The 144,179-nt window shown below is 43.8% G+C and overlaps 2 protein-coding genes and 1 long non-coding RNA gene across 6 annotated transcripts; 2 read left to right on the forward strand and 1 right to left on the reverse strand.

Moving 5' to 3' along the window:
• Window positions 1-2,295: 2,295 nt before the first annotated feature.
• Window positions 2,296-15,816, forward strand: LOC123747615 (uncharacterized). 3 transcript variants are annotated; one of them, XM_045729870.2, is made up of 4 exons: window positions 2,296-2,413; window positions 7,066-7,318; window positions 9,563-10,168; window positions 12,062-15,816. In XM_045729870.2, exons 2-4 carry the CDS (start codon window positions 7,085-7,087, stop codon window positions 12,599-12,601), a joined length of 1,380 nt encoding a protein of 459 aa, XP_045585826.1. In that variant the 5' UTR covers window positions 2,296-2,413; window positions 7,066-7,084; the 3' UTR covers window positions 12,602-15,816. The 3 variants fall into 3 exon arrangements, with proteins under 3 accessions (XP_045585826.1, XP_045585951.1, XP_045585892.1); XM_045729995.2 differs by having other exon boundaries at window positions 9,662-10,168; XM_045729936.2 differs by having other exon boundaries at window positions 2,371-2,503.
• Window positions 15,817-59,753: 43,937 nt separating this feature from the next.
• On the reverse strand, window positions 59,754-61,634 carry LOC138354727 (uncharacterized). Its single transcript, XR_011223675.1, has 2 exons — window positions 61,268-61,634; window positions 59,754-60,023 (listed from the first exon to the last, which is right to left on the reverse strand). It is a non-coding gene; the product is annotated as an uncharacterized lncRNA (long non-coding RNA).
• A 7,914-nt stretch (window positions 61,635-69,548) lies between these two features.
• On the forward strand, window positions 69,549-114,921 carry Arp5 (Actin-related protein 5). 2 transcript variants are annotated; one of them, XM_045728796.2, is made up of 13 exons: window positions 69,549-69,630; window positions 71,906-72,010; window positions 73,306-73,412; window positions 75,309-75,522; window positions 83,157-83,440; window positions 86,795-87,010; window positions 94,539-94,754; window positions 95,839-95,969; window positions 97,551-97,689; window positions 103,340-103,495; window positions 106,019-106,255; window positions 114,090-114,210; window positions 114,671-114,921. In XM_045728796.2, exons 1-13 carry the CDS (start codon window positions 69,618-69,620, stop codon window positions 114,838-114,840), a joined length of 2,109 nt encoding a protein of 702 aa, XP_045584752.1. In that variant the 5' UTR covers window positions 69,549-69,617; the 3' UTR covers window positions 114,841-114,921. The 2 variants fall into 2 exon arrangements, with proteins under 2 accessions (XP_045584752.1, XP_069165413.1); XM_069309312.1 differs by having other exon boundaries at window positions 69,624-69,784.
• Window positions 114,922-144,179: the final 29,258 nt, after the last annotated feature.

Raw genomic sequence — 144,179 nt, forward strand, 5'->3', positions numbered from 1 at the left:
ACCCACCTCTGTACCGCCACCCACCTCTGTACCGCCACCCACCTCTGTACCGCCACCCACCTCTGTACCGCCACCCACCTCTCCCCCACCCACTCTCATCAGAAAATGTTAAAACATTCTTTTTAATTCATTTTGTCGAGGACAGGTAGCCTGTGTATGTATGTACTTTAGGTTTATATTGAGGGGTCCTCCCCCACCCCCACCCCCCACAAGGTCGAACATCTGACCCTCCCAACGCCCAACCACTTGGGCTGGACGGTAGAGCGACGGTCTCACTACATGCAGGTCGGCGTTCAATCCCCGACCGTCCAAGTGGTTGGGCACCATTCCTCACCCCCCCCCCCCGTCCCATCCCTAATCCTTATCCTGACCCCTTCCCAGTGCCATAAAGTCGTAATGGCTTGGCGCTTTCCCCTGATAACTAAAAACAAAACTGACCCTCCCCAGCATGGAACCCCCCAACAAGCTGACCAACTCCTGGGTACCTATTTACTGCTAGGTGAACCGCGGCATTAGGTGATACGAAACGTGCCCAACCACTTCTGTCTCGCTCGGAATTTGAACCCGGAGTTCCCTAAATTGAGTGGAGAGGGAGCACAGCTGTACTACCGAGGCCATACGATGGGATCGAACACCCATCCCTGGCCCCAAGAATTTGTTAACAGATACATCACTGTGATTTCATGGTTCATCTTCGCCTATCATATGAATGCCCAGGTCATTGTGAGGAGAAAGCGCTAAGCCAGTATGACTATATGGCACTTGGAAGGGGCATGAGGGAAAGGGTCTGGGACAAAAGGAGTGAAGTGTCAGTGCCCAGCCAATTGGGCCATCGGAGATCGAACTCAGACCTACAAGATTAAAGGCCGATCAAGTGATTCTTGATTTGCAGCTCAACACCAGGCTAGTAGTCCTTGAGAACTGGTTCAAGGAGCAAAATCTCATAATACTGGAGAAATAATGACTCACGGGTTCTCTGACTCTGACTCTGTGGCGCGGGTTCGATTCCCGCACGAGGCAGAAACAAATGGGCAAAGTTTCTTTCACCCTGAATGCCCCTGTTACCTAGCAGTAAATAGGTACCTGGGAGTTAGTCAGCTGTCATGGGCTGCTTCCTGGGGGTGGAGGCCTGGTCGAGGACCGGGCCGCGGGGACACTAAATCCCCGAAATCATCTCAAGATAACCTCAAGATAACGGGGACATCATCAAAACTTAGAAGACACCTAAAGGGGACATGATAAAAAAAAATATAGGATAATTTTATATCACGGTAAATCCACCTCTCCTTTATACCAGGGGAAATAAACCTCACTGTTATACCATGGGGAAAGCCACCTGGCCATTATACCAGGGTAAATCAACACGGGGACACAGGTGGAGACTGAGTAACCAAATGAGCCACAGGGACGTCAGAAAGAACTTTTTCAGTGTCAGAGTAGTTGATAGGTGGAATGCATTAGGCAGTGATGTGGTGGAGGCTGACTCCATATACAGTTCATATGTAGATATGACAGAGCCCAATAGGCTTAGGAACTTGTACAGCAGTCGATCGACAGCTAAGAGACGGGACCAAAGAGCCGAAGCTCAACCCCCCGCAAGCACAACTAGGTGAGTATTAGTTTATGATTACTAGTCAATGTCACTCATTCATATCCCACTAGTTCATCGTCACTTGTTCATGATTAAACTAGTGGTCTCCACCGTTCATGGTCACTAGTTCATGATTATATATACCTGTTCAAGATCAATAATTAATCATCACTTGTTTATGTGGGGACATAGGCTCCAGTGACCCGGTGGTCCAGTACAGTGAGGTGCCGTGGCCTCCAGTGACCCGGTGGTCCAGTACTAGTGAGGTGCCGTGGCCTCCAGTGACCCGGTGGTCCAGTATAGTGAGGTGCCGTGGCCTCCAGTGACCCGGTGGTCCAGTATAGTGAGGTACCGTACCGATAAGAGGCAGGAAACACCTGCAAAAGATATTTTTTCTTAAGGATTTTGTCCAAGCACCAAGCCATTACGACTATATAGCACTTGAAAGGGATCAGGATAAGCAAAAGACAGATACCACCAACATGGCCTTTCTTGACTAAAATACCATCTTACACCAGCTTAAACACCATACGAATACCTGACTTGCACTAGGTATATACCTCGCAAGTGCAGGTGTTATGGACCACGTATGATCGTAGAAGAACAAATCTACGTGCACGATTTGCTTGAACAAGAAACTGCGCACTATAAAGAACAGTCATGTGCTAAGTGGCGCGATAGTGGTATTCCTATCTTGCGGCGCTGTTATCTTTTATCAGGATGTGGTGACGTTACCCAGGATGTGAGGGGCTGGGGCCTGCCCGTACACCAGTTGCTCCTCACTAGCTGGCTATAGTGTGTGTGTTTACCCTGCGGCCAGAGGTGAGTTCTTCATCCCAGCACAGTGACAGGCGGCGGGACGCACACCATCATACTCCACTCACCTACCTGCATCATTAGGATCATTCACTGGTGTTTGACAAGATATAACTTTTATATTTCCCGCTGTATGAATTACCATGCCTGGAGAGGGTTCCGGGAGTTGTTCTGCTCCCTAAGCCCGGCTCGAGGCCAGGCTTGACTTGTGATACCTTGGTCCAACAGGCTGTTGCTTGGAGCGGCCCGAAGGCCCACATATCAACTACAACCAGAATGTCCGGCACTTCTTGCAAGAACTTTTCTAAATGCTTCTTGAAGACTTCCACCTTTGTTTCGGCAATATTTCTAATGCTTGTTGGGAGGGTGTTGAACAGCCATGGACCTCTGATGTTCAGACAGTGTTCTCTGATTGTGCCCATAGCACCTCTACTCCTTACTGATTCTATTCTACATTTCCTCCCATATCTTTCGCTCCAGTGTGTTGTTATTCTACAGTGCAAATTTGGGGCCTGGCCTTCCAGTATCTTCCATGTATATATTATTTGATACCATCTCTTGTCTCCTTTCCAGAGAGTACATTTTCATATCTTTGAAACGGTCCCAATAATTTTGATGTTTTATCGTATATATGCATACCGTATATGTTCTCTGTATTCTTCTTTTTCAGAAATATCTCCTGCTGTGAAAGGGAAAGTGAGTACCGAGCAGTACTCAAGACAGGGACAGGGACATTAGATAGACTCTAATGCTCTGGGCGGGACTCAAAGCATTACAGGGGCAACTTTAGGTGTGCACCATGTTACTGGATCATAGGTTCCTTACGTTATTGTAATTTATTTTTGCATGTTGTTGTTTTTTATTTAGCTACTTAAAACGAAATGCCCATGTAGCACGGGCTATAGTGAGCCCGTAATTGAGTCCGGTTATTCACGATAACCTTGTTACTGTGATATATATGTCAAAGCTTTAAATGGAAGTGGAGTTTCCTCCTTTCTCCCGTTTCTTTTCCGCTTCTATTTTAGCGCACTGGTTTTAGTCTTGTTTTAATAACATCATTGACGGATATAGTTGCACAGTGTTCACTAGTGTGTGTCCCATTTTTCAACTGCTTTTCTAACCATTGTATTTGCTTTGTATTTTGCATCTAATGCAGCTGCTCTCTTTGGATGAATGTTGAGTTTGATGTGCAAGGCTTCGGTTACTTCACATTCCAGTAAGTAATGTAATAGTGGCGCCTCTGCATCTAGCTGTTCCACAGATATGACACTCTTTTTAACTATTGGGTTTATTACCTCCCAGCAGCACTTGTAACCAAGTCTGAGTCTGTGTATAGCTACTGTAATGTCTCTGGATATCTTGTCCAGTTAACGTCTCTCTAGCTCGCTCAGGATATACTCAGAGGTACTAGAACTGTGATACTACTTAGTTATATAGTTTAGTGACAAAAACACTAAAGTCTTTTTAGTGAGCAGTATAAAGTGAATTGAATTCAAGTGAAAGCTGTTTAGCAATTATGACTTTACAAAATGGGAATCTATACGAAAAGAACTACACGTTGGCCCACTATGTCCCCCCAGGAAATGACTCTCCTGACCATCCTTCAGAAATTATTAAGGTCAGAAGGACACAGTAATCTCGTGGAAAGAGCAAGACAAATGGCTGATGACAGGAATAGTGAACCAGAGGATAACCCCATTCCCAATGAGCCCCCTTGGCAAATAGCAGGAAATGGAAAAACCAATAAAGAAAAGAGAACCAAAGAAATGCCCGAAGAAATCAATTTAGAATCTAATCAGAACCCAAGGACAGCCCCTAAACCAATGCCAAAGACCATCTTCAAAACTAAAATGACAGCAGATGGTCCCACTTACGCCTACATTGCCACACTGGAAAAAGGTCACCCAGGATCAGATCTCAGAGCCAAAACTGACATTAGAGGCAGATATAACATATCCACAACTAACCCAGACATAATTGCCAACCTCAGGAATAAGGAATACTTAGTTGAACTAAAACCGAAGGTAAAAGTCACCAAGATGATAGTACAACATTTCCCGGTTGAAGTAAATGTAAACAAGCTCTTAGAATGTCCCAAGGTCATAACAGCACATAGGTGCAAGCACGACAACGCTGAAACAAGACAGGTGCTTGTAACAATAAAAGGACCTCGCATCAACACTCTGAATATAGGGATCTACGGACAATTCAAGCTAAGGCTATTCAAGAGCCCATGTGCTGTTACAGATGTCAGCACTTCGGCCACCATAAAGATGCCTGCAGATGCCTGGAACGATCAGTATGCAGCGAGCTACACAACACTGATATATGCACAAATCTGCATAAAGGAGGCAAACCAACAAATGCAAAATGACCAAACTGCGGGGATAAACACGTATGGAACGAACGATGTTCAGAAAGGGTCAAAAGAATCCAAGCCTTTGGCTCTACCCAGCAACCCGGAACCACAAATCCAAGACAACAAACTACCAGACACTCAGTTATTTTTGCATATAACCTTAAGTTTATAAATCTGGCAGAGCGCCTCACTTGGCGTCCATCATTGGACGTCTTTGTGATTATGCTCGCCAGGGACTCGCCAGTGGATTGCCAAAACGTCAGATGATATTTTATTTGATTGTTGCCGCCGGAGGCAGCTAGTTTATTGTGCACCCCATACTCATCTTGTGAGCGGTAGCGCAAAAAGCATTACAGAGGAACAAAAGGTCTTTATCAGACCTCAACGGGGATTATTACATAAACAATTTCATCTATCCTTCACACCTTATAATTACAATGTCAGCTAGTTACAGAGAATGTTCTATTTCCAAGAGCTATATATTAACAGTAAGTCATTATACGTACAAGGGAGGTCTTATCGCTAATACACAATTGTTTGAGCAGTGGAGATATTACAGAGTCATTGGGGAGCTGCTGTTTATTATTAGTCTTCACAATACACTACTTGTTTCTTAATTTCATATGTCGTTTATCTACTGGAAGCGAGACGTTATGATTATAATGAAATAATCAAGCCCCATCCATTAGGTGTACAACGGAGCTTAAACTAGACAACTCTTTACCATTCGTAGATGTGATCATTTATAAATAAAAATACTGGGAGCGAAATATGGATACAGTGCAAGGATTTCAGATATTTTATCCTTTGGTAATAAAATAGGTTGCCATATCATACAGCGTGAGCTTAGATTTCTCTAAATGGTTCAATTTTGCTACAATCCAAAATATTATGTTCGAGTGTGTGTTCCTGTCTTTGTCCACACAATTTACACTTTACTTCATCTAGATCCCTATACAAGCCGAACTGCCAGAGATAATTGTAGCCAAGTCTTATACGAGCTGTGACAACATCTGTTAGTCTGCTGACTTTGTTACTTGCCCCATACACATGTTTTACTTCACACATTTCATTGTGATAAACAAAGGACTTGCTAGTTCCAATTTGCACTGTTTTACTTTCTTCAAATCCATCCAGGAGTTCTCGTCTAATGACACTTTTAAGGGACCTATTTGATAACTCAAGATTCCGTTCAATACTGTCTTTATTTACTGCAGCCTTAGCAAGGGCGTCAACTTTATCATGTTCCTGCAGGCCAACATGATAAAGTTGCCTTCTCACATGCCAATGTGAGAAGGAATCCACAACATTTTTATATTTACCCCATTGCTAAGTATGCTTATATATCTATGTCTGGCTTCTGAGACAAGCACGTTATTACTTGATTGCAAACTGATAATTGCTCGTAGTGAGGAAAGGGAGTCGGAAATAATTAAGCTGTCTACTTCAGTATTGTCAATGATCAAATGTCCTGGTTTCTGGGAACTGTTGCCAGGGTTCCAGTGGGAATATTATCCCCAATCCGAACACCACAAGGTCTGTGCCTTTATGAAATAATGAAATAAGTAAATTTAGCTTCATAAAGAATATCGTTACGGTTAATTGGATCTATTAGTAGACCAGATTATGCCATGGGACCCCTGACCAAAGTTCCCAGAAACCAGGAGTTTGATCATTCATCTTTAGTTTCGTCATCTATTGGGGAGTCCCCGGCAAGCAAAATCACAACAGCGTCCAATGATGGACGCCAGGTGGGGCGCTCTCCTAGAACCTTGTCACACTCATCGCACATCTGTGCCAGGTGAGTACGATGGGCTCACCATAGCCCGTGCTCCTTGGAACTTTTTGTTCCCACTAGCCGAATCTAAAACAACAATCTTGTTCAGAACATTGTAAACAGCACCTTGTGAAAAAGGTTGTAGGTCACATCCGAAAATTTCTATTTTTTTTTTTTTTTGAGATATATACAAGAGTTGTTACATTCTTGTACAACCACTAGTACGCATAGCGTTTCGGGCAGGTCCCTGGAAATGATCCCCACCGTGAAGAATCGTTGTTAAAATACAATTTTAATACACTTACACATAGATTAGATCTTCATCTTCATTGTTATAGTAAAATATATATTGGGTATGCACAAATAAATTACAACGTGATGAATCTATGGTCCAGTAACATGATGGAGACCTAAAATTCCCCTCTAATGCGCTGGAGTTTACCTGATGAGGGTTTCGGAAGTTCTTCTACTACCCAAGACCGGCCTGAGTTGTAAATATTGTTTATCACTGTTTCCCCCTAGTGTAACAGATGATGGGAAGATGGAGGAGGTGTTGTGCTGCGGGGTGTGCTCGGAGGAGTACAGTGGCGGCGCCCGGGACCCGGTGACGCTGCCCTGCGGCCACACCTTCTGCCGCCCCTGCCTCCACACCCTGGAGAAGACCAACGGTGTGGCCTGCCCCGCCTGCCGCAAGACTCACTCCGCCGTCACCGTCGCCTGCCTCCCTCCCAGCTACACCATACTCAACCTCCTCGATAACTACACCCCTTCCCAGGTGACTGATTTGCTTCATTATTATGCACCCCATTTTCAGTTCAATTCTTTGTTATGCACCCCATCCCATGGGCAGTGGTGGAAAGGGTTACAGAGGCACATAATCGGCTCAGGAACTGAAATCCATAGTTCGATTAGCTAAGCAAGGGACAATCTCACCCTCATACCCATCCCTTGGGCAGTAGTGGACCCCATACCCATCCCATGGGCAGTAGTGTACCCCATACCAATCCCGTGTGCAGTTGCGGGCCCCATACAAATCCGGTGAGCGATATTGAAAAAGGTTAAAGAGATACGGCACATTTGGGACAGAAAATGACCCTCAAAAATCCTTTAGCTAAGCAAATTACAGTCTGAATTTGCTAGTTACACACACACACACACACACACACACACACACACACACACACACACACACACACACACACACACACACACACACACATATATATATATATATATATATATATATATATATATATATATATATATAAATATATATATATATGTATATATATATAAATATATATATATGTATATATATATGTATATATATATAAATATATATATATATATATATATATATATATACATATATATATATATATATATATATATATATATATATATATATATATATATATATATATATATATATATATATATATATATATATATATATATATATAGTGGAACCTCGGTTGATGAATGCCCTTCTTTACGAATTTTTCGGTTTACGAGCTCAATTTCTTTGTAAAATTTGACTCGGTATAGGAGCTTTGCCTCGCTTGGCGGGTTTGTTGATACATGTGTGGGTCGACCGAGCGAGTGGTTCCTGGTGGCAAGGGCGAAGCGTGAAGAATTCTTTGTGAAGAATTTAATTGTTTTTGTGCTTTTTTTGTTTCTGAACATACAAGTAATTATCATATATCACTCTATGGGGTCCCAAGAAAGTCAGTCATCATGTTCAACCTTAAAAAATAGTTGTGAGTAGAAGCAGTAGAGGATGTCCATTTCTCATTAGAAAAATGTGTGCAGTATGGGAAGAAGTACAAAGTTTTGCTGAAAAAACTCACCCAGACGCTGTAGCAGGCCATTGCATTAACCTTTTTAATGACACTGATGTCTCACTACAGACAAGTGTTAAAACGTAGGGTAAAACAAGTGTTTTTAGACAGATTCTTAATAAGACGAGCAAGCAGTGAACCACAACCAGGTCCTAGTGTTGTAGGACCTGGTTAAACGTAAGGTAGAGTAGGAGAGAGTGTACCCCAGAGAAGTCATCACTGCCTGATGTTATAATGGCACTCCCCTTCCAAACACTAACACCTCTTCTCCTCCCCCCCCCCCCTTCCTCACCATCTTCCATATGCCAACAAAAGTCCTCATTAAAAGTAAGATATACTTGTATATATTGCAGTACAAAATATAAGTAGTAGTATGTATAAAATGTATTTTTCAGTTAATATTTTAAGGGGTGTGGAATGGATTAATTCAATTTACATTATTCCTCATGGTAAAATTCGTTTCGGTTTACGAACCGTCTCTGGGAACGGATTAAATTCATAAACGAAGGTACCACTGTATATTGTTGCATTAAGTGAGGTACTGCTGTTATACGCAGCTGATGGTTTGTTTTATGTAACAAAAAAAAATTAAAACTTCGATGTGAATATAGGGAACAGGTGTAAAGTCAAAAGCCAACGTTAAATTTAATAAAACAAAATAAAAGTTACCTTCACACCTGCAATACAACTTTGTACATAGAGTTTCATAAGCCAAGATAAAATAAAAGCAAGAACACAAATTTCAACTCAACGACCCGGACACTGACAACGACATAGTGTAAGTGTTCAGTGCTATAAGATACAATACCACCACTCTTAATGAGCAGCCATGGCAATTGACCAAGCTGTAGATGTTATCCAAGCCGAGCGTCCCCCCCCCCCCCTCAGCTGACCTACTACTGTTTACAACCTGTCCTCGGGGAGGAGATCCCATCAAGGTAATAGATTGGTAATGACTACATAATTTGTCCTAATATTTATGCTTCTCCCCCGAATCAACCTACCCTGGCTTTGTGCCCTGGTGAGACCACTCCAGACCAGGCCGACACTAGAGTGCAACTCCATAGTCTCCTGAGACTGATGGATGCCTACTACTACTACTATCCACGGTTAGGTTAAAGTTACTTTAGGTTAGGTTCCATTACGTTTACCGTGTGTTTACTTTGTGAGGGTTGCAGGTTGATGAGTGCAGCGCCCACGGGGAGCCGCTGGGGTACTGGTGTCGAGAGTGTGGGAGCCTGGCGTGTGGCCTCTGTATCTACAACTCTCACCGGCAGGGCCAACACGACATCGTCTCCTCCAAGGTCGTCCTCCAGGAGAAGAAGCACTGGTTGCAAGAGGAAACCAACAAACTTAGCAAAGTGATAGAAACACATCTAATGAGCAGTGTAAGACAATCGGTAGTTGATCTGCTGCGGTTGTTGCATAGAAGCACCAAAGCTGCCGCCATTAAAGAAGAAGCAACCTCGAACGCCTCACTATTGGAGAAGACTATTAGCATGGAAACGCTGCTGGTTTGCGAGGGCAAACACCAGAGTCTTGTGAACGCCTGGCGAGATGCTGGTCTGCAGAAGGGGCCGTTTGCATCTTCAGAAGCCCAGCAAGCCATAAACCTCTCTACCCAGTTCCCTGAAGACCCCACAGCCAATCCCGCCATTGTTTCTCCCCTGATATGTTGCGTCCAGTACGCCGAGGACCGCTGGGGGAGGTTATCGTGGAGCGGCAACGACCTCCTCCTATCCTCCTTTTCTAGCCAGAACCTGCAGCCTCACTTCACACTAAATGTAAGAAGGCAAACATTGCCCGTGTGTGTGTGTGTGTGTACTCACCTAGTTGTGTTTGCGGGGGTTGAGCTCTGGCTCTTTGGTCCCGCCTCCCGGTCCTGTGTGTGTGTGTGTGTGTGTGTGTGTGTGTGTGTGGTGTGTGTGTGTGTGTGTGTGTGTGTGGTGTGTGTGTGAGTGTGTGTTGTGTGTGTGTTGTGTGTGTGTGTTGTGTGTGTGTGTTGTGTGTGCGTGCGTGTGTGTGTGTGTGTGTGTGTGTGGTGTGTGTGTTGTGTGTGTGTGTTGTGTGTGTGTGTTGTGTGTGTGTGTTGTGTGTGTGTGTTGTGTGTGTGTGTTGTGTGTGCGTGTGTGTGTGTGTGTGTGTGTGTGTGTGTGTGTGTGTGTGTGTGTGTGTGTGTGTGTGTGTGTGTGTGTGTGTATTCACCTAGTTGTGTTTGCGGGAGTTGAGCTCTGCTCTTTTGGCTCGTCTCTCAACTGTCAATCCATCAACTGTTACTAATTACTATTTTTTTCTTGTCACACACACACACAGGAAGTAGCCCGTAACAGCTGTCTAACTCCCAGGTACTTATTTATTGCTAGGTAACAGGGGCATCAGGGAGAAAGAAACTCTGCCCATTGTTTCTCGCCGGCACCGCGAATCGAACCCCGGACCACAGGATTACGTGTCCAGCGTGTTGTCCATTCAGCCTCCAGCCGACCAGTGTGTGTGTGTGTGTGTGTGTGTGTGTACTCGTCTCGTTGTGCTTGCGGGAGTTGAGCTCTGGCTCTTTGATCCCGCCTCTTGACTGTCAATCAACTGGTGTAGATTCCTGAGCATACTGGGCTCTATCATATCTACATTTGCAACTGTGTATGGAGTCAGCCTCCACCACATCACTACTTAATGCATTCCATTTGTTAACTACTCTGACACTGAAAAAATTCTTCCTAATGTCTCTGTGGCTCATCTGAGTACTAAATTTCTATCTGTGCCCCCTTGTTCGTGTCCCACCCGTGCTAAAGAGTTTGTCTTTGTCCACCCTGTTAATTCCCCTGAAAATTTTGTAGGTGGTTATCATGTCTTCCCTTAGTCTTCTGTAAGTGCAGTCTGGTGGCATACCTCTGAATCTTCTCTTAACTTCGTCTTGTGTTTAACTAGGTATGGACTTCAGGCTGGAGCTGCATACTCCAGGATTGATCTGACATAAGTGGTATACAGGGTCCTGAACGATTCCTTACACAAGTTACTAAAGGCAGTTCTTATGTTGGCCAGTCTAGCATATGCCGCTGATGACATTCTTTTGATATGGGCCTCTGGGGACAGGTTCGGTGTGATATCAACCCCCAGATCTTTCTCTCTATTTGACTCTTGCAGGATATCACCTCCCAGATGCTACCTTGTGTTCAGCCTTCTGCTCCCTTCGCCTAATTTCATTACTTTACACTGTCCTGAGTTGAACTTTAGCAGCCATTTTCTAGACCATTCCTCCAGTTTGTCCAGGTTTGAGAGGAATGAGTCTATACCCTCTGGAAGGTCGTTTACATATATAAGAAACAGGATGGGTCCAAGTACAGAGCTCTGTGGTACTCTGCTGGTGACATCTCGCCACTCTGATGTCTCTCCCCTCACCGTTACTCGCTGTTTCCTGTTGCTTAGATACTCCCTTATCCACTGGAGCATTTTACCTTTTACTCTTGCCTCTTGCTCCAACTTTTGTAACAACCAAAGACTTTCTGACAGTCCAAGAAAATGCAGTCTGCATTCAGTCTGCAGTCTGTATATGTGTGTGTGTGTGTGTGTGTGTGTGTGTACACACTAGGCACAGGAATGCCAGATAACAGCAAACGTTGCACAGGTTAATTATAACTATATATAAATACATGATTCTTAATTTGCACTTGTATATGTTGCAGTGGACGATGTTCTCGAGCCTGGGGGCGGTGATGTGCAGTGTGGTGTTCCTGGACCTGGCGGCCGGCAGCCACCCGCTGGGGCGGGTCACCATACGCCTGTGGGGCCGCCTGCGCCGAGCTCAGCACTTCCTGGGACTGTGTCTGGGCATCTGGGGAGCCACCTTCAAGGACTCCACCTTCACCCGCGTGCACGACACCCAGTTCTGCAGGTTCCTGGTGGGCGGGTCGTACAGGTCTGAGGGCAGCGGCGTCACCAGCACGGCAGGACTGATGGACAACCTGGAATGGGATGGCCAGTATGCCGGGGAGGACCTGGAAGGCCAGATCGTGTCGTTCGGCGGAGGCCATAAGCATCTGGATTCCGTGTTTGGGATTTGCGTGGAGGAGAAGGCGAAGGGAGGCCGCAGCCGGTGCCCCTTCGGCAAGGTGGTGTCGGGTCTAGCCATCCTGCAGAAGGCTGCCACCTACGTCCCTTCCTCCCAGATCTCCATCTCCCAGTGCGGCGTCGTCATCAATCTTGACGAGGTAATGAGCGACTGATATATTTAATACATTAGTCGCGGTCAAGCTTCTCTAAAACGAACCGAACAAAATATTCTTCATTTGACGGAAAACACTATTAAGAGTTTAATAGCTAAAGCAAACGGAGCCACAATATTGATACTTCGAAATCATATAAATTAGTAAAAGTGTATTACAATACCTCGAGAAAATAATTAATGAACAATAAAAGTAAAGTGTGAGTGAAAGTTGGAAGTGAGAGCACAAGTAAGAGGTGTCTCAAGTAACCTCAGAAGCAACCTAATATCCAAGAGCCATCTTGAAGGTATCAGGAACCTTCAATACTGAGTCACATTCAAAAGTTTGTGTGTGTTAAGCTTTGATAAACATAATGTAACATCACACAGGATTTTGTTGGAGTCAAAACGACATACAAGACCACAGAGGAGAGGGTTATCTTGAGATGATTTCGGGGCATTAGTGTCCCCGCGGCCCGGTCCTCGACCAGGCCTCCACCCCCAGGAAGCAGCCCGTGACAGCTGACTAACACCCAGGTACCTATTTTACTGCTAGGTAACAGGGCCATAGGGTGAAAGAAACTCTGCCCATTGTTTCTCGCCGGCGCCCGGGATCGACCCCGTGACCACAGGATCACAAGTCCAGCGTGCTGTCCCCTTGGCCGACTGGCTGAGGGTTGCTCAGGAGATTAAACCAAAATGCTATTAGCTTAAGTATCTTTAAGCTCACCAAGACAATCCCACACAGTCTCAGCAGACACCACGCCACAACAACAACATATCCAACAACAGTTAAAAAGTTACTTAAATGATTTCAAAATTCGTACAAATATTGATCAAAATATACCCCTCGTACTCGGCTAAACTTAAGCTGTAGCGGAAATATCAGACAATGGGACATGTAGACATGTTAAATATCACGCCTACGAGACAACAAATATGGCGGTAGGAAATAAATGAATAACCACAACTCCCAAATGAGAGACTATGTTCCCCCACTCTCCCTCTCTTTGGTTTGGTGAGGCATGGCAACCCCTGGAGGTTACTAAGGCAACCCCTGGAGGTTACTAAGGCAACCCCTGGAGGTTACTAAGGCAACCCCTTGGGGTTACTAAGGTAACCCCTTGGGGTTACTAAGGCAACCCCTGGAGGTTACTAAGGCAACCCCTTGGGGTTACTAAGGCAACCCCTTGGGGTTACTAAGGTAACCCCTTGGGGTTACTAAGGTAACCCCTTGGGGTTACTAAGGTAACCCCTTGGGGTTACTAAGGTAACCCCTTGGGGTTACTAAGGCAACCCCTGGTGGTTACTAAGGCAACCCCTGGTGGTTACTAAGGCAACCCCTGGTGGTTACTAAGGCAACCCCTGGTGGTTACTAAGGCAACCCCTGGTGGTTACTAAGGCAACCCCTGGTGGTTACTAAGGCAACCCCTGGTGGTTACTAAGGCAACCCCTGGTGGTTACTAAGGCAACCCCTGGGAGGGGGCGGGGGTTACTTAGGCCGTAATACTACTTTTACTTAATTTGGTCTGAGGACGGACTCACTGACCACCAAACAATGACAGTATACAGTGTGTGTGTGTATACATACACACCGTGGTACACCTCTGGGTGTATATCCCTCGTGACCCTGTGTATAGTGTATTCGTATTGTCACTTGTATGTTTACATCAATTACCGAAACTATAATTTTTTTCGAAAAAAAAGCCTCTGGTGCAAGGTAACCTGTCGAGGCCTACAACACGAGAGGGTGAACTACAACACGAGAGGGTCAACTACAACACGAGAGAGGTCAACTACAACACGAGAGGGTCAACTACAACACTAGAGAGGTCAACTACAACACGAGAGGGTCAACTACAACACGAGAGGGTCAACTACAACACGAGAGGGGTCAACTACAACACGAGAGGGTGAACTACAACACGAGAGAGGTCAACTACAACACGAGAGGGGTCAACTACAACACGAAGGACACCTACAACACGAGAGGGTGAACTACACCACGAGAGGGTCAACTACAACACGAGAGGGTCAACTACAACACGAGAGGGGTCAACTACAACACGAGAGGGTCAACTACAACACGAGAGGGTCAACTACAACACAAGAGGGTCAACGACAACACGAGAGGGTCAACTACAACACGAGAGGGGTCAACTACAACGCGAGAGGGTCAACTACAACACGAGAGGGACAACTACAACACGAGAGGGTCAACTACAACACGAGAGGGACAACTACAACACGAGAGGGTCAACTACAACACGAGAGGGACAACTACAACACGAGAGGGTCAACTACAACACGAGAGGGTCAACTACAACACGAGAGGGTCAACTACAACACGAGAGGGTCAACTACAACACGAGAGGGACAACTACAACACGAGAGGGTCAACTACAACACGAGAGGGGTCAACTACAACACGAGAAGGGTCAACTACAACACGAGAGGGACAACTACAACACGAGAGGGTCAACTACAACACAAGAGGGTCAACTACAACACGAGAGGGGTCAACTACAACACGAGAGGGTCAACTACAACACAAGAGGGTCAACTACAACACGAGAGGGTCAACTACAACACGAGAGGGTCAACTACAACACGAGAGGGACAACTACAACACGAGAGGGTCAACTACAACACGAGAGGGACAACTACAACACGAGAGGGTCAACTACAACACGAGAGGGGTCAACTACAACACGAGAAGGGTGAACTACAACACGAGAGGGACAACTACAACACGAGAGGGTCAACTACAACAGAAGAGGGTGAACTACAACACAAGAGGGACAACTACAACACGAGAGGGACAACTACAACACGAGAGGGTCAACTACAACATTGTATGAAACATGAGATACAAGGGGCAAACTTCTGTCTCGGGTCTACAAAATGCTGTTGTAGTTCTCGGTACATTAACTCCCTCAGACGCCTCCTCCAAGGCACTCCAAGACGGCCATCAACTCCCTCGTTAAGACCTATCAACTCATCTATACGCCAACTCATCTATATCATGCTCTGAGGCCAGTCTGCAATGGGACCCATAGGAGGACGACTTGACTCCACCACTCTTTATATTATTATTATTATTATTATTATTATTATTATTATTATTATTATTATTATTATTATTATTATTATATAGCCTGCAACTGAAGATTTTATATACTTCTTTTGGTGAATACTTTGTAGAGGATATTATTAAAGTTTTACACTCTCTAGCAACTTTGGTTTCATCTCAGACGGATTAATCCCATTCATTAACAATATATTCAGATATCTGTGTTATGAGAATATTCTTTCTTATTCGCATTACATTATAATGGGTCTCAAGAAACAAATCACAATTGAGAAATATAGACCCTGCTGAGAGTAACATTTTCCAAGCCTAATTTAGCAGCCATATCTGATGAGAACTATTACCCCGGTGGGAGACGATGAGTCACAATAACCTGGCTGAATATCTTATTCTCACATTCATCTTATTCATATCTTATTCTTTCACTCATTCTATTCTTACCTTTCGCTTACCTGCTCCTCACCTCACTCTCTTAGCTTACATTTGCCTCTACCTTCCTCTCTGATTTTTACGGGTTATTCATGCCCGTGCCACCTCTTGCGTGGCTTAATCTTCATCAATCAACCTCTAATGAACAAATCCACAAAGGCTGTGACGAGGATTCGAGCCTACGTCCGAGAGCATCCCAGACGCTGCCTTAATCGACTGAGCTACGACATGGTAAAAGAGTTGAAACCAGAAGTTCTACTGAACAAACTTGGATCCTGCAGCCTCTCCGAGACACAAACCAGGGTTTTACACAGCTCCCCCGTGCACTCGAGCTACGTCAATAGGCCCTTGTCACGGCCCTTGTGGATTTGTTCATTTGGTGCATCACGCTATTGTGATTTCTGTGTGTAATGAAGTAAGGGCGAAGAGGTAGAACGGCCTATTGACATAGCTCGAGTGCACGGGGGAGCTGTGTAAAACCCTGGTTTGTGTCTCGGAGAGGCTGCAGGATCCAAGTTTGTTCAGTAGAACTTCTGGTTTCAACTCTTTTACCATGTCGTAGCTCAGTCGATTAAGGCAGCGTCTGGGATGCTCTCGGACGTAGGTTCGAATCCTTGTCACAGTTCTTGTGGATTTCTTAATTTGATGCATCACGCTATTGTGATTTCAGTGTGTAATCTAGATCAACTATCACACGGCTTGATAATGGTCCAGGACGGACCGAAGCGTCGTCGTCTCTTCACTTTGTGGTGTGGTCGTCATCCAAGTGGGAATTAATTGGTAATAGTATATCAAGTATATGCATCAAGCAGATGTTAACATATTTTTAGGTCACCTGTTAATGACTCAACCACTCAATTCAGTTTGCGAATACCCGAGGTACACTGTATTACAGAAATTTAAATGATTTGACTATCTGTTGATAACGAGAATCGATGTAGTACGGTAGTTTTGTGATTTAATTGCGACATTTGAAAACATTTTTTATTTCATTAATTGTTTCCCTCTTACAACGTGAGTAATAAACTACTAGTATACCCTGACGGAGCTAAACAAAAGGACGCTAAACGAAACGAGATATAAAGGAGACATGATCTATACATATAAAATACACTGGGAAATCGATGAAATAGAGAGAATGCTGAGGTAGAGGAGTAGCACAAGGAGATGCCACGCATGCAGGCTGGACACGTAGGAGAGCCACGGAGCCAGGGAGCCACCTTGGCGGCCAGCACAGGGAACCAGCTACACAAGGAGGACACATGAGGGCCGACCTCCAGCAATACTTTCAAAGGCAGGCATCACAATAACAATGGAGTCTGAATTGATTTCATAAGACAGTTCTTTTCCTTTTGACACAGTTCACCATAGATAACTGTTCTATGTTATCCATCTTTGGTACAGTCGATAGAGCGCCGGCCCCACACGCGTGTGGTCCGCGGTTCGAGACCCAAAACAGCCCTCATGAGTGAAGGGTCGGTTCTAGGTCCCGCTGTTTCTGTTATATGTCAAGGACCTGACAGAGGAAATTGGCTCCTTCATATCAAGTTGCAGATGATGCAACACTGATGAGAAGAGTCAGGATGGATATGGATTGTGAGGCATTGATTGTGAGGCATTGCAGGATTTGGACATGCTTCAGAAGTGGTCTGAGAAAAGGCTGCTAGAATTTAACCCAGCCAAATGCAAAGTTATGAGGATTAGAACAGGATTGCGAAGGCCAGTGAAGCAGTATAGGATGACGGGAAGACAGATTCTTCAATCAGAAAATGATAAAGACCTGAGAGTGATTACCCCAAATCTGATGCCAGAAGCCCACATCAGCAGAATAACAACGGCTGCATACAGTATACTGGCCAAGATCTGTGTATTCTTCAGAAATCTGGACAAAGGAGCTTCCGGGCCCTATATACAGCGAAGGTGAGACCCACTCTTGAATATGCGTCCCCAGCATGGAACCCTTCCTGTAAAAGGACAATGAGAAACGAGAAAAAGTTCAGAGATATGCAACACTTGTCCTTGAGCTGAAGGGATTAAGTTATGAGGAAAGACTGATAGAACTGGACCTTACCACACTGGAGGAAAGGAGAGATAGGGAATATGATTACAACATATAAGATTCTGAGGGAAATTGATAAGGTAGTCAAAGCAGCATTGTTCAAAGCTAGAAACAGCAGAACGAGGGGTCATAGATGGAAACTCGAGAAGCAAATGAGTGAGAGTAACATCAGAAAGAACCTTTTCAGTGTCAGAGTTGTCGATTAGTGGAATAGGTCAGATAGAAGTCGTTGAAGCTAGTTAGATTCAAAGTTTTATATGTAAATATGATAATAGTGTGAGAAACGAGTCATTGCATTAATCTAAGAACGTTCGGAAGGCTGGACAAGGAGCCAGGCTCGACCGTGCAAGCACATCTAGGTGCAACACACACACACACACTATGGAGCAGGGGTCCCCAGGGAGACATGAGCGAGCCACATCCCCACCTGCATCTCGTAGCCGTGACTGTCTTCAATACTCACCCATACCTTGTCTGCCATCAATGCTGCTTCTCTTCTATTTATCATATTTTGACTCACGTTTGTCTCAGCGATATGTATCCAGAACTGTGTTGTATTCCGGTTGTGAACCTGTCATGGAGGTGCAGCGTGCGGGCGTCAGTGACCTTTACCAACGTGGATGGGTAAGCATTCACCAGTGACTGTAGCCAGTCGGGGGTCATCAAGCAGCTTCATGCACTCGCCTCAACCCTAGACTTTCTCTCCAGCTGGGGCCCTTCACCTGCATGTTCCATACGGCAGGAATTTGGGGTGACCGCGCTTATACAGGCTGGCGTGTTTACGTGGGACCATATGGGTCACGCGCGGCGGCCTCCTGGACCATGTCACGCAGGTCCTGTTTATATTCAACTGTGTTCACCCCATATATCTTGAGTTGTTTTGGTTCAACACACTCGCGCACGCGCGTGCGAACCCATACACCACCACCACACACCATCACACTCACCACACACCACCACCACTCACCACACACCACCCCACCATACACCACACACACAACACCACACACACCACCACTACACACCACACACCACCTGGTTGACCACCACCACACACCACCCACACACACCACACACAGCACACCACACGCCACACACCACCACCACACACCTGGTTGATGGGGTTCTGGGAGTTCTTCCACTCCCCAAGCCCGGCCCGAGGCCAAGCTTGACTTGTGAGAGTTTGGTCCACCAGGCTGTTGCTTGCAGCGGCCCGCAGGCCCACATACCCACCGCAGCCCAGTTGGTCCGGCACTCCTTGGGGAAAATATCTAGTTTCCTCTCGAAGATGTCAACGGTTGTTCCGGCAATATTTCTTATGCTCACGGGGAGTATGTTGAATAACCGCGGACCTCTCTGATGTTTATACAGTTCTCTCTAAGTTTTGCCTATGGCACCCATGCTCTTCATTGGTTCTATTCTGCATTTTCTTCCATGTCGTTCACCTCCAGTAAGTTGTTATTTTACTGTGCAGATTTGGGACCTGGCCCTCCAGTATTTTCCACGTGTATGTTATTTGATATCTCTCCCGTCGTCTTTCTAGCGAATACATTTGGAGAGCTTTGAGACGATCCCAATAATTTAGATGCTTTATCTCGTTTATGTATCCTGTATATGTTCTCTGTATTCCCTCTATTTCAGCAATCTCTCCTGCTCTGAAGGGGGAAGTGAGTACTGAGCAGTACTCAAGACGGGACAACACAAGTGACTTGAAGAGTACAGCCATTGTGATGGGATCCCTGGATTTGAAAGTTCTCATAATCCATCCTATCATTTCCCTGGCTGCCGCAATATTTGCTTGGTTATGCTCCCTAAAATTTAGGTCGTCAGACATCATTATTCCCAAATCCTTTACATGTTGCTTTCCTACTAAGGGCAAATTTGATTGCGCTTTGTACTCTGTATTTTGTTTAAGGTACTCATTTTTACCGTATCTGAGTACCTGGAATTTATCGCTGTTAAACATAATGTTATTTTCTGCTGCCCAGTCGAAAACTTTATTAATATCTGCTTGTAGTTTTTCAGTATCTTCAGCAGAGGTAATTTTCATGCTAATTTTTGTGTCATCTGCAAATTATGATACGAAGCTGTACCTTGCATTTGAGTCTATATCTGATATGAGAATAAGGAAAAGCAGTGGTTCAAGGACTGTACCTTGAGGTACTGAGCTTTTAACTGCGCTTGGACTCGATTTTATATGGTTGACTGTTACTCTTTGTGTTCTGTTCGACAGAAAACCGAGTATCCAGCGTCCTACTTTACCAGTTATTACCATTGACCTCATTTTGTGTGCTATCACTCCATGGTTACATTTATCGAATGCCTTTGCGAAATCCGTGTATACCACATCTGCATTCTGTTTTCCTTCTAATGCCTCAGTGATTTTGTCATAATGGTCAAGTAGCTGTGAGAGGCATGATCTTCCTGCTCTAAATCCATGTTGGCCTAGATTGTGGAGGTCACTAGTTTCCATGAAACTAGTGACCTGACTCTTAAATACTTTTATTATGTGGGACGTTAGTGCAACTGGTCTATAATTCTTTGCCAATGCTTTGCTCCCTCCGTTGTGTAGAGGGGCTATGTCTGCTGCTTTAAGCTCATCTGGTATCTCCCCCGTGTCCAAGCTCTTCCTCAACACTATACAGAGTGCCTGTGCTACTGGCACTTTGCATTATCACGCATAAAGAAGTTGTCCGGATCTTCCATTTTCATGCCGTGTACCGGGGTGCTAAACATGTCCTCTTACTGTTTTTTTTAGGGTTTCACTAATTTCTTTGTCATCCTCAGTATATGAACCTTCACTAGTACGAATAAGTCCAATACTGGCAGTGGTTTTTGCTCTTGATTTAGCATATGTGAAGAAATATTTTGGGTTTTTCTTTATTTCATGAATTTCTGTTTTGCACCACAATACCCTCTTCCTCCACACTACTGCTGTGGTTCTCTAAACAACTTGGTCCTGAGTTTTGGTCGTTATCCAGTGTTGTTTTTTTCTCGGTCCGCACATATCGCTGGTAGCTTTTTTGTGAATGTTATCTGTGTGACTCGGGTATGGCATTCATCAATAGAGTTATGTTTTCCCCATATTAACCTGTCATTTTTGCAACCCCAGTGTAATCCTTGTCTGTTTGTGCATGTTGTAGATAATTCTGGACAGTTCAGGCGGAATGTTGCGTTACAGATGCAACACTTGACGCCTACAATACGTCTTCCAAATGGAACAAAACACTTGCCACACCTCCATTGTCTTGTTCAGTTCCTGACCCGATTATGTGCCTCTGTAATCCTTTACACCACCGCCCACGGGATGGGTATGGGGTGCATAATAAAGAAAAAAATTGAATTGACTTGACTTCAGTAATTTTACTATTTATAGCATATACGTATATGTATTTATAATATTATATGTATACCGCATATTTGTAATATTATATATGTTACTTTGTTCAAACTTTAAGACAGGTGTTCAAGAGAGAACTGGATAAGCACCTCCAAAGGATACCTGATCAACCAGGCTGTGACTCATACGTCAGGCTGCGAGCAGCCGCGTCCAACAGCCTGGTTCATCAGTCCAGCAACCAGGAGGCCTGGTCGACGACCGGGCCGCGGGGACGCTAAGCCCCGGAAGCACCTCAAGGTAGGTGTTTAGCGTAGGGTAGTGAAGATAGTCCCCCGTGTGGCACAGTTGTCCCAGGATGATGCCACCAGTTTCCAGTTACTCGATTTATAACAGATTTACTATTTTCTTGTATTATTACAAGGAATTTTGTGCCTAATTTCCATCTTGCAGTGGTATTCACTCACTATTCTTCTGCATTATTCTGCAGCACTATTCTGCTGCACAATGACAGCCCCTTTCAAAGCTGGAGAAATTGCTGACCTAGAGAGCGTGCAGAGATCCTTTACTGCTAGAATCCACTCAGTAAAACATCTAAATTACTGGGACCGACTAAAGAGCCTAAATCTGTACTCCCTTGAGCGCAGGCGGGAGAGATACATAATAATTTACACGTGGAAAATAATTGAGGGGCTGGTCCCAAACCTGCACACAGAAATAACACCACATGAGACCAGAAGACATGGCAGGATGTGCAGAATACCCCCGTTGAAAAGCAGAGGTGCAACAGGTACTCTGAGAGAGAACTCTATCAACATCAGAGGCCCGAGACTGTTCAACACGCTTCCACTACACATAAGGGGCATAACTGGCAAACCCCTCACAGTGTTCAAGAGAGAACTGGATAAGCACCTCCAAAGGATACCTGATCAACCAGGCTGTGACTCATACGTCAGGCTGCGAGCAGCCGCGTCTAACAGCCTGGTTGATCAGTCCAGCAACCAGGAGGCCTGGTCGACGACCGGGCCGCGGGGACACTAAGCCCCGGAAGCACCTCAAGGTAGCCTCAAGGTAGCCACTCTATTACTAATTCCTAGATCCACATTTACATATTACACTATATATGTGTGTGTGTGTGTGGTGTGTGTGGGTGGTGTGTGGGTGGTGTGTGGGTGGTGTGTGTGTGGTGTGTGGGTGGTGGTGTGTGGATGGTGGTGTGTGGGTGGTGGTGTGTGGGTGGTGGTGTGTGGGTGGTGTGTGTGGTGTGTGGGTGGTAGTGTGTGGGTGGTGGTGTGTGGGTGGTGGTGTGGTGGTGGTGTGTGTGGTGGCATACACACCACTACACCACCACCACCACCACACACCACCACATCACACCACACACCACCACATCACACCACACACCACCACCACACCACCACCACACCACCACCACACCACCACACACCATCGTGACCAACCATTAATGACGTGTACACTTGCCTGGACACATTCCAAGTATCATGTGTCGAGTGATCCTTATCCAGGTGCTCTTTACTCACCACCAGAGCTCCAGCTCTTGGCCCCCGTCTGTCGTCTTAAGCCGTGACAGCCCACTACATTATTGTGTATTTTATACCCATGTTGAGGACCACGACGGTGTTGGACCTGTACTGTGTGTATGGTGAGGACCACGACGGTGTTGGACCTGTACTGTGTGTATGGTGAAGACCACGACGGTATAGGACCTGTACTGTGTGTATGGTGAGGACCACGACGGTGTAGGACCTGTACTGTGTGTATGGTGAGGACCACGACGGTGTAGGACCTGTACTGTGTGTATGGTGAAGACCACGACGGTGTAGGACCTGTACTGTGTGTATGGTGAAGACCACGGCGGTGTTGGACCTGTACTGTGTGTATGGTGAGGACCACGACGGTGTAGGACCTGTACTGTGTGTATGGTGAGGACCACGACGGTGTAGGACCTGTACTGTGTGTATGGTGAAGACCACGACGGTGTAGGACCTGTACTGTGTGTATGGTGAAGACCACGGCGGTGTTGGACCTGTACTGTGTGTATGGTGAGGACCACGACGGTGTAGGACCTGTACTGTGTGTATGGTGAAGACCACGGCGGTGTTGGACCTGTACTGTGTGTATGGTGAGGACCACGACGGTGTAGGACCTGTACTGTGTGTATGGTGAGGACCACGACGGTGTTGGACCTGTACTGTGTGTATGGTGAGGACCACGACGGTGTAGGACCTGTGCTGTGTGTATGGTGAGGACCACGACGGTGTTGGACCTGTGCTGTGTGTATGGTGAGGACCACGACGGTGTAAGACCTGTACTGTGTGTATGGTGAAGACATGCTTCCTTGTGTCTCACTGTGAGGTCCATGTCCTCTTCCTTCGATAAGTTCAGTTTCTAGGCATGTTCACCTGTTTATCTCTGTCCACTTTGTGAACACTCTGTCCACTTTATGACACTCTGTCCACTTTGTGAACACTCTGTCCACTTTGTGAACACTCTGTCCACTTTGTGAACACTGTCCACTTTGTGAACACTGTCCACTTTGTGAACACTCTGTCCACTTTATGACACTCTGTCCACTTTGTGAACACTCTGTCCACTTTGTGAACACTCTGTCCACTTTGTGAACACTGTCCACTTTGTGAACACTGTCCACTTTGTGAACACTCTGTCCACTTTGTGAACACTCTGTCCACTTTGTGAACACTGTCCACTTTGTGAACACTTTCCACTTTGTGAACACTTTCCACTTTGTGAACACTGTCCACTCTGACTCAGTTTTTTTTTAACTTTTGCTATTATTATCATGTTGGTGATAGTGTTGTGTGATAATCCTACTGTCAACATGTCTCTCGTGGTCAGCCTCCTTCTCTCTCTCGTGTGTCTCCTTCCAGTCTGAGGACAAGCATCTTCAAACACTCAAGTTGCATTTTGCGTGTTAAAGGTCAAGGGATCCATGCTGGTGCTGCATACTCCAGCACGGGTCTCGTGGACGTGTGACTTGAATCGAATACAACAATTCTTGTATGAATTGTAAACAATTCATGATGTTCCATTAATTATGTGTGGTGTTGGTGGTATGTTTGGCGTCATGCTGTACCTGTATTTTGGTCTTTTGCTGAAACCGTGATTTAATGAATGAAAGTGGGGGGGGGAGGGGGGGGAGGAGGAGGAGGAGGAGGAGGAGGAGGAGGAGGAGGAGGAGGAGGAGGAGGAGGAGGAGGAGGAGGAGGAGGAGGAGAGGGAGAAGGAGAGGGAGAGGGAGAGGGAGAGGGAGGAGAGTGAGAGGGAGAGAGAGTGAGAGGGGGGTGGGGGCTTCAGCATCAGCCTCTCTCACAACGATCAACTTGGGCTCTATCACGAACCTCCAGCAATGAGTACGCAGCTCATCCAGTCACCACCACCACCACACACCACACACAAGCACCAGTCACCACACCACCACCACACACAAGCACCACACCACCACTACCACACACCACACACAAGCACCAGTCACCACACCACCACCACACACCACACACAAGCACCAGTCACCACCACCACACACCACACACCACACACAAGCACCAGTCACCACACCACCACCACCACACACCACACACAAGCACCACACCACCACCACCACACACCACACACAAGCACCACACCACCACCACCACACACCACACACAAGCACCACACCACCACCACCACACACCACACACAAGCACCACACCACCACCACCACACACCACACACAAGCACCAGTCACCACACCACCACCACACACCACACACAAGCACCAGTCACCACCACCACACACAAGCACCAGTCACCACACCACCACCACACACCACACACAAGCACCACACCACCACCACCACACACCACACACAAGCACCAGTCACCACACCACCACCACCACACATCACACACAAGCACCAGTCACCACACCACCACCACACACCACACACAAGCACCAGTCACCACACCACCACCACACACCACACACAAGCACCAGTCACCACACCACCACCACCACACATCACACACAAGCACCAGTCACCACACCACCACCACACACCACACACAAGCACCAGTCACCACACCACCACCACCACACATCACACACAAGCACCAGTCACCACACCACCACCACACACCACATACAAGCACCAGTCACCACACCACCACCACCACACATCACACACAAGCACCAGTCACCACACCACCACCACACACCACATACAAGCACCAACACCACGCACCACACACCACCACCAATAACCACACACACGCACCACCACACACCACATACAAGCACCAACACCACGCACCACACACCACCACCACATACACCACATACACGCACCACACACCACCACACACACTGTGAACCCGTGGACCAAGATAGACACAAGTGCGCCACTCTGCCTCTAGTATATTCTGACACTGAACACTTCATGACTATCATCCACGTGGCTCTGTCGTTAATGAACACTTCTAGTTATGTGAACGTGTTCCAGCGGTGTCCCTTACCGTGCTCCTCGCCAGCCTCTCCATATACCTTAGTATTTTGGTTGTCGTGATCCAGTCCGTCCTCCTAAGGTTCCCCAACCTCAAGAAAACGGTCAGTTTAAAGCGTCCTCTCCTAACCTACCAGAGGACCCACAACAGAAAATGGGACAGTACGTCACTTTCGCCAGCCGCTTCCATTTTCTAGTACGACAATTTTTGGCCTTGGGTAACGCATACGATCGAAAAGCGACGTTCTTTGTAGGAGGACAGGTTGTACTGGGCTCTCTTGTGTCTCCGCCAGTGATGATGTCGGGTTTAGTTCGTATGTGTTTGTTCCGTTAACTATTGCCTCTTAGGTCAAGGATTAGTTAGCCTGGTGGTAAATCTGGGCTTCGATCTGTGTTCGGCGAGATATGGGGATCATCCTGAGCCATCCACTGTCCTCCAAGGACGAGTAAGAAGTATTGCCGGTATAAAAGTGGATGTGTACAAAACTGTGCAGCAAGTACCGGACCAACCGGGCTGTGGTGGGTATGGGGGCCTGCGGGCCGCTCCAAGCAACAGCCTGCTGGACCAAACTCTCACAAGTCAAGGCCTCGGGCCGGGCTTGGGGAATGGGGCTTCTACTTAGGTACTCTCACCACCGTACATTCCACATCTTTCCACACTACTTCTCCAAATTGGAGGACTAGCGTCATGAGGGGGGGGGGCTGTGTCGAGCCTTTCTGACAGTACAAGTATATGCAGTGTGCCCACTCTGCTCTGTCCTGTCTGAGTTGTGTCAGTCCCCCTCAGTAGTTTATGTCTCGATCATGTCTCCTTTCTCTTTGTTCTTTTCTAAAGAGGTTATAGGTGGAGCTTTTCCAGATATTCTACACACGCCATCATTCCTGGCACTTCTGGCACCAGCCTCCTGGCTAACCTCTAAACCTTTTCATGTTTCCTTATGTACTGCTTTTAGATCTGTGTGTGTGTGTGTGTGTGTGTGTGTGTGTGTGTGTGTGTGTGTGTGTGTGTGTGTGTGTGTGTGTGTGTGTGTGTGTGTGTGTGTGTGTGTACTCACCTAGTTGTGCTTGCGGGGGTTGAGCTCTGGTTCTTTGGTCCCGCCTCTCAAACACACACACACACACACTCACACACGCTTGTGTGAGTGTGTGTGTGTGTGTGTGTGTGTGTGTGTGTGTGTGTGTGTGTGTGTGTGTGTGTGTGTATGTGCATGTGTGTGTCCATTCCTTCGTTCGTTCATTCCTGCATGAAAATATGAATAAATTTGAGGAGTAGTTTGTTAGTGTGACGAAGTGTTATGAAATTACACTACCACACTGGCCATTCACCACACACAGTCACTCATCACACCACTACACACTCACCACTCCACCACACTATACCACCACTCACCACACCACCACACCATCACACCACCACTCATCACACCACCACTCACCACACCACCACCCACAACTCACCACACCACCACCCACCACACCACCACACCACCACCCACCACACCACCACACCACCACTCACCACACCACCACCACCCATCTGATGAGCGGTGTGGTATGACAGGCGGGGTTCAGCAGGCAGCTCCTTGTTTACCCCCAGACCTAAATATTGCTGGTGAGGGACGCCACGGTGGTGGTGGTGGTGGTGGTGGTGGTGGTGGGGGGGGGGGGGCGGGGTGGTGGTGAAGATGGAGGGGTGGTGGTGAAGATGGAGGGGGTAGTGTGATCATGGTGTGGGAGGGTAGGATGGTGAAGATGGATGTGATTACGTCACTCCCTCACATCACTTTATCCATCCTGCTAAATATAAACATACTGCCAACCACTGTATATGCACTCCCCCCATATATGCCCCCGTATATGCCGCCGTACATGTAGACGAAAGCGTCATAGAAATGCGTTCTTCAGCGTCATGCGTCAAACCCAGTAATATAGCAAAATAATCATTGTAGAGGCAATTCTTCAACATTCCTCCCAAGTGGCTGGGAACACAGACACTCACAGACACGTCCTACAGTCACTGATCTAACCCATTACCCTGACTATTACACGTGGTAACATTACCGTCACACGCGGTAACATTACCGTCACACGCGGTAACATTACCGTCACACGCGGTAACATTACCGTCACACACGGTAACATTACCGTCACACGCGGTAACATTACCGTCACACGCGGTAACATTACCGTCACACGCGGTAACATTACCGTCATACGCGGTAACATTACCGTCACACGCGGTAACATTTGCCTTACTGGGATATGTTATTGACAGATATTCTCATAAAAAACAGCCGGGTAAAAACTCCTAAAAACATCCCGAAGTCGATAAAGAACCCTTTACAGCAGTCGAGCGTGGTATACATGTACACCTGCCCCCATGAAGGGTGAACGTGGTATACATGTACACCTGCCCCCATGAAGGGTGAACGTGGTATACATGTACACCTGCCCCCATGAAGGATGAACGTGGTATACATGTACACCTGCCCCCATGAAGGATGAACGTGGTATACATGTACACCTGCCCCCATGAAGGATGAACGTGGTATACATGTACACCTGCCCCCATGAAGGGTGAACGTGGTATACATGTACACCTGCCCCCATGAAGGATGAACGTGGTATACATGTACACCTGCCCCCATGAAGGGTGAACGTGGTATACATGTACACCTGCCCCCATGAAGGATGAACGTGGTATACATGTACACCTGCCCCCATGAAGGGTGAACGTGGTATACATGTACACCTGCCCCCATGAAGGATGAACGTGGTATACATGTACACCTGCCCCCATGAAGGATGAACGTGGTATACATGTACACCTGCCCCCATGAAGGATGAACGTGGTATACATGTACACCTGCCCCCATGAAGGATGAACGTGGTATACATGTACACCTGCCCCCATGAAGGGTGAACGTGGTATACATGTACACCTGCCCCCATGAAGGATGAACGTGGTATACATGTACACCTGCCCCCATGAAGGGTGAACGTGGTATACATGTACACCTGCCCCCATGAAGGATGAACGTGGTATACATGTACACCTGCCCCCATGAAGGGTGAACGTGGTATACATGTACACCTGCCCCCATGAAGGATGAACGTGGTATACATGTACACCTGCCCCCATGAAGGATGAACGTGGTATACATGTACACCTGCCCCCATGAAGGGTGAACGTGGTATACATGTACACCTGCCCCCATGAAGGATGAACGTGGTATACATGTACACCTGCCCCCATGAAGGATGAACGTGGTATACATGTACACCTGCCCCCATGAAGGATGAACGTGGTATACATGTACACCTGCCCCCATGAAGGATGAACGTGGTATATATGTACACCTGCCCCCATGAAGGATGAACGTGGTATACATGTACACCAGCCCCCATGAAGGATGAACGTGGTATACATGTACACCTACCCCCATGAAGGATGAACGTGGTATACATGTACACCTGCCCCCATGAAGGATGAACGTGGTATATATGTACACCTGCCCCCATGAAGGATGAACGTGGTATACATGTACACCTGCCCCCATGAAGGATGAACGTGGTATACATGTACACTTGCCCCCATGAAGGATGAACGTGGTATACATGTACACTTGCCCCCATGAAGGATGAACGTGGTATACATGTACACTTGCCCCCATGAAGGATGAACGTGGTATACATGTACACTTGCCCCCATGAAGGATGAACGTGGTATACATGTACACTTGCCCCCATGAAGGATGAACGTGGTATACATGTACACTTGCCCCCATGAAGGATGAACGTGGTATACATGTACACTTGCCCCCATGAAGGATGAACGTGGTATACATGTACACCTGCCCCCATGAAGGATGAACGTGGTATACATGTACACTTGCCCCCATGAAGGATGAACGTGGTATATATGTACACCTGCCCCCATGAAGGATGAACGTGGTATATATGTACACCTGCCCCCATGAAGGATGAACGTGGTATATACATGTACACCTGCCCCATAAAGGATGAACGCGGTATATATGTACATCTGCCCCCATGAAGGATGAACGTGGTATATATGTACACCTGCCCCCATGAAGGATGAACGTGGTATACATGTACACCTGCCCCCATGAAGGGTGAACGTGGTATATATATGTACACCTGCCCCCATGAAGGATGAACGTGGTATATACATGTACACCTGCCCCATGAAGGATGAACGTGGTATATATGTACACCTGCCCCCATGAAGGATGAACGTGGTATATATGTACACCTGCCCCCATGAAGGATGAACGTGGTATATATGTACACCTGCCCCCATGAAGGATGAACGTGGTATATATGTACACCTGCCCCCATGAAGGATGAACGTTGTATACATGTACACTTTCCCCCACGAAGGATGTAACCTTCAATCTAAGTACCGGTATGACGTCGAACAAGGTGACGAGGCGTTCGACCTGTCATCTTCAATCCGGTGCCCCCAGGAATCACATGAGACAAGCCCATGACATCACCCTAACAAGAGAAATGTTGAATAAAAACACTCGTATAATAGACAACACCTAAGATGTAAGAAGATTACAAATTCTTGAAGCAATTCACATTCGAGTCGAACCCACCATAAATACCCAAATAACGGATTCACTCTACCCACCATGAGAATAAGAACAAGACCAGGGGCCAGATTCACGAACCAGTTACGCAAGCATTTACGAACCTGTACATCTTTTCTCAATCTTTGGCGCCTTTGTTTACAATTATTAAACAGTTAATGAGCTCCGAAGCACCAGGAGGCTGTTTATAACAATAACAACAGTTGATTATGAAGTTTTCATGCTCGTAAACTGTTTAATAACTGTAAACAAAGCCGTCAAAGATTGAGGAAAGATGTACACGTTCGTAAGTACTTGCGTAACTGCTTCGTGAATCTGGCCCCTGGACGTGAAGATGCCAATGTTGACGTCACAGCTCAACACGCCACGCCCACTACACGTGACAAAACTTTGTATGTGCTTCCTCCCTTTTTTTCCACTACTAAGTCCACATTTACGTCCCCCATTTATGACCTATTCTTCCTTCCTTTATGTCGTACTCCTCACCTATTTCTATTATGTACAATAACCTCCCTAATGGTATAAATCCAATATGCCTAGTACTGTCCCATCACTTGAGAATGATCCATGAAGGTTCGAAATGTTGTGTAAAATTATAATAAGTGTAATACATTCTACAGTTAATTATTTATTTGAGTTTACCTAGAACAAATATGACATCTGGAGAACTCCTCTTCCAGTTAAACCAAGATGCAAGAACACTAGTCAGAATATGCAGTCATATTCAATGAAACATGTCTAAATGAAAACCTGCTGCCAGTATACACCAATATATATGACAATGTCAGACCACGGAGGAAAAATGAAACAGGAAATTTCCTTAAGTACTTTCGTATATTAAATACATCTTCAGAAGGTCGATTTAATATACGAAAGTACTTAAGGAAATTTCCTGTTTCATTTTTCCTCCGTGGTCTGACATTGTCACATTCTTAATCACGTGTTTATTTTCGTGATATACACACACCAATATATATATATATATATATGCAAACAAGCCTGAATGGTCCCCAGGACTATATACAACTGAAAACTCACACCCCAGAAGTGACTCGAACCCATACTCCCACAACTGGTATGTACAGGGACGCCTTAATCCGCTTGACCATCACGACCGGACAAAAGGAAGTGATAGCCGAGGCTATATGAACCACTTCCCCGCCGGCACTCGGATGGTAATCTTGGGCATAGCATTTTATCAAATCACCTCATTCTTTGGGGCACACGTGAGGAACACAAATGCAAACAAGCCTGAATGGTCCCCAGGACTATATACAACTGAAAACTCACACCCCAGAAGTGACTCGAACCCATACTCCCACAACTGGTATGTACAGGGACGCCTTAATCCGCTTGACCATCACGACCGGACAAAAGGAAGTGATAGCCGAGGCTATATGAACCACTTCCCCGCCGGCACTCGGATGGTAATCTTGGGCATAGCATTTTATCAAATCACCTCATTCTTTGGGGCACACGTGAGGAACACAAATGCAAACAAGCCTGAATGGTCCCCAGGACTATATACAACTGAAAACTCACACCCCAGAAGTGACTCGAACCCATACTCCCACAACTGGTATGTACAGGGACGCCTTAATCCGCTTGACCATCACGACCGGACAAAAGGAAGTGATAGCCGAGGCTATATGAACCACTTCCCCGCCGGCACTCGGATGGTAATCTTGGGCATAGCATTTTATCAAATCACCTCATTCTTTGGGGCACACGTGAGGAACACAAATGCAAACAAGCCTGAATGGTCCCCAGGACTATATACAACTGAAAACTCACACCCCAGAAGTGACTCGAACCCATACTCCCACAACTGGTATGTACAGGGACGCCTTAATCCGCTTGACCATCACGACCGGACAAAAGGAAGTGATAGCCGAGGCTATATGAACCACTTCCCCGCCGGCACTCGGATGGTAATCTTGGGCATAGCATTTTATCAAATCACCTCATTCTTTGGGGCACACGTGAGGAACACAAATGCAAACAAGCCTGAATGGTCCCCAGGACTATATACAACTGAAAACTCACACCCCAGAAGTGACTCGAACCCATACTCCCACAACTGGTATGTACAGGGACGCCTTAATCCGCTTGACCATCACGACCGGACAAAAGGAAGTGATAGCCGAGGCTATATGAACCACTTCCCCGCCGGCACTCGGATGGTAATCTTGGGCATAGCATTTTATCAAATCACCTCATTCTTTGGGGCACACGTGAGGAACACAAATGCAAACAAGCCTGAATGGTCCCCAGGACTATATACAACTGAAAACTCACACCCCAGAAGTGACTCGAACCCATACTCCCACAACTGGTATGTACAGGGACGCCTTAATCCGCTTGACCATCACGACCGGACAAAAGGAAGTGATAGCCGAGGCTATATGAACCACTTCCCCGCCGGCACTCGGATGGTAATCTTGGGCATAGCATTTTATCAAATCACCTCATTCTTTGGGGCACACGTGAGGAACACAAATGCAAACAAGCCTGAATGGTCCCCAGGACTATATACAACTGAAAACTCACACCCCAGAAGTGACTCGAACCCATACTCCCACAACTGGTATGTACAGGGACGCCTTAATCCGCTTGACCATCACGACCGGACAAAAGGAAGTGATAGCCGAGGCTATATGAACCACTTCCCCGCCGGCACTCGGATGGTAATCTTGGGCATAGCATTTTATCAAATCACCTCATTCTTTGGGGCACACGTGAGGAACACAAATGCAAACAAGCCTGAATGGTCCCCAGGACTATATACAACTGAAAACTCACACCCCAGAAGTGACTCGAACACATACTCCCACAACTGGTATGTACAGGGACGCCTTAATCCGCTTGACCATCACGACCGGACAAAAGGAAGTGATAGCCGAGGCTATATGAACCACTTCCCCGCCGGCACTCGGATGGTAATCTTGGGCATAGCATTTTATCAAATCACCTCATTCTTTGGGGCACACGTGAGGAACACAAATGCAAACAAGCCTGAATGGTCCCCAGGACTATATACAACTGAAAACTCACACCCCAGAAGTGACTCGAACCCATACTCCCACAACTGGTATGTACAGGGACGCCTTAATCCGCTTGACCATCACGACCGGACAAAAGGAAGTGATAGCCGAGGCTATATGAACCACTTCCCCGCCGGCACTCGGATGGTAATCTTGGGCATAGCATTTTATCAAATCACCTCATTCTTTGGGGCACACGTGAGGAACACAAATGCAAACAAGCCTGAATGGTCCCCAGGACTATATACAACTGAAAACTCACACCCCAGAAGTGACTCGAACCCATACTCCCACAACTGGTATGTACAGGGACGCCTTAATCCGCTTGACCATCACGACCGGACAAAAGGAAGTGATAGCCGAGGCTATATGAACCACTTCCCCGCCGGCACTCGGATGGTAATCTTGGGCATAGCATTTTATCAAATCACCTCATTCTTTGGGGCACACGTGAGGAACACAAATGCAAACAAGCCTGAATGGTCCCCAGGACTATATACAACTGAAAACTCAGCTGATGGTCAAGCGGATTAAGGCGTCCCTGTACATACCAGTTGTGGGAGTATGGGTTCGAGTCACTTCTGGGGTGTGAGTTTTCAGTTGTATATAGTCCTGGGGACCTTTCAGGCTTGTTTGCATTTGTGTTCCTCACGTGTGCCCCAAAGAATGAGGTGATTTGATAAAATGCTATGCCCAAGATTACCATCCGAGTGCCGGCGGGGAAGTGGTTCATATAGCCTCGGCTATCACTTCCTTTTGTCCGGTCGTGATGGTCAAGCGGATTAAGGCGTCCCTGTACATACCAGTTGTGGGAGTATGGGTTCGAGTCACTTCTGGGGTGTGAGTTTTCAGTTGTATATAGTCCTGGGGACCATTCAGGCTTGTTTGCATTTGTGTTCCTCACGTGTGCCCCAAAGAATGAGGTGATTTGATAAAATGCTATGCCCAAGATTACCATCCGAGTGCCGGCGGGGAAGTGGTTCATATAGCCTCGGCTATCACTTCCTTTTGTCCGGTCGTGATGGTCAAGCGGATTAAGGCGTCCCTGTACATACCAGTTGTGGGAGTATGGGTTCGAGTCACTTCTGGGGTGTGAGTTTTCAGTTGTATATAGTCCTGGGGACCATTCAGGCTTGTTTGCATTTGTGTTCCTCACGTGTGCCCCAAAGAATGAGGTGATTTGATAAAATGCTATGCCCAAGATTACCATCCGAGTGCCGGCGGGGAAGTGGTTCATATAGCCTCGGCTATCACTTCCTTTTGTCCGGTCGTGATGGTCAAGCGGATTAAGGCGTCCCTGTACATACCAGTTGTGGGAGTATGGGTTCGAGTCACTTCTGGGGTGTGAGTTTTCAGTTGTATATAGTCCTGGGGACCATTCAGGCTTGTTTGCATTTGTGTTCCTCACGTGTGCCCCAAAGAATGAGGTGATTTGATAAAATGCTATGCCCAAGATTACCATCCGAGTGCCGGCGGGGAAGTGGTTCATATAGCCTCGGCTATCACTTCCTTTTGTCCGGTCGTGATGGTCAAGCGGATTAAGGCGTCCCTGTACATACCAGTTGTGGGAGTATGGGTTCGAGTCACTTCTGGGGTGTGAGTTTTCAGTTGTATATAGTCCTGGGGACCATTCAGGCTTGTTTGCATTTGTGTTCCTCACGTGTGCCCCAAAGAATGAGGTGATTTGATAAAATGCTATGCCCAAGATTACCATCCGAGTGCCGGCGGGGAAGTGGTTCATATAGCCTCGGCTATCACTTCCTTTTGTCCGGTCGTGATGGTCAAGCGGATTAAGGCGTCCCTGTACATACCAGTTGTGGGAGTATGGGTTCGAGTCACTTCTGGGGTGTGAGTTTTCAGTTGTATATAGTCCTGGGGACCATTCAGGCTTGTTTGCATTTGTGTTCCTCACGTGTGCCCCAAAGAATGAGGTGATTTGATAAAATGCTATGCCCAAGATTACCATCCGAGTGCCGGCGGGGAAGTGGTTCATATAGCCTCGGCTATCACTTCCTTTTGTCCGGTCGTGATGGTCAAGCGGATTAAGGCGTCCCTGTACATACCAGTTGTGGGAGTATGGGTTCGAGTCACTTCTGGGGTGTGAGTTTTCAGTTGTATTTAGTCCTGGGGACCATTCAGGCTTGTTTGCATTTGTGTTCCTCACGTGTGCCCCAAAGAATGAGGTGATTTGATAAAATGCTATGCCCAAGATTACCATCCGAGTGCCGGCGGGGAAGTGGTTCATATAGCCTCGGCTATCACTTCCTTTTGTCCGGTCGTGATGGTCAAGCGGATTAAGGCGTCCCTGTACATACCAGTTGTGGGAGTATGGGTTCGAGTCACTTCTGGGGTGTGAGTTTTCAGTTGTATATAGTCCTGGGGACCATTCAGGCTTGTTTGCATTTGTGTTCCTCACGTGTGCCCCAAAGAATGAGGTGATTTGATAAAATGCTATGCCCAAGATTACCATCCGAGTGCCGGCGGGGAAGTGGTTCATATAGCCTCGGCTATCACTTCCTTTTGTCCGGTCGTGATGGTCAAGCGGATTAAGGCGTCCCTGTACATACCAGTTGTGGGAGTATGGGTTCGAGTCACTTCTGGGGTGTGAGTTTTCAGTTGTATATAGTCCTGGGGACCATTCAGGCTTGTTTGCATTTGTGTTCCTCACGTGTGCCCCAAAGAATGAGGTGATTTGATAAAATGCTATGCCCAAGATTACCATCCGAGTGCCGGCGGGGAAGTGGTTCATATAGCCTCGGCTATCACTTCCTTTTGTCCGGTCGTGATGGTCAAGCGGATTAAGGCGTCCCTGTACATACCAGTTGTGGGAGTATGGGTTCGAGTCACTTTTGGGGTGTGAGTTTTCAGTTATATATATATATATATATATATATATATATATATATATATATATATATATATATATAAACGTAAGTTACCACAAATAAAGATAAATTGTAAATCTGAGCGTGTTCGTATATTCACACATTTTCCCTGAGTACACTGTACACTCTAGGAGAATGTATTCATACACGTATGGTCAGGCGTCCCTGTGGTTACTGCTCGTGGCTCACTCACGTGTATTTTGTGAGTAGTATTTCAAGGCAGCTTGTGGTCAAGCGCTCTCTTGTATCACTGCATGTTACTGCTTAATAACATATATCACCATCAACACCACTGACATCACCGCCATCACCACCACAAACACCACCATCACCACTGACATCACCACCACCCACCAACTACACAATTACTTACCCCAACCACTGTATGTTCCGTCACCACTACCCTCACCATCACTATATTCCCCTCAACATATCATCATATTCACCACCCGTACAGCCCACACTGAGCTGAACATGACGTATCGTAACACTATCACTCACACTCTTAACTGTGACACTATCGCACTGATACATCGTTCTATAACTGGTGTATAATACAATAGCTGACTTTTCACCGCATCACTATACGATATATCATTGTATAACTAGTGCATCAAAGTATATCACTATCAGTATTAAACCCGGTTTGACTATTTCATATTGTCACAATTTATTGGCGTTCATAGCATGGAGTTTTTTCCACAATGATGGTGACAACTTGGTCACCTTGCAATGTTGAGTGTGCAACACCTTCACTATCCTCACACTCGAGGCAATGTTCCATATATATATATATATATATATATATATATATATATATATATATATATATATATATATATATATATATATATATATATATATATATATATATATATCCACTTTTTGGTTAATGTTTTAATGCTATACTGTGTGTCACATCTTAATGGGAGAATAGATGGCGGGTAAATTACTGGGCACTGCGGAGCGTTCAACTCCACGTGAATTGGGCACGACCAGCGTGTTGGCGCGCGACCTCTCCCTGCCCCTCCTCACGCCACACTGAGCCCACCCCACCCGCCGACCCGCCCACCTTTACACCCCCACCCACCCACCCACCGCCGCCCCGCCCACCACACCCACCACCCGCTACCCAACGCCCACCAACCCCACCACCACCACCCGCTGCCCAACGCCCACCACACCCACCCGCTGCCCAACGCCCACCACACCCACCACCATTAACTGCCGTTCCCCACCCCACAACCCGCCGTCACCACACCCACTATGGACTAGGCCCACCACAACGTCCCCGCCCCGTGCACAACCTCTACCACAACTCCCCGCTGTCTTGCTCCTCACTAAGATACGACAGGAAAAAAGTGGCTGGGTTATCTTGAGGTTATCTTGAGATGATTTCGGGGCTTAGCGTCCCTGCGGCCCTGTCCTCGACCAGGCCTCCTTTTTGTTAACCCCCCCCCCCAGGAAACAGCCCGTAGCAGCTGTCTAACTCTCAGGTACCTATTTACCGCTAGGTGAGCAGGTGCATCAGGGTGAAAGAAACTGCCCATTTGTTTCCGCCTCCACCGGGGATTGAACCTGGACCCTTAGCACTACGAACCCCAAGCACTGTCCACTCAGCCGTCAGCCCCCATCACATATCTATATATGTGAACTATAACCACACATTACCGAGTTCTTGATCTATTAGTTCCATATATAAACGTCTCCTCGCGGTATTCATCATAGTGTTTAATGCTACAACGTTCAGGTCCTTGTGAACGTGTTGGGTCAGTAAGATTATCATCAGACAATGGTTTCAGTGTTCACTTTGTCACTTCTAGAACCATTACTAGTTTTAATTGACGTAAATGAGCTGACAGAGGCAGCGACCTTGTGCATGTCGAGGTTTACAGACTGCATCATCTGCTGATGTAGACTTGACTAAATGTAAACTCTATTAGCAGAACTATTCACATACTTTGCGTCATTATATAATGGCATGTGAGGAAATCGCGGAATTCATAGATAACACCATCAATGGTGTCCCAGCCATGTGCCCCTAGCATACTACTAACTCACCCTAGGCCACTGACGCACACCTCTAGCCGTTCCCGCCATTAATCCTCCGTAAAAAATGCCGGGGTTTTGCGTAACCAGAAGCGTCGCTAGGCAACTTACCTCATACCCAGACCACAACACCCCCACCCGCAACACCCGCACCACACCCAACCACAACACCCCCACCCACAACACCCACCACACCCCCACCATCACAGGACCTGCCGCCCTGGATAACATGAACCTTTCAAACAAGGGATGCCATACGAATGATAATACTCTTCAAGACATTGGTACTCTCTAGGGTGGAATATTGTTGCGCAATAGCAGCCCCATTCATAGCTGGAGAAATTGCTGACCTGGAAAACGGCCAAAGGTCTTTCATTATCAGAATCAACTCAATAAAACATCTAAATTATTGGAACTGTTTAAAATGTTAAAATCTGTATTCTCTAGAGCACAGGCAGGGGAGATACAGAATAATTTACACGTGGAAAATATGAGAGAAACTAATTCCAAATCTGCAAATGGAAATAACACCACATGAGACCAGTAGACATGGCAAGATGCGCACAAAAATACCCCCGTTGAAGAGCAGAGGTGCAACAGGTACTCTGAGAGAGAACTATCAACATCAGAGGCCCGAGACTGTTCAACACGCTTCCACTACACATAAGGTAGGAACACTTATGGTATATGAGTACTGGAACACTTGATGATATATTGGACTTGTATCCAAAATTGACCATGTAATGTATCAATCATACAATGTATGTATGTGATGTAACTATATAACCTGAGCTTGTAAAAGCACCTTCATCACCTTCAGTGATTAAGTGCTTAATTGCACACTAGTTTCTTTATCAGCTACCTCACCCTGTCAGGGTAAATGAGACAAATGTATGTGAATGCATGTATGTGTGTATATATGTATGTGTATGTGTGTGTGTGTATGTATATGTATGGGTATAAAGCAAATATGGAAGCTGATCAGAATTACATTTCACCTTTGTGAATGTACATTAATGACACTATGTAAAAGACACATCTAATACTTTATGTAGGGCGTACGTAAATCTGTGTATCTTTGTATTTACGTATGTAGGTTAGCTTAGCATTTTAAAAGCACCGAATCACCTTCTGTGGTTGAGTGTTCAATAAACCCTTGAACTGTATGTTTAACACTTCTCTAACCCTGTCCATGGAGGACAGAAGAAAATGTATATATGCTGGTTAGCATTGTAAATGTGTGGCCACGTCTGTGGTAGAAAATAATAAAAAAAAAAAAAAAAAAAAAAAAAAAAAACTACACATAAGGGGCATAACTGGCCGACCCCTCGCAGTGTTCAAGAGAGAACTGGATACATGGCTCCAAATTACTCTTAATCAACCGATCTGTTATTCATACATCATATTTCAAGCAGCTGCGTCTAACAGCCTGGTTGACCAGACCACCAAATAGGAGGCCTGGTCAGAGAACGGGCCTCAGGGACACTGATCCTCGGAACCAGCGAAACGTAAGATAAGGTAAGGTAGGGTAAGGTACCAACATAGTTACCTGATAACAAGAAATACCTAGAGACAACATACCCAAATAATCCAACCACAACAAAGAAAGCCATTTAGACCTACCATTTGCACTAACCCCAGTGCCAGGATAACACGTCTAACGGTCTCGTAATAGTGAGGCCCGAATTCGAGTCTCCAATGATCCAAGTGACTATAGGAAATATGACTCCCGACGGTACCCTGTAATGTGTCTCATTCACTAACCATATATGGCAGTCTCCCTACTGGCCACAACACAGTCCTGGGGATACTGTGAACGTATGGAACACTTCTACACGCTTTGACCACTACCCTGGCCATACATGATCACTCCTAAAGCATTTTCGATTCCCATTTCAACATACTCTAGAAAATAGTATAAGACTTGAGAGACTTGAGTTGACCCGGGCGCCGGCGAGAAACAATGGGCAGAGTTTCTTTCACCCTATGCCCCTGTTACCTAGCAGTAAAATAGGTACCTGGGTGTTAGTCAGCTGTCACGGGCTGCTTCCTGCGGGTGGAGGCCTGGTCGAGGACCGGGTCGCGGGGACACTAAAGCCCCGAAATCATCTCAAGATAACCTGACCTCCAGTGAGTGGAAGACGACGTCATCCTTGTCTTGACATGGGTTGCTAACATGACCAAACCTAGCCTAGCCTAGCCTAGCCTAGCCTAGCCTAGCCTAGCCTAACCTAACCTAACCTAATCTAACCTAGCCTAACGTGGTCAAACCTAATAGCCTAACCTAACCTAACATGATGAATCCTATGATGCAGAACTAATGAAATAACAAACTGGTAGCATACCTCACTAGGCCTATTAACCCCCCCCCCCCAGGAGGTATATGAGCACCTCATTAATATTCTTGAGTGCTGCGGAACCATCAGCTAACAAACAAACAAACACACCCTTTGGAGAACTTTGGGAAAAAAATCCTTAAATTTAAAATAGGTAACAGAACACGGACACATCAATCAACATACACATATCCAAATACCAGGGATAAAACACTACTGTAATTGTTCTTTGGAGCTCCAATGGACAATTGAGTGGCTAATCCTTCGCGGCTGAGACATTCCAAGCAAGGAGAAATAACAGCAGGAAGAGATATGGTGACACAAAGATCATACAATAAAATCACAGTAATGTGATATATCTACGAGATAATATTTTGGGGCAGTGGCGTGGATTTGAACTGGCGTGGAGGGTGACCCCAGACGCAGGCATCACCCCCACGCTCTCTGACATGGTAGTCCAGAGACCACACGCCCAGGGAAGTGTAGGGACGCTCATGTTTCACTACCTAGGCCAGCATAAGTGGATACATTATTGTCTATGTCTCTCGTGTCCTGTACAGCTAACACACAGGGTAGAATGATCCTTAACAGATTCAAATGGCAAAATTAATCCTTTTATTTCAATAAACTGGATTGAAGAAAAGGCCAGCAATACCCAACTGTTTTCCTAACGTCTTTGGGCACAAGTACCCAACTCCTTGTCTTCTTAAACTAAGGAAAAACATTTGCAACTCGCCAGAAGAAAAGTGAAGAGAAATGTAACTTATAAACTGGGAAAATACAGGTTTGGAACCAACGTTGTTGACTTATGGAACAAATTACCGGGTAACATAACAGACGGGGCACCGCTGCAGTGTTTCAAGCGTAGGTTAGACAGCTGAATGAGCTCGAAGGGATACAAATACTAGATGCCTCGTGTAGGCCAACAGGCCCTCTGGAGTTTCCCTTATGCTTAGGTTAGCCGGGCACACCATGAAGGTGGGAAGAGTGAGAGTGGTGTCGCTAGGGCTCCACACTAGCAACACTGGGTGTACTCACCTGGCCACACCTCCACACCCCGGCCACACCTCCACACACCCCGGCCACACCTCTACACCCCGGCCACACCATCTTACCTGTTGGGAAAAAAATATATATACATCAATTTTAAATAACAAACATTATAAAGTCTGTGTTTATTTTATCAACAAGAAAATATTGACATAAACATTTAGATGTAGAGCTGTCTTATACCAGACTATTACTTTGACAGGTGAGACATTCAGTACATTACACTGCGCCCGTTCTCACCACCTGACAAGCGTCAAATTTCAAATGGTTGTTTCTTGCCTAACCAGAGCCGTAGGAACACTTGACAACCCCACATGTCGAGGCGGACGGTCACCACGTCCAACGAGGCGTCAACAACGCTGTGTGTTTAACTTCTCTAAACCACCAGACTTTTGATGTGACGAACGTGTGTGGTGGTAGTTTATACCAGAGGTGTGGTGGTAGTTTATACCAGAGGTGTGGTGGTAGTTTATACCAGAGGTGTGGTGGTAGTTTATACCAGAGGTGTGGTGGTGGTAGTTTATACCAGAGGTGTGGTGGTGGTAGTTTATACCAGAGGTGTGTGGTGGTAGTTTATACCAGAGGTGTGGTGGTAGTTTATACCAGAGGTGTGTGGTGGTAGTTTATACTAGAGGTGTGGTGGTGGTAGTTTATACCAGAGGTGTGGTGGTAGTTTATACCAGAGGTGTGTGGTGGTAGTTTATACCAGAGGTGTGTGGTGGTAGTTTATACCAGAGGTGTGGTGGTAGTTTATACCAGAGGTGTGGTGGTAGTTTATACCAGAGGTGTGTGGTGGTAGTTTATACCAGAGGTGTGGTGGTAGTTTATACCAGAGGTGTGGTGGTAGTTTATACCAGAGGTGTGTGGTGGTAGTTTATACCAGAGGTGTGTGGTGGTAGTTTATACCAGAGGTGTGTGGTGGTAGTTTATACCAGAGGTGTGGTGGTAGTTTATACCAGAGGTGTGTGGTGGTAGTTTATACCAGAGGTGTGTGGTGGTAGTTTATACCAGAGGTGTGGTGGTAGTTTATACCAGAGGTGTGTGGTGGTAGTTTATACCAGAGGTGTGGTGGTAGTTTATACCAGAGGTGTGGTGGTAGTTTATACCAGAGGTGTGGTGGTAGTTTATACCAGAGGTGTGTGGTGGTAGTTTATACCAGAGGTGTGTGGTGGTAGTTTATACCAGAGGTGTGGTGGTAGTTTATACCAGAGGTGGGGTGGTAGTTTATACCAGAGGTGTGGTGGTAGTTTATACCAGAGGTGTGTGGTGGTAGTTTATACCAGAGGTGGGGTGGTAGTTTATACCAGAGGTGGGGTGGTAGTTTATACCAGAGGTGGGGTGGTAGTTTATACCAGAGGTGTGGTGGTAGTTTATACCAGAGGTGTGTGGTGGTAGTTTATACCAGAGGTGTGTGGTGGTAGTTTATACCAGAGGTGTGGTGGTAGTTTATACCAGAGGTGTGGTGGTAGTTTATACCAGAGGTGGGGTGGTAGTTTATACCAGAGGTGGGGTGGTAGTTTATACCAGAGGTGTGTGGTGGTAGTTTATACCAGAGGTGTGTGGTGGTAGTTTATACTAACGGTGTGTGGTGGTGGTTTATACCAGAGGTGGTATGAAGGCAGTCTAGAGGCAGACACACCAAAACAGATGACAACATGGCACCGAGACAGTGCCAAGTACTAGGGAGCCAGCTGCCATTTCCCGTAACGAATGAGGTGATTAGGGAGCGGCTCCTACACAGGCAGGTTGACATACATGCTTTACCGTGGGAGATAAACCTAAGTGTGGCACTCTGGTGTAACACCCTAGTGTACCAGTCTGGCACTCTAGTGTGGCACCCATCTTAAGACAAGCCTCGGGTGTCACAACAAGCAACGTTTGACGTCAATTTAGTGTCACTGGAGAACCGTTTTACGATGTTGGCACTCCAAGGTGTCAGTTTGAGGCGTGATGTTGACACCCGACTCCATAGTGCCACTGGCACAGGCTGACACCCACTGATGTCAGTGCCAACACAACCACCAGCACCCGTCACCAACACCTTCTCTCCACTTGATCAATCTCTTGAAAGTCCCACCAAGTTTGTTTTTATTTAAATCAAGATGATTGAAATCGCTCATTAAAATCAAGATATAAATCAAAATATTTACAAGCAATCTTTGATTTAACAAAATTATTAAAACTCAAATTATATACAGTATATTTGGTTATAATAAGCATGTATGTTATTTCTCTGCTTAAAATGGATTAACATGGGGGTCCTGTTCATGTCAGACATGTTTGGTTCATTTCCCAAACATATTTATCACCGTCGGCGTCCAAACGTTTCACAAAATGATAAACTTTGGGAATATCTAGAGACAAAATCCGTTCATTGTTACCTGGAACACAACAATGCAGTACTAGGTGTAAGACATTTAATAATGTAAACACAGCAGTCCAGTACTACCTGTAAAATAGGTCAATAATGCAAACAAAAAAAAATCATGAATGGCTTAAAATTCAAACCTGCTAACAAAATGAAACCTTTATTGCATCCAAAACATTATATATTGTATCCAATACATTAAATACTGTATCCAATACATTATATATTGTATCAAATACATTACATGTTGTATCCAATCCATTACAGATCAAATTCAAAAGGACATAAATTCATATTTTTTCATAATAATTTCACCAATACATTACTAAGTCGATTTGGATTTCAATTTGCCAAAAAAATTAAATAACTATTATAACATCATATACTGAACTATAGTCACCAGTGTAACCAATTTTGTTATAGTGAAGTGACAAATGTTGTAATGTCACCATCAACCAGGTATCAACCAGGTATCAACCAGATACCATCATCCTAGCCTTATTCATAAGAGTAATATGCAACATCCCCCCAACCCCCAACATCCCCCCAACCCCCCCACTGGTAAGTCTAACACTGCCCCCTTCCCATGGTCCGCCGGGTGTTATGGCGCACTGAGGACCGGGGTGTTGTCTTATAACACCTCGCGCCAATCATACCTTCACACTAGAGGGCGTCACCTTTAATTGTTGTTGCTTTAGCCGTAACAAGAACAGTATGCTGCTGACCTTCACCCTCCGATGTTCCAGTCGTGTGTGTGTGTACTCAACTGTTTGTGTTTGCGGGGGTTCAGCTTTGGCTCTTTGGTCCCGCCTCTCAACTGTCAATCAACTGGTGTACAGGTTCCTGAGCCTACTGGGCTCTATCATATCTACATTTGAAACTGTGTATGAGGTCAGCCTCCACCACATCACTCAAACTGTCCTATTAAAAAGAACGTCGCTTTTGGCCGTTTGCCCGTATGGCCAAATATGGACGTAATTTGAAAATGAAAAACATCACTGCCTAATGCATTCCATCTGTTAACTACTCTGACACTGAAAAAGTTCTTTCTAACGTCCCTGTGGCTCATTTGGGTACTCAGCTTCCACCTGTGTCCCCTTGTTCGTGTTCCACCCGTGGTGAAGAGTTTGTTTTTGTCTACCCTGTCAATTCCTCTGAGAATTTTGTAGGTGGTTATCATGTCTCCTCTTAATCTTCTGTTTTCCAGGGACGTGAGATTCAGCTCCTTTAGCCTTTCCTCGTAGCTCATACCTCTCAGTTCGGGACAAGTCTGGTGGCATACCGATAAATCTTCTCTAACTTTGTCTTGTGTTTAACTAGATATGGACTCCAGGCTGGAGCTGCATATTTCAGGATTGGTCTGACATAAGTGGTATACAGGGTCCTGAACGATTCCTTACTCAAGTTTCTAAAGGCAGTTCTTATGTTGGCCAACATAGCATATGCCGCTGATGTGCTTGTAGGCAAAGTATAATATATATATATATATATATATATATATATATATATATATATATATATATATATATATATATATATATATATATATTAGTATATTTTGGTAGCAGTCTTTCCTGTAGACATATATTATTAAATATGACCGAAAAAGTAAGATTAATAATTCTAACACGAATTTTCTCAATCTTTCGTACATTACGCTTCACTGTTGGAGGTAAATCAAAAATCACTTCTCCAAAATTCATTTTTATTTCTAGTCTGACGCGACACGGGCGCGTTTCGTAAAACTTATTACATTTTCAAAGATTTCACAAATACACAACTGATTAGAACTTGCGTTTCTCTGATTTTATATCTACATTTGAGTGAGGTGGGAAGGGTGATGTGGCATTAACACAAGACAGAACAATAGGGGATATTAATAGGGTATTAAAAGTATCAACACAAGACAGAACAGAAACAATGGGTATTGAATAGAAGTGTTTGTAGAAAGCCTATTGGTCCATATTTCTTGATGCTTCTATATTGGAGCGGAGTCTTGAGGTGGGTAGAATATAGTTGTGCAATATATATATATATATATATATATATATATGTGTGTGTGTGTGTGTGTGTGTGTGTGTGTGTGTGTGTGTGTGTGTGTGTGTGTGTGTGTGTGTGTGTGTGTGTGTGTGTGTGTGAGAGAGAGAGATATGAATGAATGAATGAATGAATGAATGAATGAATGAATGAATGAATGAATGAATGAATGAATGAGAGACAGCTAACAATTTTCAGACGCCGTTCCGCTTTAGTCAGGTACCGCGTTCAAATCGAATCACTTAAACTCCCCCAAATCACCAAATTGTTAACGATCATGTACATAACGGCCAAATCGAGGCCGTGTTAAAGAGACCAGACTGATCTACTCTCTTATACCCCAACGATCTATCCACTGTTCCTCCACTTGCGTACCTATCCGCCGGTCCATGGCCTCCCTAGAGTACCACATGGTCCCAGCAGAGGCAGCAGCAGCGGGCGTACCGTGTACCCTACCCCCGCCACAGGCAGAAAAACACTGCCGGTCGGAGAAGCGGAACCGGTTACACCCGCCCCCGCCGGAAGTGTCGCGGAATGATCGGTTACAGACTAATCAACACCATCATGTATCGTTGCTCAATTACGTGATTAAGTCAGCTAAAGGGAGGGTGGTAGGTAGATAGGTAGGTAGAGAGAAAAGGGGAAGGATGATAAAGAGAGGGGAGGGGAAGGGACAGATGGAGGGAAAGAAACGAATGCATAGAAAAGTAGAGGTAATGAGAACGAATGGGGAGTAATGGACAGGAAATTGGACGAATTTAGTCCAAGGTTACTAAGAATAAAGGGACGAAATAGAGAGGAGAGACGAATGGAAAAGAAGGGGACACGTGCAAAAAAGGGAGGGCAAGGAGACGAATTAAGAGTAATTGTAGGGAACGTTCATTTTCATATCTGAGAAAAATTCAACAAGTTGATATATGGATTGCCAGCCATTGTGTGCCTACGCCGCCTAGCGTTCGACAGTTGAAGTTAGATCATATTTTCAGAGATGTACCATCGTGGGTCACAATCTGTCAGAAGTAAGGTAGACACAACCTCAACTATTCTGCCTCTCAAAACAACCCGTTCTCGCAAATTCGTAAAGTCAATATTGACTTATTAACTACGTGCATAGGTGATATACTAAACATAATAGATACCCCCTAAAAAGATTCATAGAAAACACCGACCTTACCTAACCTTGTTAGTATCTTAAGATAAGCATCTTATTGCTTCGTAATTACAATTATTACTTAACCTATGCCTATTATAGGTTAGGTAATAATTGTAATTACGAAGCAATAAGATGCTTATCTTAAGATACTAACAAGGTTAGGTAATGTCGGTGTTTTCTATGAATCTTTTTAAGGGTATCTATTATGTTAAGTATGTCACCTATGCACATATTTAATAAGTCAATATTGACTTAAAAAATTTGCGAGAACGGGTTGCAATACCAACCCGTCCTCACACTAGGCTGGTTAGAGCAGCGGCCATCCTCCCCACACGCATGCATCAATTTTAACATACTGTGTATTAAAAATTGCTTTGTTCTCATATATAAATTAATATTATTATACTTAAAAATTCTATGTATAGTTAGGCTTAGGTTAAGTTAGGTTAGGTGTTTAGATTCTGTTGGTCGATTATTTGTATTTGAAGTACGTGGGTGAAACATTTATAGCAATCAGTCCTCGACTCAAGTCCATTACATCCAGCAGCCCGTCCTCATAAACAAAGACCCAAAGTCCATTCCATGCACCCGCCAAACCCCCTGTTTGGCGGGTGCATGGAATGGACTTTGGGTCTTTGTTTATGAGGACGGTTTACACATGACTCACAACTGATGACATCCGAACACTTCCGGAACAAGTGATTCACTGACGATTTTTGTTCAAACCACAACGCTGTAAATGCTTCACCCACGTACTACAAATACAAATAATCGCCAACAGAACCTAAACACCTACGCTAACCTAACCTATGCCTATATATGCGCAATATACTTATATAGTATAGTATTAATTTATATTTCAGAAAATTTCTGTTTTGAATGAACAGCATGTTAAAATTTATGAATGCCTCTGTGGGGTCGACCGCTGGATGTAATGGACTCGAGTCGAAGACAGGTTGCATCCAGCGGTCGACCCCACAGACGCATTCAAATTTGTTTACATCTGTTCATTCAAAATGGGAAGTTTCTCAATTATAAATTAGTATTATATTATATTAGCATATTGTGCATATATAGGCATAGGTTAGGTTAGGTTAGCTGTTTATTTTCTGTTGGCGATTATTTGTATTTGTAGTACGTGGGTGAAGCTTTTACAGCATTGTGGTTCGAACAAAATTCGTCAGTGAAGCACTTGTTCCGGAACTGTTCGCATGTTATCAGTTGTGAGTCGTGTGTAAACCGCTTTTCATTCATAAACAGGGTTTGGCGGCTGGGTTAACGAGCCTGGATCTTTGTATGCAAGGACGGACTGCAAATACGCTCTCATTTTGGCTCAGGTGAGGCAGTGCCAGAGAGCGCGTCTACTTTTTGCTAAAAGGCTCTCGACAATCCATGGGTTACCTATTCCCAGTAAGGTATGCCATGTGATCATAAGGGGTTACCTGTCCACGGGTCATTACATGACCTACAGGTCATAATATGACCTGTGTTACAGCGTGTACATGACCCGTATTACAGCGCTACAGTTTGATAAATATTTACAATGTATGTTAGGAAGAATGACAACAAATGACGCTCGTGAAAAATGTCAAGAGCACGTAGCCATAGGAATCCAAATCCTCCTCAGAGCATGCCACATGGCTACAAACTCCCACACCATACAGGTACACAAAGGAAAGGCACTGACTTTGAGCAGCCTGGTGAGCACTTGTCACGAAACCCCTACTTAGAGCCAACGCATCCATAAAAATGCCAAACAACGGCAGAGGAAGGTGCCTAGTCACTGAACCCCAAAAAGTCCCAAGAGGAAGCCGGTGATGCAACAACCAAGTTGCAAAGGGATGATCGGAATCCAAACCCAGTGGTCATGACACTGGTAAAAGGGGTAGAAGTGGAGAAAACAGAACAGCCCCCAAAGACACACCCTGACGAGTGGAAAAAAAACATACAGGCAAAGTTCAGGCTCCACCACAACTATTCAAGCAACTGCTGAGTTACCCAGGGTCGCCTCAACATTACCAGGCAGCGGCACTGTAGCCAGATAAAAGGCGCTGGAGGAAGAGAAAACGACACTAACCAAGAGTCCCACATGAGGCCCAACAAAGGTCGAACCTGGGACAGCACCAACTGGGGCGTTCACTAGGAACCCGAACCTGGCAACCTGGGAAAGAACTAAATCCCTGTCTAGCAAACATGCATATTGACTGGGGGCCCACACCAACCAGTCGTTGAGGAGCAAGGTTCAAACCAAACGGTAACATCCTGAAATGGAAAGCCTGACTTCTCACTAAAAAACCTAACCATTTTCTGAATACTAGATCAATCAAGATGCTGCATGAAAAAACATCCCAAACGTCCAGGACCCCGCCTCTAACAAGAGGTGTACCTGGGCCAGAGTGGTCATACGGAAAGTAGGCAGGGGATGAACCTGCTTAACCCTGAAAGATGGAAAGTAAAATGAAGCTCCACCAAGTCCCATTTCAGAACCGTGAAGAAACGATGTCGTTTAGACTATGCTGGAAGCCATCCACTCTGTAGTAACCTAATGCAAGCAAAGGGAAGAAGTCTACCCTTAAAGCCCCAACCTCTGGAAGGGAGAGAAGATACAACAACTCCACCACTGGCTGTGCAAAATTATCCTAAAAACCCACAAACTTTGGGAACAGGGGTTGGCAACTGGGTGAGCTGCCCTTTTCCCACCACCCATCAAAGGGGCAAACTGCAAAAGGGCTGGCACAAACTACAATTAGCGGTAGCTGGTCCGGCCCTGGCACCCGTGGAGTGAGGACGTCTTGCCGACCCTCCCTGGCTGTTGGGGTTGTTTGCCGTTTTGGCCGCCAGGTGGTGTGGGCGTCTCTGCCCTCCCAGTTTTGTTGCTGCCTGGCTGCGTGTTGACGTGGCGGTTCTGACATGGGAGGCCATCTTCCCCCTGTTGTGCATGTGAACTCCGTGGGCCTGGAGTTCACTTGTAAGGCTGGATATACGGACATCGAGATGGTGATGTGTGACATGCTTCGTATCCCAGTGGAGGCTATCTACAGTGTTGAGCTTGTTACAGCCCACCGGGTTGTTCTCAAGTTCGTGAGGGAGGAGGAGTACCGAGACTTCCTCCGTCGGTACGAGGGGCGTACGTTGCCGTTGCCGGGTGATGCCGGCTCTGTGGCGATTTCGGATCGTAGTGGTGCCCTGACTTATGTCAGTGTCCATGGGGCACCCCTGGAGTTCCCTGAAGACCTCCTCCGGCATTACTTCGGGAGGTATGGTGCTGTCGTCAGCGTGTGGGTGAACACGCTCTCCTCGGGGAGGTATGCTAGAAGGTAGACGAACATTCATACCTTATGGATGCGCCTGCGGTCGGATATACCATCTTCTGTCTGGCTTATGGTTTACTACGTCCGGGTATATTATGCCCGGCAACCCTGTACCTGTTTCCGGTGTGGCCTGTTAGGGCATCAGGCTGCCGGGTGCTCTGGGGCTCCTGCTGCTCCTGTAAATTTGTTCCGGGAGGAGGATTTCCTGCCGCTCTCTCAGGACGGGAACTCCAGGGATGAGGAGGTGCACGTCCCAGCTGCTGCGCCCCCCCCCCCCCCCCCCCGCCTGCGTCACCCGGCATTCCTCCGGTTGTTGCGGACCCTACCCTGGGGATTGTGGTGCCGTCGGATGGTCTACCTGCTCCTGACACTGCTCCCGTGGGCCTTCCTGGTGCTCATTGTGAGGCGTCGCCGTCTTCTCCCTCGTCTTCAGCTGCTGCTCCTGGCCCTGTGTACATGCCTCGAGTCCCGGCTGTGCTGGGTGCTGGGGTGGCTGCGGAGCCTCCTGCTGTGTGTGACCCGGTTCCCCCTGTGGTAGAGGCTGCTGCCGTTCTGCGTCAGGCATCGGTTCGTCCGGCTAGTGGTATCCGTGTTTCTGGGTCCGCTTCCGGCTCTGACGATGTCTGGCCGGTGCCCAAACGTTCCCAGCGTTTGTCTGCTGCCTGGGCTGATGTTGGTGAATTCAGTGACTGGGTCTTCGGGTGTTGACAGTGTGGGTCTAGCTGCGTCGTTGACTCCGCAGTTAGTGGTGGCAGAGGTTCATGTGCCTGCTGGTGCTGGTGCCCGTGTCTCGGAAATGCCTTCGGTTCCTTCTCCGCCCGGGGACTCTCTGCAGTGGGGGGTGGTGGCTTCCGCTGCCAGGGATGGTGTCGATGTTGGTGATGGGCGTGGCCTGGTAGTGACATTGCGGAGGGATGCGCGCCATCCAGGTTACCTGCAGTCGTCTGGTGGTGTGCCCGTAGCCGCGGGTGCCCCTGTGGTGGTGCCCTGTGTCAGGTACGATCTTGAGAGGGTGCGCATTGGGGACCTGGAGGATGTGTTGCCGGCATCTGTGATGCCGCCGGGTATCTGGGCAGAGATTTCCAGGTTACGTTTGTCTGACGGCACGGAGGACTTTTATCGTGGGCAGGTTCCCTGCGTGTGGAGTCGAGTAGCGGCTACTTGCCTTGTCAGTACTACCATCTGGGTCCCCTGTTTGCGGGTGTTTGTTGCCAAGGTTCCGGATGTTATGGCGTCCCCGGTGGATGGACGAGACCCTTGGCCATGGCTGCTCTGGGAAGCGTTCAATGTACGGTTCCCGAGGGCCCTTTTCCCGGGCAAGTATGTCCACTGATTTCCTGTTCTTTTTTTTTTTTTGCTGTATGAAATGCTGAGTGCTCCTCTGGCTGTTTGTTTGCCCTATTATATTATGTGCTCGTGCCTGTCCCTTTGCTTGTGGCGAGGCCGGTGGTTTGGTGTTCTTGTTCTTGTTTTTATTATGTGTTGTTACTATGCCTTGTGTGTTATATTTATGCCTTGCTTGTTGTATTGTATTTTTATATTTTTTATGGCTTGTTGTAATGTTATGATTTTCTTATGTTCTATTTCATGCTGTGCTGCATGATGTGCTTTGTTGTCCGTCCTTCCGGCCGGTGCTTCTGTTTGATTTCTTTTCTATGTTACTATGTTTAGTCCTTTTTTACTTACTTTATTTGTTATTTATACTTGTTTCCTGTTTTGTGTTTGTTTTTGTCATGATGTATGATGTGTTTCTCTTGCATTTCTCCTGTTTTGTTTCTTGTGCTGTCGGTCCTTCTGGCCGGTGTTTTTTTGTTTTGTTTTGTTGTTTTTATTGTAATTTATTGTCTTTCCTTGCATGCAATATACGAAAAAAATATTTATGCGCTTGGTTGTAGTTTGTTGAGTGCCCTTCGGGCTGCTTGGCTGTCCCTGCCTGTTACTGTTCGTGTTCTTTTATGCTTGTTTACTGTGTTTCTTTTATGTATTTCCTTTCCTGTTATTATTTGCCCTTATGTAATGTTGCTGTGTATTGTGTATTGTGTTTGTCCACCGATATGCTTGTAATACGTGTTTTTGTATTGTTGTAGGCCCTTCAGGCCGGTGATTTTGAGGTGCTTTGTTTAGTTTTGTTTTTTTGTCTTTGTTTTATTGTACTTATTCGCATGCCTTGCATGTAAATATAAAAATAAACAAAAATAAAAAATAGCGGTAGCCCTCCGCGAAGAATGAGAATGGTGCAGATGAACCAACAATGGAAGGCACATATGATCCCAAATCTGGTTCAACTAGCAGCAGGCCCTTCCAGACTGCCTCTGAGAGCGAAGACGAGAACCACCGGAACACAAAAGGTCAGAAATTGGCCAGCATGAAACAGCTGAAGAAAAAATATGTAGTTATCATCTCCCCAGGAAAAGGCGATGTCCAATGGCCAAGTCTAACGACTGGGCCAACACAGCCTGCCAACATGTTATGTGAGACAGACAGTGCTGAACGCGGCCCGGCCTTCTGGAGCTCGAGAGCATACAGCTGGGGTAAAGCCACTGATGCAGCCACAGCGGACACCATGGGGCCTACACCACGAGCGTAGCTCTCATCCTGTAACTACACTTAGGTAATTACCTGACCAAGAGCCGAGCGCATCAACATCCTCACAGAGCCAGCCAGCATGGAGCTCCACGAAGGACAACAAACACATGACTGAGCGAGCTCAACAGGCCCCTCCTAAAAGCATGAGCAACTGGGCATGGAACTGCATCAATCCCACATCTAAGGAAAGAGCACGAGCAAACAAGCTCATTGAGTGGCTCAAAGAAGGGTCACTCAAAAACACCTGAAAAACAGTTAACGCCTCATGCCACTCAATGGTGTTGGAACGACAGAAGCTGTGCAAAGCTTCAAAAGAAAAATGAGGATTGTCCGCTAGGCAGGAAGACCCCAGGACCTCAGAGTGCAGCCAGTAAGGCATGGAAGACCAAAGCTCAAGAGGCAATCCAAAGGAGAGGCCTAAAAAGGGGTTGGCTGGAGGGAAGAAAGCCCCAAACCCTTTGCAAGTGAACTGCCTGCACGCCCAAATTGCAAGGAGCCAATCCAAGAGAAGGCAAAGACGCATCCTGAACTAGACCCTGTCCTGACTTGGAGACCCTTGAATGTTTCGGAGCTAGATGCTGGAGGGAGGGGGGGGGTATTAACAGTAGCTGGGCATACCACACCTGAGGACGGAAGAGGTGTGGACAGAACCAAGGTGGAATTCCCCAACACCTCCAATTCTGGGTTTCTAAACACAATATGGGCAGCTCCTGGGCATCTAACACGACACACAACTGAGATTGCTGAAGGCAGGCGAAACGAATCTGCAAGGTAGAAGCTGCCTGATATGCTTGAATATAATCAGGAGAGTCAGAAGAGCCACATGGGAGCCCTACAATGGACAGTATTACAGTCTACATTAGCAACAGAGCTAGCTTAGTAGTCTAGTGGGCACATAGTTTGTTTATATTGCTGGAGAAATTCGTTTGGCAGTTTTCAGGTTTCGGGCTCTTGAACCCAGCTGTGGTTTGTACTGGTTTGGAGATTTTCTGGTGGGTGGCAGAATGTCACCAGCTGTGTGTGCCTCTGTGACTCTGGTCCCCAGTAGGCCAAACAAAACTCCACAGCTGATGGTGACCTAGTAGCTGGGAGCCATCTCAGTGGGATACTTTCAGTGAACAGCAAGAACTCCCCCAGAAATCCACAATATGATCTGAACATAATTAGTACTAAATGCTACTTACATAATTTTCAATCATAATATTCCTTCCCTTTTAATTATAGAGGCCTTACAAATTAAATCTATCAGGCAATTTCCAAGCCTTTCCTTATCTTCCTAAAGTGGGATTTTAAACATGTAACTTTTTGAAAGTAAGTAATTATCAAAAGAAGGCACCAAACCGGGAAGGCTATGTAGCACCATCAAATGTGCGGGATAATCAGAGGGCGCTAAATATCACCAAGGATGCCAATACGAGAACAGAAACGCATAAGGCGAATGATATCAAAAATATCTGAGTCACCAAGAATACTATCGAGGGACAAGCGACCGCCGGGGACAGTTGGAAAACAAGACATACGCTCGTCCCGGAAGTCAGGACATTCAACAAGGATATGCACGACCGTAAGAGGGACAATGCAATTTGGACAATAAGGAGCAAGGCGGCGCTCCATCAAGTGACCATGAGTTAAGCCAGTATGGCCAATACGCAACTTCACCAGAGCCGTTTCCCATCGCCGGTTACAGTGGTAGGAGGATGGCCACGAGGACACAACTCTTAAGAGTACGCAGTTTGTTTCCAGTAACAGAAGACCAACAAGCCTGCCAACGGGTAAGGATGGAGGAATGGATAACAGAGTAAAAATAGGAATAAGGAATACAGTACCTTTACGAGAGATGGGACAAGAGCGGACAGCTTCCCTGGCGGCAGCATCCGCACACTCATTTAAAGAGACACCAATATGGCTGGGAACCCAACAAAACTCAACCGACTTAAATTTACTATGAATAAGAAACAGCCAATGCTGGATCTCGACAACCACTGGATGAACCGGATTAAAGGACCCGAAAGCCATGAGGGCACTACGAGAGTCAACAACAACTACAAAGGAAGATTGACAACGAGAAAGCAGGAGACGGAGAGCATAGAGAATAGCATAAAGTTCCGCTGTGAAGATGCTAGTCTCCTGAGGTAAGTGACACATATAAGTGCAATCAGGAAAAGCAACAAAGTAGCCTACATTGTCTGCAGACTTAGACCCATTGGTGAAGATGGAAACGAAGCGGGAGTGAGAAGAAAAGTGCTCAAGGAAAAGGCGTTTTAGAACCGTAGGAGGGGGTAAAACCCTTTAGAGATGAGGGTTAAGGATGTACAAAACTGCAGAAGGGGGACTCTCCACGGGGGTAACTTTGTGAAAGATTCCTCAGTACCATATTGCTAATACACTTCTGATTCAATAGCATTACCTCCTTCAACAACTGGTGAATCTTGCATGGCTAAACTTTCATTTGCATTTATTACTTACTCATTAGTAACAGTGGTATCAAAATCTGGATATTTACTATAATCTAAATATTCAAAATTTTCACTAAGCCTTTGCTCAAGTTGATTAGCATGTCTTTTCAAAATTATATTCCCCAAAACCTTGAACTTGAATTTTAATATTGCTACAGCTAATGACTTAAGCAAATCTTTCCTTTAACCCAAGGCTTACCACTTCTCCCTGAAACAACCAATTGGCAAGGTTAGTGATTTATTATTATCCAAATCTGCTTTTACTGCTTCCATTTTAACTTTAAATTTTCTACACAAAGAAATCGCAATAATGTGATATATGAAATGAACAAATCCACAAGTTTGGGGGTCTGGTAGCTGAGTGGACAGCGCGTGGGACTCGTAATCCTCAGGCATGGGTTCGATTCCCGGCGCTGGCAGAGACAAATTGGCAGTTTCTTTCACCCTGCTGTTACCTAGCAGTAAATACTGTAAGTACCTGGGAGTTAGACAGCTGTTACGGGCTGCTTCCTGAGGAGGGTGGAAAAAAATTAGTTAATAATTAGTAATCAGTTGAGAGGCAGGGCCAAAAGAGAGCAGAGCTTAACCCCCGCAACCACAACTTGGTAAATACAACTAGGTGAATACAAGTACAGTTAATTAGTGCGCGTCTTGGAACACCCAGCGCATTGGTTCGAACCCTCATCAAGGCCCTTGTGGATTTGTTAATTTAAATTTTCTATTAAACATTAATTCAGAGGGATATTTACCAGTGGTAGAATTAATAGTTTTCCTTGGATTTTGCAAGAATCTAATATCTACTCTTAACAGAACCTTCAGTAATCTTTTTTCAACCCTTCTTTGAAGGATCTTACTGCTCTCTCTTCTAGTCCACTAGAGGATTTATTACATAAAGCTGGGATTACATGCTTCATATCAAAGCATGTAATGCTTATACCAAAGCGTGCTTGTTCAAAGATTCTTCCATTTAACCAGAAACAAAATAAGTGGCATTATCAGATACAACGAAAACTAGCAAATCAAATGTTACAAAACGACTTTCTGAATAATTTAACTGTTAAATATGATGTTAAGTTACATACATGAACATCTAGAAATTTAGTGTATGTTTACCTTGAGGTTATCTTGAAATGATTTAGGGCCTTAGCCTCCCCGTGGCTCGGTCCTCGACCAGGCCTCCTTTATGTTACACACACCCCAGGAAGCAGCCTGTAGCAGCTGTCTAACTCCCAGGTACCTATTTACTGCTAGGTGAACAGGCTCATCAGGGTGAAAGAAACTCTGCCCATTTGTTTCCGCCTCCACCGGAGAATGAACCTGGAACCTTAGGACTACGAATCCCGAGTGCTGTCCACTCAGCTGTCATGGATGTACAATCACTAAAAATTATTTATTATCCCTATGTCCAGCATAATCTATATCCAGTCTAGACCAGAGTTTCCCAGTGCATAGCTATGAAAGTACTTGAGCCTGGGGCTTCTGAGAGTTCTTAAAACAGATATAAGGGTTCTTAGTAACTTCGATAATATCCTGGTCTATTATGGACTACCAAACTCAACTTCTAGCTTTTGCTTTCATAGTATTTATGCAGTTATTGCCTATGCGAAGCGGCTCCAAAAAATTTTCATCTTAATTCTGCAAGAACCACAACTTTATTTCTATATAAAATTATCTCTCGATGACTACTCAGGTCAGACTTATCTGAGGCATAATCAAACAATAGTAAATTATCCTGCCAACCATACTTTATACTTCAAAAGTGAACTCCAAGATGGTCAATACTGACCCCCAACGGTTGATGGGACTAATCCAAGTAGTTGATAAATCGCTGGGGGTCAGTAAAGTCTATGGGGTCAATAGATGGTTCATGAATGACGGAAGTTAGATTTGGATAAATTAATCTTTCAATAGCCAGAATTACATGCTGTAACCATGATGTGACTGACTTTGTGCAGAGGTTGAGCCATTTTTACTTGCTATCCCAAGTTTGTACATGGTTGAAGCTGGTTTTAACCTGGCTAATGCAATTCTAACAAAGCAGAGGAACAGACTGAACCTGAAGGAGTGTGGTGACTTATGACTAAAACTCGCCAATCTCAACCAAATATCAGTGCCCGTTTTGACGCTCATCAGATGCATCCTTCCCATTAATGATATCAACTACTGTATTATAGTAAAGAATTGTACGTTAAATCATAAATGTATCATATTTTAGAGCTTACTTATTTTTTACTATATTTTTGTTATTATTATTATTTATTCTTATACTGTACAGTACAGTACATTAGTTTTGTACTGTACTGTACTATTAAAGTGGTATTTATTATGTTCATATAATAACGGAAAGGGGATCAATGAACCCCTGCAGTTTAGACAGTTCATCAACTCGGATAATACTGCATCTTTACTAGTTGCCTTTCTGAAATTTTTGTATGGAATAATTGTGATTTACAAAGTGCTCGGTACCTCTCGCATCCAAGCAGGATGTGCAACATTACATGTCTTATTCATAGCATTGACTGCAAGCATGATAATATTATGTATTACCAGGTGGTGACCAGCATAGTAGCCAAGTCATGAAGTGTTGCCTCTGCTGTTAATAGATGGCTCTGAAATTTAAATGCAATATGATCCTGGAAAAACCTAATTTACTTTAGAACAAGCATTAACCTGGTGAATTACTTATATAAATGCAGAAAACAAATGTAAAGTTTGCCATTTTTAACTAGTGGTGTTATTGTTTTGTAAATACAGAAGTTGGAATATATTTGTTATTTTCTAATAAAATGCATAAGAATTTTTGCACACTGAGTCTACAGTGCAAATGCACAAATACAAATGCTCTCTCAGCCACAAGCGAATCGCAGCGGCAATATTAGCTTCTGAACACGACATTGTGAACACACTAGGCCAGTGCTATGGCAATGAGAATTTGTGTTACTTTTTGTCTTGCTTCTACTATACTATTATATAATTTGATATAACTTCTAAAGGAAAACTTTGTTTATTTTTAGTGCACCAGTAAATGTCTTGTTAAAAATACATTGGATAAGGATTAAATACCTGTAATGTGAGGGGTGATGTAGGAAAAATTTATATGAAGAGAGAACTGGACAAGAAAAGGAAGGAATGAGGCTGGTACAATGTAAGCTTAGAAAAAAATAATGGCATAGTTGAAGCCAGAAGATTGCATAAAGGAATGGAGTGCCAACTCTTATGTAGACCTATCATTGAGATGGTGTAGTATAAATATGAAAAATCAGGTTAGAGTAATATAACTGGATAACCTGAGGAGCATGTGTGGCATTAGAAAAATAGCATAAGGAAAGAAAATGACATGGCGAGATGTGGACTGCAAACAGACAGTAAACTGCAAGCTTGGGGAGTGTGTAGAGATAGTTTAGGCATACTGTATTAAATGAATAAAAGCCTGTTCCTCACTAAAGAAATGAGGAAACAAGGAGTGTGCATGTGCGTGTGTGAGTGTGAATAATGCAGAGGCTATAGTATGGACAATGATGGGTGAAAGAAGTTTGTGAGAAAGGAGTGAATGTATTTTAATGTACTATACTTTAAATAACAATCCATGAGGAGCATTATAGGCCTACACTTAGTCTTATGAAATAGTGGGTAACCTTGCGGATGACTGCTGAAGTGTGGTGATCATTTATATGCGATGTTAAATACAGTAGCGCGAATAATATATTAAATACTGTATACGAGTGGCACTTATTGTCGTTTTAAATATTTATAAGCTTCTTTCCCTATTATTCTCCTTTTCTGTCTGGAATGATATCTTCCCACATTATGAATTAGGAAACAGGGTAATGAGACTAATGAATATTTGTATACTGTATAAAGTACTGTACATTATTTCCAATCATTCTGGCATGATAACATTTAAGACTGGTTATATATATAAAAAAATATAGTTGAATATTGGTGACAAAATAACTCTAGCTACATTCCCCACCCCAAGAAGCCAAGGATGGAGACTCCCACTTGTCACTGGTGCCAAGGGCCAAGGATTCCACCAGCTTGGGACCAGGAACTGAGCTTCCAGCTACCCAAGGCCAAGGTTGCCACCTTCCACTGATGCCAAGGATGTCATCTGCCAATGAAACCAAGGATCAAGGCTGATACCTTCCACTAAAGCCAAGGGCCAAGGCTGTCACCTGCTAATTAAGCCAAGGGCCAAATCTGTCACTTGCCAATAAGGCCAAGGGCCAAGGCTGCCAAGGATATCTGTGGCCAAGGCTGCCAAGGATATCTGTGGCCAAGGCTGCCAAGGATATCTGTGGCCAAGGCTGCCAAGGATATCTGTGGCCAAGGCTGTCACCTGCCCTAGGTAGCCTGCGGGCAAGGCTGTCACCTGCCCTAGGTAGCCTGCGGGCAAGGCTGTCACCTGCCCTAGGTAGCCTGCGGGCAAGGCTGTCACCTGCCCTAGGTAGCCTGCGGGCAAGGCTGTCACCTGCCCTAGGTAGCCTGCGGGCAAGGCTGTCACCTGCCCTAGGTAGCCTGCGGGCAAGGCTGTCACCTGCCCTAGGTAGCCTGCGGGCAAGGCTGTCACCTGCCCTAGGTAGCCTGCGGGCAAGGCTGTCACCTGCCCTAGGTAGCCTGCGGGCAAGGCTGTCACCTGCCCTAGGTAGCCTGCGGGCAAGGCTGTCACCTGCCCTAGGTAGCCTGCGGGCAAGGCTGTCACCTGCCCTAGGTAGCCTGCGGGCAAGGCTGTCACCTGCCCTAGGTAGCCTGCGACCAAGGCTGTCACCTGCCCTAGGTAGCCTGCGACCAAGGCTGTCACCTGCCCTAGGTAGCCTGCGACCAAGGCTGTCACCTGCCCTAGGTAGCCTGCGACCAAGGCTGTCACCTGCCCTAGGTAGCCTGCGACCAAGGCTGTCACCTGCCCTAGGTAGCCTGTGGGCAAGGCTGTCACCTGCCCTAGGTAGCCTGTGGGCAAGGCTGTCACCTGCCCTAGGTAGCCTGTGGGCAAGGCTGTCACCTGCCCTAGGTAGCCTGTGGGCAAGGTTGTCACCTACCATGGAAGCCTAGGACAGAAGCTGCCACCTGCCAAGGAGAGCCTGTGGCCGAGGCTGTCACCTGCCCATGGAAGCCTGCAACCAAGGCTGCCACCTGCCCACAGTAGCCTGTGGCCGAGACTGCCACCTGCCCATGGGAGCGTGCAACCGAGGCTGCCACCTGCCCATGGGAGCCTGCGACCGAGGCTGTCACCTGCTCACGGGAGCCTGCGACCGAGCCTGCAACCGAGGCTGTCACCTGCCCACGGGAGCCTGCAACCGAGGCTGCCACCTGCCCACGGGAGCCTGTGGCCGAGACTGCCACCTGCCGCCCACTCACCTAAGTCATCCATTTTTGGCTGGAACGCCGCCGATGCTGCGACAACTGCTCCTTTACACGTCACTAACCGCACCTTTGCTTGCCAAATGCACCGATCTTATATCGAGATAAGATATCTATTCCGATCAATATTATCAGGAAGACCATGTACTTAAAAGGAAATACCTCTCGCCAAATATGGCGGAGAACTGGAACGATGCCAAATAAATAACACTCTTAAAATATTAAAACCAGCGTGAATACAAACATTGAGATAAAGGGAAATATCTTTTACTTCATTATTAGTGTTATATACATATGGCATTTAATCCAGTCAACTCGCAGGGCAAGAGATACGAAGCGTAAAGGCAGTTGCGCTTCTCATGGTTCTTATGGCATCATGGCGACGTAAACAAGGTTACCTTCACAGTGGACCCGGGACCACAACAACACAGAGCCTGTCACCCTTTCCACTACCGCCCGCTCCGTGGGGTATGGGGGTGTGTAGTAAATGAACAAAACTAAACTATTTTTTTCATTTTGGTTGTTCCCGTAGTTTGTGGAGAAACTGTTAATTCTGTAAGAGATAAATTATCTTTATATATTGTGGCCATGAAGGGGGGGGGGAAGAGAGAACTTTGACAAGCCGCCGGCTTCCTGTCCTCGTCAAGGCCACTAGTGTTAATGACCCTCAGGTAAATTCAATATATATATATATATATATATATATATATATATATATATATATATATATATATATATATATATATATATATATATTTATATATAGGGGGGGGTACCACCTCTGGTGCAGTTATAGGGACCCACAGCCTCAGAGAAAGGAACACAGAGCATGCAGGGAAAAACTTACCATTTAACTCGGAGTACGTAAGAGTGTTCGCTTCTCCTACCACCCCCCTTTTTTATGGTGTACACTTTATTATGCAAGGTTATACAGTTACATATCTGATTTTATAGAAAAAATGAACATTAAGAGGACACAAGAAAAATTTTGCTTCCTAGACGCTGTAGATTTCCTCGAACTCCTTCGACGCCGGGCAGGAACCGAGGATGCAGCAGGCATTTCCCCTCTGGATCGCGACACTGAGGCGCTGAAAGAGAAAACTTGCCACTCTAGGGTCTCTTGTGGTGTCAATGAGCTTGGAACCAAGATCTTTAAGAAACCTTCTTGCACTCTCTTCTCATGGGCCTAGGGTCTCACACCCTATTGGAACGAAGTTGTACCGATGATCTAATTGCCTGTACTTGGCTGACTTGTGTCTTTCTCTGTGTGTCGCCGCGGCTCCTGCTGTGCTGGCAGAGAGGTTGATGTATGTGGTTGCCAAGGTGGATACGCAAGTATAGTCGCATGCCAACTGTTTGCCACCCTCCCACGAACGCAGTGTGATTCCGTCTGGTCGGCCGGCAAAGCTAACAGAGTCACGGTTCAGTAGGTTGCGGGGCTCTCTCTCTGCTGGACACTGAACAGAGGCAAGGCTTCTTTTAATGATGTCATTGATTTCGTCGTGTCTAATGTGCCAACCACCAAATTTTCCACAGTGCAGGCCATGCAATCCATATTCGGCAGCATCTGCCTCGCCGCAAATACACCTATGAACAGTGTGGATAGGGGCAGCAAAGCGGAGAGCGACTGCAGTACGGAGCTCCTGCAGATCAAGACGTGTGCCTGTCACAGACATAGGGACTGCTAAAAGGAAGTCCCCTGCATGGGGAGCCTGCACAGCTGTGAGGCGTGCACGATCACTGGGGGTTGTTGCTACCTCCAGCAAAGCTGTAGCTTCTTTGTCTATAATGGGGCTGTCCCAACGGGATTGTTTCTTGGCTTTCGGCATGGCTGGTCTGAGTGCTGGATCTGCCATGGCACCCCATTTCGTGTCGCATTCCGTGTAATTGGGGTCCTGTATTCCCTGCTACATCACTCTGGCTGTTAGGTAGAATTTCCTTAACCAGGTCATCTGATGCTGAGGAGGAAGACAGGAAGGCTGGGACAGCAATTTGGGTGGCGGTGCGGACACCCAAGCCACCGAGCCTAACAAGGAAGAGTGGCTTGTTTCCACTGGCATTCGTTGACGGAGTTATATATATATATATATATATATATATATATATATATATATATATATATATATATATATATATATATATATATATATATATATATATAGGGGTACCACCTCTGGTGCAATTGCAAGGACCCACATCCTCGAAGAAGAAAACAAAGAGCTTTCAGAGAAGGTCTTATGGATTCTCACTGAACACTTTAATCTTTTCTTCTCCTACCACCCCTATTATTTTTTTTGTATGTTTTGTTTTGTTTTATTTTATTTTATTGCAATGCTACAGTTTACAGAGAATACACACATATATATAACAATATAACAATCAGCGTTCGAATATCTCGTCCAGCTCCTCGGAGGATGGGTGCGTACCCAGGATACAGCATGCATTTCCCCTCTGAACTGCGACAGTGAGGCGCTGGAACAGGAAACTGGCCGCTCATGTGTGTCTAGTTTTCCCAATGAGTTCCTCACCCACCTCCTTTAGGAACTTAAGTGCACATTTACCCCAGGCGCCCAGAGTCTCAGAGCCTATCGGCACGAACCTGTAACAACGTTCTAAGTCTCTGTACTTGTTGATTTTCTGGGTCTCCCTGAAGGTGGCTGCCCCACCTCCCTCCGCTGAGCTGTAACGTAGATAGGTATCAGCCAATGTGGAAGCACATGTGTAATCCCAATAATTACAAAGCATCGTGAGCGTCCATATAGCCCCTATTCTCGCCTCCATCCTCCTCAGGTCTTTCAGCTTTTCTTCGAGGACTACCTCAATGGCGTTCGACCCCAGAGGTGCCCCTAGCAGCACACTGTCGGTGGGAGCGATCACTGGGGCCCCTGACAATAAGGTTCGTACTACATCTATGATTGGTTGACTGGATGAGATGATTTCACACTTTGATGGGTTTAGTGTAAGGCCTAGTTCCTCTCCCTTTGATTTCACTAACTGAAGATCTCCTAGCAGGGATTCCTGTGTCCCTGCCAGGGTGCCATCGTCCAGGAACCAGATGTTGAATTCGCTGAACAACCTGCTTGTGACCTCTTTAGCTGCCATGCAGAAAAGGAAAGGGGCAAGTGGGTCTCCCTGCTGGACACCTTCTGCAGAAACAACTTCCCCAAACAACAGTATATATATATATATATATATATATATATATATATATATATATATATATATATATATATATATATATATATATATATATATATATATATATATATATATATATATTATTAAATATGACCGAAAAAGTAAGATTAATAATTCTAACACGAATTTTCTCTATCTTTCGTACATTTCTTTTCACTGTTGGTGGTAATTCAAAAATCAATTCTCCAAAATTCATTTTTTTTTTTTTTAGAATGAGAAACTCTCCAGACACAAAGCAGAACGCTTTAAAAGAGACCAACGTCGTCTATGCCTTCAAATGCCCTCTTGGGGACTGTAAGCTCCAAAAAACCCAGTATATAGGCAAGACAACAACATCTCTTTCTAGGCGTTTAACGATGCATAAGCAACAGGGCTCCATTAAGGAACATATAATCTCTTCCCACAACCAAACCATTGTCAGAGAAATCCTAGTAAACAACACAGAAATCATCGATAGATACAGCGATAGCAGGCGGCTTGACGTTTGCGAGGCACTACACATTAAAAAGTCAACACCAGCAATCAACAGCCAATTAATGCACAACTATATTCTACCCACCTCAAGACTCCGCTCCAATATAGAAGCATCAAGAAATATGGACCAATAGGCTTTCTACAATCACTTCCATTCAATACCCATTGTTTCGTGTTCTGTCTTGTGTTGATGAAATTAATACCCTATTAATGCCACCTCACTTAAATGTAGATATAAACAAATCGGAGATGTGTAAGTTCCAATATCGATTCAGTAGTGGTGGTGGTGACCACCATTCAGTGGTGACCATCTGGTCACCACTTGGTCCGGGAGACATCTCCCGTCACGCAGGGTGCAGTCGCGCCTCCACAGATCTCCAGTATCATCTATTGATACTGGTGATGGCTCAAAAGGGCCACCACTTACAGGCTATTCATGCCCGTGCCACCTTTTGCGTGGCTTCATCTTCATCTTAACACATTCACAAGGGAGACATCTCCCGTCACGCAGGGTGCATTCGCACCTCCACAGATCTCCAGTATCAGCTCTTGATACTGGTAATGGCTCAAAAGGGCCACCACTTACAGGCTATTCATGCCCGTGCCACCTTTTGGGTGGCTTAATCTTTATCAATCAATCTTCCTCATCACCTTTTTTCACCATCTGGTCACCATTTGGGCCGGGAGACATCTCCCGTCACGTAGGGTGCAGTCGCGCCTCCACAGATCTCCAGTATCAGCTCTTGATACTGGTAATGGCTCAAAAGGGCCACCACTTACAGGCTATTCATGCCCGTGCCACCTCTTGGGTGGCTTAATCTTCAATCTTCAAGAAGATACTCCATTTGGTCCGCGAGACATCTCCCGTCACGCAGGGTGTTGTCGCACCACCACAGATCTCCAGTATCATCTATTGATACTGGTAATGGCTCAAAAGGGCCACCACTTACGGGCTATTCATGCCCGTGTCACCTTTTGGGTGGCTTAATCTTCATCAATCAATCAATCGTGTAAGTTCTATTCAGTTGTGTATGTGTAAACTAAAGTCTTTGAAAATGTAATAAGTTTTACGAAACGCGCTCAAGTGTCGCGTCAGACTAGAAATAAAAATGAATTTTGGAGAATTGATTTTTGAATTACCACCAACAGTGAAAAGAAATGTACGAAAGATAGAGAAAATTCGTGTTAGAATTATTAATCTTACTTTTTCGGTCATATTTAATAATATATGTCTACAGGAAAGACTGCTAAAATATATATATATATATATATATATATATATATATATATATATATATATATATATATATATATATATATATATGTGTGTGTGTGTATATCACGAAAATAAACACGTGATTAAGAATGTGACAATGTCAGACCACGGAGGAAAAATGGAACAGGAAATTTCCTTAAGTTCAAGTATGTTTATTGAGACAAGAAAAAAATACATCTCAAAGGGATAGAGTAGCTTAGGCTATTTCTACCCCCCTCTACTTCAAGTCCCTCAAGGGGCGCACAAATTCAGTGAGTACAGATACACAAATCACAATACAACATTTAACATTGCATATTAATATAGTAAGTGTTACAATCATTGGGGCAAAATTCTTGTAGTTCCTAAGTATTCTGTCTATCATATCATTATCACACATCCAAACAATTTGAAGTGGTACACTACTTATTTCCTTATTTCTATGGTTATCCATAATTTGACACTTTAATACATAATGGTCTTCCAAGTTCAAGTAGGTTTATTGAGACAAGTTAAAAAAAAAAAAAAAAAAAAAAATCAAAGATTAGCTTAGGCTATTTCTACCCCTTCCCATACTTCAAGTCCCTCAAGGGGCGCACAAATTCAGTGAGTACAAATACAAGAATCCCATGTAACATATCAGGTTAATATAGTACTATCTAAGAGTATAATAGTGTACATCCACCGCACTAGATTTTAACCCATTAACGCTCCAAGATAATATTCTCACTCTACTTTCATCCATGATTTAATAAAACTACCTTTGCCCTGTCTGTCACATTCCATGAGATACGAGATTTTCTCAGACAGACTCTCCCAACACTGTAACATTTCTGCTTTCTCCTCATTTGCACAACAGCTACTAGCATCAAAGGTGATCTTATTCATATCTAATTTCTTTCTTATTTCTCTATACCGTTTTACTTTAACCTTTGTTTCGACATTTGTCACTACAGAAGGTTGAACGCTAACACTACTAGAAAGTTCATTTTCCTGACTATCCTCTATCATCAATACGTCATGTTCTTCCTTACTTTCTTCAACGCACATTTCACGTCCTGTTTCACTTTCCACTTCACGTCCTATTTCACTTTCCATTTCACGTCCTGTTTGACTTTCCATTTCACGTCCTGTTTCACTTTCCATTTCACGTCCTGTTTCACTTTCCATTTCACGTCCTGTTTGGCTTTTCATTTCACGTCCTGTTTGGCTTTCCATTTCACGTCCTGTTTGGCTTTCCATTTCACGTCCTGTTTGGCTTTCCATTTCACGTTCTGTTTCACTTTCCATTTCACGTCCTGTTTCACTTTCCATTTCACGTCCTGTTTCACTTTCCACTTCACGTCCTGTTTCACCACCATCTTCACCCCGTCTACCCCCCATAGTTAATTTTTCTAATGCCTCAATCCTCTTTTCTAGTTTTTTTAGATATTCCAATATTTGAGTACCAACCTCAGAGTTCACTATATTGACCTGAACCTTGTTTCCACAAGGTTTAATTTTTTCAGCTGCATTTCCTACTTTCCCTAGGCTCGCCTTAATTGTCTCTGTTCCTTTCTCCCACACATTGTTCATAGGCGCTGTCATTGGCTTCCAACTGTTTCCTCCATGTTCCTGCTGCACAATCTTTCCTTCCTTCGAGGATACATCTATCCTGCTTGTAGCACCCGTCCTCGAGTCTCTCAGATGAGGCTTCATGCGACATAGATAGGAACCAGCATTGTGGCTTCCTCGACAATTGCAACAAGATGGGACGATTTTTTCACCGTTTTTAATCTTGACTCTACACTCTCGAGAGTCGTGTTTCTTACCACAGTACCGACACCTGGAGTCAAACTGGCATTTCCAAGCCATATGTCCCCAACGAGAACACTTCATGCATAATATGGGCTCCTCAATGTATTTTACAACTTTCCTGTAGCCTAGTCCTTGCACAAAAATTCTTTCTGGAGCCTCACCCTTTACCAAGGCAACAACCTGGCTTTGTTTTTCACCACGAACACTGTTCCTCTTTGCCCAAACAACACTATCATTGTTGAGCAATAGATAATCAGGATCCAAATAAGTTGGATACTTAAACACTATGACCTTGGTGTACATCATACCTTTTTCCGGAGTAACCATCACAATATTCTCAAACCCATCCTTCGTTAGGTGTTCCACGGCCTCCTCTGTCCCAACTGTTATATAGGGCCGGTGAAGACCCTCCTTGAATAGTGGTTCATATTCAAAAAACTCCTTAGCCAAACGAACCGTCCACTCCAGCTTTTGATGGAAATTCAGTTGACATGCTGTAGGGAACAACAGCCTCTTCCTTCCATTAGTCTGCATCTCCCGCGTCCTGCTGAGCATGTCTTCATTTTTTGGTCTCTTTGTTATTTCCTCCTCACTGTCTTCGTCTCGCTGTCTTTGAATATTTCTCCGTTTATATCTGTTTACTACTGCTTGATACGGCCTAGTATCATCCTGTCTGCCATCCCCACTGTCACACTCTCCAGGCCCAGTACAGGATCTTCCATCACCTAGGCAGACCGCCTCAGCCATTTCCTCGATACACAAAGGCACTGTATCACTGCAACAGTCGAGAACAAATTCACAACATCTAGCTGCAGCAGCCACGTGCAAACACGAAGATGCGGAGCAACACGTCCTCCTCGCATCATGCAGCAGACCGCACTGAATTTCCTTAAGTACTTTCGTATATTAAATACATCTTCAGAAGGTCTGAAGATGTATTTAATATACGAAAGTACTTAAGGAAATTTCCTGTTCCATTTTTCCTCCGTGGTCTGACATTGTCATATATATATATATATATATATATATATATATATATATATATATATATATATATATATATATATATATATATATATATACATATATACATATATATTGTTATATATTGTTATTTGTAATATATATTATATATTGTTATATATATATATATATATATATATATATTGTTAAATTCATTGTTGATGTAATAATATAAATAAATTTTTAAATTTTGCCCCGAGGGGCGAGTTTTTAAATTTGGAACTAGATTACAAAAACTGTAACTTGCTTAGCTAAATGAATTTAGTGTTCAGTTTCTGAGCCCATTGTTTGTGCCTCTGTAACCCTTTCTACTACCACCCACAGGATGGGTATGGGGTGCATAATAAATGAGCTAAAGTATCTAAGCTATTGGTCTGTTACATCCATATATGTGGGAACAACCACATCGTTTTAATATAAGTTCAGTACCTGTACTTTGATTTTAGGAGGATGGGCTGAATTATTCACTCTTCTATCAGAAAGCTCTTTATAATATGAAATAAATAATAATGTATACAAAATATTGTGGTGATTACACAGACTCGCGGTGAGAATAACTGGCGTTGTACATGTAAACAATTCAGTGTCAGCTGCTGCACCATGGCCGCTGGTGGTGAGTACCCGGCTTTGTACGTGCGCTGCACGGGCACTGTACATGCACTATACGGGCACTGTACACTGCACTAGTTAGTTTAGTAAGAAGCCGTGGAAATGTTACAGACATATAATTGGCACTGGAAGAGAACCATAAAATTCGTGTAAGCTAGGCAAGTTACAGCATAAAGGAATTATTAAAGTTTACAGTACATACACATCATCAGTGTGTAAACAATTTTGGTTACATTACTTAAATTAATAGAAGGTTACAGTCACATAATGCTGCAGTGTACACTTAAATACCCTTTCCCCTCTCGAGGCCACTAACACTCATCCCCGAAACGCTGCTTGTGTCTCATTTTGTATGTATGTACTATTCCCTTAATAATCATTATCATCATTATCATTGTCACTAGAGAGACAGTGGTCCCCAGGTAAATAAGACCTAAGATGACTGAGAAACTGGCTAGGCTATGGTCGTTTTGTAGCTTCAGACGAGTCGTTTCGGTAATGTTAAGATCTAAACCAGCAGGTCATAGCTAATAACGCGCACATCATACTGTCAGGTTAAGCACCACACCGACTGGCTAGTAACGGGATGAGTGCTTTTGCAAATAGCCTCAACATTGGTTTGGATAACCTCGATAAATCTAAGAATGCTATGATCCATACAGTTATTGGCTAGTCCCAATAATACTTGACTGATCAAGAAACAATCACATTATAAGCTGTCATTAGTGAGATAGATCTGTACATATTTTAAAATGACTTAAATAAAATCCATGATGTACATTAAGAATGTAATGCACATTGTATTGGTGGAATAAGTAATTACAAAATATGAAACATAATATTTTTTGAATGAGAATTTATAAATGAAACAACCCATCTGAAACACCAAACCACAGAATTACTGTACACAACTCCTTAATCTTCTTAAGCCTCTTGTGTCATTGAACTATGTTCACAATACAGTAGTCTGAGGTAGTAAATGTTTACTACCTTCAAATTATTGTTTAATAAAACTTTGATATCCTGTGCTTCCTATTGTCACTACTACAGTATATGTTGTTACTCATTATGTGAAGCTCAGTTGCATAATAATATTTTACATTAGACAAGTTAGGTTTTTGCTCAAAGATTAATAGTGCATTTAAGCTTTGCTAGAATGCTTTTTTATTATAATGGCTTCAAAAAAGCATATTTGTTATCTAATAATTATATTTATTGCTAGTTAAATTGTTTCATATGAAATAGGTTAGGGTTTTCAGGTCAAGTTGCTCTTTTCTATCTTTGAACTTAAAATAATCATAGGCTACTTACCAAATACAACCTAGTAAAAAAAAAAGAAACTGCTAATATCAATTAGGTTAAGCCTTGCCAAGGTTAAGTTAAATGAGACAATTGTAACACAAATTTTTTAGGTTTTAGATTTTTTCATAAAAGCAAATTGGATTCTCTAATATCTCAATTTTTATAGTACAGTATTATTATAATTAATGTACATTATAGTACTCTTTGCTCCTTAATTTTTTGTTATACTAGTAATGTATTAATGGCAATTTAGTATTCATGAATAAATCAAATTTATTGATAAATTTTGAAGAGTAGTTGGCATATGAAAGGATTTAGCACAGTACAGTACCGTATTACCCACTGAAATTTCAGGTACCTCGTAACTAATCAATTTGTTTAGTAGGCCCACAATGTCAAGATATACAGTATGTTCAACTAGGAAATTACAAAATACTGTGCTTGGTATACAACTTTTCAGTTGTGTACACAACTTGGTACACAACTTTTCACAGTTGTGCTACACAGTTGTGCTTGGTACACAACTGAAAAGTTGTGTACCAACTGTGTTATATTTCAGATCTTTATTTTTCCTTAACAGAGCTTATTTTGTATTGAAAATTTACTTAAATAAATTTTTGAATATACTAATTAAAATTGTTGTGTGATACTGTACTTAAAAGCACCCACATAACTCCCAGTTGTGAGCTACGAGGCTTTGGTGGTAACATGTATGCTATTATACTAATAAATTAAATTATACTATGATACGTGATAAATTATTTGTTCAACTTATTATTGTACTAATGTAAAATAAGTTGCTAACATTTCAGAGAACTATGTATTTGATATATGGCTGTGAAAGAGTAAACATTTCTTATGAGATAACATTTTGTAATAATAATTTAGAATAAAAATTTACATGAGCAACTATGAGGACTGGGATATAGACTTTATTTTGTAAAACAAAAAATATATGTTCTGTTGCATTATTTCAGAGGAAACGGTTCAAATCTTTGAACTCAAAGATGCCCGAATGGTACCTGATCCTTTTCATCCATACGATATAAGTTACAAAGGACTTCCTCTCATAATTGATAATGGTAAGTTAGCATTAATGACTTTTATCTGTTTTTATAATTAATATTTTTTTTTACATTTTGTATGAATTTAAATTACTTAGTCAGAACCTATATGGTACTATCTTACACCTTACTCTGTTGGTGACAGAACTGAATATAACCTGTAGCAGTGCTACCAAAAACCCCCAGCAAAAATCCTCCTTTCAAATTGTTACACTCACAAGGAAATGTCAATAATACGATACAATATATTAATCATGACGCCACCTTGTCACCAAGCGCTCCCCACGTGCACCATAACCTGCATGCATCAGAATGTGTGAGGGTTATATGTAAAACATGAATTGGCTACCAGCTTGGTGTCTCCAGACTCGTAGTGGATCTGAGCAGATCCTAGGATATATAATCTTTAGCATATCATGGCCCATGGGTCATGGCACCTATGTGGGGTTACCCAGGACTGTGGTTTGATCTGCATCCTGCTCCAAGAGTGTCCCAAACCCTACACTCACCTCACACCTATTTCAGTGATTTCTTACATCATGAAGGTATTGTATGTTATATTTTGTATATTGTAACATATTTTGTACAAGAGATATGAATACGGTTATATTTAATGTTTTGGAATTGATTTCGTATTTTATTTTTCAAGACTCATCTTGACTATCTCGAGTTCTATATTTATTAATGATAAATATGAAAAGAGCATTTATTTTTCTTATTAGAAATGTGAAACTATATGAGAAAACAATATTTTGTAATGAAAAAGTAGCACAAATCAATGTTGAAAGAGGGGTGATAGCAGAGGAATTTTTTTTATTACATTATGTGACCAAAATACTTAAAATTAAGTGGTAAATATGGTTGTTGTTTTTACAATATTTGATGCACAATGAACATGTATTATCTGATATTGAGCAACTTCAACAATTTCTATATGTTGTACGGTGCTTTATAGGAATGACTTAAAAACTACGTTTTATTTAATTCTACAGTATAATAATTTTTCCTACTGTATCTGAAAAACAGTTTAAAATTATTTTTTCTTAGTTTATATATAAAAAGCACTTCTTTTCATCGCCTGCCAGATTTTAGCAGCAGCAGTTTCTTATTAGACTACAAGATCCACTGGTAAAATAAACTTTACATTTACCCTATCTACAAAAAAGTACTGAAGTGAGCCTGGAAAATTATGTTTCATTACCGATCAGTGTTGGCAAATTCAAGCTTTTTATTTTTCTGTGAATCATTTTGCATTATAGTAAACCTATTTGTATACAATATATAATAGCTGGTTATTTTATATATGCTTTCAGGGTCGTATCACTGTCGTGTAGGATGGGCAACTGATAAGGAGCCAAGAATTGTGTTTCGGAACTGCTATGCCAAGCACAGAAAAGACAGGGGAAAGAAACTTGCTGCGGTATATCCTAATTACTGTTATCTTTGTGACAATTATACAGTGTTGTGTTATAGTTTGAGATAAATGAGCAATATTCACTTACTTGAGTGGTTATATTAACACTTTCGCGCTTTATATTAGAGATAACTCGTCACTGGTTTTTCTTACGATTCCGCATAACTGCCTACTTTTCTCGTCAATCGAAAAAATATTTCTATAAATTCCATTTTTTAACCGAAATGGATGGGGATACTTTTGTTTTGTAGAGAATTTATTTGCGATTTTTTTGGTACCAGAATGAATATTATATCACATAAACTTCTATGAGTAAAAAAAAAAATACACAAAAGTATGTTTGGGGGTGTGGCGAGCGTGTGGCAGTGGGTTCCCTTTAGCCATTGATATATCCAACACGTGGGAAATATTTGTATGTGTTATGTATATGTCTGTGTAGGGAATTTTACTGCGATCATTGTCATACAAATTATAAAATGTTTCAACAAGTATAAACATGACAAACATCAAACGAACGAAAACAATGCGTTCGTTTCTGCCGCGAACGCATACTGAGCGACGTGGTTCTATATTTGGCGCTTCTCTTACACATGCTTTGTACCAATGTTATACAGTTCATCTTATAGAAAATTTTATTGCGAACACATTGGTATAAAAAAGAAATACGTACATAGAAAAGTAGGGTCAGGAAACGTATAAACTTTCCAAGCATGATTTCCCCCCTGTGTTTTCGCCAGTGCGCTCGCGGCTAACTACTCTCCACTTCACACACTCTTGCGGGTGGGCAATTACCTATATTAAACATTCATATGCATATGTCCGTGTAGAGAATTTTATTGCGATTCCAATGATACCAAAATTAGCGATGTAGGACAACTGTAGGCTTCGCAACCATTAAGAAAGTGGAAACATTTTGTTGCTGTTTGGCGCTCTCGGCGAGTGATCTGCATAGTTTTTTATTTGGTGTTGATACTCCTTATGCTTGGGCGGCATTTTATAGGTATGCTCTTATAGACAATTTCATTGCGAACACAGTGATGCCAAATTTAAATACGTGCGCCTTCAATTATTGTCAGGACAGTCAAAAGAGTGTACACTTTTTCGGTCTTACCGCGTAGGCGCGCGAAGTGCCGAAAGCATCTGGGGTATTGTTTTTTTTTAGCGCCGAGAGCGCGAAAGTGTTAATATTTTACAGACGTCATTGCTATGCCTCTTAACTAACGAAATTTATAGATGGATTACAGTAATAGTACTGGTATAAACAAATCCACAAGGGCCGTGACGAGGGTTCAAACCTACGTCCGAGAGGATCCAAGACTCTGCCTTAATCGACTGAGCTACAACACGGTAAAAGAATTGCAACCGGGAAATCATCCTGATTTACCGATGGGAATTGCGTAAAACAATGGTTTGTGTCTTGGAGAGACTGCAGGATCCGTCGGTAAATCAGGATGATTTCCCGGTTGCAATTCTTTTACCATGTTGTAGCTCAGTCGATTAAGGCAGTGTCTGGGATCCTCTCGAACATAGGTTCGAACCCTCGTCACGGCCCTTGTGGATTTGTTCATTTGTTGCATCACACTATTGTGATTTGTGTGTGTAATAGTACTGGTATGTTATAAATATCTTAAGAATAAATATTGATTTATCACATTCCATGCATTTTGAAACTGAAGTTGTTATATATTTATATTTGGAAATCAGTTCATTATGCAGATATGAGCACATGTCTTTCTGACTGCTTACCACTGTGTTAGTTTTATTGGCTATGTGATAACACTTCTGTCATGCTTGCTTACACTTACAGTACTGTAACGTGTAAAACTGAAGGGACATTTATGTATGCTAAACTGATTGTTAATAATTAGCTTGCAAACTTAATCTTTCATAACTTTATTACAGGAGACTGAAGTGTTAGTTGCAAATGAAATAGGAAATATTGAGGCTGTGAGATTCCAGTTAAAGTCCCCCCATGATGATAATGTTGTCACACACTATGAAGCTCAGGAGACCATGTTTGACTATACGTTCTCTCACCTGGGCATCAACACAACACAGGTGGACCATCCAATTATCCTGACGGAAGCATTTTGCAATCCCAACTACTCGAGACAATGTTAGTTTCATAGAATGTTTTGTTAACACCATTGTTCTCATCTCAGTTAATTTGTTTATTTTCCGATAGTAAATTAATAAAAATTTATGTCCTTTAACCAATATTGCCTCTAATGTTTTTCTTTATTTTATTCAAACATAATTTTATGGTTTATATAAATGTATTACTTTTGTTTTTTCTAAACTCTTTGTCAGCTATTTCTTTACTTTCCGCTGTAAGTTTCTTTTCTGTGCTCCTGTAGTCACCTCCTCTACCCTTGACAAATTCCTGTTCTCTGCAGCATCTGTCAAAGTGTTTACTCTTAGTACTGTATTTACAAATTGCCTGCTCTGATATAATTTTTCTTCTATGCCACCTCTATGTTCTTGACATAATCCGTGACTGATTCATCCACTTGGCTTTAGTCCTTTTGAGGTTAGTATCTAGATTCTTATAATATTTCTTGGTTCATGGTTTGTCTACTTATTCTCCCATCTCTTATATCATTATCTGTATATTTCCTCTTGTCTGTGAAGTAGTAATGTACTTCGCAAAGATGTTCAACAATAAGTCGATTTCTGTACATTTTATATATTGACTTGATGTGTACTCACATGAAATCCTAATATGATTTATTCTGCTGTAATGATTTTTGCTCCTGATGTCTACTCTACTCTTATACTCAACTCAACCTTTGCAGTTTCTGCCTTAGGTGAACATTGTATTCAGTGATGATGGAAAAAGAAAGAAAAGTGAGGATTAAGTGTGAGCATTTAAAGGCAATGTGTGCAAAGAATGATGGCATCTGCTTGTGAAGAATAAAACCAGCATTAAATGTAATGAAATACCATTTGGTGGGTGAGCCACGGAGGCTCCCTGGAGCTATTAAACTGATGTATATGCTACATTAGTCTAGGGCATCAGTCACATGGAGCTCTTACCTACGGGGGATCCACAAGCCAAAACCTGGCTCCCTCAGAGAGGTGCAGGGAGCAATGGCCTATGAAAACTCCACTCTTTGAGAGTATGTTCATGTCTGCCATTGACAGGGGAAAGGCACCCAGAAAGATAGGCATCCCAAAACAAACCCCAACTGGAAGAACATTGCAACCCAAGACCGAAAACATCATCAAACCGGTGCGTCATCAAACCGGTGTGTCATCAAACCTATGCACCGCTCGTTTGCACCCCCCTCACCCGAGCGGGCTGCTTTGCCCCCCCCCCCTGTTCGGAGACTGAGCAAACGAAAAAAAAAATGGCGACCAGAGGGAGGAAGGGTGTCATGGGAGCCACCGGGACTCTCCCAGAAAATGCTGTTTCATTACATTCAATGCTGATTTGCTGTGGGGAGCCCCCGTTGGCTCCCTGGAGCTAGATACCCACAGATAAGTAAAACAGAGACTTACCCTGGAGATGGCCACACCACGTTCCTCAGGACGCAAATGAGACCGCTGGCCACACAGGGTCGCTGAGGACCCGGAACATTAACCAAATAATGGGCCGCCAGGACCCTGTTCAAACTCCAAGAACCCGGTGCCTAAATGTCAACCCATGACATGTTATCAAACACCACAGCAAGAGCTACAAACTACCAAACATCGTGGGCATGAAGGTAGACCGCGGGCTGGCTAGACTTAATAATCCTGTGGACAACCTGAGAGACCTGGGCCCTGGAACAGGGAACGAGGAAAAATAGGTCCACCCAAAGTGCATCCACAGACACAGAAGCAGTGGCGCTCAGGTAGCGGCGAAGAGCCGCCACCGAATACAACACACATGATGCACCCCCAGCCTGACCAACCAATCATCGATAACCCATGGACCTTTCAAGAAGCCCGCCATCGCATTCTTCGCGAGAAAAGGAGGAGACAGCTGCAAACGAACAAAATGGAAATCAGGCTCCAAAGAGCAGAAACCCATGTGTCGAAGAGCATGAAGCTCACTGACCAAACTCCCCAGAGGCCAAAGCTAACAAAAACAAAACCTGAAAACAGTATTGGACCGGAGGAGCCACAACAAACAGAGAAGAGAGAAAAGAGCTCCGCCAGCGCCGCACGATAAGAGGCGACAGTATTCGGCATGAGATGTCGATCCTGAAAGAGCCAAGAAAGGAAAGACAAAACAACTCAAACCGAAACAGAAGGTAACAAATTAAGAGAAAGGAAATGGTGAAAGGAACACCAAGAGATTTCATACTGTTGCCTAGAAGACCGCAGGCAGGACATCATGAGAGAAGCCACCTGATCACCATATAAGTGGCGATAGGCACGCATAAAAAATTACCAGACGCGAAGAACAAAAGAGGAGGTTGAACCAGCAACATACCTCATCAGTTCGATCTGCTGGTAGAGGCAGAGCCGCGGAAAACCCCCCGGGTTTGGACACCGAGCAAGCAGCGACTTAAACCAAGGCTGAACTGACCACCATGGTGCCAGGAGAACAACCCTTCCTCGATAGGACTCCAGCCGAGCCAGAATCCGAAACAACAGCTGGACTGGAGGCAAGCACTTAACCCCCACCTTGATCAGTCCTGCTGAAAGGTATCTACCGCGGCTGCTTTGCAGTCAGGGAAGGGCACCATATACATTGGGAGATGCCACGACCACGCCGACACAAAAGAGCTCTGGCGGCTTGAACATCCGGCAAAGCCAACTGGAGGAGTCGGCGTCGACTGTCCATTCCATGGACAGAGGAATGACCCGAGACAGACCATCTGGCAGGACATTGGACGCGCCCCTGATATGAACCGCACAGAGCTAAACCCTAAGAACTCGGCAGAAGAGCCACTCGAAGTGACCAGCCCCCAAAGAGCCAAGGACCAAAGGGACCACCCCCTGCATTTCAGGCAATGAACCACTGGGGCACAGTGCGAATGGAGCTGGATCGTAGAGCATCGAGCGAGCCGAATCTGCCACAGCGAAAGCCACACCACCTGAAATTCCTACACTGTGCTGTGAGCTCAACGGAACGACGGAGCCCACCACTCCTGACTGGCTTGGTGAGGACTGGTCACAAAGCCCCAGCTGAAGGACGAGGCATCCGTGAACACATTGAGTGAGGGCTCTGGCAGGCGCCATGGCACAGAACTCCGGAAAACCCCAAAGAGGAAGCCAGAGACGCAGCAACCAATGTAAGGCCCCCCAGGGGCCTTACAGCTAAGCTTGAACTAGCTGGGAGCCCAAACCAAGCAGTTGTCGAGGTAGGCCAAAACCTTGCAGACACAGATGGGCCACCACGACCCGGGTAAGGCTCGTGAAAATGCGAGGTGCCGGATTCAGCTCGAAGGGAAGGCAACGAAAGCAGTATGCTTGATTCCTCGCCAAAAAATCTAACCAGTCCCTGAACCCCAGGTGAATAGGGATGTGCCAATACGCATTCTGGAGGTCCAGAGACACCATCCAAGAACCCGACTCCAAGAGAAGCCGGACCTGGGGCACAGTGGTCATGCAAAAGGAGGGGCAAGGAATCCAGTGGTTTAGACGGGACAAGTTCCAGAATGAACAGAAGATCTGCACAGTCCCGTTTTGGAACTGGAAACAAGTGAGAAACCCATCACACACAGAGATCACACTAACGTGATGCATCAAATGAACAAATCCACAAGGGCCGTGACGAGGATTTGAACCTGCGTCCGGGAGCATCCCAGACACTGCCTTAATCGACTGAGCTACGACGGGGTAAAAGGGTTGAAACCGAAGTTCTACTGAACTTACTGGATCCCGTAGCCTCTCCGAGGCATAAATCGGGCTTTTACACAACCCCCCCCCTCTGCACCCGAGCTATGTCAATAGGCCGTTCTCCCTCTTCGCCCTTACATCATCACACACAGAGATCACACTAACGTGATGCATCAAATGAACAAATCCACAAGGGCCGTGACGAGGATTCGAACCTGCGTCCGGATTCGAATCCTCGTCACGGCCCTTGTGGATTTGTTCATTTGATGCATCACATTAGTGTGATCTCTGTGTGTGATGATGTAAGGGCGAAGAGGGAGAACGGCCTATTGACATAGCTCGGGTGCAGGGGGGGGTTGTGTAAAAGCCCGGTTTGTGCCTCGGAGAGGCTACGGGATCCAGTAAGTTCAGTAGAACTTCGGTTTCCACCCTTTTACCCTGTCGTAGCTCAGTCGATTAAGGCAGTGTCTGGGATGCTCCTGGACGCAGGTTCGAATTCTCGTCACGGCCTTTTGTGGATTTGTTCAAGTGAGAAACCCACTTGAGCTACTAGCCCCGAACTTCCGAGAGGAGAAGGAGCCTCCTACTGCCATTACAGGCTGGAGGACACTACCCGAAGTGCACACAAATAATGGGACCATGCGTGGGCAAAAAGAACCAGCCTCCTCCCAGTGCCCTGTCAACGGGGTGACCCACAAAAGGACCGGCGCACCTTTCGAGAAGCCGACATACGTGCAGAGCAACCACCATGCCGACCAGATGAAGACAGCTCTGGAGGAGGCGCCGGCTCAGAAGCTGGCACCCAGGGCCCATCACGATCTGCTGAAACTCGAGCCCTGGCATGACCCTTCCGGGAAGCGCAAGAATGGCCACCCAAGATTACCAACAAATCAGAAAGAGGATGGCAACTGGTAGCAGCCGCCTGTAAAAACTGAGAAACAATTGCATCTGAAAACAACCGATAGAAGTGCAACGAAAACTTAATAGCCAGGACCCAAGCAGAGTCAAAAGAGAGAGCGAGGATGGCCTGCTAACATGCGAGGCGAGAGGGAAAAAACAGAGAAACCACCTCCCCGGAGGATGGGCGCAAACAGTTTCAGCAACGCCGCCGATGCCCGAGCAGGCGAGGCCAGCTCAAAAGGGCCCTTCCCCCCTCCCCCTCCCCGAAGTAAACCTGTAACACAGTGGAAACCTCCCGCCAATCCAGTGTGCGGTACGACAAAAAAGTGCCATGCCCCAAGAGAAAAGAAAGAGCAGTCTGCCAGCCAGGAAGATGCCGGAACCGCATAATGCTTCTAATGCGGGGAAGAGGAATCGAACTTATAAGAGACCTTGTCCATCACAAAGGCAGAGTCCGGGTCTAGTAGGAGGTACATACTAAGAGCCTCCCGAACCTCCGCTTGGGAAATCCTAGAGGTGGAAAACCTCAAGAAGGAGGAAGCTGTGGAACCCAAAGGAACCTGGAAACGAACCCGGGGGTAACCCAGACTCAAATCAAACTTGTACAGGGAAAGGGATACGAAAACCCCGAACCCTTCAACAGCAAACCCTGCCCCGAGGGCACCAAGGCCCAGGCAGGATCGAATGGGGTTCGAATGGGCCTAAGAGCCCCAAGCCGACTCCCCTCACCCCCAGAGGCCTCAAACCCAGGCTTCAGTTCTGAGCCGCCCTCCATGCCCTCCACCTCTGAAGAAAAAAGCAGAGTCCAAGGGAAAGGCACCAAAGAAGGGGGTCTGCTGGGAGGACACAGAAGCCTTGCGGGGAGGATCAGGCAGAAAGGCATGGGGCAGTCTTTGGAGCCGCCCGAGTCTCATTCCAACTAAACCCTGCTCCGACTCCGAAACACTCACACGTTTGGGAGCCAGCAGCAGCAGCGGTGGGGGGAAGGGGAGGGGGGAAGGAGCATGGCGAACCACACCAACCAGGGAAGAACTCGTGGCACAGAATCTGAAACCAAGGTCGAAGCAACCAACGTCCTCAAGTCCGGGTCCCTAAAACCAAAACGGGGCAGCCCTGGGCCATTTAAGCAGGCAACCAATCTAGCTCTTTGCAATAACAAAAACCTACCATGCAACACGACAGCCACTTGACCCCTAAGAATTTTGAAGAAGAATGGGTAAAGTGGAGAACGGAAGGGAACAAGTCTTGCATAACTCCGGGTCGAAGGTGTCACTGACCCAACAAGCAGCATGACGGAGACGAAACAAATGATCGTCACCCTGAAACAAGGGCAACGAACAACCTTCAAACTCGCATAAAGTGAGAGGGATTCGAAAGACATATCCATAGATACGCCAAGCTTAAGGAGTTTACCAGAACCCGCAGGGTAAATGTGTCCCCGCGGGAAGCCCAGGCACTGGTGCTGCAAAGGCAGTTGATCCCTGTCAATTACCGGGAAAACTAACTCCAGTGAAGGGTACAACCTCCGGTGTTCAGAGGAGGACTTCCAAATGCCAACTAGGTGAACCTAATCAGAAGCCAGGCAGACTTCCACTAGGCAGAAAAGATAATGAAAACAAAAACCCTGAAAGCACACCACCACAACAGGGTGTGAGAGAGAGACACGGCCACCGCTAGCTATGTGAGCTGCTCAAGCACAGTGCGCCCCAACCCAGCAACAAACATTCACCACTCAGGGCCAAACGAAAGCACCAAGATCCCCGCCGACCCCAAGAGCGAGGTCAGTGTTAAGCGACAGCATCCCCTATGGGAGTAAGAACCTGAAAGCCCCAGGGAAGAGAACCCTGAGACCCAAGGGAAGTACTTACAGGGCGCCTAGGGAAAAGAACCCTAAGTGCAACTTTCTCCTGGCCAACTTGCCACCCACACAGCAGGCACAACCTTAAGGGCAAAATCTTGACTAGAGAATTAGGCCAGAGGAGACATCAGCGGGCATCAGTCGATGAACTGGGGTAGGGGGAAGGGGCAAGCAGCCGGTTCGGGTGAGCGGGGCCCCCACCTCCCGAGGGGGGGGGGAGCATGAACGAGCGGCACGTCAGTTTGATGATGTTTTGCTTGTTGCATAGTTTTTCTTGGGGGAGTTCTTGGACTCTGTTCGGTCTTGGGTTACAATGTTGTACCAGTTGGGGTTTGCTTTGGGAGGCCTACCTTTCTGGGTTCCTTCCCCGGTTGATGGCAGACATGAATATACTCTCAAAGAGTGGAGTTTTCATAGGCCATTGTTCCCTGCGCCTCTCTGAGCGAGCCAGGTTCTGGCTCATGGTTCCTGGTAGGTAAGAACTCCATGTGACTGATGCCCCAGACTAATAATGCATATATCAGTCCGATAGCTCCAGGGAACCTCTGGGGCTCCCCAGAAATGTTTAATTTATATGTGATAATTCATAAGGTGCATCATATATCATGTCTTCCGAAGTTGTTGAGTACTGCTGTGGAGGATTTGCTGAAGTGTTGTCGTGCAGTTTGTGTGTTAGGTTGTGTAGTGTGCTTAATATATTGTGATTGGATGGGTGCTATCTTTTCATATCTTTAGCCTTCTTATCCTTTACTATGTCCCTTTCTTTATTCTGGCTGGTGCCGTTTTAACACATGAAGACTTGAAACAAGGTAATAATGATTATGATGAATAATTTTAATAATGACTGAACTGCATTAAGGACTATATTTTAATAAATGAATTGCAGTCCTTATTGCACAGTGGTAACCCACTTTTTCTACACCTCACAAGTGATCTTTGCCTAGACAAGGAGGGTTGTCTATGCAATGATCCTGAAATGTTTTCCCTGTTTACCTGGTTGTAAACTATCTGGCAGGACATGTTCCAGGAAAATTAGTATAGTAAGGCTTAAAATGAGCCATGGGAAGGGAAAGCTCTAAACCTGCTAACAAGTGTTAGTAGTCATCTTCTGCATTTACCTGCATAAAAAAAAAGTAATGCTCAATTTCATCTTTGTTCATTGAATCATTTACTATAATATTAGTAGATATAATGATTTAATAAATATATTTCTTCCCCAGTAATGTCAGAGCTTCTGTTCGAGTGTTATGGAATCCCAAGTGTGTCTTACTGTGTCGATGGCCTGTTGAGTTATCACCGAAATAACCCAAAGAAACATGATGGACTCCTTGTCAACATTGGTAATTGCACAACACATGTTATCCCAATCTTAGATGGCTATGCTGATCCCGCAAGCTCACGTAGAATAAGAATGGGAGGTCTTCACCTGACAAAATTCTTGTGGCGATGGCTGCAGCTGAGGTTCCCTTTACATCTCAATGCTATTACTTTATCACGAGCAGAGGTAATAATATTTGTTTAAGTAAGATGTGTAAGAGTATATTTATGGATCCTGTTTTTTCCTAAAACTGCCTATTTGTGAAAGTATTAAAGGAAACTGAATACTTTTGTGCACTTCACAAGTACAGTATACACTGTACAATACTTATAAATATAATTTATTCCCACTACAACAATCCTACTTTGGATGATACAACTGTCATGCATTCCAAATAAATAATAAGATGAACTATGATTGTTGTTATTATTATTATTATTATTATTATTATTATTATTATTATTATTATTGTTGTTGTTGTTGAGAAAATCAAATGAAGTACGGAGGATTAGAACCTGCACCCTGGGTGCTCCCAAGCATATGTGCTTGGGAGTAATCAGGGTGCAGGTTTGAATCCTCTGCATGGCTCCAATTGATTTTCTCATTAATACATCACTTTAATGTGAATTGTTTATGAATTTGAAGATAAGCATAGGAGGTAGAATTCCCAGACTACAAGCCAGAGTGCATAGGAGCATTATATGACACCTGGATGAGGCTTCAGTGGAAGCCTTGGGAACCTTAGAAGATTAATTAAGTTGAATCACATGGTCAAAAGCATTGCAACCTATCGTGGTGTAGTGGTCTAAAGCGTTTGGCTGGCAGTACTTAGGGGCCTCGTGGCTGAGTGGACAGCACTTGTGAGTCGTAGGCCTAAGGGCCCGGATTTGAATCCCGGTGGAGGCGGAAACAAATGGACAGAGTTTCTTTCACCCTGATACTCCTGTTCACCTAGCAGTAAATAGATACCTAGAAGTTAGACAACTGCTATGGGCTCCTTCCTGGGAATGTCTGTGTGCACGCGCACGCTTGTGTGTTAGAGAAACTATATGTAGTAGATATAATAGAGGAAAAATAGATTGGTTAGAAAGCAGAGGTCCAAGAGCTAATAGCTCGATTCTGCTGACACATAGTAAAATACTTTGTGCATAGGTTTGAATCCTCCTCATGGCTCCTACTGATTTTATCATTGATACATGACTTTAATGGGATTTCTTAGTGCATTATTATTATTATTATATATGCTATTACATTATGAGTGGTTTGGTATTAATGAAAGTGTAGGTCAAGGTTGTGATGTAACCCCTGGTTACTCAATAACCAGGGTTCAATAACGTGTAATGAAAGCCCTGGTTAAGATAATCATAATAGAGTAGTACTTAACACTTTCGCGCTTTGGGCCCCCGAGCATCCCACCAACCTGGGTGGGTTTGGCGTTCTGCGGGAGCGCGAGGGAGATCGCGGTAAATTCTGAAATGTGTATACTCTTTTCAACTTTGTCACCTCAATTCTCATCCTAAGATATTCAATTTGGTATCAATGTGTTTTCAATAGAATTATCTACAGGACTAAATGGATATAAACTCCAAAAGCCCGGCTTACCATCCGCAACAAACAAAGTGAGAGAAAGTTACCCGGGAGCGCACAAGAGCGATAAAATGTTTACACTCTTTTCAGTATTGTCACCTCAATTCTCGTCCTAGGTCTTTCATTTTGGTATCAGTGTGTTCGCAATAGAATTCCCAACAGGAGTATATGCATATAATGTCAAAAACAGGAGCGATCTCCACCCGCCGACGTGATGAAAACAGGCCGCGGTTACCAGAAAGTGTGTGCTGCGCCACCCCAAGCCGCCTCTCATTACATTAGAGCGCGGTAATTCTGAAAAGTGTATACTCTTTTCAACTTTGTCATCTCAATTCTCGTCCTAGGTTTTTCAATTTGGTATCAATGTGTTCGCAATAGAATTCTCTACAGGACTAAATGAATATAAATCCCAAAAGCCCAGCGAGAAAGTGAGAGCGTCTTACCCGGGAGCGGGCAAGAGCTCTCTCTTCACTTCCCTCCCTTCACTTCACTCTCTTCACTTTGGACATCTCATTTCCTGTCCTAGGTCTTTCATTTTGGTATCATTGTGTTCACAATAGAATTCCCTACAGGCGTATATGGTATGTAAATATAAAGTCTAAAAGCCCAGCTTACCATCCACAGCAAACAGAGAAAGTGACAGAGCGTTTCCCGCATGAGCGCTAATAAAGAGCAATAAAATGTGTATGCTCTTTTCAACTTTGTTACCTCAATTCTGGATCTAGGTTTTTCATTTTGGTATCAATATATTCCCAATAAAATTCTCTACAGGACTAAATGCATATAAAGCCCAAAAATCCGACGAGAAAGTGAGAAAATGAGAGCGTGTTACACGGGAGCGCGCAGGAGCAATAAAATGTGTACACTCTCTACACTTTGGACATCTCAATTCTCGTCCTAAGTCTTTCATTTTGGTATCATTGTGTTTGCAATAGAATTCCCTACAGGAGTATATGCAAATATAAAGCCCAAAAGCCCGGCGTACCACCCACAGCAAAGAGAGAAAGTGACGGAGCGTTACCCCTGTGAACGCTACTAAAGAGCAATAAAATGGGTACACTGTTTTCAATTTTGTTACCTCAATTCTGGTCCTAGGTCTTTCATTTTGGTATCATTGTATTCGTAATGAAATTCCCTACAGGGGTACAGGGTATATGTATATAATGTCCAAAACTGTGGCAAAACCTTCCCGAAAATGCCGCTACTTTTGCCGCACCGAGGACTCGATGCTGAGTCCTCACCGGACATTCCTCTAGTAAACGGAGGACTCAATGCTGAGTTGTCGCCAAGCAAAAGTGTTAATTAATTAAATTAAATTAATGGATGCAGCCAGAGATCTGCACGAGGGTGTGGTGGTGCCAACTTTGGTTAGTTGCAAAATAATGGTATGCTATTAATGTGAAAAATCTAAGAGTTGCAGCATTAGAAATGGACACTCTTAAGAAGCATGTGTGGTGTTAGGATAATATATACACAGGGTGTGGTATATAAAATTAGAGACGAAAATATAATGTAGAGTTGTGGAGATGGGAAAATCAAACTCTTGGATTGAGAAAAGTATGCAGAGATGGTTTGGGCATATTGAATAAATGGTTGACGGTAGAATAGTTGAGTGTGTGTATTCAGTTGAATTTGAGGGTAGGAGAAGGGGAAAACCTGGGGAGAAGGTAGGTGGAGACAGTGAATGAGTGTGTTAAGAAGCAGAGAGGGAGTATGAAAATGATTTGTAAGAAATGTATAAATGTATTTTTGTATATAATCATATGGCAATACACGAGAAGCACTGTATACCTTAGGCTGCTGCAGTGGATGACTGTTGAAGTGTGGTAATGCTTATTTATCCATGATGCTACACACATAATTTTAACATCATAATTAGACAAGTGATATTTTTTATGCATTATTATTTCATTTATCATTACTAATGGAACATTTTTCTTTACATGTTCATAGGAAATTCTACACAGTCATATGTATGTTGCTGACGATTATATGTCTGCAATATCCATGTGGTCAAATGTCAGTTACTACGAAAAATACGTCAGAAGAATTCAGCTTCCTTTTGTGGCTGCACCAGTGAGCACTGTGTCGGTGGAACAGCAGAGAGAGCGTCGTAAAGAGGCAGCAAGGAGACTTGTGGAGTTAAATGCCAAGAAAAGAGAAGAAAAGGTAAGTTATTAATGAAATAATAATGTAATTAATTACAGTTTTATCTTTATTCATCTATTCAATGCACAGTTTTAAAATACTGTAACAGGGTGTTAGGTCTGATGCACCCGTATCTTAGATATTTTTGCCCTTGTATGATATTTTACATTTCTCTATGTTTACAGCTCTTTTACTCATACATTCTTATATCTTAAGGTAAGACAGAGGAAGACACATGGCAAAAAGAGATAAAATGTTAACTGGAAAGAGCTGACCAAAATCCATAACAAAGTTTGGACAACTGAGATAGCTGGGAAAATTAAAATGATTGTAGTGTGAGGAAGTTTTAGAGTAGATGCCATTGACCAGTGAAGGGGATCTTTTTGAACAGTACCCCAAGAAAATATGTACTGGCTGAATGTGGATTTTTGCTTCATCCTGGCTGCAATTGCATGCAACATCATCACTTAGCCGTATACAGGTACCGGATCAGGGTGCATGTTATCAAGTGAGGATTCCTCTGTGGGGTGTTCCTTACCAACAGGCTTCATTGTCTCTAGAATCTTTTTGGTCGTGGGAGTCCTTCAATGATAGAGAGGCGCTCTAAAGGCTCTCCCATGGGGTTCTCCTCATCAGTAATTTGTGTGAGTAGGTGCTTAATATAGTAGGAACATGTGCTGAGGGCACTTCATTAATTAGTGTGACAGTATTAAAAAAGGGGGTTTAAATAAAGACAAATGTAAAAAACAATAAATGTTTATTTACAAAACTTTCATCTAATACACAGGAAACTTTCATTACTTTATGATTGGTGTTGTCAAAGCTAATGTTGCATCAAAGATACCGAGATGTGGCATGGACAATCCTGTCTTAACCCTTTCATTAGACAACTAATCACAAACATGGCTTTCCTATCACTAGCTGGTCACAAAGGAAAAATTCAAGTTCCTCCGGATACTCGGGAAAGATTAATGACATGCACACTTAATATAGTTAACAACAGTAATGACCTGTCTAGCTGACAGTCAACATAGCATGCACATATGCTAAATGTGTTTTGTGTGTAACATACACATTCACTCTGATGGAGGAACATTCATGACACCACACAATCACTTGTTTACTGTTGGTCTGCCTTTAACCTCAAGTCTCTACCTGTGGCAGGTGCTCAGTGATGTGTGCAAATCTCTGGCTGATCAGCTATAGGCACAAAAATAGACAATAAACCAATAAAACTTAAGAGTTTGTACTTACAGTAATGTTAGCCTCACTCACTCACTCTCACATCCTTATTCTACTCGGCTTGCAAAAGGTCTGATTGGCTGGTCTTCAAACATTGGTCTTGTAGCTGTTGTGCTGGGCTTCCTCTACATCGACCATATGTGATATCTATGCAGATCAACACGTGCTAAGTAAGCAGGGCAGACATGCTTATGGGAATCACATGGGATGGCGTGTGAAGTATACACAAAAATCCTGAGTGGGTCATGTGGCCAGCAACTTCAGTGACACTTCACTGGATCATGAATGTGACTATTTGGATTTATCATACATGGTTCCACTTACACAGGTTCATACGTGGTGCAGCTTACACAGGTTCACACGTGGGCGACTTCTACTAGTTCACACATGGGCGGGTTGCACTTGTTTGCACGTGGGCAGCTTGCACTAGTTCAAGTGTGGGTTGGTGACATCATGGTCACGTTATGATGTCCAGAGTCGGCCTCTGCTGGTGACCTGACTGCTGATCCTTACTGTTCTGCCTGTGGCAATTTTGCACAGCCTGTAGCTACTGTATCTTGAAATGGTGGCTGATTGCAGCTCGCTTCAGCATAAATTGCTGCACTCCCTTCTATCTCTGTACTGACTATACATAACATGGCCTTTGTAGTATCATCATGCTGCTCATAGCATGGGCTCTCATTAGAGACCAAGCCAGCTAAGTCTTAGTCCAGTATCAATGGAGATATCCTTTGTTCACTTGCCTGTGTATAGGGCTAGTTTACCAACTTGTGCACATGCAACAGCTTTGTAACATGCAACATGGAGTCAGCGATGGAAAACTGAGAGCCCACTCTCACAGTGAATAGAGGAAATGGGGAAACAAAGGGCATACCATAAAGTACATTAGGTCATACTTGAGGAGGATAGGGAGCAAGCAGACTTAAAACAGGTGGAAAATCAAGCTTTTGGAAAATAAAAGGGGACTTGGAAATTATATGATAAATACAAGCTGAAATGTCTAGTTCAGCAAAATAATGATCTGGCTTAGACTGTCATGGTACCGATTCATTAGAGTGAGGTGACTGTTGTTTAGTATACACTCCACTCTCCAGATTGAACTTACTCCAACTGTAACATCAATTCTCTCGGTTTAAGCAAAGCAGTCCAGTAGAGATAACTAGAATTAAAGTTATGTACACAAATGAAAAATAATTAGAAATCAGGGATGTAGAGTTACAAGGGAGGGTGGCAGAATTAAAAACAACACCTTGTTAAAATAATTGAAACAAAATTGATTATCTTAATAGACAATGTAATACAATACCATATTGCCAAGAGGGTACCAGATATAATTGACCATCAGTTTGCATGGGGGATGTGCTCTTTTAAAAACTGTGTAAATCAGACTTGATTATAGGAGAAAATAGGAAAATAGTTACATTACAGTGACCTCCAGAAGACCAATATTTTCAGATTTTTATTCAATCCTTTCCAGCCACAAATACAACATACTGTATAATTGTTACGACCTGACTGAGCTAGTAACTGGGTTCTTTCTACTTAATGGGCCTTAGAGCCTTTTCTTCTGTGATCCCACCCCTAAGTCAATTGTAAGTTATCAAGAATTGGCAGTATCAAGTAATCGTGAAGTATAAAGGGGATAAACAAGACTAAATCACACCTTCACCGATATAATCTCTTGAAGTATAACTACACATATGTACACAGTCTCACTTTGGCACAGGACACTTAATATATTTGCAGTGTTCTTCAAATCCCGGAGAGTCCACTATCTTCAAGTATACGTCGTCCACGTCCAGTGGTCATCACTGGCGAGTTCACCTTACTCAACATGGGCCAGTCCCACACCATATTGTCATGATGTCCAAATACCCCACATCTACTCTCCAGAAACACTGGAAGAGAGCTGCAGCAATACGCTGACAGGGGTCACAAGTAATACGTCCAGGGGTCTCCACTAATACCCTGGCAGAAGTCTGACTACATACTAGCAGCACTTCTCAATAGACGGCCAGTACTGTCATCTTGTAACTCCTCTTGGCCAAATCCCGGGTACATTGGTTATCTTGAGGTTATCTTGAGATGATTTCGGGGCTTTTTAGTGTCCCCGTGGCCCGGTCCTCGACCAGGCCTCCACCCCCAGGAAGCAGCCCGTGACAGCTGACTAACACCCAGGTTAGTTTTTACTGCTAGGTAACAGGGGCATAGGGTGAAAGAAACTCTGCCCATTGTTTCTCGCCGGCGCCTGGGATCGAACCCAGGACCAAAGGATCACAAGTCCAGCGTGCTGTCCGCTTGGCCGACCGGCTCCCTCGCTCGGCTGACCGGCTCCCTACTCCCTAGATTGTGGTACTCACAATCGCTGCACAAGTACAACAGCCCACACACTGTCTACTACTGACGGCGGCCACTTGTCCTCACAGGGACAAGTCAGGAGTTCTGGACTGCCCAAGGTGAACTATCTTCCACAGTGCAATAGACTCTCCAGCTCACCTCTGTGGACATAATAGTCATTAGCCAGACAGAAAGTATACAAGGAGAATCTTTTTCAATACAAGGGCAACCTTTTACTGGGGAACTGAAAATGTAATCGTTGGCGTTGATGGTGTTACTTCACTCACCAGAGGTCTTCATCGTTGACCTCACCTCCTAACCGAGATATGAACAGGAAGCTTTCATAGATGACGCTGAACATGCCACACCTCCAGCAACAGATGGCATTGTCTTCATCATACTTAATTCCTTGGAGATGGAGTGCAAATCTATAGATGGCGTCGATATCACCACTTCTCACTCCAGTAATGATGTTGATATCGTCACAATAATGAAGTCCAGAAGGCTTGAAATGTGCAAAAGCACAAAGAATAAGAATAAACAATTTGTAAAACACAAGAATGGGGCATGTGTGGGAGCTCAGCACACTGCCCAAAAATCAGTTGATCTGCAGATAAATATGAGTAAATGACATTTAACCTTTGTACCATCAACATACATGCACACACACACTTTGAAACTTGGTACAAGAGTACTTATTAACATTCCATCAAATCTGCTATGTCCACTACTACTCAGTATTGAAAGCTGCCTGTAATAACAGAGGAGCTGTTGAATAGGGTTTGATGGCCTTCCTACAGTATTATAGCTGCACTGTAATACTGTAGTTTCAAGGAAATAAACTTATCAGAGGTAACCAACCAACCAGCAGAATTACAAATTAGGTATGACAACATCAGAAAGCCCGGGGGTGGAATAAGACAAATACTGTACAATAAAAACTGCCTAAAGATAATAAAAGGGGTGGACACAATGGGAAAAGTAGCAAGGGCTAAGATTATAATTCTTTGGGATTTCAGTCACAGGGAATTAGACTTGGTATTGAAGGATCCCATTAGGGTGATGAATTGTGGAATGGAAAATTGGTGGACGCAGTGAATAAAAACTTCCAGCGGCAGCATATCAGAGAGCCAATAAGAGGAAGAGAATATGATCATTCAGCAACACTATAGCAGATGTTTGTCCACAATGCTGTAATAAGGTAGACATCAAGGCAGTAGAATGTGTAATGCTCCCTAGAAGCCAGCAATCTCTTCTCTGTGGTCTTCAGTTACAGAATAAAGCTATAGGAGGGGGTCACACCAAAAAGTAGGTTGAGGACTGGAGTAGACTGCAGAAAGGCGTAGGACTACCTACAAGAAATACAGTCTGAGAATGCATTAGAGGGGGAGATGGAACCATCTTCATTCACTCATCGAACCCATGATTCTATGGGATCATGGAATTCAGTCTCACTCCAGAAATGGGCAGACAAGTGGCTGTTGATTGTAATCCCACCTAAGTGTACAGTATATTAGACTAGAAGGAATCTTTATCACGAGGAAAAGGCAACTACACTACAGGAATCACAAAGAGAAAAATACTTTGGAGTGTATATTCAGTAATTTCAGTACAGTTGCCATAGTTAGGCATACAACAGGATTACATCATCATGTGGGAAGCTGGCAAACATAAAAACCGAATTTAAAAATCTAAGCATGGGGACTTTCAAGATGTGTGTGTGAAGCCATAACCAAAAAGTGCAGCACCGGTGTGCAGTTTGCACCTTATGGAGCACAAAAATGCATTTGAAAAAGTGCAGAGGTTTGTAACAGGACTGTTGCTTGAATGAAGAGAACTAAGCCATGAAAACAAGTTAAGGTATCTCAGTTTCACTACTTTAGAAGAGAGGATGAGCAGATAGGTTATGATTATGTTATACAAAATACTGAGGGAATTAAATAAGGTGGACAAAGACAGCCTCTTCAAATTGGTAGAAAATGGGACAATTGGACACAGATGGAAGCTGGAATTACAAGGGAGTAAGAAATATAAAAAAAATACTTGTTCCCGTTATAGGTAATCTACAGCTAAAATGCACAGAAAGCAAAGGTTGTGGAAGCCATCTCCATCTACAGCTATAAAAGCAGATGCGACAAAGAATTTGAATGTTGGAAAGTTTATAAATATACCAAGCACTTAAAGGCTAGTATATAAATATACCAAGCACTTAAAGGCTACACTGGGGCATTACAGTTTAGACCTCACACCCCATAGTCATTGTTAGGTATGTGCAGATTGCCAGAAGCAACATTACACAACACAGTCTTTAGTCACTGAAGATGAAGTCAAAAGCAAAAGAACAAGACAAGGTATTACAGTGGCTCTTGAAGGAGATAGCAAGAGTACTTTTCTGTTAACTAACATTTTCAATAAAACACTAGACTTACAACTCTTAGAAATTTGAAAAAATGGAAGTGCAGTTCCAATAATAAAACAAATGGAATGACTAAAAGCATTAAACTTTTAGGTCAGTGTCACTAATATGTATTCCTTACAAAGTATTAGAGAAGTAATCAGAGTGTGGTGGAGCAACTGGAGAGGATAAGCTTTGTAACAAGGGGCAATACAGTTTTAGAGAGTTCTTTAACAAGGTCACCAAGATATTACAGAAAAATGCTGGATAGACTGTTAAAAAGCATTTGATACTATTCCTTAATAAAGATTAGTGTATGAGATGGAGAGACAGGCTAGGATAACTGGAAAAGCACTGAACTGGGTAATGGATGTAATGGAGTACCTAACAGATGGAAAACAAAGGGTAGCTGGAGGAATATAGCAAGCAGGCTCTCACAAGGCTTGCTTTTATTCCTGTTGTTGTTCCTGATCTATGTGAATGATCTACCCGAGGGAGGGAGCACGCTTATCTTACCATGCAATGATTTTGGGGCTCAATGTCGACGTGACCCGGGCCCCGACCAGGGATCTGGGCCCGTTAGCTCGTATATGTAAATATTTACAGACTGTACAAAGATAATGAGGAACTAAACTACAGTATTTGCGGACTATTGGGTGCTTGCAAGTTCAAATAAAATGCATCAGGTATAACATGGCTAGCAGATGGGGCATAAAGAGCTAGACATCACTTTTTTCCTTGTCACTGCTAGGTAATAACTACCATGAGATCAATAACCATTGCATTTGCCATTGCTATTACTTCAATCACCATTGCAACCACCTTACGTTTCCTTTTGATTACCTTTTGTTAATTCCGAGGATCAATGTTTACGTGGCCTGGCTAACAAGGATGTTACATGCAGCCTCTTGCACAGTTACCACTGTAACCATCACTACACGCACAACCACCAAAACTACATTACATTCACTCTGCTATACCAGCCTGTGCACATTACCCAGCCTGTGCACATTACACCAACCTGTGCACATTACACCAACCTGTGCACATTATAATAATTCATTATACCAGCCAAAGTGCTAGGTCTCACTACCCATAAACAGTGATAGGCAAGCACTCATTACACTGCCCTGCCACCATTACATTACCTGCCATTACATTACCTTGTTATATGCTGCTTCGGAGATATCTTCATCGGTTGCCTTCATGAAACCATAAAATATCTAGTTTTTCTTTCCAATAGGCATCAGTTGAGATTATGCACAAAATACATTGGCATAATTATGTCTGGTTTTATAGTTATGCATAGCTATTGATGTAAACTATTAATTATATTAACTTTTATTTATACAGTATACAGACCTTGTTACAGCAGTTTATTATTAGGTCCCCATATTATATATATTATATAAAACCACTAATGTGCAAAGCATTTTGGACATAACTTAAGATAATTTAGGAAGTTATTTATAAGTTTAAGGGTAACACTTAATTCTAAAATCGTAATTCAAATATTGTTGGTGTGTTATGAAGTCAATAGTGTACATTTGTTGATTTTAGACTTCTTAATTTTAGCTGATGGAGGATGAAGCAGAACTAACTCGCCTAATAGAGTTAGTGGAAGCCATGGAGGAGTTTACACCAGACGAGCCCGAGTATCAACATGCTCTGGAGGAAGCAGAAGTCACATCCCCAGATGATCTAACCAAAAAGATCACACTGTTGCATCAAAAGATTGAGAAGACACGTCAGAAAATGGCTCAGGCAACCTCAGCTGCTGCTGAGGAGGAGGTAAATAGACTAAATTTAGTGGTTAAGCAAGGACTGGTGATCATTATTAGTACTTTTTGTTTTCCTCTTATGGGAGAGATCAAGTGTAGGTTCATATATGATAATGTTTGCTTAAGTTGTAAGAGGAGGAATGAATCTAGAAAGTTCTAGATCAGCAATTTTAGGCATGTGTTTAGGCAGGGAATACACAGTTTATACAACAATGTATTTCTAGTCTTTTGCTCAAATTTGAACTAGGAAAAGGCTTGAGATGGGCCACAAGCTGAACAGATTTTAAATGGTTGTGGCATGTCAGTATTCATCAAAAGCATGAAGGGGGTAATTTAGGCAAGTTCTTGACAGTAAAATACAGTACCTGTACTGTATAAACACCATCTAAACATCATTACTTGCTACTGTACTGCCAATGTCCTGTGACAAATGTGTTGTGTAAAGTAGATTTGTACACTCACCAGTAACATAGATGAGACTAAATTTTACTTTTCATTTCATCATGCTATCTTCGGATGTAACAGGCATTGTATAATATTTAGAAGGTTCCTTCGTACATCAATATAATACAAAATGTGTTTACAAAAATACCGGCAATCATGTAATCCATAATTTACATTCGGATAACAATGGAACACCTTCTTCACTGCCCTAGATTTCATAGCGCTCGCGTCAGACTACAGAGTACCGTTCGTCAGCTGAATAGTTCCCGCCTCACGGTTCCCTTTCTCCTTGATGGGGAAGATTCGAGAGACAAAGACGTCCGATGTGACATCCTTCGCCATACCTTTCACTTCATCCGTCATGTTCGTGGCCTGAAGAAACTGTGAAGTATGTGGCCAGAGGAGATTGTAAAGTCTGTGGCCTGAAAAGACTATAGGGACCCCATCCCTCTTTGCTGTTTCCCAGTATCGGGCAGCCAGGGCGCATCCGATCCCTTGATCGTTGTCGGCCCCAGGTCAACAGCAACATAATTTACATTCCTTTCTCAAAAACTCATGCCACTCAGGAATAATGAATTTAGCCAGTGCTTAGTAAGTGTGTTTATAAAATGTTTATCCCATGGTATGAGAATTTTAAATTGTTTTCCTAGGAACCTAAGCCAAAGAGAGTGTGTGAAGATATAAATCCTAAGAAGAAGGCAGATTTGGAGCAGTGGGTTGAGGAGGTCAAGCAACAGTGGCGGGATATTCAGGCCCGTCGGGCAGCCAGAAGACACAAGAGGTAAGAAATACACATTATATCTGGAGAGAGAGAATTTTGTACTGTATTACTTTTCAATGTGCTGGGTTGTATTTTGGGAAGTAATTTTATACTGTTACTGATTCACAATGTTAAAACTGATTGCAGGACAAAACAATTTCTATCTTTAAATTAGATTACTGAAGTTAATAGTGTGTAGTGAAAATGATTAGTGAGGTTGATAGTGTGTAGTGAAAATGGTTACAGTGATGTAGATAGCGTGTAGTGATAATGGTTACAGTGATGGTGGATATGGGAAGAGAATGGGTGTGTGGAGATGAGGAGGGTATGAAGATGTTTATGGTGATGAAGACAACATGTGAAAAAAATAGTTACAATGATATGGTGAGATGGGAAAGGGGGGGGTGATGGGGAAGGTAAGGGGAAGGGGGTGATGGGGAAGGTGGGGGGGAAAGTGATGGGGAAGGGAAGGGGGGTGATGGGGAAGGTAAGGGGAAGGGGGTGATGGGGAAGGTGGGGGGGGAAAGTGATGGGGAAGGGAAGGGGGGTGATGGGGATGGGTTTGTGTAGAGGGAAGACCGAGAGGAAGACTGGGATGGTGTATGTCGGCAAGATGGGGAGGATGCTTGTGGGGGAGGTGGGGTGAGCATATGTTGGGGAGGTGGGGTGAGCATATGTCGGGGGCTTAGGTCATCAGATATAAACTAGCTAAACGCAGATGCCGAAGAAATATAAGAAAATTCACTTTCACAAACAGAGTGGTAGACGGTTGGAACAAGTTAGGGGAGAAGGTGGTGGAGGCCAAGACCGTCAGTAGTTTCAAAGCTTTATATGACAAAGAGTACTGGGAAGACGGGACACCACGTGCGTAGCTCTCATCCTGTAACTACACTTAGGTAATTACACTTAGGTAATTCCCCTTCCAACTCCCGGGGAGGGGAAAGGTTGCTAATAATATCCATATCAGCCTGGATAGCTCCGGGGGACCTCCAAGACTTACCCAGAAAATGGCATTTCATTACATTCAATGTTGGTTTTTATGTAAATACAGCTATTGTATTAATTTGTCTAGTAAATGCATCTGTTCTATACAGGGAATCCATAGTCACAGATTACAAAGTGTAAACTGCAATAATAATAATAATAATAATAATAATAATAATAATAATAATAATAATAATAATAATAATAATAATAATAATGGATGAAGTGGTGACAAAATATGGATACAACACAGACCTTTCCTGAGAGATCAATTTAATGTTTAACAAAAATATGCCTCACATTATTTGATATTCACACAAACTCATTCATACAGTATACTGTACTGTGTATGTCTGACCTGATCTTTATATTATTCAGAGATTTCACGACTTATTTTACCTGTTATTTTTTCTGTGAATCAACATACCTGTTTCTATGGGATGATAGGCCTATATGATCAATTTTTCAATTTAAATATGAAAATTAACATTCATGGGGCATTAGCATATGCCTTTTACTTATCTTAGTATTAAACCACATTCATTTTGTTTTTTTGCAGCATTTTACTGGCACTTTAAGTGACATTTGATTTCTGTACTGAGAGTGCTTCTGTCTTAGACAGGAAATGGCGAAACGCCGCACAGCAGCATCACAAGAGAGAATGCGTATTATTTCGCAGCTTGCAAGAAGAGAAAAGAAAGATGATAACTTTGGAATGAGGGACGAGGATTGGGATGTATACAAGGCGATAAACAAGGTTTGTATATTTTTTATATATACACTGTAACTTACAGATGTTTTAAGTATTCATCTTTAATCAGCTGAATACTTGCTGTTTTTTATATTCAACTTCAAACAGATACTTTGAGCATTTTTCTGTAATAAAATATTAAACAATTACTGTGCTGTACTTAGAATTAAGTAATGATTTAGACTCAAGTTATGGTAGGATATGTAGGGGGACAGGAAATCTGTTAAGGTTTTTGAGGTCCCCCTAGCCAAGCATGAGGTAGTCTGCACAGTCACCTACCCAGTACTGGCCTTAACCACCATGATGCGCTGCATTAAAATATGACACCCCCCCGTGGTGCGCCGAAAATAAATTATTTCCAAAATATTATTTTGCACAACTCCTGCATGTGCCAGCCTTGGTCGTTCTCTCAGTATTAAGGCTCTCAAGGCCAGCACGGATGCTGACGATTTTTTCCAAAATGGCATCTGTTTACAGGAGTCCTGAGGCACAGGATTTGAGCCCCGTGTACCTGCGGGAGTTTTGAATTGCTCCCTATACAGTACATGGCGCTCTGTGCACCCTCAATCCAGCGCCTCAAGGTGCTCTGCGCAGTGCAGTGGTTAACATGACTGACAAAGTAACATGAACATTTACCTGAATTTACCTGAAGGCCACCAACACTAATGGCCTTGATGAGGACAGGAAGCCGGCGGCTTGTCAAAGGTTGCAATCATCATTTGCCCTGATGATCTTTTCCAGCTGGGTTTTAAAACCCAGCAGAGTTTTGGTATTTACAGCTTCGACGGGTAGGCAGTTCCACGGGTTTACAACCACATGGGTGAAAAAGCATCTCCTGTTTCTTTCCTATATTGTGGTTTGTTGAGCTTGAACCCGTTGCCCCTCGTTTGTGTTACATCTGACCTTTTGAAGAAATTATCCAGATCGACATCCTACAAATTGTTCAGTATTTTAAAGGTTTTGATGAGATCTGCCCTCTCATGCCTGGTTGGCAGTGTTGTTGGCCTAGTGACCTCAACCGGTCCTAATACGTGAGATGACTAAGCTCTGGTAGGATTTTTGTTGCCCGGTTCATTCACTGTGCCACACCTTTGTCATACAAGGCCATTGGCATGGTGCTGGTCATCAACTTGATTACAGAAGAATGCTTAAAGCTTCTTTTAAGTTGCATATGAAAAGTGAACTTATATTTTCTCATGTTTTAGACAAAGTTTTATCACTGTATGTTGGTACTAGTGCTTTGTTGCTTAGGCTTGAAAGCCTCTATAAAACTTATAATAAACTGTAAAGAAAGGTGTGTAGTGATTCACAATATGTACAGTTAATGGGAAGTACAGTAACATAATGGTAATTATCACCTAGCTTAAATTTCTAGTTGTTCTGAGTAATTCATAATACTATATAAGGAATTTTTTGCACGATATTCTTTCTTCCTCACTCTGAACTATTACAGTGTGCTATTGATGATTTTATAGCCCCTCATGCCTCTCTGAGGCATGACGGGCTATAAATTTGGGGGGTTATTTGCCCCCCTGCAAAATGACAACATTTTCTATGAGTATGACTTATTCATTGTGTACTCTATAAAGACTGTACAGGAATGTGTACTCATGAGACTGATGGATGCCTACTATTTTATAAAGTGAATCATGTCATTTTTTTTTTCTGGGGTGAGACCCAGAGGCTCCCTGGAGCTATCCAGGCTGATATATATATTATTAGACTTTGGAATCAGTCAGTGTGAATGGAGTTCTAGGCCTACCCGGGACCACGAGCCAGAACCTGGTCCCCTCAGAGAGGCATGAGGAGCAATGGCCTATAGAAATGCACGTGTGTGTGGAACATTCTGTCTGCCTTCGACTGGTCCGGGCACCCAGAAAGGTAGGCGCCCTAAAACAAACCCCCTAATCTGGTTAAAACTACTACAGAAAACTAACAAGTAAACAGAATTCCCCAATTGAAAAACGAGCATGACATCACACTTGCCGCACCACTTGTCTGTGCAGCTCCCCCCTTCCCGGGAGGGGGGAAGGGGGAGCCCCAGACCCATCGCGCCGGTTATCCTCCTGTCAGTTCTCGGCTGATGTGATTGTGGCTCGGTCGTGTGGCTCCAGCTCCAGATTCTCTCTCTGTTGTGGTGTACCTTGTGCCCAGTACTGCTTTTATGGTGGAGTGCAAGCTGGGAGTAATACTCACAAGTACTTGGGCTGCATGAGCTTAGGGTTCCCTTTCCTGAGTGCCCTGTAAATACCGCCCTTGGGGCTTGGGGTTATCTAACACAAGTCACCTTCGGGTCTTCCTCTGTTATGCTTTTGCTGCTCGGTGATTTACCACCCCGAGTATGTTGGGGGGTTAGGGGGTTCCCCCCTTTTTTACCTTGGGGTAAGTGGTAGTTTTTGCACTGGTTGGGGCATGGGGTACTGCGCAGCTAGTTTTCACCTATTACAGCGGCTGGCTCTGTTCCTCCTGTGTACGTCGTCCTTTTGCGAAGGATTTTTCTGGAGTGGAGCCCCTACGGCTTCCCGGAGTTTACTAGGCTGATATGCTAGTGTCAAACTTTGGCATCAGTCATGTGTATGGAGTTCTTATGGGCCTACCGAGGACCACAAGCCAGAACCTGGCCCCCGCTAGAGAGGCATGGGGAGCAATGGCCAATAGAAACCTCCATGTGGTTGGAAGCATTCTATGTCTGCCATCGACTGGGTCAGGCACCCAGAAAGGTAAGCATCCCAAAACAAACCCCTATTCTGGTGAAAATTGCAACCAAAAGCTGAACAAGTGGATAAAACTCCCCAGACCAAAACTAGCAAACTAATATGATGTCACCCGTCGCCGTGCCGCCGTCTGCGCAGCTCCCCCCCCCCCTCCCCAGGAGAGGGAAGAGGGAACCCCAGACCTCCCGCGCCAGTAATCCACACCTCAGTTCTTGAGGCTGATGCTATATGCAGCGGTTGTGTGCTCTGGCTCCAGACGTTTGCGGCACTGTGCCTTGTGTGTGGCGGTTGTTCTCCAGGGATGCGAGAGCCAGGAGTTATTCTTCAGTAGTACTCGGGCTGCATGCACCTAGGGTTCTCTGTCCTAGGTGCCCTGTAAGTACTGCCCTTGGACACTTTCGACCCGGAGTCCTGTGAGTTTTGCTGCTTGTTGGTGACTCAATTTACCCAATCTGTGGATGATCTTCTTCGTGTACAGGCTGCACAGGCGTTGCATTCTAGGTTTCGTTTGTTGCAATGCACTCGGTTGGTTGCTCCCCCGGATGCCCCGCGGCTGCCCCATTTTGCTTATAGGGACCCGGACTTGGGGTGGGGGTCGCCTCGACCCTGGTTCAGTCCGCACCTCCTTGTCCTTCCTCTCCTGTTGTTTGTTCTGGTCCCCCTTCCCTGCTTCCGGCCCTGAAATGTCTGAGGGTTTCGGAGCCGGGGCAGGGGTTCGTTGGTGTTGAGACGCGGGCAGCCTCGAGGGATGCCCCTTCCGGTGTGGCAATGGAAGCATTCGAATCTAGTCCGCTGGTCAAAGCCTCTGGGTCTGACCAGTGGGCCCCCTTCTGTCCGGCTTCTACGGTTGCGCCGGTCTTGTCTGGTGGGGTTGGTGCTTGGGGGGGACGACTCGGCCCCGGGTCCTGCAGAGGAGGACCTTGGGGCTGAGGAGGGGCTGACTTGGGGGCCTTGAACCCCGCCTGAGTTTTTCTGCCATTTGAGCGGGCCTTGCTGTTGCAAGGGGCGGGGTTCTCTTTTTCCCTCTTCTGCATGCGAGTTGTTCCCCCGGGTGCTTCCGTCTTTCCGGAAGAGAGCTTCCCCTTCCCCCTCCCGGGGAAGGGGAAGCTGTGCAGACAAGCAGCGCGACAAGTGTGACGTTATGCTCGTTTTTCAATTGGGGCGTTCTGTTTAATTGTTAGTTTTCTGTAGTATTTTTATCCAGATTAGGGGTTTGTTTTAGGGCGCCTACCTTTCTGGGTGTCCGACCCGGTCGATGGCAGACATGAATGCTCCACACACTGTGTGTGTTACCAGGAGGGCGGAGGGTCAGACAGTGAGGAAGAAAATGAAAAATTACAAGAGGTAGAATCAGCCTTACGGCAGCACAGTCCTGAGTTCTTGGGAGACAGCACTGACAGCAAGCCCACTTCATATGCTGAGAACTACCAGATTCAGCTCTTGACTGAACAGGTCAGAAATCTCACTTGTATACTATAGGTATACAAGTAAGATTTAGTATTTTTGTATTGTAATGATGGTTAATTCTGATTATGGAAGACTACTGGCATTGTAAACCTCTTTAGCAGCAAGAATTAGAGGCAGCAAGATTAGATTTACTTGATTTAGCAGCAAGATAAGAGGCATTAAATATGCAAAAACTAGAAGATAGAAGAAAAAGAGGCGATATGATCACTACGTTCAAAATAGTAACAGGAATCGATAAAATTGATAGGGAAGAATTCCTGAGACCCGGAACTTCAAGAACAAGAGGTCATAGATTTAAACTAACGAAACAAAGCTGCCGTAGAAATATACGAAAATTCACTTTTGTAAACAGAGTGGTAGACGGTTGGAACAAGTTAAGTAAGAAGGTGGTGGAGGCCAAAACCATCAGTAATTTCAAAGCATTATATGACAAAGAGTGCCGGGAAGACGGGACACCACGAGCGTAGCTCTCATCCTGTAACTACACTTAGGTAATTACACTTAGGTAATTACACACATATACATTTCTATAGGCCATTGCTCCTCATGCCTCTCTGAGGGGTGCCAGGTTCTGGCTCGTGGTCCCCGGTAGGCCTAGAACTCCATTCACACTGATTCCAAAGTCTAACAATATACATATCAGCCTGGATAGCTCTGGGAAGCCTCCAGGTCTCACCCAGAAAATGGCGTTTCATTACATTCAATGCTGGTTTTCTGGGGAAAGCCCTTTCGTCTGGATTTTTATACTCTGGCAGATTGTGAATTTTGTATTTAAAAAGTACTGAATTCCTGGATTAAAATTCCTAGCAGGACAGATGCTGAGGATATTCATCATCATAGTAGCCAAGTGTTGGATACACCTCTCTTTAGTCCTATTAGCCACATTGCTTTCTTCCATAGCTCAGCTATTCAGATGATAATTTTTCACTTTGTAAGTAAGTTTGTCAGTTACCTAACAGTAATATAGTCACTGACCAACCAACTAACCACCTTGGGATCAACAGGGTTCATTTAAGGGGTATTGTTCAAGTAAGAGGTTTAAACCTTCTTCTCACAGTATTAGAGTAAATTACGGTCACGATCCATAGTCTCGTTGCTCCCCAGCAAGAGGGACGTTAAAGTCAAGGTAGTAGAATGGCCAGGTGAATGAACACTGGGTGGTCAAAATAGAGTTCAATAGGAACTCTTCACACATTTGTTACAAGCATGGCAGGTTGAGAATGTTATTTGTAGATTCTTATTTAATAAACCTAATATTTCTACTTTTATGATGGAGGCAATTATTTATGACCTCTGATTAGTGGTAACATAAGAAGGTCATCAATGTTATGTATAGCTTTTTGCATTAAATTTTTTTTTCAATCTTTTACTTTAAGATAAAATAGTATGGATAGATTTCATAGGATGTTAAAGAGTACAGTATGTAAATAATTTGGTGCCTGTGTTGTTTACTTTGTGTGTGTGTGTGTTACCAGGAGGGCGGAGGGTCAGACAGTGAGGAAGAAAATGAAAAATTACAAGAGCTAGAATCAGCCTTACGGCAGCACAGTCCTGAGTTCTTGGGAGACAGCACTGCCAGCAAGCCCACTTCAGTTGCTGAGAACTACCAGATTCAGCTCTCGACTGAACAGGTCAGAAATCTCACTTGTATACTATAGGTATACAAGTAAGATTTAATATTTTTGTATTGTAATGATGGTTAATTTTGACTATGAAAGACTACTGACATTGTAAACCTCTTTAGCAGCAAGAAGTGCCAACTTCTAGTTATATTTCTGATTGCCATAGCAAATCAGAAATAACAACCATAGCCAATCAACCTTAGAAATTACAACAGGCCACTTAGACCCACATTGGCCTACCAGGAGCCAGGACTAGAATCCAGCTCTTTCTATAAGGCAAAGGGATCGTGGGGATCAGAGATCTAACCAAAAACTGTAAATATAACTCACCAAAAAGTTAAATGAAACAAAGCACACAACTGCTTGAAATAAAACAAATAAATCTGAGGCAAACAAAGTAACCAATCATTACTGTGGGTGTGTAGGCCAAACCTTAATGTGCACAGCCACCACTAGATGGTGGACTACATCACCTGGAGTTCTGGCCACCCACCTCACTCTGAGCTGCCAGTACTGAACCCCAAAAACCTTTGGGAAAGAAATATGTGGTGGGTCCGTGGTTGGTGAGAGATACTGAGAGTCCACCAGAAAAGGGCATTTCATTACATTCAAAACATGATTTCTGGTAAGGCCCCCCTAACAGTAGCTCACTGGAGTTTACAGTATGCATGGATAATTCCCCTGTATCTTTTGTTTTCTGTGGGGAGCCCCCTATGGCTCGGCGGCAGTATGAAGTTTCCTGGCGGTCCTTCTGATTCTTTTTGACCCTTCGTCGTTGTTCCTCTCTTTCGGTTCGGGTGGTGTTGTCCTTTCTCTCTTGGTTGTTTCAGAACCGTCATCTGATGCCTAAGGTCGCCTCGTATCGTGCGGCGCTGGCGGAGCAGCTGCAACTTGCTTTCGGTATTGATGTTACATCTGTGTCGTTTCGCAAGCTGTTTCGGGCGTTGTTTCACCTCCGGCCTGCTCATGCGCCGCCTGAGCCGTCCTGGTCCTTGGACAGAGTGCTCTTCTATCTGTCCTCTCCTCGGTTTGTTGTGGCCCCTTCAGTTCAAGATTGTTTTGCTAAGGCTCTTTTTCTGTTGGTATTAGCCTCTGAAGGTCGCGTGGCAGAGCTTCATGCTCTTCTCCGGCGAGGTTTTTGCTCCTTTGGTTATGGTCTTCGGTTTGTTCATTTGCAGCTGTCTCCCTCTTTACTGGTGAAGAATGAGACTGCTGCTTTCCAGAGGGGTCCTTGGGTTGTGGATGCTTGGTTTGTCAGGCCGGGGATTCACCATGTGTTGTGTCCGGTTGCGGCCCTCCGCCGTTATCTGAGCGCCACGGCTTCTGTGTCCGGGGACGCGCTTTGGGTTGATCCGGTTTCCCTTCTTCCCTGTTCGCGGGTTCGGGTCTCTCAGGTCGTATGCAGGATTATTAAATCCAGCCAGCCTGAGGTCTATCCCCGTGCCCATGACGTTCGTAAGTTTGCTGCTCTTGCTGCCGTCTTCTGCAATATGTCTTGGGTTGACATTCGGGCACGGGGATTTTGGCGGTCAAACAGGGTCCTGGCTGCATGCTACCTACTGTGTGATGTCATGCTGGGCCCAGTCGGGCCTGTGTCGCTTTAGGTCGGCGAATGCAGCCCATTGTCTCGTCTTCGCGTTGAGGAGTGAAGCACCGACCACCTCCCGGGTAAGTCCCCTTGGTTTTCTTGGTAGTCTTTGGTGAGGTAGCTCCGAGGAGCCTTAGGGGCTTCCCCAGAAAACCAGCGTTGAATGTAATAAAACACCATTTTCTGGGTGAGTCCCGGGGCTTTCCCGGAGGCTCCCTGGCATCCCTCCCGCCCTCCGGTTGGCGCTTTTTCGTGGTCTTTGATATCCAGCCTCTGAACTGGGGCGTGGATTGCCAGCTTGGGGGTCTGGGGCTCCCCCTTCCCCCTCCTGGGGAGGGGGGAGCTGCGCAGACATGCAGCGTGGCTCGTGTGACGTCATGCTTGTTTGCTTGTTTTTCTTTTGGGGAGTTCTGTCCACTTGTTTGTCAATTTTCGTTGTTAACCAGAATAGGGGTTTGTTTTGTGGCACTTACCTTTCTGGGTGCCTGTCCCGGCTGATGGCAGATATAGAATGCTCCAAATCACATGTGCATTTCTATGGGCCATTGCTCCCCGTGCCTCTGTGAGGGGGGGCCAGGTTCTGGCTCGTGGTCCCCGGTAGGCTAGAACTCCACCCACATCGACTGATGCAAAATAGTTAGGATATCCATATCAGTCATGGATAGCTCCGGGGAGCCTCCGGGACTCACCCAGAAAATGGCGTTTCATTACATTCAATGCTGGTTTTTTGGTAGAGGTTGATTATTTTATAATAATCTTATTATTATAGAGCATTTTTTTAATGTTTGTATTATGAATATTAATATAATATTTATAATTTCTTCAGTTTTCAGTAAAATATATATTGTACAGTATATACAGCTATTAGGTTTCCTTACTGTCAAATAATGTGCTTTTTCAGCACATTATTTAGCCTGACCATTGTTTCCCATTTTATTTTACAGATTAGAATTGGGGAGCTCCTCTTCCAGCCGTACATGTATGGGCTTGAACAGGGTGGCATAACATCCACTATTCAGTATGTTTTGGGTTTATTTGACTCCGATACTCAAAATAGACTAGTGAGCAATGTTTTCCTTACTGGCGGCCCTTCATCAATACCAGGACTGAAGCCAAGAATAGAGAGGGAACTCCTGGCCATGAGACCGTTCCAGTCACATTTCAGCGTTAGTCTTGCTGAGGTAGTTATTTTCTAATTTGTTTAGATTTTCCTAATTAATAAAATCTACTCCATAGGTATTAATCTGCTGTGCCGTGTAACAGGATTACGGCATACTCATCTGTTTAATGTGGGTCTTCAATATTAGCAAGCCCCTTTAGTATCCAGTACATTTAAAAATATCTTAATGTTTATATTTGCTTTTCAAGTTGTCGATTTAGGTAGCATCCACAACGTCTTTCTTCAGTACATTCCAATTCCTAACTATCCATATCTTGAGGTTATCTTGAGATGATTTCGGGCTTTAGTGTCTCCGCGGCCCGGTCCTCGACCAGGCCTCCACCCCCCAGGAAGCAGCCCGTGACAGCCAACTAACTCCCAGGTACCTATTTACTGCTAGGTAACAGGAGCATCAGGGTGAAAGAAACTCTGCCCATCGTTTCTTGCCGCGCCCGGGATCGAACCTAGGACCACAGGATCACGCGTCCAGTGTTCTATCCGCTCAACCACCGGCACCATACTGAGTACTGTTCAAGTAATTGTAGAATTGTTTCCACAATTAGATTGTTTTCAGTTTTCACTCATATTGTCTTGTTTTCTTAAAGTTTAAAGAGGATGGCCATGTCCATCTCATCTATTCCTCTTAGTACCTGTATCTTGTATATTGTGGTGATGATTATGATGTCCCTACCCAGTTTTGAGTGTGATTTCTGCTTTTTGCAGTTTACCAAGGTGAAGCATGGAGTTTTGAAGCAACGGACACGCTGTTGCCTCAAACCTACCTCATGTTGAGTGCTGTCAGTTTCCTCCTTGTGTTTGAGACTGGTGTTGGGTCTAGACATTGACCCTACTCCTGCACTCTGTCCCTGGAAGCTTCTGATACAGCTGCACATTTGAGGGACTGTGCACTGCATTATCTGTGCTTATAGTCCCTTGCCTTCGCTTGCTCATCTTCTGAGCTGGTCCTGTTAAGGCCAATGTTAAGAATCATATTCTTAATTCTTGTATGTTTCAACTAGAGGCTTGTAAGGGTGCAGTTCACCTTGGAGCAAACATGTCATGAAACATGTAAGTGTCCCAAGCATACAAGTGGACCTCAGGGTGATTGTGATGCTGCAGTTTACCTTTCTCCCCCCCTCCCCCTTCAATCCCCCCTGGAGTAGTGAGAAAGAGTGCATGGTGATGTTATAACGCCACATGTACAGTATATGCACTTTATTCTTTTTACACGTCCTTCCTCCTCAGTACAAACAACTGGTAACTGTTGTTTGTGTGATAGACAAACTAGATAATGGGAACATTTAATAAATATTTCAGGGACTATATCCAGTGTCAACATATGAAGACAGTTGTATTCTCTAACAGGAGATTCTGTGCAAAGTTGTACATTCAATTAACCACTAAACTGCGCAACGCGCCTGCAGGTGCTCGACGGGGGGTGTGCAATGCGCCTCTGGGATCCTATATTTTTAGTGTATGATTCAAAACTCCTGCGACTACATGGGGTTCACATTAGCTTCCTCAGGGCTCTTGTAAACAGATGCCATTTAAAAAAAAAAATCGTGGGCAACATTCCCGAGTGTGAGAGCCTCAGTACTAAGTGAGCAACCAAGGCTGGCGTATGCAGCATGAGCTCACAACACTGCTGTTCAGCTTGTGATCACATCATCGCCTAATAATGTCAAAATATATATATAACTGGTATTATTTAGCCATGATAGTATTACAGAAGAGCCTCAGTGTGATAGTGACTGTGTACAATGTTCAAATATCAGTGAATCGGTGCTGTTCATGATGTTCAGAGCGCTAGCTAGCCACAGCACCACAGCATTATTTCGTCCATCTAGGAATCTTCAAACTCCTCCTTATGTTACTTTACAAAATAAACTTGTGGTCAATTATTCATTTACAGGATTTAGTGATCAGGATTGTGATAATAGCAGGATTGTGGTGATAATTAGCACTGAGCATAGTATTGTGGGAGGAGGAAGTTTGGTGAGGGAGGGAGGGAGGGAATCTAGATAGTATGGATGGCGGTGGCTGCCACTGTGTGTGGCAGCCACTTTTGTTTTGCTCACCATACTAGCTTAGTGGTTTGCTATGGTGAACACATATGTACATGGGGTATATAAAATGTGTGTATATACCCATGTACATATGTGCGTAGTATTGTGGGAGGAGGAATTTAGGGGAGGGAGGGAGGGAATCCAGATAGTATCACTGTGTGTGGTAACCACTCTTGTTTGGCTCACCATACTAGCTTAGTGGTTCGCTATGGTGAACACATATGTACATGGGTATATACAATATGTGTATATAGTGTAATAACAGCAACAGGAGTATGTTGGGAGGAGCCATTTTCTGCTGGCTCCTGTGTGATTTCTAATGCAGTGTATGGTGGCCACTATGCTGTTTGGACCCAATACCGGCTTACTTGCATAGTTATGGTGAATAAAACATGTAGAAACATATACATAACATATGTAAATAGTGTAATAAAAAAAATAACAGTATAGTGGGAGGAGCAATGTTGGTGAGTAAGGTGTAAGGAGTAAGCTAGGTGCTGGAGGAGTGAGGGAGAGCTGGCTGGGTATGGCAGCTCACACTCGCGGAGTTCTGAGTGTGTTCATGGTTAATGTATATAGTGTGTGATAGTGTATAGTGTGTAAATATGTTGTAAATATACATAAATGAACATGAAACATTGGATATATGAGCAATATATGTGGACACATTTGAAACACACATAACACAGTGTCTTGGGACAGTACGGATGTTCTACTGCCATAATATTATGTATGTGTTCATTATACATAGGATTGGCAAGAAAAAAAAACAATAAAACAAATGTATTTGAAAATATACGCAAAAAATGAACAAAAAAATATTTGTGGCAACACGTTCATGTTGAAGCTGGCAGGCGACTGGCTTCGGGAGTCTACGTCACGGGCGACCACCAAATCGTGACGTCACACGCCATTTTCCGGACCCCATTGCAGCCAAAGTTCTGTAGACATGCGATTACCCGGAATTCGAATATCCGGAAAACGCCCTTATACAGCCAAAATCGTGACCGGATAAAGTTATCTCAATATCCGGCCAAAATGTCCATAGTAGTCAGAAAATCGGGTTTTTGACCGGATAAAAAATCTGGATCGGTTAACTTGCTGCCGATGTTGCATTATCCGGACAGTCAGCTGGATAAGCAGTCAAATGTTTGGATACGAAAGCCAGGCGGCGGTCAGTACTGTATTAATCCCGTAAGGCTGTGACTCGAGGCGCATGGTGTAGGAAGGGGTGGGGTGGGTGGGTGGTGTCTGAAGAGAGGGGAGTGTTGAGAGGGACCACCTGGGGGATAACAGTCAGGAAGGGAGGGAGGGAGGGAGGGAAGGAGGGAGTGAGTTGGGGAGGGAAGGAAAGAGGGAGTGAGTTGGCAGGAAGGGAGGGAGGGAAGGAGGGAGTGAGTTGGGAGGGAAGGAAAGAGGGAGTGAGTGGGAGGGAGGGAATGAGTTAGCAGGAAGGGAGGGAGAACTGTTGAGTGTGTATGCGACTTGCTTAAGCCTAACAAAGGAAGGAGGCATTAGAGGTGTTGCAAGAATTATATTGTTTTCTTATTGCTGTGGAGAGCTAGTTACGAATATTAATTAAATAACACACTATAATACAGTAGTTGAACAGTACAGTACAGTATTTGGTTTGCTATTTATTCATTTAAATATTTACAAGAAAATAAAATGGGATTTAACAGAACTTAAGGCGCATATGTTAAAAGTCATCGTACAGTGTGTCAACACCCACGTGTGTCGACACACATGGAGGGGAGATGGGAAGTCTGGCGTGAGGTCGGGGGAGGGGGTGACCAGGCAGGAGATCACAGACCTGTGATCTGTCTCTGTCCAGTCTCGCCCACCCACCCACTTGTTCACCCACCTGCCCGCATGCCCACCTGTCTGCATGCCCACCTACCCACCTGCCAACCCACCCACCTGCCTGCTCGCCCACCCACCCACCCACCTGCCTGCTCGCCCACCTGCCTGCCCGCCCACCCAGCCACCTGTTCACCCACCTGCCTGCTCGCCCATCCACCTGCCTGATAGCCCACCCAGCCACTTCTTCACCCATCTGCCTGCTTGCGCACCCACCCACCTGAATGCTTGCCCACCCACCCACCTGTTCACCCACCTACCTGCCTGCTCACTCACCCATCCACCTGTTCACCCACTTCCCTGCCCACCCACCTGCTTGCATGCCCACTTACCCACCTGCCAATCCACCCACCTGCCATTCCACCCACCCACCTGTTCACCCACCAGCCTGCTTGCCCACCCACCTGCCTGATAGCCCACCCACCTGCCTGATAGCCCACCCACCTGCCTGCTCACCCACCCACTCGCCTGCTCACCCACCCACCCACCCACTTGCCTGCTCGAACCTGTTCACCCACCAAGCCCATCTGCCTGCCATCCACCCATCCAAAACCCACCTGCCTGAACCCACCTGTCGGGGAGCCTGACAGCTGGGTGGACAGCGCTTTGGATTCGTAGTCCTGAGGTTCCGGGTTTGATCCCCGGTGGAGGCGGAGACAAATGGGCAAAATATTTCTTTCACCCTGATGCCCCTGTTACCTAGCAGTAAATAGGTACCTGGGAGCTGGACAGCTGCTACAGGCTGCTTCCTGGGGGTGGAGGCCTGGTCAAGGACCGGGCCGCGGGGACACTGAGCCCCGAAATCATCTAAGCTAACCTCAAGATAGATCCCTGCCTGCCCACCCACCAACATGATTGCCCACCCACCCACCTGCCTGCCCATTCACCAACATGATTGCCCACCCACCTACCTACCCACTTTCCCTGTCCACCTACCAGCTAGGCAGCTAACCACCCACCCAGCCCCACACACTAATTAGTGTGTGTCAATTAAAATCATGAGTGTGGTATAATAATTTTTGGAAATGGTCCCTTTTGGACTCGAAGGTGAAAAAGTACTCTTATCCGGAAAACGTGATTATCCGGCTGGGGTCCTTCCCATATAGTCCGGATAATCGGGTGGAGACAGTAATTATAATTTCAATTTTTGTTTTACATATCTGTGATCAGGGACGGGTATTTAACATTTTAAAAAACAAAACAGAATTTTCTGTAGGGAGCCCCTACGGCTCCCTGGAGCTTATCGGGCTAATGTATGTTATATTAGATCGGGACATTAGCTAAGGAGTTCAGACCTACCAGGGACCAGCGCCAGAACCTGGCCCCTTCAGAGAGGTTTCAGGGAGCAGTGGCACTGGAAAACCCTTTTGTGGTTAGGCTTTTCCTTATCTGCCATCGACTGAGGGTCAGGCACCCAGAAAGGTAGGCATGACAAAACAAACCCCACATGGTAAAAAACTAAAACAAAAAACTGAACAGAGAGATAGAAACTCCCTATAATCCCAAGGAAACAAGCAAACATCACACTTTACTGCCGCGCCGATCGTCCGCACAGCCCTCCCCGCCCCGAGAGGGGGAGGGGGGAGCCCCGGACCTACCACGCTGGCTTGTCCTTTGCTTTCTGTTCGGGTGGTTTTGTCCTTTCTCTCTTGGTTGTTCCAGGACTGTCACCTTATGCCTAACACTGTCGCCTCATATCATGTGGCGCTGGCAAAGCCGCTTCAGCTTGCTTTTGGTATTGATGTTACGTCTGCGCCGTTTCACAAGCTGTCTCGGGCATTGTTTCACCTCCGGCCTGCTCATGCGCCGCCTAAGCCGTCCTGGTCTTTGGACAGAGTGCTCTCTTTTCTTTCTTCTCGGTTTGTTGTGGCCCCTTCGGTTCCGGATTGTTTTTCGAAGGCTCTTTCCTGTTGGCATTAGCCTCTGGGGGTCGGGTTGGTGAGCTTCATGCTCTCCTCCGGTGCAGGGGTTTCTGCTCCTTCGGTTGGGGCGATCGGTATGTTCGTCTGCAGCCTTCTTCTTTTTTGGTGAAGAATGAGACAGCTGCTTTCCGGAGGGGTCCCTGGGTTGGTTAGGCCGGGGGTGCATCATGTTTGTGTTCGGTTGCGGCTCTCCGCCATTATTTGCGCGCCACGGCTTCTGTGTCCGTGGACGTGCTTTGGGTTGATCCGGTTTCTCTCCTTCCCTATTCGCGGGTGCGGGCCTCCCAGTTCGTCTGCAGGATTATTAAGGCTAGCCAGCCTGCGCTCTATTCCGTGCCCATGACGTTCGTAAATTCACGGCTCTTGCCGCCGTCTTTGGGAATATGTCTTGGGCTGACATTCTGGCACGGGGATCTTGGCGGTCGAACAGGGTTCTGGCTGCTCGTTACCTTCTTAACGTCCCGGGGCCCAGTTGGGCCTGTATCACTTTGGGTTTGCGGATGCAGCCAGTTGGCTCGACTTCGGGTTGAGGTGTGAGCAGCAACTGTCTCCCGGGTAAGTCCCTATTCTTTCCTCTGTGGGTAGTTAGCTCCGGGGAGCCATAAGGGCTCCCCACAGAAAACCAGTGTTGAAAGTAATGAAACGCCATTTTCTGGGTGAGACCCAGAGGCTCTCTGGCGGCTCTCCAGCATCCCTCCCCTCCGGTCGGCATTTTTTTCGCGTGTTTTGGCATCCAGCCTCAGAACTGGGGTGTGGATCGCCAGCATGGGTTGTCTGGGGCTCTCCCTTCCTCCTCCCGGGGAGGGGGGAGCTGCGCAGACGGCGGCGCGGCGACGAGTGATGTCATACTAGTTTGCTACTTTTGGTTTGGGGAAGTTCTATTCACCCGTTCGGCTTTTGGTTGCAGTTTTTACCAGAATAGGGGTTTGTTTTGGGACGCTTACCTTTCTGGGTGCCTGACCTGGTCGATGGCAGACATAGAATTCTTCCAACCTCACGGGGGTTTCTATAGGCCATTGCTCCCCTTGCCTCTCTAGAGGGGGCCAGGTTTGGCTCGTTGTCCCTGGTAGGCCCTTAAGAACTCCATACACATGACTGATGTCAAAGTCTGACATTACCATATCAGCCTAATAAGCTCTGGGGAGCCTCCAGGTCTCGCCCAGAAAATGGCGTTTCATTACATTCAACGCTGGTTTTTTAGGCAATGCTGTGGTCACAAGCTGAACAGCAATGCCGTGGGCTCATGCTGCGTGAGCCAGCCTTGGTGGCTTACTCAGTACTGAGGCTCTCACACCTGGGAATGTTGCCCACGATTTTTTAAAAATGGTGTTTGCTTACAAGAGCCCTGAGGAAGGTAATGTGAACCCCGTGTATCCGCGGGCCGTTTAAATCTTGTGTAGTACTCCAAAACTTCATATGCAGTTTAAGGGTTAATGGTCGTTTCAAAATGGAACAGAGCATTAAATATATAGCGTGATATATTTTATAATTTTGAAGAATATTTCTTAATACTGTAGAATGTCTCAATATTTTATAATGTTTCTTAGTAACACTGAACAAATCTTAGTAATAGTGAAGAATATGTTTCCTAGTAATAGTGAAGAAAATGTCTTAGTTATACAGTACTGTATTGAGAAAGTATTTGTGGTAATAGCAAAACAATTATAGTAATGCAATGAAGAATGAGTGTTGCATTAGAGAAGAATGACTATATGTACTGTATCAAGTTCATTTATGATTTAAATTAATCTTGGTTTTAATATTTATTAGGCAAATGTTCTTTACATTAATATAAAAATCCTTGACAAATTTTTTTACCTCATTTAAAAGCGTGATTGAGAGAATTAAAGGGTTTAGAAATGTAAAGTAACCATAAAGTAAACTTTTAAAAAACAGTTAAACCATTTTACATTACTATAACTAGTGCCCTAAAATATTTTAGAAGAATTTATATTTTTCAGTTAACACGTCACTATTGGGAAGCTTCAGTTAATGCTATGTTTTCCAGAATCCAATTTTGGATCCTTGGTATGGAGCTCGGGACACAGTAGAAGATCTTGTAGCTGTGGGGCTCACCAGAGCGGATTATCTGGAGCACGGAGGAGACAGAGTGAGATATCACAAGGATGGTAAGATTTGTCTATTCTTACAATACTGCCATTTTTTGGTATATATTAGCTGATAAGAAACATTCACAAGCACTTCAGTCTCACTAGTATTTCCAGTATACAATCCTATATTCTCCATCTTTAGTCCATATGGACTTTTTGCCTGAGCTTAGGCCACTTGACGGCTTCAGACATGAGAACTTAGAAGGTCCACCCAGGGCACCATTCACCTCCAGACTTAATACTGCTTAATGACAGACTTTCCAAAGAAATTTGTCATATGTTTGGGACAGGAAGACAGTGGAAAGTATCTCAGTTCACCATTGATCAGCCGACTCACTATACTGTAGCGCAAAAAAATATGCCCCATACATTTAGTACGCACACTAATAATTGGAGACAAGGGAACACCTTTTAAGTGTCAGAAAAAATAAGGTAGGAACCACTGTTTTATATTTATATATTTTTTTTAACTCCCAAGGTAATATGTTTTGGGCCTCACTAACTCCAGTGGTCCTCGAGTCAGCACCAGGATCAACAGTCCCAAGTAAAGAAACTACTCCAGCACCTGAAGCCAAGCCAGTACCAGAGGGCATATTTTCTACTGATGTCTCGACTACAGAACCTGCGGGAGACTCTTCTTCCAGTTAAAGGTTATTTATTGTACAAAATAAAAATGTATTTCCCCATTTATGAATAAGCCATAATAAAATGGAGATGAGGAAAAAACTATTATTAAATTTATTGTTCATATTAAGATATGAATTTTATCTTTGGTAAATAAATTCTTGATTTTTGAGCAACTGAAAACACAAAATTATAGTGCTGACTAAAATACAGTGCCACTTTTTATTATACTGTATATTAAAATATGAATTTTTTTTCAACTATTTTTATATGATTGTGCAAACCAAGAAAGTTTGAAATGGTAACTTAATACCCTGTGGTCAGTTTTGAGAGGTTACCCTTTTTGGTATATCTGCAGCCTGGCCAGACTTACCTGATGGAAGTGTGATTAGCAAAACTGTTACTGGTAGCAGCATATAAGCCTCATATACCTTGCAATTTGGGCAGTCTGGTGCAGTATATAAATTTATTTGAATATTTCATATTCACAATCCTTCATGTGAAATAACTATAAATCTGGGACTGTGTAACATCATGTCGCTAGATAGATGACGACCAGAAAGGACTCTAATCAGCTTATCTGTACTGTAGTGGTGAAAAGATCTGGAACTGAAGTCGTTTCCTAAGCAGAGGAAGCAGGGAAGGAATCTGGTTTGTGCTTCTGGCTGGAAGATAGGAGCATACAGTGAAGACTGGTAGCAACAGTCAGCCGAAGACAATTGTGTGTGCTGGCAGAGCAGGAGGGTGGCTCAAAGGCAGAGGACACCAAGAGTGAAGAGTGGCAATGGAAGGGCAGGGAAAATGGATTGTAATTATCAAAAGAAGGCATCAAGTTGGGAAGACAATGTAGCAACATCTGTGTTGCAGGATTTTCAAATGGTGCTAAATACTGCTCGGGATGGTAATACTGAGGGACAAGTGACCTAGGCCATTAGAAAACCAAAATGAACATCCTGATAGTGTCCAACTAAGTGGGATAATGCAGTTTGGACAAAACAGGAGCAGGATGTTATTCTATTAAGTGTATGAATTAAGCAGCTGTGACTAATATGTAATCTAGCCAAAGCCATTCCCATTGTCTGTTATGGTGACAAAGGCAGGACTGCTTGGATGAGTCAGGGTAAGGGAAGGGAGGTAGATGTGTGTGTGTGTGGACGAGGGGATGGGGGGGGCAGCAAGACCCTCGTGACAGACGGCACAGGGGCAGAAGGTTGTCCTAATAATTAAAGACAAGTTATGTATTATACACCTCAACCAGTGAGGCGTCACAGGCAAGCCAAGCGCCTTCAACAAGTGAGGCGCAAGCAAGCGCCTTCAACAAGTGAGGTGCAAGCAAGCACCTTCAACACGTGAGGCCTCACAGGCAACCCAAATGCCTTCAACCAGTGAGGCTTCAGCAGCTGGCAGTCAAAACTAACTTTGCTTAATGAACTGTACAGTGATTTTAAGTGTTAATTTTAGCGTTGTGTTAGTATAGGTTACATAAAGTGTTAAGAATTCTTAACTTCAAGATGTGTGGCATCAATCAAGAAGACAAACACCAACAAGGTAAGTTGAGGTTTCTAGTTGAATATTTAATAATTATATGTGGCAAGGCAATTCAAATTATGTTTTTTGTAGTATAAAAAAGAGTTGGAAATGGTCACTTTTGTACTCAGAGGTGAAAAAGTACCATTATCCGGATTACGTGAATATCTGGCTGGGGGTCCTTCCCATATAGTCTGGATAATTGAATGGAGACAGTACTTATAACAATAATGCCATTCCCAAAGACAATCAAGACAGACTAATAAAAGTTAGAACATTCCTAGAATCTCTCGCACAAATGCAAAATATTATACATTCCTCAGAAAAATCTGTTTGGATGAAGGCACAATATCATGGAGGGGCCGTCTAGCTTTCAAGGTTTATAATCCATATAAACCTGATAAGTATGGGGTAAAGCTGTACATGCTAGCTGAATCACATACTGGTTAATCTATGATTTTGAAGTATGTAGGAATTGGGAAGACAACAATTCAATCGGTTATGGGCTTAATTGAACCACTGAAGAACAAAGGTTACCATTTATATATGGATAACTACAATAAAGCTGCTTGAACAAGGTGTATACACCTATGGTACTCTCAGATTGCAGTGCGGTGCACCAAAAGATCTTCAGCTACAAGCAAAGGGTAAACTGCCTGTAGATAAAACTGTATTTTGACAGAAGGGCAATACAGTACCTCTAAGTCTGTGGAAAGATAAGCGAGTTTTCACTTGTCACATCTTGCCACAAAGTAGAACGAAGGAAATGAGTCCATAAACCTAACAGAACATCATTGCAACAGGTCGCTGAACAAACCAAATGCAATTTGTGCCTGCAATAACAGTATGAAAGGTGTTGATCACTTCGACCAAATGGTCAAATATCATTTCACACGGAAGTGTCACAATTGAGCGAAGAAAATTGTGTTCTACTTTATGTAAATGGCTATCCATAATGCTTGTGTGTTATACCAGTACTACACAACCGACACAAAGACACTTGCATTGCTACAGTTACATGAAGTCCTCATTTGGTCACTACTGAATTTTAACTAAGAAGTGGCCTTTCCAAAATGTCATCAGACATGTTGGTGATGTACATGACTGTGGGAGCACATCTACTGGTGACAATGTTGCAACACCCGGACCATCAGGTGTGAGGTGGCCACTATTCCCATCTTCACCTCGACATGACAAATCATCATCTGACTCGGAAGACGAGTCAGATTATTCCTTCGGGTGCTACTACTAGGAGAAACCCTCGTATTGTTAATAAGAACGTCTGAACAGAAACTTGGACAATTCCCCCATTTCACATCCAGAAAAGGCCAAAGTGTCGTGTTAGCAACAAAAATGGTAAAAGGAAGGACACCAAATATAAGTGCAAGTTGTGTGATGTGGCACTGTGTGCTGCACCATGCTCCGGCTTGTACCATTGCAATAAGACATACTGGGTGGATAAGCAGTAATGCTTACCCACCATCCACTCCACCTATAAAACATTGGTGGAGCAACTTCAGGAAACAGTTTCCTGGAGCATGAGGAGTGGTTCAACCTAATGCTCAATTCATGGCCTAAAACATCATTGGGTGGCAAGTACAGCCTTTTTTACCTGTAGAGCATTCTATTGCGAACAAATTGATACCAGAATAAACGATGTAACACAGAAATTGACGTCGTCAAACTAAAAAGATTATACACATTTGTGTGCATGTGTAATGGGTGTGCAAAAGCGTGCTCGCTCACAGCAAATGCTTGTCCGACTTTCACCTTTGCTGGGGGGGAAAGGGGGGGGGGGGGACTGCTGGGATTTTGGACTTCATATGTATATATCCCTGTAGGGAATTTTGTTGTGAACAAAAAGATACTAAAAAGAATACTATAACACAAAAAATTGAGGTGAGAAAACTGAAGAGAGTATACTGTACATATTTGTGTGCAGGTGTAGCAAGTGTGCAAATGCATATTCTCCCACAGCCGACTTTCACCTTTGCTGCGGGTGGGGTGTGCTGGGATGTTTGACATTATATGCATATACCCCTGTAGGGAATTCTATTTTGAACAAATTGATACCAAAATGAACGACATAGCATGAGAATTGAGGTGAGAATCCCGAAAAGAGTAGACATTTTGGTGAGGTTGCTCGCTCACGGGTAACCCTCGACCGATTTGAGAGTTTGGTGCGGGTGGCACGCTGGGATTTTGAACTTTCATATGTACATATCCCTGAGGTGAATTCTATTGCAAACTAAAAGATACCAAAATGAATGTTGTAACATGAAAATTGAGGGGAGAAAACTGGAAAGAGCATACATAGTTGAGTCTGGCTGCAAGCTCCCAGGAAACACTCGGTGCACCTAAAGGTAGGCTAGGGGGTGCACTGGGGACCGGAAAGTGTTTACATGGTTGGATGCACCACAGAGCCAAAAAAACAGAGTAATTTGGCAAGTTGAAGCCACATGGCCAAACCTCCAACAAGCATTACACTGGTGCAGGGATACTTGGACAGGACACAGTTTTCCCCAAGGACAGTTACTCCTAAAGTTGCACACTAACTCTAAACCAAAGGCAACACCCATGAGGGGGGTTAATGAACAAAGTACACTAGTAGAAAGAGGATGTCACATTTTAATGCTGCCTTCCAGCCCAAGCCAAGCACATGACAATACAAATGTTCAATATATTATGTTTCCTCAAGATTATAGGGTTTTTGTTTACTCAATAATACTGCTAATATAAGAATTCTTTATATATGTGCAAAACATAAAAATAATACAATATGATCAGTCTTAACACTAATGATGTTTTTACAAGCAATATACAAGATCTTGACAAAGTTTTGTACTTGAGAAAGACATTGTAGTATTTATAACAAAGTGGCTAAAACATGCCAGTCATATAATTTACATCATATTCCTTATTCTATGTCTGTACATAAATTACAGTAATAATCTACTTTATATTCTTATTGCTTTTGCCCATCACCACTACAATCACACAACCATCAGCATCTTTAGTTTCAACCTCAATGAAATGGAAAAAATGAAGACTTGAATGTAATGAAACTTTTGTTTTGTTTTTTGGTGGCCTCACTAACATTGGCTCTGGTACTACAGACATCCGCAAAACTACCAGGGCTCTGGACATGACAGGCATACTGAACACCAGGGAATGCATGAGGATTTGTGATCAACAGAGTAAATACATCCAGAAAGTTTAGATGGAGCAATAGTTTGCTCAATATTTATAAACTATAAGCTAGTATCTATTGGGCAAACTTCTGCTTTCCTTGTTTCCATATTTTTTCAACATGTGTACTTTGTTTTGCTTGCTTATACTATCTAGGCAGGTTCACTTAGTTATGAGGTTGACATTGGATTTCCATGCTTCCCTCACCTCTAAACACACAAGATACTTTCCCCTGTTATTTGATAGGCCTGTGCAAGTCCAGAGGCCTAGCAAATTTGTGGTGTTGTACCAGCACCCACGCACCACACAGCTACTGAGAACCAGTTCATAAACAAGTAACCTAAGGAAGATGTGCAGCATGTTGGCATGAAATAAAGTCAATAATATAGAAAAATGCACAATTAAAGGCTTTCAATATTAATCTGTTGGGGCTGTCTATATAAAACAAAGGCAGAACAAGCAAGTTAACATTTAACGTGACATGGAAAATACTGTCTACCGTAACAGAGTTTGCCAAAATTGAAGACTAACAAATTCAGAAATACACATCCTAAATATTGATGAAAATACTTAATCACCACAACAGTTGAGTACTCTGTTCAGTGTGAGGTAGAAACTTCTTTTCAGTAAGGTAGTAGGTTCTACTGCAATGTGAAGTAAACCTCACTACTGTATCACTAACAAATAGTCCTATGTACTCTTAGTTGGACCTGGGGCCTGGCAACATTAAAGAAAGCAACACCAGTTCTATGTAACATTGATTTTATAAATAAATTCTTTATCAAATGCTTTTGAATGTACATATTCAGAATTTTTCACTTTCACAAGTGTTTCTTGAGAGAATCTTCTCAACTCGGTAGCGCGATTAACGTCATGGTTCATTTCTACCTTTTGATCTGTACTTGCACTCAATTTAATAAGGCAAATATTTAAGCAATGGACTGCCAATCTTTTATATATTAACATAAGAATACACCATTTAGCAGTATTGTGGTAAAGCTGAAGACTGGCATGGCTGTACAGTACTTTAGTAGGTTACAGTGATAACACTTCACTGTAATTACTCTCTCAAATTATGAACTGAATTACAATAATTAAAGCAAAGTGGTACATGCAGAAACTTTATGTAATATTTCAGTTATTAGCTCAAAATGTTCTAGCATTCAACATCTGAAATATTTTGTGTAGAATTCCAAACATTTGTTAGGCTGCCATAAAATATGCAGTAATGGTTATAAACAAAACAAATACAGCCACACTGGCTATTATTTACTGGTATCTCAATTAACATGGAAAGAGGTGGGCGTGTTAGAAAAATTAGAGATAAAAAGTTGGTGAAATATTGTGTCTTGAGATTTGTAGATACCAAGTAGGCTACAAAATGAACAAGGAAGAAAAAATATCTGACTAAAAGATGTTGAAAGCTATTCTTGTTGTTCATATATTTGTCCTATTTTCCTTTGCTGTCCTGTCACCCTATTTTTTTTTTTTTTTCAGAGCACAGGAATCACAACTATTGGTAACAAATGCTTCCAACATTACTATTGACATAAGATGTATGAAAAGTGGGAGGCAAAGTGGGAAGGGTTGTGCATAGTGCAACCCACTCATCACCATCATTAATGCTATGTTGTGACAAAACTATAAAAAAACTGGCAACATTACATGCCTGAATAACTTACCTACTGGCAAAAATCTTGAGTATACAGTTGCTAAGGGGATTAACCAACGACACAATCCCATCTTGAAGTTATATACTGTACATGTATTTAAGAGCACAAGTTAATTTGTGAATTCAATGATCACAAATGGGAAGCTCACAAGTTAAAATGCCCTCACTACAAAGTTCAGAATCTGGTTCCATCCTATGTAATAAAAAGTGGGCTAAGCAATCTAGAAAAGCTAATGTATATAATAAAATATGTGTACAATCATATTGGTAACATGTGTGACTAAAATCAATGTAAGGAGATCTATACTAACCAGTTTTTTTTTTCAATGTCAAGAAGCCAAAATTACAGTTTACTATAAATAGCTACAAGAAACAAAACTGTTGATAAAAACCAGGCAGGATCATTATAATTATATACAAAATAACTTCTAACTTTGGAGTAAATTCTAATTATATTTTACCTTAAGTACATTATAAATGGAATGTTTTGTTGCAAGAAAGGTAGCCTTTCATTCTTATGGCCATAGCACGAAATAAGATAAATTCAATTTCCATATTATAGCATCATTTAATCTGTTTCAAATAGCACCTATATAACAAACACAGTTAACAGAGATGAAAAATATAATATAGATTTTCATAAAGGTAGTAATATTGGAAACAAGATTACAACTACAGGTAGTCCTAATAATCATTATATTGCATTACACAAAATAACAAATAATTGCACCATGTATAGGATATAAATACCTTGCACCATCAGTGTTCACAGCACACAACATAGTACAGTACTACACTAAGTGGGTCAAATAATGCTCAAATTATTATAACATTAAACTGTACTGTCAACAGTGCATACCATCTCTTGGAAAAACAACTAAAAGGGGTCTTGAGGTAAAATGCTGGTACTACAATACTTGCTAGTAATTACTTAAAAATAACAAGTTTTAAATACTGTAATTTCAAGCAGCAATGAACAAAAATTAGCTATACAGAGAACACGCTCCCAAATCTGGATCTCTAAGCAATGGGACAATGGTAAAAGAAGCTTCCTTACTATGTATTAGAAGAAAAAAAAATCTAGGAAGGAGACCTTATAATTTGAAGAACAATGGTGAAAAGACAAATAACAAAAACACTGAAACCTTCCAAGCATGAGGATTTGGATGATGCCTATTACAAATGTTTGCGTAGCACTGTAGCCTGGGGTTGGCTTCTGGTGGTGGACAGCTACAGTTTGTAGCCGAGAGAATGACATTAACCATGGGCATTGAGAACTTCAAGGTCAGTTTAGGGTGACTGCAAAAGTTTAAAATTTTTAAATATGCATAATAAATTTCCTCAATTGCTGTAAGAACATCTGGAAAATTTGGTGGTAAACCAAAAATAGCAATTAAAAGATATGGATAGTCTAGAATATGATCCAGATTTTGGAGGTGCTACTTTACTGTATATGTATATTTATTCTATTCCCCAACAACTGCTAAAATATCCTGTAGCATGTATAGTGACCCATAAAAAAGTATTTCTCCAACACCCACTTAAGATAATATATGTTGAACTTTTCACGTATTTAAAGTCTATCTTGTTCAACAGATGATGTGCTCTCTGTCTTTTACAAAACTAATATAAGCCATGGTAACTTTTTGTTAACTAGTTTCTAAATCATCCATACTGAGCATTTATTCAATAATTCAACAAGACAATCCACCTATCCATTTCATACTCATGATATAATTATCTAAACCCTTTTTCTAATATTAAGTGATCTTCTCAACCATTTGTGAGTGGTTGATGCCTATAAATACATGAGCCTGCCTGGCTCATGGTGCCAATAGATACCGGTACATAATGGTAACAAAGTTTCTCGCCTACTGTTTGTATCCGAGCCGTATCACACTGTGCCTCCAAAATTATGATGCTGTACATGTAATGGCCATGCCTCTCACTTAAAAAAAAAAAAAAATCACCAAATGTACTTTCAATCTGTACAGCAGTGAACTGAAAGATTACAATGGCAAAATGTTTGTTTGTCTAGGGAGAAAGGCAGGTTTTCCAATGACATATCTTGAGGTTATCTCAAGATGATTTCGGGGCTTAGCGTCCCCGCGGCCCTGTCCTGACCAGGCCTCCTTTTTGTTACACACCCCCAGGAAGCAGCTGTCTAACTTCCAGGTACCTATTTACTGCTAGGTGAACAGGGCATCAGGGTGAAAGAAACTATGCCCATTTGTTTCTGCCTACATTGCAGATCGAACCCAGAACCTCAGTACTACGAATCCGAAGTGCTGTCCACTCAGCTGATGTCCCTGACATCCTGTCAGGGGCATCAGGGACAGCTGTCAGACATCCACAAATGGTTGACACAATAATCTTGGCCTTAATCAGTACTGTAGTTCCAATATTTCATAGAATTATAAATAAAAACTGAATTACCATTCAGCTGCAGGAATCTTTTTAGCAATCAAAATAAGTGCTCAACACATTGCAGTCCACATTCAACAGCAGAAAGCGTTTACATTCCATCTAATCAATAATAGATCCTCTTTCCACTTGAACATGCTAGCTCTATCACATCCACTGTACTCTAAAGTTCAAATTTTGTTTTCAACTTTAACTGACTCTAAACATTTGAATTACTTTAAGTGCATACTTGCTCTGCTGACATTACTCTTGCAGCTCTTCATTTCAATGAAGAAATCCCCTTCATAAAAAAAATAAAATAAATCCCCCTCATCAACATTATTTTTGACATGAACAAGTCAATCTTGCCAATAAATAAATATATATATATATATATATATATATATATATATATATATATATATATATATATATATATATATATATATATATATATATATATATATATATATATATATATATATATATATATATATATATATATATATATATATATATATATATATATATATATATATATATATATATATATATATATATATATATATATATATATATATATATATATATATATATATATATATATATATATATATATATATATATATATATATATATATATATTTTTATATATATATATATATATATATATATATATTTTTATATATATATATTTTTATATATATATATTTTTATATATATATATTTTTATATATATATATTTTTATATATATATATATTTTTATATATATATATATATATATATATATATATATATATATATATATATATATATATATATATATATATATATATATATATATATATATATATATATATATATATATATATATATATATATATATATATATATATATATATATATATATATATATATATATATATATATATATAAAATGGCAAGATTGGCAATATGTGAATTAAGTTATTTAAATATTGACGACTATATATATATATATATATATATATATATATATATATATAGTCATCAATATTTAAATAACTTAATTCACATATTGCCTACCACTGAAAGAGCTACCATGTCCTTATTACACAAACAACCTTGGCAACTTTAATAAATTCTTATTCTGTACACTATAACAACTTGCTATATTTTTTTATTTAAAAACCCTTGACTCGCCATAAATGTTTAATTTTACAGTGTTCCAATATATTTTCTTTATTATCTGAAAAGGATTGGATACTGCGAGGGATTGGTATGTCATACGGCTAGCAAGTTTGTCCATTTAGATCTGCCAAGAAATTACACTTTCTCGTATGTTATTTATAGATCATCTGAAAAATAAACTTAACATTAACAGTTGATCAATTATTAAATTTTAAAAACTGTGTACTGTACTGATAAACTTTGAAACAAATAATACGATACACATCTGAGATCCACATTCGAAGTTCTAGCACCTAGTATACAGTTAGGGCTATACATATAAAGCCACCACATATTAAGTCACCTTTAGCTACAATATAAATATTGTTAACAGATTACTCTTAATATTACCCAATACAAGCAACAGGTTAATGCTGAATGCTTCCAATTGGTCAACAGTAGAAAAATATACAGGGTCTGAATGACAACCTAATTTCTTCAGCATCCAGTTTCAGGCAATGTTTTGACTTCGAAGAAGGCCCTCAATCTCAGAGTCAGGCACCTTGTGCACAGTTAACAAATGCACCTTCATGTGATAATGGCGGGACAGCACCTTTTTGCACACGGGACACTTGGTTCGTAATTGATGCACCTGCAATGTAATAAGTCATTTAAGTCTATTTAGCATATTCTTAACATTATCATATACCACATCTATGGTATGGAATGACTTAAGGAAGGTAGGGTATAGAAGTGAGAATTTGTAAATGATAACATCATATTAAGGGAGAGTTTTTGATCTATACTAGGGTTATCTATTGAAGAAACTAACACCATAGTACAAATACAAGTCGCATCATACACAAAATTGTTCGCCACAAGATTTTAAAACTGAACTAACCTAATTCAAAGTACAGGTAATCTATCCCCAACCCAAACAAGCCTGCATAGCCTAACCTAGGCTATGCATTATACATTATAACCTAACAATATATATAGTTTTAACAATCAGAAAATGAGCTTCGTTGAACCATCTTGTGTACAATTTGATCATATACCTGCAATATATAATACCTCGAGTCAAGGTAATGATAGAAAAATAGAAGGCTGCCTTCCCCTTCCTATAATCCTTACTGCAGGAAAATCAAAACAATAGAGTAAGGAGTACTATGCTATATTGAAAAACTAGTATGACAATAGCATGTGATGTGGCAAAAGAAAAATTAGAACAAGATGCATTTTTTATTTAAATCAACTGAGGAAAGAATTTCCAGGCCCAAATGTCAGATACTGTATATCTTTCAAAATATGCATTTACCTTGCATCATATACTGGAACTCCAGCACAGGCATATCCCTCACCAGCAGCATGTGACCAAGCCTACTGATCAGCCTTGGTTTGGATATTGCTGTCAGATGGCAGCCGAGGCCAAAAACAAAGCCTGGAGGAGATTTAAAAGGCATCCCTCGGCTCATAACAGAAACATTTATAAACGATCTTGTCAAAGTGAAAGAAGTTCAAAAGTGGGCTATATTTAGATGGGAATCTGAAACTCGAAGAAAACTCGAATCCAGAAGAGTTGGATCCAAGGTCTAGTCGTCCCTGGTTAAAGATCAGCAGGGATATTTATCCGAGGTCACAATCCCACGTCTAAACCGGGGGAATGGAACTGTCGCAATCAGCAATCAGGAGAAAGGGGTTCTCCTGGCAAATCACTTTGCTGTCAAGATGCAGGTCCCTGATCCTGAATTGCCAGCCTCCACATCTTGCTTCAAGCACTGTGTCTAAGATGACCGAAGTGGTTATACAGCAGGCTAAAGTTCTCGCATCTCCTTAAAATGCTAAACACAAGCACTGTGTTTGGACTACCAGACAAGGTCAGTGTAAGACTACTACACAGCTGTGCTGACCTGATGGCTACACCTCTCACATGCCTCTTCCAACTTTGCCTAGCTCAAGGAATTTGGCCCTCCTTATGGGAAGGCAGTTGTTGTTCCAGTACAAAAAAAGACCTGCCGCTCAGTGGTTGGTAAATACAAACAAATGTCCCTGCTCTCCATTACTGGTAAAATTCTCGAATCATTAATGGCTCAGCAAACGACATAATTTTTTTATCATTATTGGCTAATATGTGATCAACAGTAGAGTATGGTTTTAGAAAAGGCCGATCTGCTGCTGATCTTTTGCTAAATCTCTACACTAAGTGGCATCAGTCACTGGATGAGTACAAGATCTGCTATGTTGTTGCTTTAGAGATATCAGGAGCCTTTGATCAAGTCTGGCACTCTGGCACTTTGGGGGAGCCGGTCGGCTGAGCGGACAGCACACTGGACTTGTGATCCTGTGGTCCCGGGTTCGATCCCGGGCGCCGGAGAGAAACAATGGGCAAAGTTTCTTTCACCCTATGCCCCTGTTACCTAGCAGTAAAATAGGTACCTGGGTGTTAATCAGCTGTCACGGGCTGCTTCCTGGGGGTGGAAGCCTGGTCGAGGACCGGGCCGCGGGCACACTAAAAGCCCCGAAATCATCTCAAGATAACCTCTGGATTAGAAGTGAATCTTCAAGCACTAGGCATATCAGGCTCCATCTTAGAGTAATAAAAGACTACTTTCAAGAACGAACTCTAAGAGTAACCCTCAATGGAGCAGAATCCATAAGCCACTCAATTGGTGCCAGCATTCCATAGGGTAGTGTGCTTGGCCCTCTGTTGTGGAATGTTTACTTCAATGATCTACTTTTATCTCATTACAGAAGCTCAAGCCTATGCTGATGACTGCACTCTAACCTTTACATAAAGAAAGGAAAAATGTCAATCGCTACAAGTTTCATCAATCACTAACTTTCAGCGATTTCTACCTGGGGAAGGAGATGGCAAGTCACATTTGAGGCTGAGAAAACACAAGTGATGATGATAACTAGACTGCACATGGCAAATGAGACAGGTTTGCAAATTGGTGGCAAAACCCCTAGAGTTAACAGATGACATTGACATTTTGAGAATGAAGTTCAACTCTTCAATGACAAAGAAGAGCCACGTGCTCAGCCTGGCCTAAAAGGCAGTCAGGAAGCTTACAACCTTACGGTACATCTCACACCTTCACAGCAGCGGCTGCAAAACCTTGTATGAAGCAGAAGTTTGTTCTCATCTACAGTGTGCACCTCTTTCCTGGATTGCCTTCCCTCCCATCATTCATTAGACTTTTGGACAAAGTGGAGAGCCATGCAAGAAGGCTCATCTCTAGTCTGGTGGGAATGGTCTAGACATCAGAGCCTGCAACACCGGCGTGATGATGTTGGTCTTACTGTTATGTACAAGGCCAACATCCTCAAAGTTCTGCACCAGGCCCAACTCCGTAGACAACCAGTAGTTGCCACCTCTAGCACTAGGCTCTCAACCTTCAATAGTCTCATGCTGGAACTGCCTTTCTGAATAACATCACTCCATCAGCGATCATTCATTTCTAAGCCGATTCGCATCTGAAACTTGTTCGCTCAACAGGTTGATACACGGGAGATCAGGTCAACTGATCACACGACGGCTCTGGCATATAGTTGGCTACGGGGTCATCCTTTTCCTTATACGATTGTTACCAACAAAAGAAATGTTTTGCAGGATTCTCAGTACAAAATATAATGAAAGGTGGTTTTCTTGGCAGGTTAGTGATTATTGAGGACATGCTAGAGAATTATGAAGAAAATGTAATTAAATTAGAAAAAGAAAATGAAGGTCTCAAGATTGAGTTTTGTAACTTCAAAGTTAATTAAGGTAAAGGTCAAAGGTAATTTTCCAGCAAGGCAAGGAAATTACCAGCTTGACTGATAAGGTAAATATGCAGGAAGCACACATTAAGGAACTAGTGAAAGAAAACGAGGCATGGAAAGTGAATAGTGATGACTTTGAAGAAATAAACAAGAAAATAGACTCATATGGTGAACAACTCCAAGGGACCCTGAGGGCTAACAGTGTTAGGCAAGGATATGCAACTGGAAACTTCATTAACAATCACATAAAGGAGGTTAATAAAGAACTAGAAAAGTATAAAGAAGAACTAAAAGAAACGTATGCGCAAGTTGTGAAAGAGAAAGAGACGATTAAGGAAGGGTGTTTGGAAGTCAAAACCAGAAATGACAAACAAGAAGTGGAACTTAGGCAAGCAATTAGGAAAGAACTGGTAACCAACAGTAAACTGGTACAAAACACTGCAGATAGAAGTCCATAATAATTTTTGGATGTTTTGAGAAGGAAATTTCATCTAGGGTGGACAGAGCCGCAGAAGAGATGAAAATCATAAGAGAAAATAGTAGGACTAGGAGAAGGCCTAAATGCAAAGGAACATGTCTGATTTTAGGAGGATAGGTAAATACTGTATGAGAAAGACTAGAACCGCCCCTTAAAGATGACATTTAATGGAGTGAAACACATGATGGAAGTGCTTAGAAATGCCAGGAAATTGCAGAGTGATGAGGATGGCAAACTTTGGTCAATAAGACAAGACCTCTCAAAGGAAGACAGAGAAAAGCTGAAAATGAACCTCATTGAAGCGAAACGTCTAAATGGGGATAAAAATGAAGAAAAAGGAGTTCTTTTTCTACAAAGTGTCAGGGACTGGAAAGCTAGCAAAATGTTACATAAAGACAAAACAACAAAATCATTAGAGGAAGAGGTGTAAGGAACAATGGGAAGGGGAACATGTTCCTGAAAATAGTATATACCAACATAGATGGAGCGAGATAAAAAAAATATTGGAGTTGAAGGATATAATTCAGCTCAAAGTCCCAGATATTGTTGCATTAACAGAGACAAAACTTGAAGAAAATATTTTAAATGAGGTTATATTCCCAGTTTGGAGACATGACAGAAAAACTTGGGAGGGAGGGAGGAGTGGCTGTGCTGGTGAAAGAACACCTTAAGGTAAGAGAGTTAATAATTGAAAACCCTCAAAATGTTGACCAATGGTATTGCAGGTCTGGAATCAGGATGATAAGCTGATAATTGTAAATGCCCACCAGCAAGCAACACATGGACAAAGGAAGAACTGGATGACAAACAAGAGGGCCTCATAATGGTCATGAGAGATTATGGTACGAGCAGACAAAGATAAATCCCGATTTGTAGGTACTGGAGGACTTCAACTTTAAGGCAATAGACTGGGAGGCCTATGAAGCAAGAATGGAGGACATTTGGACAGGCAGATTTGTAAATCTCATTTTGGGGACATTCATGTATCAACACGTCAAGCAGGCCACAAGAATGAGGGAAGGGGATGTTCCGACAGAACTGGAGCTAATATTCACAAGGAAAGAAGAAGAGGTATTTGACATCCAGTACCTTCCTCCCTTGGATAAGAGTGATCATGTCCTGTTGGACATTAAATATGCTTTGCGATATAATCTAGTAGAGAATGGGGACATTGAAATAATTGATAAACCGTATTTCAAGAGAGGATGCTATGCGGAACTTAGACAAAATTTTCATGGGTATAATTGGACAGACTTGTTGCTAGACAAGGATGTAAATGAGATGAATGCCAAATTTTGCAAAATATACGATGAAGGCACACAAACATTCATACCATAACAGAGATGTAGACCTAGGAAACAGGGTTGGTTCAACAGAAATTGTGAGATGGCTAGAGATTAAAAGACACAAGCATGGTATCATTATAGGAAGAGGCCAAACCCTCAAACATACCAGCGATACAAAGATGTGAGAAATAACTACACGGCAGTAAGGAACTTTGAGAACGGTATAGCAGACAAATGTAAATCAGATTCAGGGCTTTTCTATAAATTCATTAAGAGTAAGCTGCAGGTAAAGAATAATATTCAGAGGTTGAAAATGGGAGATAGTTTCACGGAAAATTAAAAGGAAATGTGTGAAACATTAAACGAAAAGTTCCAAAGTGTGTTTGTACAAAATGAAACCTTCAGGGAACCAGACAATAAAAATTCAAGAGAACAACATAGAGTACATAGAGGTGTCTAGAGACAAGTGAAAAAAATGCTCTTGGAGCTAAGAACAAAGCAACTGGCCCAGATGGAGTTTCACCATGGGTTCTGAGAGAATGTGCACCTGAGCTCATCATTCCACTTTATCTGATTTTTTCAGGCATCCTTGTGTACAGGAGTCATAGCAGATTTGTGGAAAAAGGCTAACATAGTTCCAATCTACAAAAGTGGCAGCAGGGAAGACCACCCCCCCCTTTCAATTATAGACCTGTATCATTGACAGGTGTAATAGTTAATAATTAAAACTAAATGGGTGGAACACCTGGAGAGAAACGATGTAATATCACACAGACAGTATGGTTTTCGATCAGGAAGATCCTGTGTATCGAATTTACTCAGTTTCTATGATCGAGTCACAGACATTTTATAGGAAAGGGATGGTTAGGTTGAATGCATCTATCTGAACCTTAAAAAAGACTTTCAACAGAGTTCCACATAAGAGTTTCTGGAAACTGGAACATATTGGAGGGGTGATAGGTAAGCTTCTAACATGGATGAAAAATTTTCTTACTGATAGAAAAATGAGGGCAGTAATCAGAGGCAATGTATCGGACTGGAGAAATGTCACAAGTGTACCACAGGGTTCAGTGCTTGCACCGGTGATGTTCATTTCATTTCATAAATGATCATTTCATTTCATTTCATAAATGATCATTTCATTTCATTTCATAAATGATCATTTCATTTCATTTCATAAATGATCATTTCATTTCATTTCATAAATGATCTGCTAGATGGAATACAGAATTATATGAACATGTTTGCTGATGAAGCTAAGATAACAGGAAGGATAAGAAGCTTAGATGATTGTAATGCCCTTCAAGAAGATCTGGACAAAATAAGTATATGTAGCACCACTTGGCAAATGGAATTTAATGTGCATAAATGCCATGTTATGGAATGTGGAATAGGAAAACATAGACCCCCACACAACCTATAACTTATGAGGAAAATCTTTAAAGACTTCTAATGAAGAAAGAACCATCTAGGGGTAGTTCTAGATAGAAAAGGAGGACTACATAAAGAATGTTGTGCGAGGAGCCTATGCTACGCTTTCTAACTTCAGAATTGCTTTTAAATACACGGATGGGGAAATACTAAAGAAATTGTTCATGACTTTTGTTAGGCCAAAGATAGAATATACAGCAGTTGTATGGTGCCCATATTTTAAGAAGCACATCCAACAAACTGGAAAAGGTGGAAAGACATGCCACTAAGTGGCTCCCAGAACTGAAGGACAAGAGCTACGAGGAGAGGTTAGAGGTATTAAATATGCCAAAACTAGAAGTTAGAAGAAAAAGAGGCGATATGATCACTACGTACAAAATAGTAACAGGACTCTATAAAATTGACAAGGAAGAATTCCTGAGACCTGGAATTTCAAGAACAAGAGGAAACAGACTTAAGCGAAGGAAACAAAGGTGCCAAAAACATTAGAAAATTCATTTTGCAAACAGTGGTAGACGTTTGGAACAAGCTAAGTGAGGTGGTGGAGGCCAAAACCGTCATTAGTTTCAAAGCGTTATATAACAGTACTGGAAAGACGGGACACCACAACCATAGCTCTCATCCTGTAACTACACTTAGGTAATTACACACACACACACACACAGACGTTAGAACCACAGAGCTGGAACCAGTTAGAACCAGAGATGAGCCACAGAGACGTTAGAAAGAATTTTTTCAGTCTCAGAGTAGTTAATAAATGGAATGCTCTAGGAAGTAATGTGGTGGAGGCTGACTCCATACACAGTTTCAAATGTAGATATGATAGAGCCCAGTAGGCTCAGGAATCTGTACACCAGTTGATTAACAGTTCAGAGGCGGGACCAAAGAGTCAAAGCTCAACCCCCCGCAAGCACAATTAGGTAAGTACAATTAGGTGAGTACACACACTACATATATAAAAAAAAGAGGGAGAGAATTGCTCTTGGGTTATGAAGACTTGTTTAGCCATATTAATTTCGGTCTTCAGTTCCCGAACCCATTACTGTATATGGCTCTGCAGCCTATTCCACTGCCACTCACAGGATGGGTATGGGGAGTAGTGCCACTCACAGGATGGGTATAGGGAGTAGTGCCACTCACAGGATGGGTATGGGGAGTAGTGCCACTCACAGGATGGGTATGGGGAGTAGTGCCACTCACAGGATGGGTATGGGGAGTAGTGCTACTCACAGGATGGGTATGGGGGAGTAGTGCCACTCACAGGATGGGTATGGGGTGTTGTGCCACTCACAGGATGGGTATGGGGAGTAGTGCCACTCACAGGATGGGTATGGGGAGTAGTGCCACTCACAGGATGGGTATGGGGAGTAGTGCTACTCACAGGATGGGTATGAGGAGTAGTGCCACTCACAGGATGGGTATGGGGTGTTGTGCCACTCACAGGATGGGTATGGGGAGTAGTGCCACTCACAGGATGGGTATGGGGAGTAGTGCCACTCACAGGATGGGTATGGGGAGTAGTGCTACTCACAGGATGGGTATGAGGAGTAGTGCTACTCACAGGATGGGTATGGGGTATTATGCCACTCACTGAATGGGTAAAGGGAGTAGTGCCGCTCACAGGATGGGTATGCTGTGCAGAAAACGCTAAACTAAGGTAAATCTATTACTCAAAAGACTGATAAATAAAGAAGAAAAGTAAGAATGAAAGAAAAGGAGAGGCAGAGAGAGAAAACGAGGACTAATACTAATAACAAGACTAAAGCAATACATGCCTGGTAGTGAGCAACGAGGGATCCCTGGTGCTTGAAGACTTTCCCACACACTTTACACACTGGATAGCCGCCTTCATTGTAGTTTAAGGCCATAGGCGATTGGAATTCTCCCAGTGACCATTCAACTGCTGAAAGATGGACAAGTTTATCATGAAATTAAGAAATATAACCTTTCCTACTATCACACAAATAACAAATCTAATTTTAAGCTTTTATGCAGCAGAGGGCTCAAATTCCTTTCTATAAAAACATCCACATGAACTCTAACACACATTTCATCAAGCATATGAACAGAAGAACATCACAAAATTGCAGAACGCCTATTGGCCCGTATGAGGACGGCTCCTATTTATATTCACTAACGCATTCGTGTATATGTGTACACTTTGCTTGAAACATTTCAGCGATCCCACTTCTATTACGGTATCCAGTAATTTGTCAGGATTCATATCTGTTGTATCTGTGAATATTAGGCAAATCCTTTTATTACCATATTTTACTTCAATATTTTACTAGTACACATTCTTCTGGGAGTTCCTGTATGTTTTCTTTCTTCATGGGTAGGTAGCTTCAAGAAGCCATAAGGGGTCCCTTCCCCCCCCAGAAAATCATCATTGAATGTAATGAAATGTCAATTTCTGGTTGAGCCCCAGTGACTTCCTGTCCCCAACCTTCCTTCCAAGTCATTAAAGCAGATGTATGGATCAACCCAGAAGTGGGAGCCCAGACCCCAGTGGCCGGTGAGCTACCTACCTCCAAATGATTGGGGAGGTGGGGTAAATGAGCTCACAATACTTCCAAGAGGGTTTGGTCATTTATTTACATAGTTGGGGAGGTTCCTTAGACAAGTTTCGAGGCTTCTGTCTCTTTTTGAAGCTAGCAGTAGTTTGTTTTGACTTGCTGACTTTCTGGTTGCCTTCCCTGTTGAGGTGACAAAAATATGATGTCACTGTTACCTGGGGTCTCTGTGAGGGTGCTATGTTATCATGAAATTAATTTAAGGAAGATTTGTTTTGTTTTGTTCTGACACTGGTCTGGTAGGCTTATACAACTCCACAGCTCATACGATCTAATAGACTACCATTCCAGTGTATAGTAGCTTTAGTGAACCACTGTGGCTCACCCAGAAATTGGCATTTCATTACATTCAACACTGAATTTTTATGCATGTAGTTGCATAGTTCAAATGTGTAGTGTAATTACATATTCTGGCTCTGGTAATTTCGTAACTTGCTGGTGCAGTTTCAGATTTTTTACTTCTCTATCACAACAAAAATTTCTGGCTAACATGGAATTCCTGGATTGAACCAATGCTTCTGGTCACCTCTTGACAATAGGTGTGGCCCTCCCAAGGTGGAGCTGGCTGCAAACAAACAAAATACCCTGACAACTATGAGTGTCTTTGCCTCCTAGATCCTCAGGGAGCCACCACTGACACCACTAGACTTCGCTGACACCATCCCCCACCACCAGACTTCTCTGACACCATCCCCTACCAACAGATTTCTCTGACCTTACCTTGAGGTTACCTTGAGGTGCTTCCGGGACTTAGTGTCCCCGCGGCCCGGTCGTCGACCAGGCCTCCTGGTTGCTGGACTGATCAACCAGGCTGTTGCTGATCAACTAGGCTGACACCACCACCACTGACACCACCCTTTACTGTATTACGAATTCTTCATTTTGACTACGTAATATAATAAAGCAATGTTTCAAGCAACTGAAATGGTAACATATTCTTGAGTTTAGTACAGGGTGTATTGAGGCAGCAGCGGGGAGCCAGGTGGGCAGCAGTCAGCTGGTCACGCGGGCCAGACCTGGTGAAGGCGTCTCACTCAACACACCGCCCGACACTCCCTTAGAGGCTAGCTGACTTCCTAACCCTCCTAATACATCCTCCCTCACCCTGACACATTTATTATGAATTCTTCATTTTTATTATGGAATACGATAGAACAGTGTTACAAACAACTGAAATGGTAACATTTTCTCAGCTAATTTATTGAAAAAAACAGACAGTGAGTGAAACATGGAGGTGGCGGCAGCCATGTGTTGCCAGTTACTGTAGCCGAGATCTCACCACCACCGACACCACCTGCATCCCTTGACAACAGCTTTCACCACCGACACCACCTGCCTTCCTTGACAACAGCTTCCACCACTGACACCACTTGCCTCCCCTGACAACAATGTCCACCCCTTGTCTGCCCTGACAACAACTTCCACCCCTTGCCTCCCCTGACAACAGCTTCCACCACTTGTCTTCCCGGACAACAACTTCCACCACTTGCCTCCCCTGACAACAGATTCTACCACGGACACCACCAGTCTTTTCTGACAACGCTTTAACTCCACCTGTCTCCAATGAGAATAACTTCCATCACTTGCCCCCTGACACTAAACCCTTACCAATGACACCATTTCATCATCCTTCAACCATTTCTCCCTGGAAACAATAGGTGAGCAAACCAAAATGCTGTATAACTGTTTACACTTTGGTGAATCATAGCTGACAGCCACCTCTCGCTCAGTCTCGGTAACCGCTTGAACAAACAATCCTCACTTAATCGAACATCTGTATGTTCCACCGAACATTTAGTACCGAATTCAATTTGTTTGGATCATCCGGGAATTCGATAGAGCGGGGTTCGTTAGAGTGAGGATGCACTGTATCTACATTTGTGTTCACCATAGCGAACCACTAAGCTGGTATGGTGAGCGCACACAACAGGTGGCCACACAGATTCAGCACACAATGCTACCTCCCTACCCCCCTCAGCATTACTCCTCCCACACAGCGCTAATTATCACAACACTCCTGCTACTATATTATCACAATCCTGGTCATTTTTATCACAGTTGGGTTTTCTGTAATATTGTCATTGCTAAATAATAGCAGTTACATATTTATTTTAACATTTTTAGGTGATACTGTGGTCACAAGCAGAACAGCAGTGCTGTTAGCTCATGCTGCTTGCACCAGCCTTGGTTGCTCACACAGTACTGTGGCTCTCACACTGGAGAATGTTGCCCACAATTTTCTTTTTAAACATGGCGTCTGTTTACAAGAGCCCTGAGGAAGCTGATGTGAATCCTGTGTAGCCGAGGGCCATTTGAATTGTGGCCGGCACCCTACGTCGTATATTTATGTCATGCACATGGTGGGACACGTTACTCCTGTCGTATATATGCCATGCTCAGTTTAAGCGTTAAAGTGTCATTTTGTCATCTACCAGGAAAGGCACCCAGAAAGGTAGGTGAATCAATAGAGACTTCTCTCTGGTTGAAAATTGCGAGCTATGTCCTCAAAATAGAAAAAGAACTCTCCCAGAAAGAAAAACAAGCAACGCTTCATCCAATTACCCTCCCCCCAACCACCCGCAGTGGAAGGGTGAGCTGGCAGCCCACCAATTCAACTATAGAACGATGAAAGCTGCCGACCTAGGGAAGGGGGGTCAGGGAGTTTCATTATATTTAATGCTGGTTTTCTGTGGGGAGCTCCATCGGCTCCCTGAAGCTATCTACAGAGAAGGCAAACAGGGACTTACAAGGAAGGCTGCAGGACCTCACGTCTGAAAGTGAGGAAGAGACAGACAGCCGCAATAGACACGTCAAGGCCACAGAGGACCAAGAGACATCACTAAATACCTTGGGGGCAAGGACCTTGTTTGACCTCCAAAACCTCCGCACCCAAATATCATCCCAAGACATATTACTAAAAACAGCCAAAAGAGTGCCATACTTCCTAACATCATGGGCTCAAGAGTAGACCGCAGGATGGATAGACTGAATCACACCACTGACAACCTGAGAAACATGAGCCCCGAACAGGGAACCCAGGAAACGAACAACCCAGAGCGTGTCCACCGACAAAGAACTGGTAGCCCAAAGGTAGCTACGTAAAGCAGCTACTGGACACAGAACGTGATGCACCCATGGCTAAACCAGCCAAGCATCCACAACCAACGGACCCCTTCGGAAGCCCTCAGTCTCATTCTTCAACAGAAAAGAAGGAGAAGGCTGCAAATGAACAAAACGACCACCAGGACCAAAAAACAAACCTCCCAGTGTCAGAGAAGAGCAAGAAGGTCCCGAACCCGACCCCCAGAGGCCAAGGCCAACAAAAACAACACCTCCCTAAAACAATCACGTACCGAAGGGGCTACCACAAATCGAAAAGAAAGAAAAGAACCTTGTCCAATGACCAAGAAGGCTCAGGTGGCACATCAGCAGGCCAGAGGTGAAAGAATGCACAAGAAAGCTTACGAAACAGTAACATCCAGCGGAAGTGACATCCACCCCGAAAGCAAGCTGCAGTTGCTCCGCAAATGCGGTATGATAAGAAGCAACAGTATTAGGCATGAGATGCCAATCTAGAAAAGGCCATGAGAAAAAGAACAAAGGAGCCCGGTCCGAAATCGACGAAACCCAACAAAGAGAAGAAAATGGCGGAAAGACCGCAATGAAACAACATACTGTCGCTGAAATCAAGACCGCAGGTGGGACACATCAAAGAAGCCACCTGATCACCAAACAAATGGTGATACGTGTATGTCAGAAATGCTAGATGTGGAACACAGAGGAATAAGCCGAATCAGCAAGGTACCTCACAAGACCGACCTGCTGAAAGAGGCAGAACTGCGGAAAAATGCCTGGGTTCGAATACCGAGCAAGCAGCGCATGAAACCGAGGCTGGGCAGGTCACCATGGAGCCAGGAGAAGAACTCTCCCGTGAAAGGATTCCAGCCAAGACAAAACCCGGAGCAACAGCTGGACTGGGGTAAAGTAGTACAGGAACCCCCACCTCAACCAGGCCCGCCGAAAAGCATCCACTGCGAAAACCTTACAGTCGAGGAATGGTGTCACAAACATTGGGAGACGCCGAGACCTTGCTGACCCGAAGAGGTCCACCTCAAGGCATCTGGTAAAGCCAAGGAAAAGAAATGGCGATGACCGTCGCCTTCATTCCTCTTACACGCAGTGTAAGAGGAATGAAGCACAACAGGCTGGCCGCCTGGATGACAGACACGCCCTGAATACGAACGGCTCGCTTAGATAAAGCAGGAGAGCTAAACCCCGAGAACTCAGCAGAAGAGCCACCTGAAGTGACCAACTCCAAAGAGCCATGGAACAAAGAGACTGGAGTTCGAATGGATCTAGATTACCGAGCCCCAAGGAAGCTGAATCCTCAGCAGTGTCAGCCACACAGCGAGAACTCCGGCGCCGTGCTGGAAACCCAACAAAAGGACAGCCGCTAGCGTCCCCAGCCAGACTGGTGAGCACTGGTCACAAAGCCCCAGCCGACAGTCAAGACATCCATGAATACATCGATTGAGGGAAGAGGAACGTAACAAGGCACTGATCCCGAGAACCCCAAAGAGGAAGCCGGTGACATAGCAATGGGCTCAGGGACACCAAGGATCGAGCCCAGTAATCGCGAGAGCGGCAAAAGAGGCTGCCTCGAAGATGCCAGAACAGCCTCCGAAGCCAAACCCTGCCCAGTGGATAAACCAGAAGAGCAAAGTTCAGGCTCCCACACAGCTACATGAGCAATCACCAAGTGACCTGGGTCCCCCACAAAAACAGCCAACGGCGGGACTGCAATCGGAGCAAAGCCACAGGAGTGAGAGAAAGGGACACAGTCTGAGAATCCCACACTAGGCGCAGCCAAGTCTGAACCTGGGATGGGACCAACTGGGACTTCCGATAGCGCACCAGGAACCCAAACCTGGCGAGCTGGGAAAGAGCCAGATTCCTAGCTAGCAGACCAGCAGACCGCCTGGGAAGTCCACACCAACCAGCTGTCGAGGTAGGCCAAGACCTGAAGACCTAGCAGATGAAGACGGGTCACCACGACTCAAGTCAAGCACATAAAAACGCGAGATGGCAGATCAACCTGAAAGGGAGATGACAGAAGCGGTGAGCATGTCATTCCACGACAAAACCGAACCAAGTCCTGAACCCAGATGGATAGGGACGTGCCAATACGTGACCTTGAAGTATCCATGCACCCGGATCAGGGAATGAGCCGGACCGTGGACAAAGGGGTCAACTGAAAGGAGGGATGAACCAACTCTTGAGATGACCTGACAGATGGACAGGTAGGAGGCCTGCCCACCCCCACCTAAAAGAGGAAGGGCAGTCCAATGCCACCGAAGGCCATAAGCACGACCCGAAAAGCCCACAAGTCGTGGGACCAGGTGTTGGCAAATGAGCGAGTCTCACCCCTCATCGCCCCGACAATGGGGAAACCCGAGAAAGGGGCGACGAGAACCCCCAAGATGAGGACCTTCGTACAGAGAACACCGCACCAACCAGACGAAGAAGAAGGCATCGGGGAGCTCACAGACTCTCAAACTGGCACCAGTGGCCTAACCCGACTAAACGAGGCTCGAGCCCTGGCACAACCATTCCGGGAGGGCTGGGAACGACCCTCCTTGAAGAACCAACAAGTCCGAAAGAGGCCGGCAACGAGTAGAAGCCGCCAACAGAAACTAGGCAACACAGTCCTCTGGGAACAACAGAGGACACAGTGGCTAAGAAGACTGAAGAGCCAGGGCCCAAGCCGAATTCAGAGACAGAGCTCACATCGCTTGCCAACACGCGAGACTAGAGGTGATAAACATAGAAACCGCCTCCTGGAGGATTGGCGCAAACAGCAAGGCAGATGAGGCCAAGCAGCAGAGGGCCCATCACCCTGCACTTCCACAACTTCTGAGAGCCAATTGGAAGGTCCTCAGTAGCCAAAGCAGCCGAAAGAATGGGGACCTGAGCAGGCAGCTGCACCAAACCAACATCACGAGGTAGCACATGGACAAAGAGGCACTCACTGGGAAACTCAACCAGGCACCCCCCCCACAAAAAAAAACACCTGCAACACCGTGGGAACAAGACAGCCAGGCACAAGACAGAGACAGACAGACAGACACACATACACACGATGGAATGAAGAGAGTCAGTTTCAAGGTAATGTACTTGAACACAGATGGGATTACAAGCAAGACAAGTGAACTTAGGGAAAGAGCACAAGAAGGAAACCCGGATGTAATGGATGTAATTGTACTCACAGAAACAAAACTCAGGAATCATAATGAATGCGGTGTTTCCCCCAGGGACTACACTGTAATAATGAGAGAGATGGAAGGAAGGGGAGGAGGCAGAATGGCCCTACTGACAAGAAAGGAATGGAGTTTCGAGATGGCAATAACGGGTTCAGAGACTACATTACAGGCACCATAACGATGGGAGGACCAAGAGTAGTAGTAGCAGTGATATTATATTATATTATATTAATATATATATATATATATATATATATATATATATATATATATATATATATATATATATATATATATATATATATGTATATATATATGTATATATTATATATATATATATATATATATATATATATATATATATATATGTATATATATATGTATATATATATATATATATATATATATATATATATATATATATATATATATATATATATATATATATATATATATATATATATATATATATATATATATATATATATAAAACCCTCCACAAAATGACAGAAGACCCAGGCAAGAGTATGACAAACAACATGGCAGTCAACACTATAATTGAGAGAGCAGTCACTACTGCCTGTAGAAATAAATACCATCTGCTCATCATGGGAGACTTCAATCATGGAAGGATAGACTGGGAAAACAAGGAACCACACAAAAGTGACAAAGCATGGAGAGCTAAACTGTTGGAAGTGTCGACAAGAAACTTCTTAGGTCAGCATGTCAGGGAACCCAAAAGAATGAGAGGCAACGATGAACCAGTGAGACTCGACCTAGTCTTCACACTGAATGACGCTGACGTAACGGAAATTGACTTCGAAGCTCATGTGGGAATGAGCGATCACAGTGTACTGATGTTCAAGTATCTGGTCGAAGAAGGGTTAATGTACCCAAGGGAGAGCACAGAAAACAAAAGGATGTCATTTCAAAAGGGTAACTATGAGGAGATAAGAAAATTCCTAACAGATATAACTTGGGAAACAGAGCTCAGAGGAAAGATGGCCCAAGGCATGATGGACTACATCACACAGAAGTGTAACGAGACAACAACAAAGTTCATCCCAGTCCAAAAGGAAAAAAATGAAATACAGACGAGAAACCCACCATTTAATCGGAGATGTAAGCTAGCAAAGCAATTAAGTACATGGGCATGAAGAAACTATAGAAATAATAGGACACAAGTGAGCAGAGAAAGATACTAGAGTGCCAGGAATCATTATGTCAGGGTGAGAAGAGAGGCAAAAAGACTATGAAAATGACATAGCAAGCAAGGCAAAGACTTAACCTAAATTGCTGCACAGCCACATTAGGAGAAAAACAATAATGAAGGAACAGGTAATGAAACTAAAGATAGGGGCACACAACTTTACCACAAACAACAAGGAAGTGTGCGAGGAACTCAATAAGAAATACCCTTATGGAAGCTGTACCAAAATAATACTTACATAGGGAGGGAGGATATGAAAACCCCTCCCCCTGCAAAAGGAGACCCCTCCTCAGAAGGAATTGGGAACCACAGAGTCGAACAGGATCCAAGGGCCCATATCCAAATTCCCCCAAACCCAAGAAGCTGCATTCAAGGACCCCAGTGCAGAGCCAACATCCTTGCCCAATGCCCAAGATAGAAAAGTGGTGTTTGAGGGAGAAGCTTCAAAAGGAGGGGCTGGCTGAAAGGAAAACCAGAAGCCTCAGTGGGACCAGCTGCTCATCTCTGTGTTCGAACGGAAGGGGCAAATCCCAGAGCTGCCATTGCCACATCCCGGACTAAACCCTGCCCTCACCTGGAAACCCTCAGATGGTTTGGGGATGGAAGCAGGGAGAAAAGATCGGAGGAAAGGCAAACTATGCCTGTTACCTTGTGATGGTTTTGGGGCTTAGCGTTCCTACGGTCCGGTCCTTGCCCAGGCTTTTCCTGCCCTGTAGGGAAAGGAAGAGGAGGTGCAGACAGAGCCAAGGTGAATTTCACCAACACCTCCAATTCTGGATCGCTAAACACCAACATCGGCAATTCTGATGCATCCAACCAGGCACACAACCTAGACCACTGCCACCTAGCAAAACAAATACACAAAGTGGTTGCTGCCTGATGAGCCCTAATCTCATCAAGGAGGGTGAGAAAGAAGTCACATGTGGGAGAGCAAACCCACAGGACTCAGGGTCGAAGGTGTCACTGACCCAACAGGCAGCATGGCGGAGGCAGATCGTCACCCTGTGGCACGGACGTCAAAGAACACTTAAACTTGTACGAAGTGAGAGCAGGGTCATGGGGGGGGGGGGATATTCATGGGATTACCAAACTGAAGGGGATTTCCAAGGCCTGAAGGATAAACCAAGCAGGACACCCCAGGCAATGGGATTGCTTTACCAGACCTAAAAGTAAGCCAACACAGCCTGGCTCAAGTAACTGTGAAGGCTGACCTCTGCATGCTGAGAGAAATGAGTGAACCCACCAGTGCACCCCACCTGATACATCCGATCCAAGACAGCAAAGGATCAAGACTCCTGACTTATCCTGGGCAAGGGCCACCACCAGCAAGGAGGACCTCTAAGGAAGCAACTCTCAAACACTCCAGAGAAGATAACTATGGCAATGCAAGGGCAGCTCGAGGGAGCACCCAGGAAAGGTAACCCTGTACACAAAATGCTCCAATTACTCAAAACTTGATTCATGCTATACTGCAGTGTACAGGAAATATCACCAAAGGTAAACATGATAGCACTTAGCTGAACCAAGCAGAGCACCGGAGCCAGCATGGAACAGACAAGACCTGGTATGCACTATATCTGGAGTATACCTGGAGAGGGTTCTGGAAGTTCTACTACTCCCTGGCCCCAGGTCAGGCTTAACTTGTGATAACTTGGTCCAATATGTCTAACATCACCTATAGAAAATGGAGCTCGGATCCCAGCAGATGGTGAGCTACCCCCAAACGAGTGCGGGGAGGTGGGTTGAATGAGCTCACAGCAGTTCCAAGAGAATTTGATAGTTTGTTTACATATTTGGAGTTCTTCGGGCAAGTTTCGAGGCTTCTGTCTCTCTTGAATTAAGCAGTGGTTTATTTTGACTCCCTAACTTTCTGGTTGCCTTTCCCAGTGAGGTGGTGAAAATGAAATGTCACTGCTCCCTGCGACTTTGTGCGGGGAAGCCAGGTTCTGGTGCTGGTCCCTGGTAGGCCTATAAAACTCCATGGCCAATTCAACCTAGTAGATGGTACCATCTCACCAAATACAATAATAGCTTCAGGGAGCCACTAGTGGTTACCTCCCCAAAATGCAGATACCGGGTATTTAATATTAGGGGAATTTGTTTCCTATGTAATGACCTGATACAGGACAAATACAGGACAAATTTTATTGTAAAAGTGTATGAGCAGCAGCTACTAATTTTGTTTTACATTATAAATTTATTTCACTTATACCAAAGGAGAAAACTGGCAGAGCTAATAGCACAATAGCACTCAACTTTATCATTCAAAAAATGCAAAAATAACATTGCAGTACTTAATGGCATGCTTTGCTTACCTTCTTTAGGATTTTCTATCATGCTGAGTGAGCCATCATTGCTGCCATATTCTAAATCAGACTCCCCATCAGGTGTGGAGGTACGATCGTCTTCACCTTTTGCTGAA

The sequence above is a fragment of the Procambarus clarkii genome, chromosome 1 (genome assembly GCF_040958095.1).
Source record: "Procambarus clarkii isolate CNS0578487 chromosome 1, FALCON_Pclarkii_2.0, whole genome shotgun sequence".
In the NCBI taxonomy this organism is placed as follows: domain Eukaryota; kingdom Metazoa; phylum Arthropoda; class Malacostraca; order Decapoda; family Cambaridae; genus Procambarus; species Procambarus clarkii.

Excerpts from the sequence above, each read along its gene's own strand:
- Arp5 (XM_045728796.2), top strand. Across the intron at positions 83,441-86,794 it reads TTACTTTATCACGAGCAGAG|GAAATTCTACACAGTCATAT; the intron begins GTAATAATATTT and ends ACATGTTCATAG. Across the intron at positions 97,690-103,339 it reads TATACAAGGCGATAAACAAG|GAGGGCGGAGGGTCAGACAG; the intron begins GTTTGTATATTT and ends GTGTGTTACCAG.
- LOC123747615 (XM_045729870.2), top strand. The coding sequence starts at position 7,085 with ATGGAGGAGGTGTTGTGCTGCGGGGTGTGCTCGGAGGAGTACAGTGGC. Across the intron at positions 7,319-9,562 it reads ATAACTACACCCCTTCCCAG|GTTGATGAGTGCAGCGCCCA; the intron begins GTGACTGATTTG and ends TGAGGGTTGCAG. Across the intron at positions 10,169-12,061 it reads AGCCTCACTTCACACTAAAT|TGGACGATGTTCTCGAGCCT; the intron begins GTAAGAAGGCAA and ends TATATGTTGCAG.